We start from the raw sequence: 138,958 nt of genomic DNA, 5'->3' as shown, positions 1-138,958 counted from the left end.
AGCTGCCTATAAATAAACTGACCAATGTATCTTGAAAACATAAAGGTCTTGGACTGTCATAATAAACATTACAAAATAAATACAAAATAACATCAGGACCCAAAGCTTTGGATGGGGTGGAATGAGACAGAGTGCTAATTTTTCTTAGTTCTGATAATGAAGTATAGATTTCATTTTTCTTTAAATGAAGTGCTTTCCATTATTAACCAAACACAAACCAAGGACGTACTGATTTTAATTTGAAATCCCAAAGAATTTAATACCGTCTGTCCATAACATCTTTTCACAAGTTGGGCTAATCTTAGCGATGTTTTAATTCTTTTGTTTTCTATTTGAGACAAGATAGTAAGTGCTCAGTTACTGAGCCAGTACATTTAAATATGAAAATGATTCATTTTTAGCTCTAATTATTATTGCTACTGGTAAATAAGAAACTATCACTTTTTGCCTTGGGAACCCAAAACCTCCAATGTAATATAGTAGGAAAATGAAACACTTCTATTGTAAGAGAATATGTAGTAATTGTTACGTTTAATTGTTATTCATTGCAATGACAAGCAAAAAGACCATGTTTCATGTGCTTCTCATATAAATCCAACTTGGTGTGGTGATTCCATTCAATTGTTTATAGAGACCCTACAGCAACCAGTCAGGCTCTCTTCCTATGCAAGATAATTACATAGAATGCTTGAATTTCTCCTAATAAATTTAAGGATTGTTAGGTATTTGCCTAGGAGTCACTTGGCTTATTTTCTGTAATGTTCTGATAAAATTTTTGTAGGTGACATAATAAACGTTGTATGTCCAATACCAAAGAAACAAAAGCATTAAAGGGGCGCCTGGGTGGCTCAGTTGATTAAGCGTCTGCCTTCATCTCAGGTCATGATCCCGGGGTCCTGGGACTGAGCTCCCTGGGACCAAGCTCCGTGTCAGGCTCCCTGCTCAGCAGGGAGCCTGTTTCTCCCTCTCCCTCTGCCTCTTCCCTCTGCTTGTGCTCTCTCTCTCTCAAATAAATAAATAAATCTTAAGAAAAAACACAAAAGCATTAAAAACTTATCTAATTTGTGAGTAAATTGTAATGCCTCCTAAAAAATCTTTATGCCTAATTTATAGTAAATAATAATAATAATAATAAGCTAAATTATTCCAAACTTATATACTCTGTTATTTCTTGTTACCAGTTTATAAATCATGATTTTTAACAATGAAACAAACCTGTTAATAACTAGTGGGATAATAAATATTTTTCATTTAGTCAAGTAAGTGTGTAAGAATATTTAATCTCTTATAAGTAGTTTTAAAAAGCGTATTTATTTTCTTTCCATAAGCAGTAGTGTTTGCAGAGGAAAATGAGACATGGTCTGAGATACAGTATCATCTGCTAACAGTCTGCTCTCTATGACACATATTTATTGCATTTCTTACATATGACCTACAATATACCAGCAAAATGGAGAACTCTGTTTTCCTTTTAAAAAATTGTATTTTGAAAATAACAGGCATTTCATTACATATTTTTTCTTTCTTTTTCTGATTAACCCAGACACCAGTTGTTAAAGGATGTTCTAAATTCTAATCTGTCTTTTATCAGATACAGTTTTGCAAAGGTTGGAGGTAGGTCAGATTTAGCCAGGCTACAAGTTGTAACAAGTTGAATAAATGGAGTCACTGAGAACACTAGGAAATAGGTCTGGGGTTGCCTTATTGAATGAAAGGTAGTGAAAAGAGCCCAGGCTTTGGAGATAGGAAGACTTACATTTTTTTTTTTTTAAGATTTTATTTATTTATTTGAGAGAGGGAGAGAGAACAAGCAGGGGGGAGGGGCAGAGGGAGAGGGAGAAGCAGGCTCCCCACTGAGCCCAACATGGGGTTCCATCGCAGGGATCCGGGATCATGACCTGAGCCAAAGGCAGACGCTCAAACGACTGAGCCACCCAGGTGCCCCAGAAGACTTACATTTAAGTCCTCCCACCACAGATGGGTCACAAGGCAGGTCAGCATTGGCTCTTTGCTGGGTCCCCAATGGATTGGTCTGGAGGGTCCCATAGCCAGCTGGCCGCTCCCGCCTCTTGGCGGAGGAAGGGGCCCTGGGTGGCGTCTGGGGCCACAGAAGGAGCTCATTTGCTAGCCCCTGAGAGCAAGACCACCGAAGGACGGGGGCCACAAAGAGCTGCTGGAGGGTGAGTAGGATCCCTGAGGCTTGGCGCCTGAAGCCCCTTCCTCGCTGTCCCCCAGTGGGCCGCTCTGCTGGGGGACACCTCCCTGGTTCCTCAGAGTGACCACACAAGAAAAGATGTCATTCTGTAAAATGGAGTAACAAGGTAGCCCCCTTGCCGGTGTTTCCCACCCCCCGGTGTTCCCAATGATGATGTGACGACAGGAAGCATGTGGCTCATTTGGTGTGCTATACACAATGAGTTCTGTATTCTCCCCTCCCTGCAACCTACGAGGGGCTCCCATTTTCCAGAGGAGACAGCTGAGGCCCAAAATTGTGGCTGGAGAGGCTAGCCCAAGGCTACACTCAGCTGCATGTGCAGAGCCAGGATTTGAACCCTGAACTGACCCATGTGTTTGGCTTTCTGTGCTTGGGCGCCTGATGGGATCTAGTAGGTGTCCTTCCCATCTTCCAAACCTGGGAATCACAGCCCAGTCCTAGCGCCCTCCAGAGGGAGGCGGGGACATTTGTTGTTCCTTCCTGCCCCACCGTCCTCTCCCTCCCAGATGATGTTCAGTGATTCCGGCTTAGGCTCCTGCCCCATAGTGGCAGTATGCGTCCAGCAGCCATGAGTAGGATGGGGGAGCCTTTAAAAAGAAAACCTTTATTTCAGAAAATTCCAAACATATGGAAGACACAAGACCACCAGACCCCTCAAAAATAAAAATAAAAATAAAAATAAATCCTTCCTCCATAGACTAACTGTGCAACCTTAGAAAACTAATTTAAGTTCTTTGAATCCTGGTATCCTCTTATATAAAATGAATATATTATTACAGACTATATAACCTAATTGCTCAAATATGAGTAGTTCTTTGCCAGTGAAACAAGGTAGGAGAGGATTCATGGCATCACAGGCCATGAGAAGAATCTGGTGTGGAAAGAGCATACGCTGTTTGGGGAACTCTAAGTAGCTTTTGTGTTCTCTGGCAAGAGATTTGGGAGGCATGCGGGCTGGGCACAGATGACAAATGGCTTTCTATGCCATGTACAAGACTTGGGACTTAATTTGAAACAGTAACAAGTCTGGTAAGGGTGTTAAGAAGGGCAATGAAATGATTCTTTTTGCCTTACACAGATGCCTTTGGTGGCAATGAAAGGATCGAATTTTTTAAATAATAAAGAAAAGAGGATTCAGATGAGCAGCCCTTTTAAGTATATGGGTATAAAATTATATTATTCAACTTCAAAATAAATAGAGCATGAATTAAGTCAGAGAAAGAGGTGAAGGAGAGGAGGGGACAGACGTCATTTGGAGGCGGTAGCCACAAAACATGGTGGCCAGTAGGAGGAAGCAGGTGAGTGAAGTGAATCCCATGTTTGTTTCTTTTGGCGGGTCTGAGGAGGACAGGGTCACTACCCAGAGAATCCACCACTGGCGAGAGGAGGATAGCTTGTTTGCTTTGTTCTTTTTGAGACGTGTGAGACCTTCAGTGGAGATGAACTCAAGGGAGTCTGAAATATAGGTCTGTTCTTGATTACAATGTATGAATCGTGGAGATATCGATTGAAGAATAATCATCTAGCAAATAAATCTGAGGGCACGGGTGAAAGAAGAGATTGAACACAACTGACACCATTTAACCAGAGAGCAGAGGAAAAGGAAGTGATGAAGGAAACCGAGACAGACTGGGAGGTAAATGAAGAACACAGAAAGTGAGAACACGCAAATGCTGGAGTTGGGAATTAAAACGTGTGATTATACCAAATGCCACAACAAAATCAATCGATCCTAAAAACGCTGTGTGCCCGGGATTTACCATTTGGTCATCTTTCAGAACTTGTTTCAAAAAAGTACAGCATTCAGACCTCCGCGCCCCGAGAACAGAGTGGGAGGCTGGGAGCTGCCGATGTGAAACGTGCAGCCTGCAAGGGAGGAGCCATTCTAGTGGTGCAGGAGGAGGGGTGCCCAGAGTGGGGTGGAGTCAAGGCATGATTGACGTGGGTCTGCTTTACGAAGCAAGAAATCAGACTACCCACTACAGCAAAGGAGAAAAAGGAATTTCCTAGCTTGTCAGGCATAGGATCATGTAAACCTGTAATAAACTAAAAGTGCAACTAAAAATATTGTATTAAGCAGGTGGACAAATATCGATTAAAACAGAATTGCCATTCTAACCTGTTTCTCCCAATACATCTTCCAGTTCTCTCTCAAATGCCTGTATCACTTCATAATTCTCAACAAGATAATTTTTTTAACCCTTTCCTTTATTTCACTGTCTCTTTTTCTTTTAAAAAGCATTCAGTAATGCGGATTCACCATAACTGGCCTTTCTATCTGAAACTAATCTATATCACTGCCCTGCTTAACACCTAGGTTAACTTTCTCAACTTTTCGGCAATATTGCCTACTCAACTTTTTGCCTAGAACTTACATATACTTTATGAATTTCCACTTTTGTATATGTTACTTTAGAAATAAATTACAGATAAAATAAAAATGGGTGTAGTAGTCCTTTTAAAATGTAAAATACAAAGTACAATAAAATACACCAAATACATATTTAATATAAAAATATAAAGTATAATAATATTACTAATATCAATTTAAGGATGCCTTACCTCCTCCTCAATCAAGTTGTAAGCCAGTGTTTGAATTATGCATACAAATCATTGACAAGAAGGAAAACTTCTTATGGCAATTTATGACAACCTAGTAGAAAACATTTACTAAGAAAAATTAAATATTATTTCATATTAAGCATAATTTTTTCTTTTTTTATATTTTTTTTATATTTGCTTTTCTTTTTTCAGATACATGCAGTGGCAGCCCCCTTATGTACAACCTTATTTAATGAAATCAGTTATGTTTTGTTGCAGTTTATAACACCGTCTTTGACCTATTGGCACACTTTCACCTCTGCTATTAAAAATTAGATGTTTTATTAATGTGTTTAGTTGCTGACAGGAAGCATCTTGTGCTTAAAATATTCAGCAAAAATAGGGCTAAAATGTCTCCATTAACTTATTTAATGTCTACAAACAGAAACTTAATGTAATGCTTATAGTATAGATCCAATGATAAATATAGAATTTTAGTTTTCTGCCCAATAGAAGCTCAGATAACCAGTAAAAATCTCCTATCTTCACAGTTCCTCCTAAATAAAAAAGAGAGAAAGCCTTGCTTTCAAGTCCTAAATCATAAGATCAGGTATACAAGGATCAGAAATCAAGCAATTTTCTCATATTTATTGTACATTTTTTAAAACAATGAATTACCTTTTATCACCATCTCAAAACTGATCATTTTTTTTAATTCCCTTATTTTCAAAACTTTTTTTTTTTTTTGCCTAAATAACAGGGCCTACCCTGGGAAACAAAGGTAGATTCTGAAGACTACGCTAAAGTTGTGCATTTATATATGACAAAATTCTGAAGCTAGTATTAAGCTTTGATCTAGTCACAAGACCAGACTTTACAGTCAAAGGAAACTATACAGGCCACCGGGAATCTCCACAGGTCTCAGACATCAGGCTCTGCCTTAAAAATTGCACCTTCCTGTCATGTTTATTCATTTGGTTGGTTGGTTGGTTGGTTTGGGAGGGTTGTTTTGTTGTTGTTGTTTTTTTTCAGAGTTTTTAAAGTAATAAATTAGGGAAATTTCATAGACCACATCTTGAATTTAACAAGGGATTTGACAGTGTTTCTCTGAATATTTTTATGAATAAGATTTACAAAAGCAGCTACAGTTAGATGGCTCCATATCTGGCTGAGCAACTCTGTGTAAGGAACAGTGATCAAATTACCTATGTCAACCTGCAGGTTTTATAATGGCACACCAAAGTCTTTGTCCTTTATTCTCTACTGTTACTCCATCTCAGTAGCTTAGATGAAATTAAAGAAAGCATGCTTACCTAAATTTGAAAAAAAATAACGGTCATGGGGTGCCTGGGTGGCTCAGATGGATAAGCATTTGTCTTGGGCTCAGGTCATTATCTCCAGGTCCTGCAATCCAGCCCCATGGGGCTTTACACTCAGCAGGGAGTCTGTTTGTCCTTCTGCCCCTCCCCCCTGCTTATGCCCTCTCTCCCCCTGTCTCTGTCTGTCTCTCTCTGCATCAAATGAATAAATAAAATCTTAAAAAAAAATAAGGCAGTACTGAGAGAAATAACTGATACTTTGGATGAGAAAATTAAAAACGGAAAAGAGCCAAATAGTCTAGAATGATAGACTGGGACCAAAATGACAGAATCAATAAGAAAAGAAAGCATCGGTCCACATTAAAGTTCCAGGAACTACACAGGAACAAAGGAATTAATGGCTATTGGCATGGGGAAAAAAAAATCAAGCCCTAAAAGTTTCACTTGATCACAAGCTGAATAGAAGCTGAGCATCTGATGAGGTGCCTAAAGGAGGTAGTGAGGCTGAGGTGCTGTGGACAGCTTGCTGTCCCTCAGGGATGCTATTTTCACCTTAGACTCAGGTCCTGGGAAGGAGCTAATCTGAGTGTCTGGGCATTTTCTCAGAGGCCGATAATAAAATCCCTTTTAACAGTTAGTTTGGAATCTTGAAAAGTGACAGTTTACTTGTATCCTCAAGCCACTGCCTGCTCAAGTTCAACCCTGAGCTTTCTTGGGAAATGTGAGGCCAGGAAATCCCAGCACATGAGGTGGGATTTTTCACAGGAGGGGAGAGAATTCAGGTTTGCCTAATTAATCACCAGCTCCCCTCTCCTGTCCACCCCTGTCTTGAAAGAATCATTCAAACTTCAGCTAGAGCAAGGAAATGGAGGGCTCAATTTACAAAGAGTTTGGCAATGTGTTGGATTCTAGGTATGGGGTTGGGAGAGATGAAAGGGAGGAGTGGAGGAAATTCAACTCAGACTTGAAGCAACACTGATTAAAGAGGGAAAGGAAGAAATTTTGGTGGGTGATGGGAGATCAAGGTGGGGGGAGGTGTGCATGGAGGAAGAAGAGTCAGAAGATTGAAATTTCCTGTTGTTGTTTTTAAAGTTTAACTTCTCATTGAAACTCAGGACATCCAGCAGAATCCTGCTTTATACTTACATGCAGTTGTCATTTTCTGATTCCTTACTCACTGGCTACGCATTTATCAAAGCCTTGAGCAGACCAGTCATCAGCTCAAATTTTCACCCCTCTTTCTACTGCATCTTGGATGACTGTCTTTTCTGTGCAGGTAAATATCTCCAGCACTCCAACCTCATTGTCTATGTCCCTCTATATGGACACCCTGGACCATACCACATTCAAAATTCTCCCAGCTTTGGATTTATAATTTCTGGATTGCCACTCTCTGTCCACAATGCCCTAAATTTTCTGCTCCCTCAACATGTTGGTCCACAGGCAATATTCTTCAATCTCATTAAGGACTATCATCCTTGGTCCTTTAATTTATCTTAATTTCTCATCCTCCTCCTGATTTCATTCAATTATTCAGCTCAGCTTCATTTTTCTCCTTTATAAATGACAGTAGTCATACTCATGTCACATAACTGATGGGAGGATTAAGTAATAAGTTATATAAAACACACAGCATTTCTCCTTGCTAAGAGTAGGCATTAAATGATCACTATCAATGCTGGTCCACCTAAAGCTTGGGGTTTATTACTTAAGAAACTCTCTTGCCATTACTCTCAGTGTCGTTGCCCTTTACTATTCTTCTGCGTCTAATTAGTACAACTCTGGCCCTGGATCAACCAGTTACTCCTTTTCCAGTTTCTTATCTGACTGCCAACCACTACTGAGAACAAATGCCACAACCACAAGGCCTGAGGCCACTGCCAACTGAAGGTCTGCCCCACCAGTCAAGCTATTTAACACTACACTGTAAAACTTTTGAACCACTTCTCTCATTCCCCACAATAATATTTTCAAACATTCAGTCTAATTTTCTCCATCACACTCGGCAAATAAACTGTACTTTAGTAAGAAAATAGAGACCATCACACAAGAACATTCTCCACTTACTGTCTCTTTGTACAACACGAACAAATATAAGTATAGTTAGAGCTAGACTTATCCCTTCTCTTTCTGTGTCAGCCAAATGGTTGTCCTGCATTTTGAATGTCAATCCTTTCATCTGTTCTTTGAATCACATCTGTCCATTTCTTTGGGAACCTCAGTTATATCAAGTATATTTCCTCTCTTCTGTATCTTTAATGTCTCTCTCTCTCTTTTTTTTTTTGGCATCTCCCATCTTATCTCTTTATCTCCTAGCGATCACCTTATTTTTCCTTTTCTTCTTAGAGCCATGTTGCTCCAAAGACCAGTATGTACTTACCTCCACTTCCCCATTTCTTAAGACTGTCTTAACCACTATGTCTGTGCTTCTTTATCTCCATTAAATCCGATCCTACAAACATCTTTCTAGTTGCTAAAAATAGTAGAATGTTTCAGCTCTCACATTACAGGACCTCTCTACTAGTCATGTTACCATCTTTCTTCTTGAAATTCCTCCTCATATGATTGCTATGACATCAACTACTCTTGATTTTCCTCCTTTATCTCCCATAAAGAATATCTCATTCATTTATAGGATTTTAACTACCATTAAATGCTGATACTCCAACATCTAAATCTCCAACCCTGGTCCACTCCAGATCCATGTAGCTAATGGACAGTTCAAGAAAAACAAACAAACCTTCTTGATTTGGATGTCCTATAACATGTCAGACTATTCTGTCCCAAATTGAACTCACCATCTTCCTCCTACTTTGAAATTTGCTTATATCTTCTTTTTTTCCTATCTTGGCAAAACTACCACATCCCATCCATTTTGTCAAGTCATAGATTGCATCCAATCTTCACATTTATCCAGTGATTAAATCGTCCATTTTCTCCATAATTGTCCTTAAATCCATAATTTTGTTATTACTATCCTATGATCACTGTTGCACACTTGGCCTTCCATGTGGTTTTCTACAAGACGTTCCTCATTGTGTCTGCCAGATGTCACTGGAGCTGTACTCATCATCCACGCTGCTGGCCAGGTAACCTCCCAATTGAAATATCCCCCCAAAGCTCTCCATTGCCATTAAAAAATTAGTAACAGCTACCATTTATTAAACATTTACTATATAGGTAAGTACTTATGGGCTTCTTTGCTCAGAAGCCTCTGGACAGTCTCATTCTGTGAGAGATTTTCCCTCTCATGCAGCTCTGCCCAAGCACTGCCCAATAAAGCTTGTTATGTGTTACTGCTTCTCATGGGCAGATTTTTTTTTTCTTGATGAGCCTCAAGGATAAAATCCAAACTTTTTAGCAGAGCATAGTAAAGAATTCATCGTCTGGTCTCTGTGTCTCCAGCCTCATCTCTTGCAAACACATATACTCAAATAATACCCAAATATCAGTAGAAAAGTTTAAATCAACCAAGGTTAATAAAAGGTCTGATAACTGGGTATGCTGTCTTCCTCAGAGGAGGCTCGAGTCAAAAATCATTTATTCCTTGAACAAATATTCAGCACATACTGACTACTCTGTACTTGATATTCTTCTCGGTCCTTGAAGTACATCAGTGAATAAAATAAACACATGCCAAAAAAAAAAAAAAAAAAAGCCATGTGCTGTGAAGTTTCACGCTGGAGGGGAATGGGGTGGCAGTTGGCAAATTTAAATAGAATGGACTGAGAAGATTTTAGGGAAGTGACACTTGAGTTTGGGGATTTTGCTCTGAGATAAATGGGGAGCCGAGAAGTACCCTGATCTGACTAATATTTCAACAGAATCAACCTGGCTTCTAGGCTGGGAATGGATGTTAGAGGAAAAGGAAGAAAGGAAGCAGCTAAGAAAAGATGGTGTCTTAGAATAGAGAGGTAGCAGCAGAGCTAGTGTAGAAGGTCAGATCCTGGAATTATTTTGAAAACGGAGCTACTGGATTTGCTCCTAGGTTATAGGCTGTAAGTGGGGTGTGGAGGAAACAAAGGAGTTAAGAATGACTCCAGTATTTTTTGATGCGAGCAACTGAAGGAATTGCATGGCAATTGACTGAGGTGGGGAGCACTATGGGTAAGGTTTTAGCATTTATCCTCTCTCCAAGCGAAACCTTTCTCCTCAATGAACTATAAGTGTTATTGTATATCAAAGCTTTGAAAAAAAAAATCTTGATCCCTGGAGAAAATATATGAACCAAGCAATCCCATCTCCAAATGTACAATAAAATAATGACAAGTTGGATGGATCAGTGTGTTCTAGATACTCTGATAGCCCATAGGTCTAAAGCATAGTACAAATCAAACTGCAACCATAATAAATGAGTCACAGGCAGGAACTGTTTAGGACTTACAAAAATACGGTATAAATACAAATGGATTTTAAGATTCACTGTGAAAAAAAAACCCTATTTTTCTTTACTTTGTTTTATAACCTTCCACCTGTCTTCTATTACCTTCTAATTTGTTGTTCTCTTCTCCTTTCTAAAATTGTATTTTTTTCTTGGCATTGGTTTTATCCTGAAGTTAAAATGTGATTTCCGGAGCATATGTGGATTAAAACTCATCCAAATCCATCGTGTTTTATCTTAATCAGCCTCCTATTAGCAAAGCAAAAGAGCCAAACCTACTACAAAGCCTAATTGGTAACAGAGGGGTGCTGGTGACTCTTTCATTGAGAGTAGGTGGAATAGGTACTTGACTCAAGATTTGTCCAAGGAAAGTATACACACTGCTTTAAAAATAGAAAAGTCCTAGGATGAGGAGAATCAAATATTTATGTCAGCCTGAAAAAAACAATGCATACATTTTAAAGCCAGGAGACTTGGGAACTTGGCGTTCTATCTTGGAAACTGACTTTAGGCAAGTCATTTAACCTCTCTGAGTCAGAGTTTCCCCAGTCACAAGGCATAATTCTGTACTTTCTCTTTTCCTTCCTGCTTCTCTTACTCTTTCTTCCTCTCATCTATACTTTCTTTCATTCTGTCTTCCCACCTCATCTTCACTCTCTTTTTCTTCCTTCCTCCTTTCCTTTCCTTCCTTCCTTTTTTTTAAAAGATTTTATTTATTCATTATTTGAGAGAAAGAGAGTAGGGGAAGGAGCAGAGGGAGAGGGAGAGGGACAAGCCGACTTCACGCTGAGCAGGGAGCCCAATGCAGGGCTGGTCTGACCACCAGAGACGCTCAACTGACTGAGCCACCCAGGTGCCCCTCCTTCCTTCCTTTCTTCCTTTCTCCTTCCTTGTCTGCTTCCTTTCTGCCTGTTAAATCTCATGCTGTACAGGATTGGGAGAGACTGCAAAAGAAAACAAAACAAAACAAAAAAACACTTCCTATAAAATAATGGGAAAATAAGAATAGGAGTAGAAAGACAAAAGTACAAACAAATACAAATCTGTCAGCCTAAAAGCACCAACAGAGCTGTGATAGTTGATCTCTAAGCAATTAAAAGTTAAAAAGATTTAGCTTAGGTTACTATACTTTGATTGGAACAAAGAGATTCAATCAACGCCGTCAGTCGGCTAGGAGCAAACACTCCTCCCCCTTGTGGCGGGGTTTGCACTTACCCTGTCCTGGTCAGCTCTATCACTTGCATAAACGAAACAGGTACTTCCATTCCATTTCCATTATGGCCTCTTCAAACTCCCTATTCTATGCATAGAAGCGTGTTTAAACTCTCTGAAATCAGTTTCACTATTTGCAGACACTGAGAGAAACATAAACCTGTGTATTGCTCTAAGAATAAAATAATATATGTGCAAGTGTTTGTACTGATTTTCCATTGCTGTATGTCAATATTGCCACAACCTTAGAGGCAACAGATTTATTAACTCAAATTCTCCATGGCCAGGAGTCTGGGCGTGGCTTAGCTGGATCCTCTGCTCAGAGTCTCATGAACTTGCACTCAAGGTGCTGGCCATGATGCCGTTATCATTTGGAGCTCAGCATTCTCTTCCAAGCTTATCCAGATTGTTGGAAGAAGTCTGCTCTGAAGAAGTCTCCTTCCTCAGTGTCTGAAGTATCCACTGTTTTTCCGCCTGTTCGTGGATGACCAGGGGCGACCTGCAGTTCTTTGCCACGTAGCTCCCATAGTCAGTCCACAACATAGATGTTTGCTTTCTTCGGGCCAGTTCGAGTGAATATGCTGATGTTTTTTATCTTTCAAGAGTTCATTCCATTAGGTCAAGCTCACTGAGGATAATTTCCATTTTGAGATTTATCAGTCAACTAGTCAGTCACCTAATCATAAGAGTGAAATTCCATTATAGTCACAGTTTCACCCACTCATAGGGTGCAGGTTATACAAGGTTATGGGTCATTGGGGTCTCTTAAAATTCTGTCTGTTGAAGGTAACCTATCATGACACCCACTTCCTACAAAAAGGACACTTAAAAGATTTTCTCAAAAGTGCTGTCTGATTTAATATTTTTGACACACCTGAATCTTGACTATGTTGAATCATCAGTTCAGTCCACGTGCCATTATAGGAAAATGTTACCTCAAGGACTTCTCAATTTCATAAACTTTTGCTTCCTTCATCCATCTCCGTTAATCTTCATTAACCATCTTACTGCATGCTGCACAGGGCTGGGCTCAGCTGACAATAAAATAGGCGTGGTTTCAGCCTTCACAGAGCTTGTAGTTAGTACTGGAAGAATAAAACAAACAAAAACCCCAAACAAGTAAGGAAACAAATGGTTACAATCTTTGCTAAATATGATTAGAGCTGTCAGTCATTGAAGGACATTTAGCTGGGTGGTGATAGTATTCAGATGGCAATTTTAGAAGATGACCCTGAACATTATTAAGAAATTAATGTTTGTTGAGAATGACTAGACCCATTTATGAAATTGAGTAGTTGGTACTCTTTACCACACATAAACATAAATATGTTGGCTTTAGGGAAAACTCAAACATCTTTCATCAGCCTACCTTAAATCCTACTTACAGTGAAGAAGAACCCTAGTCTAATTTTGTTCAGGGCTCAGAGCACTATATTGGGCCACAGTCCTAGTGGGTGCAATTAAGATGGATCTGCAACAGTCTGATCACTGAGGTCCCTTCTCTTTAGGGGACCTTCTTGCTAGTAGATGTGATCTCACTGGCATTTTCTCCAACTAGAATGGCTCATCACTTAGAATTAGTTTGGCTGCATATAAAAAAATAATAGTGACTTAAAACAAGAAAGCTTATTTCTGTGTCATGTAAAAAGAAAAAAAAAGCCTGAAGATACCTGTTCCAGGGCTGGTAGGGGCTGCGTAATGCCAAAAACCTAGGTACCATGAACCTTTGCTCATGCCTTCGACTGCATGGGCCAGGGGAACTGGTCAAGTTCCAGCTGAACTATATAACAACGAGCTGAAAGGAAGGAGACCTGAAAAAGAAAGGAGGCCAAGAGCATATGCCAGCAGCCCCTTAAGAAGAGTTTTCAGAATCTGTAAAAACAAAAACGAACAAACTAAAAAAACCTTCTGCTGACTTCTCATTCACCTCGACTGCTTGCCATACCTAGCTGCAAGGAAAATTAGAAAATGAAGACTTTTTTTTTCCAAGCAGCTTTTTTCCACCTAAAATTCAGAGTTTCCATTATAAGGAAGAAAAGGAAAATGGAAACTGGAGCAGGCGACCAGCAGTCTCTGTCATGTGGTATAAGACAGGAAACAAATTTGAGTGAAGTAGGCAAAGTCTGCAACTTTGGGTCAGTTTTGTTCTAGGCCACTCAGGCTAACCCAGTATAGACAAAAGGGGTCTTTTATGGGTGCTAGCCTCATCAACTAGAGTTCCTAGTATAGAATCTGAAATTGGAGCCCCGGTTAGAACTGGTATAGCAGTTTTTATGCAAAAAAAAAAAAAATAGAACAAATGAAAGTCTTGATGTATCAGATATATGTGACAGAAACCCACATTGACCTAGGCTAAGCAAAAGGGGAAGTTTTATTGGAAAAATATTCATTTCATGCTCAGAACTTAAAAAAATACCAAACAACCAAGACTTTGGAAGAACAGGTGTTGAACTAGCCTCTGAAAGGGATAAACCAGACACTGAAAGATCTTCTATTTATAGTGATATTCTCAAGACATTCTCCATATTTCGCACCTCTATTTCAGGGGGTGGGGAAGCAGTTTTATTTTCTTGGATTTCTCATTATGGTGAATCTGTGGAATGCGTCCCAGCTATTCAATCATGCCTAACAGTTCCTGACCAGAGAAGAAATAGAAAGAGATTCAATTCCTGGAAAGGGATCTGATTTGCCCAGTTTGGGGAATATTTCCATACATGGGCCAATCATCATCAGTCCCCAGGTGAGCCAGGTGGATGAAAACAGGAATGCATAGGTGCTGTACATGAGGAAGGAGGAAAGCTACTGAGCAGATAAACTCAACAGTGGTCTGCTAGACCTGGAGCTGACATACTAAAGCCTTGTAAGTCCTGAACATCGGTTCCAATAGCAGAATGAGAAGCAAAAAGAGAATAGAGGTTTCTGTGTATATTTTAGAATTTTAATATTTCTTTAGGAATAATTTGAGAGTAAGATCTATCTAAGGAATTTTTCATTTCTCTGTAGGAACAAAGGATGTTCTTGACTAAGAGAAGAGATTTAATTTTTTGGTTTTATGGAAAGAAAACTGTTTGCAGACACATTGTATTTCTGGCCTCATATAACTGAGCTGGCCTTTTATCTGATGGATATTGCATAACCCTGGCTAGTTCTTCCATCCAGCTGTGTAAGAAGAGCCAACGGAACTCCCTTGAGTTCCTCTCCCAGCCAACCCAAAAAACACAGAGGAAGGGAATCCAACCAGTTCTGCCGTATGCCTGGGCCAAACACTTTCTTGGTTTTCTCTGCTTTCTTCCACTGTTTGTTGCTAGACCTTGTACTTCCCTTGACTCAAAGAGTGCTGACATTCCGAATTCAGATTTAAACTTTGAAGCAGAGGCAAAGAAAGCAAGTAAGTCTTCCACATGAGTTTGATCCTAGGCTACTTAGGCCCAATTAGTCAAATCGAAAGAATCAATGTATGGTCAAGACTAGCCCGCCCACCAGAGCTCTCTAAAGGAGTTTGGAGCCAACACCACATAGTAATAAGGTGTTCTTTGGTTTTGACTTCAGTGCATGGTTTTCGTTTTTGTTTTATTTGTGGGTGTGGGTATCTGTTAAGAATAAAATTAAGGTCCTTGTGATGCTGTGTCCTAGCCATGGCTAGCCATATCTCTTTCCATAAAAATCTTTTGCGGTTCATATATATATACATATATATATATACACACACATTCACACACTCATATACTTTATTACAACTAAATACGTATGTATGTGGGGTTCTGATAGCCTAGTATAGCGGAGTTCTAAAATTGGCTTTTAATTCCTTTCTTACTAAGGAGTTTATGAGACCCCCTTAGTCGGTGTAAGTGAGGATATATAGTATCTGTACTGCTTCAATCTGGAATCCTCTTATATTCTCTTTTATGACTGTGATAGTTTTTAGCAGGTCACCTACGTTGGGATTTATGTCTTATTTAAAAGCCCTCATTACTATTTTCAGAGTAATCTTTTTTTTTATATCTACATGCTCAAATTTCATGATCAGTTCATTTCTATAGAGAATTGACTCCTCTAATTTGTTCTATAAAATACTTTCAGCCTGTTTTACTTCTTAACCTTGACATGATCTCTCTTCTCTCTCTCTCTCCCTGTCTTTCTTGGATAGATGATGAATGGATAGGAAGGAAGGGAGGGAGGGAGAGAAAGAGGAGAAAAAAGAAAGAAGAGAAAAGGAAAGGAAAGAAAAGAAAAAAGAAAAAAAGAAAGGAAAAGAGATAGTTCTCAGAGAGCATTAGTATTATATTCCACAAACATGGGCAAGAGGAGTTATCTCTAGCTGGGCTGATAACTTTCATATTGACTAAAACATAAATATCATGCATGACATGGCCTAGGTCAACACTGACCACAACAGTTGAGAAAAGTATCTATTTAACAATTTCACCCACAATACCATAGAGGTTAAACATAGTTAAAATTCAGTTTCCTTCTTTTTTGGTAGGAGCACAACCACAAAGGCAATAGATTTACAGGTGTCCCAGAGGGGCCAAAAAGAGGATCAGAAGACAGAGACTCAGGCCGCCAAATAAAAACTTCACTACCTCACTGCTCAGCTTTTTCTGTGCCTTAGAATGAGTCAGGGAGAGGCTTTGAAAAGCCTGGAGGTGGGTTTAATGGCCCATGTGGCACCTCTGAAGTCAGGGAACTGGAAAGAGAGGGCCCCTCTCTTGACTCCTATTGTTTCTTGGTGGCCTGGGTCATGTCAGATAGCTCAACACAGTCGGAAGTTAGCTCTTGCCATCTCATTTAGAAGTCCTCTTGACCTGAAAATGTTAATGAACCTGTGATATAGGTTAACCTTGGAATGACTCCTCTTCTCTTTCTTGTATCATTATTACTTGTGCCAGCTTTTATGTGCAATTACAATGTAAGGAAAATAAGTTTGAATTAAGGCACAGATAGATTGTAGTTACTATTCTTAAAAAAGAATGGAATTAGTGTCTAATCTAGTTAGATATATAAGCTGTGTTGTCGTGACTCAACGGTATGGCAACCAGATGTGGAGGATGCCACCTGCTAAGTGTTAAAGCACCAATACCTATGAGTAACTGAAATTTAAGAGTAAATCTGAACTGATTCAAATTTTATTCCTAATAAAATGTGGCACTCTCGTTTTTGCATTTTGATATGTGTAGGGCTGGAGACATTTAGTGTTCCATATAGACCTCCTTGGATGCCCTTGACCATCCCTGAGTGGCCCTCTGCCAGTTTCCCGTGCCTGGGACGCTTTTGCAAACCTGCCTGAGGGCCGCTGAATCTGTTTTGCCCACAGACTTCGAGCCAAGGAACTGAAGGTGCCTGCGAGCCTCTGCACCTCCCATCCCCCCAGCCCTTGGCCAATTACTTACTGACACAAAAATATGAATGCCCGGCTCTTTCCCCTCCAATTGGGACAAATGGCTGAGGTGAACTTTACCTTTCAGAGGACTTGACATTCTCTGGGAAGCAGGCTAAGGCTCCTCCCTGGCTTCCTTTCCTTCCCTGTCCTGCTAGCCCTATTCCCTTCCTGGTGTCTCCATGAGCACTTCCTTTACAACTCATGTGTCTGGGGGTTGGTATGCTTCTGAGAAACCTGGCTTAAGACAATATGCTGTCCTGAATAGAAGAGAAAATGATAAACTTGGACATGGTTTATCAGAAAGGGCACAGGGCTCCAAGTCCACCCACAGAACTGTCCCTCAAAAGAATGTCATCTGTCAGACGTCACCACAAAAATACAACGTTGAAATCCTCCCAAAACTAAGCCTGGATGAAGAACCTTTTTATATAGTCAATCTTTGTACCAAAGGAGAGAGAGAGAAAAAAAATGAGCGAGTGTTCATACAAGTTTAAAGATTCTTATAACTAATTGTGGAATTTTTATTTATTATTGAAATACAGTTGACCAGAGGTGAAATTTTTTAAGAGAGAGAAATGAATCAGAATCTATTCATTTTTTAAATTATTAATGGGAATGTAGAATTCTATTGATTTACTCCAAAAAATTATAAAATTTCCATTTCAGTTACTTTCTAGAGAAAGGTGAAGAACAGGAGGAAAAGAGCAGGGGACACGGAATGGAGACAAGGAGACACAGTAAAAATCAAATTTGCAATCATGTCTAATGCTTAGTGCTGATTTTGGGCCAAGTATCATCTGAATACACACACATATATGCACATGTACATACACACATGTACATTTAGATACACATGTGTCTGGAGGTGTATATTTATCCACCCACCACTCTATGGGTTGGGGACTATTATTATTTTCATATTTCAGATGAGTTTAAACTATGTGGGTCCATTTATAAGCAATTTTTTTACAATACAGTACTATAAATATATTTTCCTTATGATTTTCTTAATAACATTTTCTTTTCTCTAGCTTACCTTACTGTATAGTGTATAGTATATAGTACATATAACATATAGAATATGTGTTAGTCAACCATTTATGTTATTAGTAAGGCTTCCAGTCAACAGTAAGCTATTAGGAGTTAGGTTTTGGGGGAGTCAAAACTTCAGTGGATTATCAACTCCATGGGGGGGTGCCCCTAACTCCTGTGTTAGTCAAGGGTCAACTGTACTCACATCCACCTAGAGATATACGTGTGTAGGTGTGTGCGTATTTATGTATCCACCTACAGTTCTATGAGTTGGGGCTATTATAATCTTCATATTTCAGATGGGAAGGCTGCAACACTGAGATGCTAAGTTTGTCCCAAGGTCATCACACAGTATGTGGAAGAGTTGAGGTCTAGGTCCCAGCAATCTGACTCCAGTGTCAATACTCTAATCCACTTCACCCTGCTACCTGTCCTGGGAGAGAGTGAGAGAAATAAGTAGAAAGAGAGAGACTGAGAAGGAAAAATGGAAAGTTAATTAAACATGTAAAAACTGACCCATACATAAAGATTAAGGCTCGGGCAGAAAGGTATCAACAGAGAGAAACACACACACATCCCACAGAGGCAATGTGATATTGATATAAAAACTCATATTGTAACACAATCACAGAGAGAGATCCATACATAAAAATAAGGCATGCACACTTTATAAAGACAGACTGATAGACAAACCAAGGCAGGAGAGGATGTACATATAAATAAGACTCGAGAAGAATGGGATTTGCCAACTAAAGGATGCTGGGAACCAGAATTCAGGCAGATACGTCTTTAACTATTGCAGGAATGGCTTTGTTGGTGTGATTTGAAGGGAACTATCTATCTTCAGAGATAGAAGAGAGAAACTGACGTGAACTATCCCATAAGGGAAGTTAAGTCCAAGATTCAGAATATCCAATTGTTTTCATGATCTACGGCTGTGTAAAAATGACACCCAAACTTAATGGCTTAAAACAATAACCATTTTATTATATGTCATTATTTTGTGAGTCAGGAATTTGGGCATACTTACCTGGGCAAGGGTTTTGTTTATAGGGCTGACTCACCAATTTTCAGCTGGTGGCTGCGCTGGGTGGAAAGATCTAAGGTAAGCTTCCCTCTTATACATGGTACCTTGCCACAGTCAACTAGAAGGATGGGCTCAACGAGATCGATCTCTCTCTCTCTCTCTCTTCATGTATTCTCAGGCTTTCCATGTGGTCTCTCCAGCAGGGTAGTCTGACTTCTTATTTTGTGTCTTGGGGCTTTAAGAGCCCAAAGCAGAAGCTGCTACCCTCATAAAAACAAGATATAGAATTTCCATAGTCTATTTCACATAGTCTCTCTCTATTAGTCAAAACAGCCTCATGCCAGTCCCGATTCAAGAAGAGGACAAATAGACCCTGTCTCCTGATAAAAGGAGTATCAAGGAATCTGAGGCTCTCCTTCATCCGCCATACCATTCAAGCAGAAAGAGGTCAGTAACGCACAAATGTCTGAGAAGCCAGTAAGGATCCAAACCTTGGACACTTTCCAGAAGGAAGTGCCATGGGAAGCTAACTTTAAGAGCAGAAAATGTCTCTGAGGTAACTAGTGAATCTGAGGGTTGGATAATTATGGAAAAGGAAAGAAATAAGAGGACAGACTGTGTGGTTAGAGCCACACACTTTGTTTGGAACTAGCTAAACGTGCTACAATTACTTGGCCCAAAAAATTGTCTGCATGTTCTTACACGTTCCATTGTACATATTGTCTTAACTGCCTAGTGACTTTCTTGTTCAGACCCTACAGCCGTGTTTTTAAGATCCTAAGTTCTTTCTTTTTTGAAAGATTTTATTTATTTATCTATTAGAGAGCAAGTGAGAGAGAAACAGCATGAGAGGGGAGAGGGTCAGAGGGAGAAGCAGGCTCCCCGCTGAGCCAGGAGCCCGACGTGGGACTCGATCCCAGGACTCCGGAATCATGACATGAGCTGAAGGCAGTCGCTTAACCAACTGAGCCACCCAGGCACCCAAGATCCTAAGTTCTAATAATTTTCATTGTCCTTTATGTTTCTCAAGTATCTTCCATCTGTAAATATATTGGGGTATATATGATTCATTAATAGTACACAGCCCCAGTCAGGATGACTCTCCTGTTCTATTTGCTAATCAAGAGACATACACAGAGGTAGGAGTGGAGACATGAATAGTAACAGCACTGACAATTACATAAGTATATTAGCAGGATTTTCTTTTTGTCCTCAGATCAAAATAGAATAGTTCAAGGCAAAATAGGTGGTGTTCACACAAGCTCTGGAGTCAAGTAGAAATCTACCATACCATTTGCAAGATAGATGACTTGTTTAAGCCACATTTAATGTGAACTTAGCACTACTTATTTTCTAGGATTGTTGGGATTATCCAAGAAAATGTATATTGTGTGGATAGCACAGAATAGTCATTCAATAAATAGAAGCAATCATTATGACTATTATGTCAACTCTAATATCATAATGCAGTAGGAAACTAGAATGAAAGAATAAAATCCAGAGGTGCAGGCCATGGACCAGGTTAAACCTTTGTGCCTCTAGCACTTTAATTTCTAAATATTTTAATTATTTTATATCTGCCACTTATATAATTACACCTATATTACGCATATATAGTTTATCAGTGTAACTCATATTTATGTATTGTCATCCAATCAGAAAATACATGTTACATTATGGGTTTCACCAAAATTTCTTTTCAGAATTCATTCTATTTCAAATTTGATTTGACCAGCGTCTGATTTCTGATATGTTTGCTCATCCATTCTCCACGAGCATAAAAATTTAGAAGATACTGTTGTTAATGGAAAGCAGTAGATTAAAAGTGACATTCTTTCTCTTAGCCTATTCTTTAGAGAACAATGATTTCTTGATTATTCTAAGTGTACTGAAAAGTAATTCACTTGAAAAATGTATATAGTACCTCAAAAGAAAGTTCCCAGTAGGCTAGTTGTCTTTGAATATAGAGGAGTATTTAAAATAGACTCTTGCATCCCCTTAGTGTGGCATTTCCTGTTCATTACCAGAGTCTAATCTCCAGGTCATCACATGTTATCTCTTCCATCTTTTGTAACCTCCAATGAGAATTAATCTCTCCCACATACACCTTTGTTTTTAAGGGGTGTATCATGTATTTTTTTTAAGTAATTTTAACATGTTTACTTGATGCTTTATTTAAGAATTGTTTGTGTTTATGCCTGTCTCTTCCACTTGATTACAAGCTCCTGAAGGCAGAAGACCCTAAACCCATGTTCAAAATGCAAATCAAAACACTGTGTATGTAAAAGATACTCAATAAGAGGGATTAAATCTGCTAATGCCCACACATAAACCAATCATGTGCTTCATTAACCAACCAAAAACAGACGGTACCATAAAACAATCAATACTAGCTTTTGACAGCAACATAAGTATTTTTTTAATGACGGGCTATTTCAATAACATACAGCCTCACTGGAGTATTTATGGCTAATTTATTCCAAGAATACATCATCTCGAATCTTGAGACAGAACTACAACTAGTGTAATCTCTGGATTGTTGACCCGGGCTACTCTGAGTGTAGCCTGAGGGACCGCGGCAGCAGCTCGACCTTGGAACTTGTCAGAAATGCGAATTATCTGGCTGCGCCCCATCTGCTGAGTCAGAATCTCTGGATGCGGGAATCAGAAATCTGTGTCTTAACAAACTTCCTGTGGGACTTTGATGCACGCTAAAGTTTGAGAGATACTATTCTAAACATTTATTAAATTGCAAGCTAGAAGAGAATTAGGGGGACTTTCGGTCCAGCTCGTTACCTATTGGATGAGAAACGGAGGCCAAGAAGGGATATGGTACTTGCTTAAACGGCAGAACCAGGATCATAACCAGAATCTTTGATTCCAGACCAATGTTCTTGTCAATGTTGTCTAATCCACCTAAAAATGTCATTTTCTCTTAAAATAAAACAAAATGGTTTTGAATTAATATTGATGGAGTATGAATGAATGCTGGGTGGAATTTGGGATCCAAACTATAGTCACTTGTTACAAATTGTTCAATTGGCCAAAAGTTATTACATAAAAAGAAGCATGGAAAAGTTGCATTCTCTTGGCTGCTGGGAAGGCATCATGCAGTCTATGACCTTTCTATTCATCCTGTCGCTGAGCAATAACCACACAGGCTCTTGCACGTGTACACACAGTTATACACAGGAAATTTCACTCCAGATATGCAACACCATCACAATGAAGCCATTCCTCCTCCAATGATGCATTTAGGAAGATCAGACATCTATGTCTTGTTCCTGACATAGTTAGAGGGCAAACATTTGTTCTTTTACCATTAAGTATTATGTTAACGGTGGGTTTTTATAGATTTCCTTTTTCAAGGTGAGGGAGTATTCTTGTGTTCTTTCCTTGCTGAGTATTTTATGAGGAATAGATGTAGAATTTTGTTAAGTTTTTTTTTTTCTGTGTTTGTTGAGATAAGTTTTCAATATGACTTTTCCTTTTTAGCTTCTAATATAGGGAACACATTGATATATTTTCTGTTAAACCAGCCTTATGTTCCCGGGATAAAGCAATTATCCATTTAATATATTTTGGGGCTCAATTTGCTAAAATTTTGTTTGGAACTTTTATAAAGATACTTATTAGGAATATTGATCAGTCATTTTTCTTATTTGTTTGTTTTGTTATGTTTCTTGGAATGCCTTTGCCTGGTTTTGGAATCAATTTAACAGTAGCTTCATAGAACAAGTTGGGAAGTATTCCTTACTCATTAACTTTTGGAACAGTGTGCATGGAATTAATATTGTTTTTCCCTTAGATTTTTGTTAGAGTTCACTAGGTAAGCAATCTGAGCCTGGAGTTTTCTTTGTGGGAAGTTTTATAACTACAATTTCAATCTCTTTAACAGATATAGGGGTAGTTAGGTTATTTATTTGTTCATGAATGAGCTTCAGTAATTAATGTCTTTCAAGGAATTTGACAATTTCCTCCCTCCTCTTGACCTGGAAACTCTCAAAGCACTGTGGTAAGGATATCATAGTACTCACCTCATTTGTTTCCCATCTGTCAGAAATCACTCTCCTTCTAACTGTATGTGCAGTATTTTGAAATTATTGTTTCATATTACTTATACACTTCCTTATGTGTAGGTAAACTCCATCCCTGTTTCTTCACCATGGCCGGAAGTGAAAGTCCTCCACCATTCTTTTGATTAGCCTTTGCATGGTATTTATTTTTCCATGCATGGTCTATCTTTTGCCATGCTTTTACTTTTAAATTATTTGCTCTTTTCTTTTTTTTTAAAGATTTTATTTATTTATTTGAGAGAGAGATGGAGAGAGCATAAGCAGGTGGAGAGGCAGAAGGAGAAGGAGAAGCAGACTCCCCACTGAGCTGGGAGCTGGATGCGGGGGCTAGATTCTAGGACCTGGAGATCATGACCTGAGCTGAAGGCAGACGCTTAACCATCTGAGCCACCCAGGCGCCCCCTATCTGCTCTTTTTTATTTAAATTCCATGTCTTGTAGACAGCATATAGTTGGGTCTTTCTTTAAAAAAAAAAAATCCAGTCTATCTCTGCATTTTAACTGGTGTATTAGGCCATTCACATTAAATACAATTATCGATACTAATGGATTTAAATCTATTACCTTGCTATTTGTTTTCTTATTTTCCCATCTGCAATTTCATCCATTTTTCCTGCCTTGTTTTGGATTGTATATTATTTTTTATTCTATTTTATTCCTACTACTAACTTAATACCTCCTTCTTTTTATTTGTTTAGTGATGACTTTAAGCTTTACAATATACATCAACATTATAGTCCACCTTCAAGTAATTTTTTTTAACTCATGTATAGTCTAAGAACCATAAAGTTGTCTACTTCCATTTCCCCCTTATCCTTTGTGCTATTCTGTCATACATTTTATTCTATGAATGCTTTAAACTGCTTAGCACATTGTTATTATTTCTGCTTTAAACAGTCATTATATATTAAGAAGATTAAGAAATGAGTTAAGAATAAAATATTCATCTTCGATTTATTTATTATTTCAGGTGCTTTTCATCCTTTAACTTAAATCCAAATTGAATTCTGATATCATCTTCCATCTGCCCAAAGAGGTTTGTTTTGTTTTGTTTAACATTTCTTGTGGTACATATCTGGTGGCATGAATTCTTTCAACTTTTATTAGTCTAAAATAAAGTTTTATTTTGCTTTTGGTTCTTTTTAAGATTTTTATTTATTTATTTGGGGGGCACAATTGGTGGGGGAGGGGCAGAGGAAGAGGGGAAGCAGACTCCATGCTGAGCAGGGAGCTTGGTGTGAGGCTCCATCCCAGGACCTCAAGGTCATGACCTGAACTAAAGGCAGACACATAACCGACTGAGCCACTCAGGTGTCCCAATTTTGCTTTTGTATTTTAAACATATTTTCACTAGCGAAAAAATTCTAGTTTGACCATATTGTCTTGCAGTGCTTTGAAGATGGTACTCCCTCCATTGTTTTCTGGCTTCCATTGTTTCTGCTGTTATTCTTAGATATGTTCCATTGTAATGTCACTTCTCTGGCTGCTGTTAAGATTTTCTCATTTTTTCTGATTTTCTATAATTTGATTATAATGTGATTTGACATGGTTTTCTGAGTAATTTTTATTGATCAATGGGTTTATAGTTTTCATCAAATTTGGAAAATGTTTACCCATTATGTCTTCAAATGTTTTTCTGACACCCTCACCCACCTATCCCTTTCCTCTGGGATTTCAATTACACATATATTAGAATGCTAAATATTGTCCTACTGGACATTGGTTCTTTGTTTTTTCAATCTATTTTTCCCCCTGTACTTCATTATGGATAGTTTCTATTGTCATGTCTTCAAGTTCACTGATTTTTTCTTCTACTGTATCTAGACTGTTCTTAATTCCACACAGTGCATTATTCTTTTCTAATACTGTATTTTTCCTCTCTAGAAGTTCCATGTCAGCCATTTTTATAGCTTCTATTTAAAAGAAGATTCTGTCTTCATCATTTCATGTTTTGCTCTACCTTCTTGAACATGTAGGTCATATTTATAGGAGATATTTATATGTCATTGCTAATTTCAACATCTCTGTTATTTCTGGATCAATTTCTATTGATTGATTTTTCTAATAGCTATGGGTCACAATTTTTTATTCATTTGCAGAAAATTTTTAATTCTGATTTTGATTGTGGATTTTATAGTATCACTTGCTCTATTTTGTTATATTCCTTTAAACTGTGTTAACTTTTGTTCTGGCATGTTGTAACATGTAACCTATAGGTAAGTTACACAACAGGAAAGTTACTTATAATTGGTTAGATCATTCTGAGTTTTTTTTTTTTAACTCTTATAGTGTGGCTGTAGTGTAAAAACTAAAATTTCAAATACTGCCTCGTTACCTTTGAGCCTCATAGGTCCCCATAGGCCTAGCTATGTGTTCCCCTGCTCTCATCAGATATACACTTTACCCATAGGGAAAGGCTGTCCATCTGGCTAGTTCCCCTATCAGCTGGACCAGCTGCACTGTACTTGGTCCTCGAATTAACATGTTTCATCTCATTGCCAGTCCACAAAATTATTCAAACAAGCCAATCACAAAATCCCATAAGAACCATGGGACACCTCTTATACCTACAAAGCCTGCCTCCCATAGCTGCATTGGGGTTATTTGCTCCCAAGGGCAACCCCATGTAGCCCTGCATAGAATTTGGTGTCCACTCTTAAGTTGTGAGTGTATGTGGCCCATAAACTGCTGCCAGTCTCTTCTGTCCATTGTCAGGTGCCATGTGTCTGACAATCTTATACTATTTAGGGTGGGGGACCCCTCCTTCACCAACAGGGTGAATAGGAGCTCATCAGAACAGTGTCCAGAGCAGCCCTCAGTCTAGGGTTAATGTAGTCCCATGAAGGTAATACTCTTTTGAGAATTCTATCAGATGAGCTTTGTATTATGTGATCTTCACACATTTTCAGGTAGGAGCATGAACCATTCCCAAACCTGCGTGATTTCTAGGAATTATTCTTCTACTCCTTCACAGTGGTGCTTTATGTGATCCTCAGGTAGTTTTCAAAACCTTTTACTTAGTATATGTAGATAACTTTTCAGCTAAAGACTCATGAGATCCCTCTAAAAATCTCAGGAACTTTCTCTGTGCAGTTGTTTCCTCTCCACTAATCTCACCAGCAAATTTTAGCCAACTCAGCCTCCCTAATCTTTGATTTTTTATTCTCCAACTTAGCAACTCTTGGGTTCTGTTTGGGTTCCTATAACTTGACTGCAGCAATGAAAACTCTAAGCTACTAGTAAATCATAGGGCTCATACTATTTACTTCTCCCAGGGGTCACAATTCTGTGCTGTTTGCTATCCAGTATCCGAAAACTTTCATTTCTTATGTGTCTCTTTTTAAAGTTAAGGCAATGAATGTGGGTAAAATCTGACCTCTATTAGTTCATCTTGACCAGAAGAGAAAGTTCCCATCTAAAATTTTAAAGTGTATTTTTTAACAAATGATGATGTGCTCAAAAATGGAAAAAATATTTATTTTTCAAACAGAAGTAGAAACTAATTTCCCCTTTAAAAATTCTGAAAATTTATAGATGTGCGAAGGACTTTGTTTTTAAAGACTTACTTTGAAACCCTGGAAACTGTTGATTTTCACCAAGATGTATGTTATTCTCTAGAAAGTTTCCTAATTTTTTTCAATTCCATCTCTCAGGTCTCTTGCCATCATATATCTTTATATTAAAATAAACTTCTATCTGATCTTTCTTGGCTCCACTCTCGACCCCATGTCAGATCTCTTCCCCATCAGTGCAGAATATATTGTTCTTTACAGCTATCTTCACCATAATATTATCCTGCTCAAAATTGAAAGATATATTTTAATGCTTACATAATTAAATCAAAACTTTCAAAATTTACTTTATAAACTGAACCACAAAACAAATGTTATTTATAAATAGAATTATACTCTGCCTAAATTTAAAAAGCCCTAACTTATTTCCACTAACAATGTGAGTCAGACTCAATGGTATTAAACTGGGATAGGTTTAGCTTCCTGTTTTTTGTTTTTAAGTTTATTTGTCAGTATTTGAATGCCACTTTAGGGATAATTCTCTTCATTTTTTTGATCTAACATGTATTGAATGTTCACTATTTTCCAAGTGCTATATTACATATATAGATACATAGATGATAGATATTATAGGATTATATATATCATAGTTATGCACTTTACATATAATAATCATATAATGATATAATATTTAATTTTAATACAATCTTATAAAATAAACTCCACACCCATTTTCATTTTACCATTGAGGAAATATTCAGTTAGAGAGATAAACAGTGATTGTATCACAGATAAGAGATGTATATACGATCTTTCTGTTTCCAGAACTGATCATCTTAACCATTATGTATAAATGAGCAACATAGAATATAAATGTTGCAATTATTTATTTGTTCATGGAATCCTGAAGTAACAAATTATAAATCAAGCAAAATATTACGGGAAATGAGTGATATATAGTAATAAAGTATAAAAGCCACAGTGATTATTTAACAGTCATGTAACTTTAGGGGCACCTGCGTGGCTCAGTCAGTTAAGTGTCTGCCTTCACCTCAGGTCATGATCTTGGGCTCCTGTGATTGAGCCCCATGTGGGGCTCCCTGCCTCCCTCAGCAGGGAGCCTGCTTCTCCCTCTCCTCTGCCACTTCCCCTGCTTGTGCTCTCTCTCTGTGTCAAATAAATAAATAAAATCTTTTAAAAAATTCATATAACTTTATATACCATTGCATCTCTAATATATCACACCACTTTTTAAACCAATTTATTTAACTACCATTTGAATAAATACCATTTGAATAAATACCATTAAGAATATAGCACAAAATATTTGAAGAAAAAATTTTCAGAAGCACAAAAGGAGTAAAAAATGTACCATGTCATTCTCAGTATATTATGGTCAGTTAGAAGAAAAACTGTAGAGGGTATAACCAAATATTCTCATTAATAAGATTTATATAATAATTACGTGTTGACTAAATTCTACAAGAGTTACATGGTCTTTTCAAGCATAATTTTATATAGGAAAATTTTTTGAGTGCCTAATTTTGCACAAGTAAAACCTCAGTAAATTTTTTAAAAGATACAGAAGAAAAAAATAACAATGCTACAAATTAAACTAAGAAAATTATATTCAAGACACATACCTCTCCTAAAAATAAATTCTTCACAGAGAAATCAAGTCTTAAGCACTTTTATAAAATTAAGTACAAAATAATGACAAGAAAATGAGGAGTGAATCCAAGAGATTAGAACAAAAAATAAGAAAGATGTAGAAGAAAAGAATCAATGAAGCTAGAAGTTGGAATTTTCATCTCAGTAAAAAGAAATTATTGTTAGAAGGGAAAAGTAAAAGAGGGTGAACAAATAGCAAGCTGAGATGGCTTCCCTCTGACCATAATGAAAATTCTGGATGAAATATTTTCTAAATGGTCTAATACAACTCTTAGCTTGAAAGAAAAACAAGAGGAGCCATAAACATAGAAATAAAGCAATTAATAGAGAGGGAAGGTGAAGCTGATGTCCCGGCCTATAGAGTATTCAGTCAGATATATATATAGGTGCTTGGGCTCTAAGGAGCTCGAAGACCGAAGTGTGACAAAGTATTTACATAATGGAAAATTTTAACACACTTCTCTCAGAAACTGGTAGTTAAGCCATAGTAACTGATAGTTAATATTAAAAAAACATTTTTTAAAGATATGAACAACAAAATTAACAATTTAGAGAACAGTTAGGGAATGCACATTCTTTTCAAGCTCAAATGAGATATTTTCAAAGGCTGATCAGGTTCTGGACCATAAAGTATTCTCAGTAAATGCAAGTCAATTAACATATACCACTTTCCATAACTGCTCTGCTACCAGAATGAAATAAAAAACCAATCATTTACAGCCTAAAAGAGTAAATAAATCAAAGTTATTGTAACAAATATCTGGTAAATCACAAGTGAAAGAAGAAAGCACAATAGACAGTGCTTATTATTTTTTTTATTTCATTGTTATGTTAATCACCATACAGCATTAGTTTCTGATGTAGTGTTCCAGATTGTTTGCATATAACACCCAGTGCTCCATTCAATATGTGCCCTCTTTAATACCTATCACCAGGCTAACCCCTCCCCGCACCCCCCTCCCCTCTAGAAACCTCAGTTTGTTTCTCAGAGTCCATAGTCTCTCATGGTTCATCTCCCCCTCCAATTCCCCCCCACTTCGTTTTCCCTTCCTACTATCTTCTTATTTTTTTTTAACATATAATGTATTATTTGTTTCAGAGGTACAGGTCTGTGATTCAAGTCTTACACAATTCACAGCACTCACCATAGCACATACCCTCCCCAATGTCTATCACCCAACCACCCCATCCCTCCCACCCCCCACCACTCCAGCAACCCTCAGTTTGTTTCCTGAGATTAAGAATTCCTCATATCAGTGAGATCATATGACACATCTTTCTCTGATTGACTTATTTCACTTAGCATAATACCCTCTAGTTCCATCCACATCATTGCAAATGGCAAGATTTCATTTTTTTGATGGCTGCATAATATCCCATTGTGTGTGTGTGTGTGTGTGTGTGTGTGTGTGTGTGTGTGTGTGTGTGTGTCTATACCACATCTTCTTTATCCATTCATCTGTTGATGGACATCTTGGCTCTTTCCATAGTTTGTCTATTGTGGACATTGTTGCTATAAACATTGGGGTGCACGTACCCCTTCAGATCACTACATTTTATCTTTGGGGTAAATACCCAGTAGTACAATTGCTGGGTTGTACGGTACCTCTATTTTCAACTTTTTGAGGAACCTCCATACTGTTTTCCAGAGTTTATTAAACATTAAATTGCAAATTACAACTAAAGCCCAATATAGTAAAGCTGTGCAATGTATAGTCTTAAAATGCATTTATTACAAAACAAGAAAAACTAAGAATTAATGAGCTATTCAACCAAGAACTTAGAAAAATAACAACAGGAAGCCACCTGGGTGGCTCAGTGGGTTAAGAATCTGCCTTCAGCTCAGGTCACGATCTCAGGGCCCTGCAGTGGGTTGGTGTTGGGTTCCCTGCTCAGCAGGGAGTCTGCTTCTCCTTCTGCCCCTCCCTGCTACTGGTAAATCAAAAAGACCTTTTTGAAAAATATGTAACAAGACAGATGGGAGAGACAGGAAGATAGAGAAAGAGGCAGAGGAGGATGTGGAGAGAAAGAGTGTTGTGTTAAATCAGCTCTCTCTGGTGTGGGGGTATGCCTCAATTTGTGAGATTTCTGACTTCCATAGTGTAAATAATGCCATTATTGCTGATTTTAATCTACCAACATGATGTCACCGTATGCAGATTGGGAAGAGATGCACAGATTTGGCTCCGGGCAGCCAGTCTAAGCCAGCTCTAGCACACCACTGGAGAGAAGTCACAAACAAATAATATCAGGACTGAAAAAGAGTACATAATGCAGTAAAAATTTAAAACATTGTAAGAGAATATCTTGAATAATTCTGTGAACATAAGGGAAAATGGGAAAAGCAGATAATTTCTTAGAGAACTATACCTTACTAAATAGACCCAAAAGCGAGCTATACTAGAACTAGTTTTCATACTTACTAAATTAGAATTTCTGGGTGTGAGGTCACAAACTCTGTATGGTGATGCATGCTGCAGTTTGAGAATGATTGCTTCAAGGAAAAGATCAATCTAAAGTTACACAAACTATTTTAGAGGCTAGAAAAAGAAGAAATTCCCCTATGAGGCTGATAAACCTTCCATCCAGAACCAGACATAAAGGGGTGCTTGGGTGGCTCAGTTGGTTAAGTGTCTGCCTTCCGCTCAGGTCATGATCCCAGGTCCTGGGATTGAGTCCCGCAGTGGGCTCCCTGCTTGGCAGGAAGCCTGCTTCTTCCTCTTCCTCTGCCTCTTCCCTCTGCTCATTCTCTCTCTCTCTCTCTCTCTCTCTCTCGATCTCGCAAAAATAAATAAATAAATAATTTTTTAAAAAGAACCAGACATAAATACTATAAGAAAAATTATAGGCTGATGTCTCATGGGATATAAACCTTCTAGCTAAAGTGTTAACTAACGGTGGAATCCACCAATGCTTGTGTGTGTTTCTCTCTGTTGGCTTGGGCCATGACTAAGTTGGGAATATCCCAGGAACCAAAAAATGTTTTTATATCTGGAAATCAGTTACAATATTTGTCACAGTAATAAATTAAAGGAGAAAAGCCATATGATGATCTCTATAGGTACAGAAAATATTTTTGGTAAATGTAAATATCCACTCATGATAATATTTTATTATTATTAACTCTTAGCCAACTAGAAATAGAAAACTTTTAACCTGATCAAAACTATCTTTAAAACCTTTAAAAACATAATATTTTGATAAGATTATAGATATATTCCTTTTAAATTAGGAACAAGACAGATACCTGCTATTACCACCCCTATTCAGCATTGTATTGGGGGGGTCCCATTCTGTGCAGTAAAAAATAAAAGAAATAAAAGGATATCAACCAGAAAGACAGAAATTTCATTCTTTCTCAGTGATATTATTGTGAATACAAAAATTCAAGACACTTTGTAGACAAATGAATAAAGTTCAAGAAGATTATTCAATATGAGATCACTGTACAAACATCAACAGGACTCCTGAAATAACATTACATCTCATTCACAATAACTTTAAAATTTTTAAGTCACTTAGGAATAAATCTAACAAAATAAGCAAAATATACAACCTTAATTATTTAGTGATCTAAACATTAGATAGATGGAGAGTTTAGAGTGTTTGTGAAAAGGATGACTCAACCTTTTAAAGATGTTATTTCTTCCCAAATTAGGGTTGCCAGATTTAGCAAACACAAAATAGAGAATACTCAGTTAAACTTCAATTTCAAATAAATAATGAATAACTCTTTTATATAACTATCTCCCAAATATTGTATGGGACATACTTAACATTAAAAAAATTATTGCATGGATACATCTATCTATCTATCTATCTATCTATCTATCATCTATCTAGATATATACACACATAGACATAGGTATTTATTTATTTCTATTTATATAATTTGTTATTTATCTGAACTTCAAATTTAACTGGGAATCTTGTATTTTACTGGGCAACCCTATACTAAATTAATTTGGTGACCCAGTATTATCCAATAAAATCCCAACAGGATTTTTCATGGAATTTAGAAATAATCCTAAAATACATATAAAAGATCAAAGCATGTAATATATAAATATGAAAATGGCTTTTCCAAGAATAATGGGTAGTATAAAGAAAATCTACACTACTCCTGGGTCTCTCCTTTACACTCACATGACTACCATATTAACAACTCTCTAACACCAGCTATGGGTGGGGGGGCACACCAAGGAATTCTGTGACAGCAACTGGATGACCTACAATTTAACTTAATTCTGACACTATCTCCCTGGAGAAAGCATCAGATCCCTCGGGTTAAGGCTGTCTCATAAGAGGGCCCCCCAACCTCAGCTGTCAATAGCAGGCCCAGGTTGTTGCCTGTACTTCTGGCCAATCAGCTATGACTTAGAGGTTCCCATTTGTTAGAAGGTGGAAGAGAGACAGTAAAGTATCACCCACACTGAAAAGGCACTTTGAGACCAGAAATGAAGCTGGCCACTCCATACAGTTTACACAGAGTTTTATTCAGGATAACTTACTGACAGGGAGCATTGGGCAGAGAATGATGCATGGCAGCTGCATAGTTATTCCTTGCAAAACCCAGACCTTAGTCCACAGATTTTGTAGAGTGAGGGAACATGCAGAAGGGCACTGTGGTGAGATCAGAGGGTCTGCATGCACCTCAGAGGGTTGCATGCACCTGACAGCTACTCTTCAGTTAGATCTTGCGTCTAACTGTGCGTCAGGAAGGGGAAAGACTATGTTATCTCTAACAGATTCACAGGAGGCCAAAACAACTCTCCCCCATCCTGGCCTTGGTGGGCATTTCTAAGGTATCTATATTGATCTCCCAGGGGCCTGGAATGTGTAGCCCCAAGAGACATCACGGAGCAAACATGAACAAGATGGAGGGCCAAAGATGGGAATCAGTATTGTCAGCACTCCTATACCATTACACCCTCCTCAGGTTCAATTAATTTGCTAGAGCAGCTCACAAAACTCAGGAAAAGAGTTTACTTTCTGTTTACCAGTTTACTATAAATGATATAATAAAGAATGCAAATGAGCTTCCAGATGGAAGAGATGCATAGGGAAAATTATGTGGGAGGGGGCACAGAGATTCCATGCCCTCTCCAGGAGCACCACCTTCCCAACACTTCCACTTGTTCAATGGCTTGGAAGCTCCCTCTACCTGATACTTTTGGGATTCTTATGAAGGCTTCATCATGTAGGCATGATCATAATTTACTCAATTCCAGCCCCCTCACCCCTTCCTGAAGGATAGGGGATAGGGCTGAAAGTTCCAAGCTTCTAATCATGTCTTGGTCTTTCTGGTGACCAGTCCCCATCCCAAAGCCCATGGAGAGTCATCTCATTAGAATAAAAGACACCACTATCACCCAGGAAATTCCAAGGGATTTAGGAACTCTGTGTCAGAAACGGGGGTTAAACATCAAATATCAGAACAAAAGACGTTCCTACTGTTCTTGTCACCTAGGAAATTATATGGATTTTAGGAGCTTTGTACAGGAACCAGGGCCAGAGACTATATATATATATTTTTTTCTATTAATTCACGGGTAGGTTTTTGCCTTAGACCTGGACGATTAAAGAGACATTTTTAAGAAGTCTAATACAAAGCAAGGGAATGTCTTCCTCAAAGATAAATTCAGTCTTTTTACTCCAGACTCAGAAACCTCAGCCCTGATTACACCTGCATTGGCCTATTCACTGCTGCCAGGTGGCAACAAGAGGGGGAAGGAGCACCTTCACATCACAGTCATTGCTTTCATCTGCTTTCTTCTCTTCCCACCAGGGAATCAAAGAGTGTGTTTGATTTGTGGCAATAAAAAGCAAAAATGAAAGTATTAGAATTTGAAAATGAGTCATGACAGTCATTTGACCTCAATAACCATATTCCAGGCATGATCTGATCTTAGCTCCATCCTCCCCATCCTGCGAATAGATCCACCATCTAGGAGAAAAGTAGACCAGATGGGAGGGTGGTGTCAGTAAAATCAATTTGGAATTCTCCTCATAGATAGATGTAACCGAGTAACAGGAAATTTGGAGAAAAGTCATTCTTACACAAAAATGCAATCATGAGTAGAACTTTTATCAGTTGGGATTCTTTAAGAGCAAGAAACAAAAATCATCTCATCCTAACAAGCACAGAGGAATATGTTGGAGGATTAAAGAATATGGGACATCTTTACACAATCTCAGAGTCAGTCTTGGAAAAGTAAGGAGCCAAAGGTATGTATGGGGAAAATGGAAAGGAACAGGCAGTCACCGCCCAATGGGATTGATCAGCTCCAACTGCTTTTTCCACCTTTCTCCACATTCCATGTGAGCTTTAAATTCCAAGGAGAGGAAAGCATCTGATTGGTATAGCTTGGGTCACATGTCCATCCCTTGGCCAAGGGAAATGGGGACATCTTGATTGATAGTTCCTTGTTGTATCCAATAGTGAAGAAGTAGTTTTCCCAATGAAAGTTCAGGGCACCATTTCAAAAGAAGAGGAAATGGATTTTTGGCAGCCATAAACAACAGATGTCCACTGCATGACCAAATAACACAGGTTTTGGGAAATGTACCAGTGTAAAACATTGATATTGTGATTATCAATTGCACCTTGATGCAAGACTATGATTTATATACATATAGAAAGATTTTCTCAAGATTAATCATTCTAGGAAGTGGTTAATACTAGAGTAGAAAATGAGTAGGGCTGGAGGCATTCTGCTGTCATCTAGGTGTTATTCTAGAACTACTCCTGCTTGCAGTGGCTGCTGGGCAGCTCAGCTGTGTGAGGTGCAACAGCAACAAGGAAGAAAGATAAGCTACTTTCTCAAGCTTCCATCTCCATGATGGTAGTTGAGAATCCTCCCAGGTCAAGGAAGGTACCTCTTGGGTGAGTGGCAGATAACTGGTGCAAGGCAAAAACAAAACAAAACCAAAAAATGCCCTCCCCATAACAAAACAAAACACTCCAGTTATTTGGACTGCATGAGAGTTTTCTTTGCCTAAGATTAGGATGGGGTTTCCCCAGTGGGGATCAGTAGATGGTCTGTGGCCAGCAGAGAAACGCTGGAGAGAATCGGCAGCAGCCTCATAACATAGAAGCAAGATGAGCATGCCAGAGTAAAGAATCCACTTACTGCAGAGTAAGCATATGTACTGCACATCTAGGAAAATCCATGTAACCATCCTCCCATAACAAGGTAACATATAAAAAGACAAAGAAGAAAACAGAAACATAGGTACATATATAATGAAAAAATGTGTACACATATGTATATGTGTATATATAATAAACATAATGTATATTTTACTTAGGAAATAATTGCTACAAATATTCCCAACAGTTTTTCATTCCCCATTTAATTTGTCTTTTTGTTGTACAGAAGCTTGCCATTTTGAGGGCATCAAATATTGGCTTTTTCCTCTGTAATTTCTTCTATTTCTTTCATGCTTGGAACGTACTCTCCTGCAAAAGACAATATTATGTCCATAATTCACTATAAAGGTGTTGGCATGGACAGTGTGCTATCAGGTAGGTGTTACTTGGCTTAGGCTACACATGATGTGCAGTCATTTGCTGTAATCACGATTTCCCATCTAAAGGGTGATTAGCTAGCTTTCAGTCAGAAAGGCCACACTCCAAAGACTACATATGAGTGCTTCAGCTAGTTTCTCTCTGATCACCACCAGATATTTTGCTAATGAATATAGGAATGGTAGAAAAGGGTTTCTGTTGGTGAGATGGATTCTTATTGATGGAATTAATGACATCAGATAAAAATTTCAGAGACACCTTCTGTTCTTGTTTGAACAGTATACAAAAATCGAAGGAATCCTATATCCTGTTTGCTCAGGGATGGCACCAAGACTTGATCCCTAATGAGGTGTTTTGCCTACTACTAATAATTTAATAAATGGATGCATGTGCAGAAGAATTTGGTCTGAGAATTACTTTCTTTATAACCTGATAGAGGTTGTGGGGAAGTAGTTAATTCTCACCCACCTCTAACCCTTGGAGACTACTATTAATTAACAAAAATAACTGAAGAATTGTACAAAATCAAATTGGCTTAGGCCAATTCATAAGAACCAGTTCAATATCCACGTGTGTTTTCTTCTAATTTATTTTATGATTTTATCTTTTAAATCTAACTCTTGGTCCATCTGGAGTTTTTAATTTCAAATGCCTACAGGAGTGGAGCCATTGATATAAATGCATGAGACAAGCTGACATTGAACAGGAGGTAGGAAGAATTGTGCCAACTTGCAGAACCCAGGGGGCCACCACTCCTCTGTTCATGCCAATTCTGGCCATCTGGGGATGACAGTCCAGTATTGCTATATTTTCTGATTTACTTTTTCTTCACAGTTTTTCTTAAACATTTATATTTTGTTGAAAATTTTTCTGATTTTTAGAATACCGTGCAACAGTTTGTATTTGTGGCCCAGTTATGGTACAAGGGTGACCAGTTTATAATATTTGCTTTATCACATAAGAGGTGAATGTAATATATTTTCTCCCTCCAAGTCGGCAATTTTCGCCAAAACTGTTGAAAACATAGCCTTTCTTTTTAAATTCTTATTCTTCCTTTACCAAACACTGTATACTTGTATACTAGCAGCTATTATTTCCCACGTGTTTGGGTAAATTTGAGAATAACTTGTCCATCTCCAACAACATTCAGATTTCGACTTGGAATTTTAATTGCAAATTAAGTCCTTATTACTTCAAATAATTTTTGGAACAAAAAACAATTTTTAAAACAACATTAATATTTAATACAATAAATATTTATTTTAATATGTTAATAAAAGTAATATTTCATTTTTTGTATTTGTTTTGCTTCTAAATATTTGACTTAAGTTTTTTCTAGTTCTAAGAATTTTAAAATTTATTCTTTTAGGTGTTCTAAATATATCATTGAATAGTTGGTCATCACTTTCTGGGCTAGTAAACATTTTATGTAACATGGAAAGTTTCTATTTGTTGAAAGCTTACAAGGGCTCAACAGTAAAACTGTCATGCCTTGGAACTATTTATTTTTTTAAGATTCTATTTATTTTTCTGAGAGAGAGAGAAAGCATGGGGGGGGTGGTAAGGGCAGAGGGAAAGAGAAAAGCAGACTCCCTGCTGAGCAGGGAGCCCAACTCAGGGCTCAATCCCAGGACCCTGGGATCATGACCTGAACTGAAGGCAGATGCTAAAACAACTGAGCCACCCAGGCATCCCTGAAAGTGTTTTTTTAAGTAATTCCATAATTATTGGATATATGTCTTATGATGCTAGTCATTTTTATTTTCCTAAAACATTATTTATTCACTTATCAGAAGTTTTCAGTGGAGCTATTTTTGCTCTTTTAGTAATTCACTTTTGATTTTTATTCAGATAACTCATAATACTAAGTTTTCTGTAGAGAATAAATAACATTTATTGATACCAACTATGTGCCTCTGTTTAATGAGCTTTGGGCAGTAAAGACATTCAAGGCCCCTCTTTTCAAGCAACTTACATTCTCAGAAGCAGAGACAGATAATAAACCATGAAACAATTCTTTACAATATCAAGTAATGAAAAATACTCTGGTGAGATTAAGGGTGTGATATGAGGGGTGCCCGGGTAGCTCAGTCAGTTAAGTGGCCACTCTTGGTTTCGGCTCAGGTCCGAATCTCAGCTTCATGAGATGGAGCCCCGCCTTGGGCTCTGTGCTCCATGCATGGGGAGTAGGCTTGGGGTTCTCTCTATCCTTCTACTTCTGCCTCTTCCTATACACACTCTCTAAATAAATAAATAAATAAATAATCTTCTCTCTTTTTTTTTAAAGATTTTATTTATTTGACAGAGAGAGGGAGAGAGCCAGAGAGAACAAGGCGGGGGGGGGGGGGCGGGAAGGCGGAGAGGGAGGAGCAGGCTCCCCGCTGAGTTGGGAGTCCGACAGGGGACTGGATCCCAGGACCCTGATGATGACCTGAGCCGAAGGCAGACACTTAACCGGCTGAGTCACCCAGGCGCCCCTAAACAAATTTTTTTTTTTTAAAGTATGATGTGATAGGAAGTGACAGGCTGAGGGATGTGGAGGAATTATGGGTAGTCAGAAAACAAAAACAAAAACAAAAATAAACCACCTCTCTGAGGAGTTGATATTTAAGCTGAGACATCATTGACAAGAAGGAACCATCACAGATCCAGAGAGATTTATCTTAGTCCATTGGGGCTACTATAACAACATACCACAGACTAGTAGCTTATTAACAACAGAAATTTAATACTCACAGTTCTGAGGGCTCTAAAGTGAAATCAGAATGCCAGCATGGTTGGGTGAGCTCTCTTCCAAGTTGCAGATCTCTCCTTGCATCCTCACAAACAGAAGGGCTGGGGAGTTCTGCGGGGCATCTTTTACCAGAGCACTAATCCCATTAAGGAGGGCTTTACCCTCATGACTCCATCTTCTCCCAAAGTCTCCATCTACTAGTACCTTCACCTTTGGGAATTTAGGATTTCAACTTGAATCTTGCAGGGACACAAACATTTAGACCATAGTAGGATTCCACGTAGAAGGCACAGTTAGTCCAAAGTGTACAAAAAATTTCTCTGAGTACAAAGAAGATTGATATGTTCCAGGTTACTCATGTGACTTGGAATTTTCAAATTTATTAGTATAGTGTTATTTAGTAATGCTATCTTCCTCCACATCTATGGCTGTTTTTCTTCCTCATTCTTAATAATATGTATTCACAGTTTATATCTTTTTACTTTTACTTTTAAATCAAACAAAACTTTTGGATTATCAACTCTACTTTGATTTTTATATTTAGGATTTGATTCCTCTGTTCTTGTGTCGTTTTTAAAAAATTCTTGTTTTTAATCTTTATTTTTAGTAATAGAAAATTGTAAGACTGAAATTTTTTCTGGTAAGTTTTGCCCATGTGCTGACATATTGTGTTCTTGTTTTTCTTATTTTAAGATTGTCTCAAATTATATTGATTTTATTGCTGGCCCAAGATTTAGAGACTTTAAACTTTGAAATGATAGGTAATTTTTCCCCATTTTTTTATTAATATCCAGTTTAACTACATTGTTAATCAGAAAATATGACCTGAGAAGTTTATTGAAATATTCTTTGTAGTCTAAGTACATGAGTTACTTTTCTTCCTTTTTGTTTCATAATTATTACACAGGTACTGAATACAAGGTATGTTCTTCTCTTGTGTATATAAAGTTTATTGTATATCTATTGATCAACCTTAAAATATCATGCAATTTCTCCTTGTCATTATCTTTTCAAAAAAGCTACGTACTCTATCAAAAGTTAAAAGTTATCAGTTGTACAAAACAGATGTTTGTTTTTTTTTTTTCAGTTTGCCTATTTCTAATGGCTTAGTAGGAATGAGAGAGTATGGGAGCCAGAGGTACAAGTTTGTAGCTAGAGTATGGGACTCTTTATTGCCAGATCTAGGAACTGTATCACGTATCAGGATGTTTTGTGTTGCAAATACTACCCAAAAAGTGAACTCAAGCTGACTAAAACAATATAGGGACCATATGAGCTTACATAATTGAGAACTTCGGAGAAAAGGCAGCCTCGAAGTGTGCTTCCATAAGGCTTCTGGCATTCTCTCAGTCCAGTTGTTCTGTCCCTGTCAGTTTCATCTTCAGGCTGTTTTTCCTCATGGTAACAATACAAAGGAGGCAGCCCAAGGTGTAACCTCTGCACTTGATGCCATCCAGAGGAGGAGAGGTTCTGCATCCCATAGCTCTCTGCAAAAGTCCCAGAATTTCATGATAGCACTGTCTTAGGTCAAATGCCCACATCTTATAGTCATTAGCCTGGGGTTGGTATATACTCACTGACTTAGTCCAGTTTCATGCTCCATTTATCAGAATGGTGTAGTGTTTCTCAGCATCTCGTGGACCCCTTATGGAAGGTCCATAGGACAAGGAAGAATAAAAGGGGAAACTCAATACTAGTTATAGTAGCAGCAAATACCTTCTCTGTTGATGCCCAGTCTCACACTGGCACTTCTATATTCTGCTTGGTATCTAAGGGAGCTGGAGAGTCATTTTCCAGAACCCACTGTTGGTTTCCTGTGTAGTCCTACCAATTGAAGACACTCATATGCAAATAGGAGGTGGAAGGGGGAAGCTGATTCTTGTCTTGGTCCTGGCTCTGGTAGTGGCAGGGGTAGGTTAATGGCCTAAGTTCCTGGATCCTGCAGCCTCAGTGAGCTTATGAGCTCCTGGCTTACTATTGCAGCAGTTCAACCAGCAGCTTAAGGAACACGTGAGTGGTCCTGAGAACACCAGAAAGCCCTCTGCTCCTTTGACCTCAGGAGAGCTTAGTGACTTTCTAGTTACTGATTTCACAGAATCCTCATCTTCCTTCCTTGGCTCTTCCATTTTTTCAAAACTTGCAACCAATTCATTGCATGAAGTTCCCTCTGTTTGAAATATCTAAGGTGGTTTCTATGTTCCAAATAGGACCCTGACTGATACAGTGCTATGCAAAATATTTCAAGTTTTTAGGTTATAATTTTATTAAGCTGATAACTGATATGCATATAATTCCATAAATAAACAAAAGCACAAATACGCATGATTATAAGTCCATTTAACATTGGATTCCCTAAACCCTAGCCATTTTGAGGAAAATGGGATATTGTAAAGCGTATTTGCTGCCTGTATGAATGTAAACTACTTCCTTTTATGTAACAGGGTGCACTGTTTAAGTTTCAGTTTTATTAAAATAATAATCAAGCTTTAAAACAACAATTGATTCTGTCAAAAAATGAAACAGAGCACTTATCTTTCAACACCATACTCAATGAGTGGTCATGTCATCCAACAAAACAAGCAGGGGTTTGGGAGATAACAGCTAATATTTTCAATATAAGACATCTAAAAATCAATACATACATCATGTGTTCATACAAGAGTTAGGAAAGGCATGCTTGACTTTATAGTCAAACTGTAAAATTTTGACCCAGTGACTGTTTTTGTGTTGCATTATTTCCCAGGAATACAATTGTCAGAATTTGGTTGTTACTTCTGGGGCTGCAGTAGGAACATTGAGAACTAGTCAAAGAGAGAGCATTGATTATCACATTAGGTAAAGGAAAAACACAAGTAAAACTGTCTACTATACTATTACTTACAAGGGAATTCTACTGGGAAAGTATATTTTATTTGATTACTATAAGTAGAATGACATCAAATGGTAGGACAGAGACCAAGCTATGTATCAGCTCTTGGAACAAAATCTTCAATTGAGATGGAAAAGTTTGCATTTCAAAACTTCCCCTTGGCTTTATTTGTATTCATCTGCTAGCTATAACGACAGGTGCATTTCTGAATCTGGTTTCTCCTGTTTCCAGATATATGAGAAAGTTGTGTCCACACAACTGATAACTCTTATCAGATGACTGCTGGCATGCAGGAAGAAACCTAGGTTAGAGTGGGTACATGAAATTGGCTGAGGCCAGTGTTCTCAAACTTTTTAGTCTTAGGATCCCTTTATACTCTTGAAAATTATAGAAGACTCAAAATTAACTGCTGTTTATATGTGTTCATTAGAAAGTAAAACTGAGAACTATTTAAAATATTTATTCACTTAAAAATAACCCCAGGGGAGCCTGGGTAGCTCAGTCATTAAGCGTCTGCCTTTGGCTCAGGTCGTGATCCCAGGGTCCTGGGATCGAGTGCCACATCAAGCTCCCTGCTCAGCGGGAAGCCTGTTTCTCCTTTCCCACTCCCCCTGCTTGTGTTCCCTCTCTCGCTGTGTCTCTCTCTGTCAAATAATAAAATCTTTAAAAAAATAAAAAAATAAAAATAAAAATAACCCCATTGGGGTGCCTGGGTGGCTCAGTCGATTAAGCATCCGACTCTTGATTTCAGCTCAGGGCATGCTCTTAAGGTCCTGAGATTGAGCCCTGCATTGGGCTCTGCACTCAGGGGAGAGTCTGCTTCTCTCCCTCACCCTCCGCCCCTCCCCCACTCACGCTCCCTCTCTCTAAAATAAAAAATCTAAAAAAAAAATAATAACCCCATTAAGTGTAAACATAGTACCTGTTTAAAGACTTTTGTTTTACTTTGTTTTAGGAGGCCATGAGAGACTCTGAACAGAGAGAGGAGTGGTGTGATCTGACTTTCTTTTAGTAAGTTTATTTTGGCCTCTGTGTTAAGAATAGACTCAAAGGAAAGCAAGAACAGAAGCAAGAAAACCAGTCCCTGGGCTACTGCAATAATCCAAACAAGAGATGATGCAGGTTGTAGTAGAAGTGGTAAGTAGCCTTTTTCTGAATGTGTTTTGAAGGACAAATCAACAGATTATTTGCAAAGTGGATAAGGGACATAAGAGAAAGAGGAATTAAAGATGGGTTTGGATACGGAAAGATGGAGTTTTTCACTGATATGATTTAAGATTATAGGTGTGGCTGAGAGACGATTCGAAGCCTTAAAGGGCATTGTAGTGAGATTCCTGTTAATTCTTTTCTTGTGTGTAGATGGATAGAGTATCAATTATAATATTTACTTACAGAAACTGTTCTAAATATACACCTAGAGCAATGGAAGACTCGTGAATAACTTTTTCTACATTAAAAGTATTTACAGATCAGTAAACATTGCTCGTGTTCTGACCCCATTCTATCTTGAACAACAAAGACTTTAAGTAAGTCATTTAAACTTGTTATATCTATTTCTTACTTGATAAAATAAGCATTGGATTAAGTGAACTCTTACACGGTCCCTGCCTGGATTCAAATCGCAGCTGTGTCTGTTTTTGTAAAATGGAAATAACAATAGTACCTACCTCATAGTTTATTGTGAGCTAATATGTGTAAAGCACTTAGAATGACGGCGTTCAGTTAGTTAATATTATATCTTAAAGCTAGAATCTTCAAGTATATATAAGATTTTTGGTATCATTTGTTCATGGGGTGTGTAGGATAGGGGGTAAGACTGGATGGCTGAGGAGAACATAAAGACAGGATTAAGCTTAAAGCTGGAGAACATACTCTTCAACAACATTACACTTACAGAAGTTATAAAAAAATCTTGTTTTGCTTACATGAAGCATCATTGAGCTAGATGACACTCTTCAAGAACTAGTTATATATTAATATATATGAATAAGAACCTTGAAATATATTGATTTCAGAAGAATAAAAGAAAATGTAAACATGTCTATATATATGGACACTAAAAATTTCCAGCCTTAAGTAAACAGCTTATGACATCTCAAAATGCAACAGTACTGCAAGTAAGATACTGCCATGGAATGTTGGAATATATACTCTTTTAAAGACAAAACGCATGCTATTCCTTCATTTTACTATAAATTGAGAAAATATAGTCAGTTCCAAGAAAGACAATGTATGTGCTAAAATGTAATGGAGGATACTGCCAAGGTTTTGACGTTTAAACCACACGAATGCAACAAGATAAGCCATGCCTTTAGTTTTAGATTCTTCTGATTAATCTCTTCTTCCAGCTTCCTATGCTCTAGTCTAAGAAAAATGGGTCCAAAAGGAAATTAAGATCTATTTTTTTTCCGATTAAATTGCTCAATCCTTCAGACGGTGAATAAACTAGACAGAACTCTCAAAGGACCCCTTTGTTGTGGTTGTTAAGAGAACAAGCAGTACTCTGCCAAGGACCCTGTACCCCAAAATCTAGCTAGGCGCCCATAGGCTTCTCTTGAGTCGCCAAGCCGGGCTTCGGAGCAGCACCACCTGCTGGTTCTACACGCGTCTTACTTCCTTTGCCCCAAATCTCTAGTGGACCTGCATTCTTTCAATCTTCGGCACCTAATTACAAGTAAAGCATAATACAAAGCAGTTAGAACGATCCAGGCAGAAACTGCAGGTCTCCAAAGGCAGGAAAAAAGTAGGTACCTAACCGCTCGCTTCAGGATTGGGTCGCGAAGAAACACCACGCGGAGCAGCTGGCGCGAGCGCCCCAGGACAAGTCTCTACTTCCGCCCCGCGCGGCCCCGCCCCCCCGCGACGCGACGGGCGGTCATGTGACCGCCGCGCGCGTTCCCGGCCGCTGCGGGCTCCGGAGGCCGAAGAGGAAAGGCTACGAGACGGCCGCGGCTGCGGCTAGAGAGGTGGGAGTCGGGGTGAAGTTCTCGCGGGGAAGGGTCAGAGTCAGCCACTGCAACATCCTAACTCAGGGAAAGGCGTGATGGCTCGCGGTGTCACCTCTAGCCGCGACGCACTTCGGGCCGGCCCTGCGCTCCGGGCCTGAGAGGGGCGGCGGCGGGGTCAGGGGCCGGTATGTAGTTGGACGCCCTTGGGCCGGGGCGGCCGCGGCTCTCTGCGTCCAGGCGGCATGGGGCAGTTCAGCCCTTCCCGCCGCCCCCACCTTGGCTGTTGTCGCAGGCAAGAAGACTGTGACGGGCGCTGCGTTGTCCGCGGCCGCCGCAGCCCCTGCCCTGGGCGACGGCCCGGAGCTGGTCACGGTCGGGGTGCGAGAGGCGGAGCAGCGGCCATTACTGCGCAGCCTCTTCCGCCGGGGTCCTCGTCTCTGCCTTTGGTGGCAACCAGGTCCCTCTCCTCTCCCCTTGGCGGTGGTGTCAGGCCTCTAGTCGGGGACCTTCCGGCCTCGAGATTTAGGGGCGGCTGTGGTTTGAAGTGTATCGTGCTCCCTGTCTTCCCGTGTGGAGGCCTCTGCCCGGGCCTTGGGTCAGATCGCAGCTAGGGCGTTCAGTCTCTGCATTTTGTCTTTTTCCGGGAGTGTCTTTGGCTGCTGCCTTCTCTTCCCTCTACCTCCTCCTCTGCTCAGTGTCTGGGTCTTGCCTAACAGGAAGAGCAGTCCCTCCACCTTGCCCTGGTTAAACCCAGCGCTGCGTGTTCTCGTTGTTTGGATGATTAGTAAATCATCGGCACAATTAGATCTCCTGATACCCGTTGAGGCAAACAAAAAAACCACACCTCAGTGCCGCTTAAAAGCGGAGGCTGTTGCTTTGTTCTGGTAGCTGTGTAGAGTTCTCTCCCTACCTCGCCCCCCCCCCCACCAACCCCATCTTAAAAGAGTACGGGTCTTCCATTGTTGTCACTCTTTTATTTTCCGTAGGAGTCTAGAGAAGGCTGCAAAATTGTTTTGAGTTTACACACACATTTTGACAACAAGAGCCTTCTCTTGTTAACCATTTCGTATATGTTTTTATTTTCTTCCCTAAGTGCCAGTTTAGTGACACTTTTCAAGTTTCGAAAGTACTTACATTTTGTTTAAGTGATATTTTTAGTAATATTTTTGTAATACTGAAACTGTGGAATTGAGGGAAGAAGAACGCCAAGAAATGACAGAAATAGCGTTGTCTTTATAGTTTGACATTTCAGGTGCCTGGGCACACTCCCTCCCCTCCAGTGTGTGTACTTTTAAATAGGATGTGAAAGTGTAACACTGGCATTGAAAGCAGTGTATAATTACAGAAATTAGAGGACTTAAGACTTTTTGTCTTTTTAACAAATGAATCTATGTTTAGACTCTTAAAAAGATGTGGAATATAGGACACATGAAGAACATGACCCACAGAAATAAAAGGATTTATGATGGTCACTCTGCTTTTTTTCCTCACCAGCAAATACTGTTTGTCTTGAGTGTCTGAGTGCTCTAAAAACACATGAAAATAGGTCAAGTGACTCTCTTTCTAAAGAGAAAACCAGAAAAGTGAAAGCTACACTAGAAATAGATTTTTGGATGTGTTTGCTTTAGCCTTGTGTATCTTAAATTGGAATATTTTATTAAGCCCACTCTTTGATTTAGAATTTATGTTTTAAATGGGCCAATGTAAGTTCTGGGAAGAATAAAAGTAATGGTAAATATTTGAAGGTTTTTGTTATTTAATGGTTGTGAAAAACTTGGTCATCAGGGAAACTGTTTTTCCAAATAGTCATCAGACAGGAGGTCGAAAAAGGAAATGGCTTTTTTCTTTTAGGAGACAGGTGTCAACTGGTAAAGTATTTTGTTACAGTTTCCACCAATTTGAATTGTTAGAAGAATAGGACAGATTTTTTTAAAGGATCCAGAAATGATTTTTTTGACTTAGTATAGAAGAAAAAGTTAGTATTCAGTCTTTTCTTTTCACAATATTAGTCTGCTTAAAGAATATTATTTTATGTATTAGCCATTTATTGGCATGAAATGCCTGACATAGTCAGCTGGGTATTTCAGTGTTTTTTTTTTTTTTCCAGCGTCAGTAACAGAGGGTGCTGACCATTTATTCCATTCCCATACCTGGTTCTTGATTGTGCCTAAGGAACATGAATTTGTGAAACAACAGGTTGGATTAGGAATAATCTTTGTGGATATGGGAACCATTTTGTTAACGTTCTTCTACAACCACCTGTGCCTGTTTATGGAATATTTAGTGTTTATGGCTTATTAACTTTTGGATTAATTAAAATAAAACCTGTTGTTAAATTCCTGTTAAAGTATTTAGAATTAGAGAAATACTGAATAGGGTGAAGTAACATGGGAGTTATGACTTGACCAGGGTCACACATATTAGTAACAGAGCCTTTCTCATTTACAAAATGGCTGCTGGCTGTGAAACTTCTGTGTGATAAGATTTTTAAAAGTATTTGTTCACGTTCACATTTCATGTTTTGTTTAAAATAAAATGCAAAGGCCACAGTTGGTGGGGGGAATGTAAAGGTTTAATGCTTGAATGTGAAGATTGTGAAGGTCATAGATTGCCATACAGTTTTTTTAAGGTTTTTTAAGGTTTAAGGGAAGTACTAAACATTAAGGGAAGTAATTCTTTAAGATAGTGTAGTGTTGGGGCTCCTGGGCAGCTCAGTTGGTTAAGTGTCCGACTCCTGATCTCAACTCAGGTCTTGATCTTAGGGTCCTGAGTTCAAGCTCCATTTTGGGCCCCATGCTGGGCGTGTAGCCTACTTAAAAAAATAAAATAAAATAGTGTAGTGTCAAGTATTGGCCCCCATTTAGTTGAAATGAGTTTTGACTGAAGACTTGTTTCCCAGTATGACCTGTGCTTTCTGTAAGCTGAGTTTTAGCAGGGGATGAGAGGGAAAGCTAAAAATGGAAACATTAGGGCATTTATTTACCTCTCTCAATTTGAGACTCTTTCTCAAGAAATATTAAGATGGATCTGCTGAATTACACCCCGTCTCTCTATTCTTTCAGTGGTCTTTGCTTTTTCCTTTTTTTTTTTTTTTTGAGTTTGTATACCACAAGTTAGAAAGTTTTAAGTATTTTTCTTTTCTGTCACTGCTAGCTTTTATATAGAACATTTCCTGTTTTGTGTATTTTGAATTAAAAAAAGTAAAAACTATTAAACAGCTGTCAGTAATTGGAAAAATACAGGAAGTCTTCACATCTTTATAATTTGAAATTTTAACTTATGTACTTATCTTTTTCTTTGATTAGTTCTTTTAAAAAGATAATCATTTGAATGTATTATGTGGAAAAAAATGATGGTTTTTTGACTTTGTGACTGACTTGAAAAGTGGAATTGTAATTAATCCTAGATATTTTCAGAGAAGATAACAGCATATGCAAATAATAGAAGTGTGAATTTGTTGAGTGGTCACAAATTATAAATAGTACGGTATTACTTCATTTTCAGTTATACTTGCTTACTAATTGGTTGAGTGGGTAAATGACTTAAATTCACTGACAATCTCTGAAGTCTTTTATATATTTTGAAATTTAGTCTGTCACCTTTTTTCCCCAGAATTCTTAAGAGGCAGAAATATGTAATGTAGTTTCAAATCTTTTCTCTTTTTATGTTACCTTCCTAATAGTTCTTTTCTGTATAAATTTTCACCTAAAGAAAGAACCTTAACCCATTCACTAATTGGTATTTGCGTATCAAAATACTGTGGTAAATTTTAGTTTGGTATATAATTTATAAATCATTCATTGAAGTGAGAATTATATATGTTTGAATTATTTATGGTTTGCCAAATTCTGGCTAATAGTTAGAAATTTTGTCTTACATCTTTGGATGAAAGCAAAAGCCTCTCTTTCCCCTCATTTAAAAAAAATCTTTGGTTTCAAATGTAGAAATTTTCTAAGGACTACTACATATGACCATTTTGAATATTACATACTGTTCCCTGTGTTGTGCCCACTTGGCTTTATAATTGTCAGAGGTTATAGTGGATGGATCAGTTTGGCAGAATTGGTATCACTGAAACCAGTCAATTTTGATTACAACACAACATGCAGTTTTCTTTTTAATCTGTGCCAGCACAGGTGTGGATAAAGTAACATGGAGTTCATTTTCTTTATTCAACAATTCTGGTGGTAAATTGCCAGTTTTGTATTTTTAAAAATTGTTAATATGCAAGACATTCTAAACCAGCATTGTCCAGTATGGTAGCCACTAGCCACATAGAGCTGTTGAGCACTTGATACGTGGCTAGTCTGACCTGAGTTGTGCTATATGTGTAAAATACACACCAAATTTCAAAGACTATACACACACACGAGAATATAAAATATCACATTAATAATTTCTTTATATTAAATACATTTGGAAATGGTAATGTTTTAAATATTTAGGGTTAAATAAAATATTCAAATTAGTTTTACCTGTTTCCTTTTATTCATGTGGCTAATAGAAAATTGGAAATTATAAATGTGGCCTGCATCATATTTCTGTTTGATGATGCTATTCTAGACCTTTTCTCTGAGATACAGTACACTGAAGAAAAGATTTTTTTAAAGAAACGCTTGGGTTTGAATCCCATCTCCCAATATTGATAGCTTTGTGATTTGGGATTAAATCCTTTGGGTTTGGGTTTCCTCATTTATAAAATGGGTGTAGTCATATTTTACAGGGTTGTTTGAGGTTATCAGGAGCTTCATGAACTTTTTAGTATACATATGAACCACCTGGAGATCTGATTCTGTCGGTGGAATGGGGCTCCAGATTTTTCATTTGTGAGGGACTCCCAAGTAAATGCTGATTTAGTTGGTTGGGGACACAGTTTGCATAGCTAGGATCTAGAATACTACATAGATTTTAGTTTATTTTCTTCCCCCCAACCATAATTATCCATTTAGAGTCCACTTTGAAAATTAACCATGGTATGTAGGAATTGGAAAAAGTCACTGTAGCTTGCAAGATTTACTAAAACTGGTTTTATTCTTGGTTTTTTATCTGCATTCTGGAGAATTCATTGCCAGTGAACAAAACCTTAGGTAAATGATGAGCTTGTCAAAAGATATAAAGTTGGCTTGAATCTTATATTTGTAAATGTATTAACTTCCCCCTGTTGTATTTTAAGCTCTTTAAAGAAATGATTAGAACTTGGTATCTTTATATCTTTTGTGGCTGGGTGCCTTGTTCACAGAACTCAAATGTGTTATGTGAATAAATTTATTTCAGTATTTTTCTCAACAGTTACTTTAGGAAATTTTTCCTTCATCTAAGAAATAACACTTGAAGTCAACAAAAACTGATTGGCAGTTTACTAGCCACTTAGAGATAAAAGACAGTCTTTATCTTCAGGAGGTTGATGGTTTAATAGAACGGTCAAAAGCAAGTAAGTAATTTCAGTGTATGGGATAACTTCAGTAATAGAAGAATGTACAAAATATAGTGGAGGGAACGATTTTTGGGAAGTAGAGAAAGTGGTAGAATGGTAGCATTCATAAGCTGTAAAAGAGATGGATTATACCAGGAGGAGGAAGTACAGAACTATAAAGAGAGGTTTAGAGAAGTATGAATAATTTGGTAGAACTAGATTATGAATCTGTGAGAGTGGTGGTAGGAGATAAGTAAGACTAGAGAGAGATTTAGGTTTCAGGTCATTAAAGCCTTTGAATGCTGTCCTTAGGAGCTTTGCCTTTATTGTATGGGCTAGAGAACCAGTATGGGGCTTTGCATATGGGAGGCACATTTTGCCTTTTTAGTATATCACTCAGAGGCTTAGTGAATAAATTTGAGGGGTGTTACTGAAGCAGGATAGACTGGACAGTAGTTCAGGTGAGAGGTGATGTATGTCTAAACTAGGACACTAGCAATGGCAGGAGAGTAGAGGATAGATTCCAAAGGTGTTAAGGATAAAAGTTGACAGGATTTGGTTGGAGAGGAGATGAGAAAAAGGATTTTCTGTTTTTCTCCATCTGCATTCCTTGATTAAAGCATGGAAGCTGAGATGTCACTTTGTAAGATTCATGCAGACATGGGGGTTTGTGGAGAATGTGTAGAGAGACAGATGTGAAAGCCAAGTATTCTGTTAAGAAAGAAGTTAAAATGGTTGGGCTCCAGATTGGGCAGGAAAAGAAATGAGACTGGGAACTGACTAAAGAAAAGGAGGCTGTCAAGAACCTAGAGATCCTTGTGAAATTAAAGAGTAGATGTGGGAATGAGTAAATTAGCTGGAAGGACCAGAGTTTGTAATCTAAGAGTGAGATTAAGATTTTAGAGAGGCAGCACTTTAGGTGGCTTCTAGTTCCAAATGTATACATCATATTTTGTTCCTGGATGGACAGGGAGGTGAAATTTCACTGAATTTAGGATTTTAGGAATTGAAAACGTACAGTTTTTCTCAAATTGGATTTGATGGATTACCTGCATCACTTTCACTTAAAGTGAGATTCCTGGGCTTAAACGCCATCCACGTCTACTGGCCTAGAATCTCCAGGGGTAGGGCCTGAGAATGTGTATCTCTAATAAGCAGCCTCAGTGGGGCAAGTTTTAAGAACCTCAGAGTTAGGAGTTGAGATGGGTCATATTTAAATTGGCTCATAGTGATGTGTCAGGAGTTAGGATGGAGAGGATGAGGAACAGTGAAAATTAAGTCACTGCCTTAAAGGTTAATCTAGAAGAGATGTAGGGGATTATGTAGTTAGTAATGAGCCTCCAAAGAAAGACTTCCCTCTTGCTGTTACTGTGAGGCTTACGATCTCTTTAGTCATCATGTTTGCTTGATTCTGAGTTCTATGTAGTATGATGTGCGTCCTGCACTGACTGGGCATCCTGAAGTGGCAGGAGAGAATCCTAAAAGAGAAGAAAGGATTAACGGCTGAAATGATGTTTTGGTTGGTGCTTCTGGATTCCCTGAATAAGAGGCATCTTGAGAGAAGTTTGGCTTAATGATTGTAAACTTGGATATACATATAAATAGCAGGAGGTTCTAGTTAATGTGATGGCTTTGTCTTTGCACACACTACTTCCTTGTAGAAAGGCAGTGGCTATGGAATACATTGCATGTGGGCTAATGTGTCCATATAGAACCTGTTTCACTTTAAAAACATTTTTATTGTGGTAAAATATAAATAACATACAATTCACCATTTTAACCATTTTAAATGTACAATTCAATGTCATTAATTACATTTACAATGTCATGCAACCATCACCACTATTTATTTCCACAACTTCATCATTTTAAACAGAAATTCTGTATCCTTTAAGCAATAACTCTTTTGCTCCTCTCATTAGCCCCTGGTAACTTATCTACTTTCTGTCTCTCAATATGCCTATTTTCAATATTTCATTTAAGTGGAATCATAAAATTTTCCTTTTGTGTCTGTCTTATCTCGCTTAGCGTAATACTTTTTCAAGGCTCATCCATGTTATAGTATGTATCAGAATTTCCTTTCTTTCTATGGCTGTATAATATTCCATTGTATTTGTATACCACATTCTGTTTATCCATTCTTCTGCTGATGGGTGCTTGGATTGTGTCCCACCTTTTGACTTTTGTGAATAATTCCGCAAAGAACATTGGTGTACAGGTATCTGTTTCTGTCCCTGTTTTAATTCTTTTGGGTATATACCTGGGAGTGGAATTGATGGATTATATGGTAATTCTGTTTAATTTTTTTGGTGAACCACCAAACTTCATAGTGGCTGGACTATCTTTCATTCCCATGTGTACACACTGTTCAAGGGTTCCAGTTTTTCCACATTCTCGCCAATGCTTATTATTTTCCCTTTTTTTTAAATTATAGCCATCCTAATAGATGTGAAGTGACCTTCTGGTTTTGATTTACATTTCCCTGATAACTAATAATGTTAAGCATCTTTTCATGTATTTAATGTCAATTTCTACATCTTTGAAGAAGTATCTACTCAAGTCTTTTGTCCATTCAAAAAAGATCTTTTGTCCTTTTGTTGTTGTAGGCATTCTTTTATGTATTGTGGATATTAAACCCTTATCTGTATATGATTTGTAAAGATTCTCTCCCATTTTGACATTTAACCTGCTTGACAATGTCCTTTGATGCCCAGAAGTTTTAATTTTGATGAAGTCCACAATTTGTTTTTTCTTTTGGTGTCATTCATATCTAGGAATCTATTGCCAAACCCAACATCATAGAGATAAACCCCTCTGTTTTCTTCTAAGGGTTGTATGGTTTTACCTCTTTTTAGGTTTGTTGGTCTGTCTTGAGTTAGTTTTTGTATATGGTGTGAAGTAGGGGTCCAACTTCATTCTTTTGCATGTGGCAGTTCACTTGTCCTAGCATTTGTTGAAGAGACTATTCTTTCTCCCACTGAATGGACTTGGCACCCCTTTTTAAAAATCAGTTGGCTCTACAAGTAAGGGTTTATTTCTGGACTGTCTCCTTTTGGTGTATTTGCCTATTCTTGTACCAATACCACACTGACTTGGTTACTGTAGCTTTGTAGTAAATTTTGAAATCGCGATGTATGAGTTCTTCAACTTTGTTCTTTTTCAAGATTGTTTTGGATTATTTTAGGCCCTTCACAATTTCATATGAATTTGAGGATTGGCTTTTCCATTTCTGCAAAAAAAGCTGTTGGAATTTTCATAAGGATTATGTCGAATCTATAGATCAGTTTGTTTAGTATTGTCATCTTCAGTCTTCCAGTCCATGAACAGTTGTCTTTCCATTTAATTAGCTCTCCTTTAATTTCTTTCTGCAATGTTTGATAGTTTTCAGTGTACAAGTCTTTCCCCTCCTTGGTTAAGTTGATTCCTAGGCATTTTATTGTTTTAGATGCTATTATAAATGAAATTTTTGAGCATTCTCTAAAATGCTTTCTTGATTGCCTTTTTGGATTGTTGACTGTTAGATGTAGAAACACAGCTGACTTGTACATTGAGCTTGTAACATGCAACTTTGCTGAATTTATTACCCCTAGTAGTTTTCTTGGGGATTCTTGGGATTTTCTATATAGCAAACAGAGATAGTTTTACTTCTTCCTTACCTTATTGTATGGCTTTCATATCTTTTTCTAGTCTAATTGCTCCAGCTAGCACTTCCAGTACTGTGTTGAATAGCAGTGTCTGGAAATTTTGTCATTTCTAAGCTAAAATTTGCCACTGAATTTTGTTAAAGGGTCATACATAATTGACTAATTTTATTGATCTTAATTAGTCTGTATAGAAGTTGATGAAATAACTTCTCTTGCAGCACAGAATGAACCAGCAGTGGAAGACAAAATACCACACACTGTTTGACTGCCGGTGAAGATGAGCTTTTGTTTTTGTGCCAGACAGCTGTGGGATTTGTAATAGAAATGTAAGTATGGCATCATGGTTTGTCCCAAAGATGGAGTAAATTAAATGAACTGATAAAATGCAGTAAGCCAAGTACATGTTATATTTAGATCTAATTATACACAATGAGCGTTTTGTATTGTTTTAGATGTTTTACTGAGTTAGTAATTTTATTCACATTAAATTACTGTTAATGTAGGTATCCAGAAATCTTATCAGGAAAAATTTCTATAAAAGTCAGTGAAACTGAAGACAAAAGAATTTTCTCGTAGGGTAAAAAACTGGAAAGATTTTTAGATCTTCTAGGTTCTACTTTCTCTTAACATAGTAACTTACTTAAAACCAAACTAGGCAGACAATATCACCTTTTATTAATAAGAGAGACTTAATAGGACTTAAAAACATTTACTTTTAAAAGCTTGTTTCACTAAATTAAAGTGTTTTTTGAATTAATTGATTTTTTAAAATAAAGATTTATTTAGAGAGTGTGCAGGGGAGGGAAGGGCAGAGAGAGAGAGAGAGAGCCCTAAGCAGAATCTGCGCTGAGTTCAGAGCCTGACATGGGGCTTGATCTCACGACCCTGAGATCATGGCCTGAGCTGAAACCAAGAGTCAGATACTTAACCAGCTGCACCACCCAGTCGCCCCTAGATTAATTGATTTTTTAAAAATTTAGTATATTGCATTTTAATTAATACTGAATTCATTCTAGGCCCCAGTTTTACCAGCTGTGTTTTCCTATCGTTTAGTTTTTGTGAAATATGCTTTAAAATACTACATTACCATGATTGTGCCCATTTTGAACATCATTCTATTCTTGATATTTTTACGTGATGAACATCGTATTTCTATCTTCCAAGTTAATATGAACATTATCCAACCTGTAGATACTATTTCACATGTTCTCTCAGTTTGACATGTAACTATTGCTATCTTCTTTTCAATATGATGCTTTAATTATATACTAAAAGTATGGCAATATCATTCTTAGTGTTGAGAATTTGATAAAAGAAAAATGAAACCTGTATTTTTCTTTAAAATTGGGACAAATATCTTTTATTTAATCTTGTTCATATGTTATCTGCTGTTATATATATAAGGTCTCTATATATATAGACTTAAAAACCATATTTAAAAAACCACATATATATGTGTGTGTATATATATATATGTAGGTTAAATATTATAGGTGCTGGCCGTCAAGGGACTAGACTATGGTCTAGGAAGTGAAACATAATTATTAATTAAACAGTGGAAGAAATGCCATATTGAGGTAACAATAAGATGGTTTTGGAACTGAGAGGATTTAGTCCATCTGAAGGTTCAGAGTGAGAAGAACTTTTAGCTTGATCTTAAAGAATAAATAGAATTTTACCAAGCTGAGAAAATTAGGAGGTATTTTTTAAGCCAAGGTAATGAGGGAGGGGCACAGTTGTCTAAATATCAGGGCATCTTAGGGGAGTCAGGAGCAGTCCCATGTAGCAAAATGGGATAAGGAGAAAGAGACTTCAGAGTTGGTAAAGGGAGTGAATATTTAGTACCTGCTGTATTGCTGGGTACTTACTGTTGATTTTATTTGGATTATTGAAATTAATCACTGAAAAATCGTAATTAGCTCATTTACTGGTGAAGAAACAGAATTAGAGAGATGAAGTCATTTGCCCTAGGTCAGTGTTTTCCAAATTTCTCTGAGAATAATCCCGGGGGCACTTGTTAAAAACACATTTTTTAGACTGTAACGCAGACATGTGCAAATTTCCAGGGTAGAGCACATCAGCTAATTCTTACTTTTGGAGAAATTTTGGAAATGCTCTTCTAGGTCAGTGTAGTGAGAATAAATGATGGAGCCAGGATTTTAGCTAAGTCTGTTTTACTCTAAAGGCTTTGTCAATGTACTTGGAAGCCAGTGCTTAGGAATTTGTATTAGATAATGTAGGCAGTAGAAAACTGTTGAGGCTTGGAGAGAAGACTAATTAGACATGACCTGAGAAAAAGGGATGAGGAGGAGAAAGGACTGAAGTCAGGGAGGCCACTTAGGAGGTTAGTACAAAAGTGTGTCCAAGAAGCCAGAATTGGGATCACAGGCTTTGGGAATGAAGGGGACACATTCTAAAGTTTCTGTCACAGAGAAGAGAAATGGCCAAGGAATAAGGGAGTATGGAGGATGGCTCTAAGTTTTATGCAAGATCGAAAAAAAAGGAAAGAGGAATGAAGGTTTAGGAGCAGATAATTTTGGTTTTATTTTTATTTATTTTTTTTTTTAAAGATTTTATTTATTTATTTGAGAGAGAGAGAATGTGAGACAGAGCACAAGAGGGAAGAGGGTCAGAGGGAGAAGCAGACTCCCCACTGAGCAGGGAGCCCGATATGGGACTCGATCCTGGGACTCCAGGATCATGACCTGAGCCGAAGGCAATCGCTTAACCAACTGAGCCACCCAGGTGCCCCTGATAATTTTGGTTTTAGTCCTGTTTGATTTCAGGTTCTTGGAGAATATTGAGGTAAATTTGAATACAGATTGGAAACACAGTTGGCATGGTTCTGGACTTTAGATTTTGGGAGTCACAGTGGTATATGTATTTGAAATACTCAGTAGATTGTCTAGACATAGAATGTACTGTGAAAATAGGGCCACACACAGGGCCTTTGTGAAGAATACTGTTACTTAAGGGCAAATAGAGAAAAGAGAAAACAAAATAGGAGAATTGGGAGAGAGTACCATCATGGAAATGCATAGTATAAAGTTTTAGAAAAAGAGTTGGTGGTCATATCATTCAGTGCAATAGGATCAAATATGTTGAGACTGAAAGAGATCATTAGACTAAGCATGGTAGTTGGTTTTGTAATTTAAGGATAGAGAATATTAACCAAAATCTTGAGGGAATTGGGATGGTACTAACACCAGAAATTGAGGGGTTAGCTTTTCAAAACAACTAGCGGTGTCCCATCCTGAGCCAAGAGGAATGATGATAAGGTAGAGTGAAGATAAAGATAAATTTCCAGGATTCACTCTTACCTAATTTTTTAATGATAAAGGAGTCCAGGATATCTCTAAACTAAGAAGTTGGAGAAGTTGTGTAATAGTCTTTGGGGGAATAGGGAAAGAAAGTTGTCTTGACTGAGTAAAAAGTTACTGACAGGAGGCTTGATAGTCTCTGGGAAATCAAAATAGCTAATTATGTGTGGTGCTCCCAACTTTTGCACCATACATTTCACTCTAAAAGTGGAAATTTTCATGAGTTAATAGTTAACTTTTGTTAAGTCCTCTCCTTGCTTGACTTTTCTTTTTTTCAAATGTCTCCCTTGTAGCTTTTTTGGTGGTGGTGTCTCTTTAGTCCCCATCTGTCTCTGACCACTTAAAATCTTTTGTAAGCTGTTTTGCCTCATTAGTAAATATTGAAATAATCGAAGGTTCTGTGTTTGGGCCTTTTGTCTGCTCTCTCTACAAGTTTAATTTGGGCATTCATTCATTTTCATGTCTCTTAAGAACCACGTATAGGTGACTCATCAGACTTTTTTCAGCTTAGATTTTACTTTTCCCCAAGTACGGATGAGCATTAGCCCTTCTCCATTTTTGTCTTATGAATAGTATCAAAATGGATGGATGGCTTTCTTATTTTCTTCTTCTTAATTGGAGCTTTAAATAAATATGTAGATATAAAAGATTTTCAAGAATTTCATTGACAGCTAACTTTTTTAACCTAAATGGAAAGGGATGTAAGAATATACATATTGTTCTCCCATTCTGTAGCCAGTTTAGTTCTTTTTGTTCCCAAAATGTTTAAAGTTACACTGAGGTTTAAATGTAGCAATAGAGAGCGTCTAGGTGGCTCAGTCGTTAAGCGTCTGCCTTTGGCTCAGGTCATAATCCCAGGGTCCTGGGATCGAGCCCTGCATTGGGCTCCCTGCTCAGTGGGAAGCCTGCTTCTTCCTCTCCCACTCCCCCTGCTTGTGTTCCCTCTCTTGCTGTGTCTCTCTCTGTTAATAAAATCTTTTTAAAAAATAAATAGATAAATAAAAATATAAATGTAGCAATAGGACCTGATGAATTAAAAGAGGCTTTCATATGCAGGTTTATGCTTTCATTTAATTTATTCATTTTACAATAATTTTTATTCGAACGTGAATTATCCCCATTTTACTGATGAGAAAGCTGAAGACCCAGAAGCACCGTGTGTGTGATTTTTTAGAAACCTCTTATAGGTATATGACATGCTGCTTATATTTGGCAGAATTGAAAGTAATGTACATAGACTTAATGTACATGTACTTTACACTGTTACCACAATGTAAAGTTACCTGGAACAGACAAAAGTATTCTGAATGTTTTGCCAAATATAAATTGAAATATGTGGTATTCTGTCTCTTGTCACTTTGGGAAGTATTAAGATTTTGTATTTAAGAAATACATATGAGTTGTGGGGAGCCTAACAAGATGTATTGTGCATGGCCAGTTCTTTTTAGGGGAAATAGGTAGACAGCATTAATTAACCAGTTAAGAAGCAAGCACTTTCACTTATAACTTAGATTGTTAAGTTACAAGATCTTTGAAGGCAAGGGTTTATCTCAAAATACTTTGAAGCTCCTCTAAATGCCTAACACATATGAAGAGTTCATATCAGGTAGAACTTACCATAGGTTGGGAAAAAGTTGTACTTTACTAGTTTATGTGACTTAGAGTTTCTGGTAAAGGAATTGATTGGAAATGGAATTAAAGGTTGAAAAAGAGTTTGGAAATCAAGTACTGCATAGTGATCAGTTCTTTCCCTGAGACTGTGTGCCACTTCCTTTTCTAGATAAGTACAATCTTTTCCAAAACTTGCTATCATTTTGAACCTTGTCTATTGAGGAACCAGGGCCACAGAAAAAAGCAGTAAGAGAATGGATTGTTGGACTGGATGTGCTGTGATGAAAACCTAAGAGGATTGTTTTTCAAGTTTTGATGAGCATAGTAAACATTTTTTACTGACTACACCTTTTGTAACCGCTGTACCCATTTTTGAATGCTTGATCTTGGAAAATGGCAGAAATCCTTATGGTGATTAAATGCTAAATATTCCTTGTTTAAAACAGCAGAATCAACTGGTACAGAGAGATTGTCATTCATTTTAAGCAGCAGTTAATTAGTGGTTGCCAATCTCTGTGAGACCTTTACCTCTATTTACGTATCACTGGTGCACTTCCTCTATCATTTTCTGTGCTTTTAAAATATCTGTGGTTTCCTAGTACTATGGGATAAAATCAAATCAGATGCTTCTTTAGCAGGGCACACAAAGACTTCATGATTTGGCTTCTGATTACCTTTATACCTTCATCTCTTGCTGTTCCATTGCTTGTTTGACTCAGGGCCATGTATGTGGCTCTGACCTCAATCTCTCCCACTCCCCAGCCACCTCTGCACCCCATACTTTTAGCCTATGTCCATCTTCTCACCTATCTCTCATTATTACTTTTAATAAGCATCCTAACACATTACTGTAGGAATTAGGCCATATTGTGATTATGTTTTGCTTGCATGTATGTTTCCTTATTTAACAAAGTAGGTGTGTATCTTTGGATCCATCAATACTCAGTGTTGTATATGGATATGGTAATTTTTTAATAAATGTTCATCTGACTCAATAAGGCAGAAATGAACAAATTTATGTGAGTGTTTAAGCCCGATACCATCCAGTTGGACAAATCTCGTCCCTTTCTTTCCCTTTCTTCTTCTGCTTTAGGGCAGCCTCAATATTCATGTCATTTTCTCCCTTGTTTTTACGTGATTGTAACATTTGTGGAGCTTCAGTGATTACAAAGTGTTTTCGTTTGATGTTTTTGTTTTTTTTTGTGTATTTTGGCTATTCTCACCTAAGTTTTATAAACTCTGATTTGTAGGTAAGGAAATTTAGACTTTGGATTTAACTGGGTGCAGAAGAGTAAGGGAGAGGGAGACTCAGGTTTTTAGATTTCTTATCTGGCAGTGATTTCCTTGTATAATAGCTGCCTTATTTCACGTTATCCTTTCTCCCTTGGCCATCTGCAATTTATCATTATAGTCTTTGTGTGCTGCTTCAGGGCTGATCTTTAAGTGCACTGACAGAATTTTTATACATTCCCAAGGTATGTGTTAGTAAATTCTTTAAAAAAAAGTTTGTCAACCAGATGGTTAATGTTATTTAAAGTAAAATAAAAGGGACGCCTGGGTGGCTCAGTCGGTTAAGCATCTGCCTTCAGCTCAGGTGGGATTGAGCCCCGCATCGGGCTCCTGCTCAGTGAGGAGCCTGCTTCTCCCTCTGCCGGCCGCTCCCTCTGCTTATGTGTGCTCTCTCCCCCTTTATTTATTAATAAATGAAATCTTTAAAAAAAAAATTAAAATAAAATTCAGAACGTGTATTTTTTTTTATATTCTTCATTGAAAAACATACTCATTTTCTTAGCTGAATATTTGTTCTCTATCTGCCAGGTCTTGTATGAGAATACAGAGACGAGCCAAAATGATCTGTTTCTTGCCTTTACAAAGCCCACCTGTTTATGGGGAAGACTGACATTAATAAAATAAACAAACACATAAATCTAACAGTGCAATTCTGATAAGTGCTAGGAATGAGAGAAGTACATGGTAGTAAGAAATTTAAAAAAAAAAAAGGGTGATTTGACCTAGTCATGGAGACTTTCTCAGGAGGGATATGATAGGTAGTAATTTGTCCATGGGGGATATGGAAGGCAGGAAGTGAAGAAATGTTCATTCAGAGAAAACCTGTTGAAGGGAGTAGCTAGTGTGGTTGGAAGCCTGATCAAGGGGAAGGGAAGTCTGATAGAGATGAGGCTGGTGTGGGAGGTGGGAGGCAGGACCATTGCAGGGCTTACAGATCCTAGTCTTTATCCTAAAATCCAACTTTTGAAGCAAGAGGTAAGGCTAGACCAATTAAGAGGCATATTCAGTAATTTAATAAACAGTATTTACTTGGTGACTAGGGAAGGGTAGAAATGTAGGTGGATTCAGGAGATACTTAGGATAAACTTGGTAAGACCTGCTGATGTTTTGGATACAAGCAGTAGGAGAAGGGCAATTTCAGTGGTGGATTTCTGGCTTGAAAAAGCAGATGGATAATGGTGTCATTGGGGGTGGGGAGCTTTTAGGGAGTAAAGAAGAAACAGATTATGACTTCAGGGTTTTTTTTGCCCTCAAGACATCCAGGAAGAAATCTAAAATAGACCATTAGAAATCTAGATCTAGGGCTTACCGCCATGTACTTCTCATTCCTAGCACTTACCAGAATTGCATGGTTACATTGATGTGTGTGTTTATTTTGTTAATGTCAGTCTTCCCCATAAGCAGGTGGGCTTTCATTTTTGCTTTCCCATAAACCACTCTGTAGCACACATATATAATAGGTGCTTAATAATAATCTGAGTTGTTGAATTAAGATATTGGAAGAGTTGAAATACAGTTTTAATATTATATGTATTTTCTCTTATTTTCTTAGGATGGCTGGCTGTGGTGAAATTGATCATTCGATAAACATGCTTCCTACGAACAGGAAAGCGAATGAGTCCTGTGCGAATACTGCACCTTCTCTAACTGTCCCTGAATGTGCCATTTGTCTGCAAACATGTGTTCACCCAGTCAGTCTGCCTTGTAAGCATGTTTTCTGCTATCTGTGTGTAAAGGGAGCTTCATGGCTTGGAAAGCGATGTGCCCTCTGTCGACAAGAAATTCCTGAAGATTTCCTTGACAAGCCAACCTTATTGTCACCAGAAGAACTCAAGGCTGCGAGTAGAGGAAATGGTGAATATGCATGGTATTATGAAGGAAGAAATGGGTGGTGGCAGTACGATGAGCGCACTAGTAGAGAGCTGGAAGATGCTTTTTCCAAAGGTAAAAAGAGCACTGAAATGTTAATTGCTGGGTTTCTGTATGTTGCTGATCTTGAAAATATGGTTCAATACAGGAGAAATGAACATGGACGTCGCAGGAAGATTAAGCGGGATATAATAGATATACCAAAGAAGGGAGTAGCTGGACTTAGGCTGGACTGTGATGCTAATACTGTAAACCTCGCGCGAGAGAGCTCTGCTGATGGAGCAGACAGTGTCTCCGCACAGAGTGGCGCTTCTTCCGTTCAGCCTCTAGTGTCTTCCGTAAGGCCCCTGACATCAGTAGATGGTCAGTTAACAAGCCCTGCAACACCATCCCCTGATGCAAGCACTTCTCTGGAAGACTCTTTTGCTCATTTGCAACTCGGTGGAGACAGCATAGCTGAAAGGAGTCATAGGGGGGAAGGAGAAGAAGATCATGAGTCGCCATCTTCAGGCAGGCTACCGGCACCAGACGCGTCCACTGAAGAAACCGAATCAGACGCCAGTAGTGATGGTGAGGATGTATCTGCACTTGTTGCACAACACTCCCTGACCCAACAGAGACTTTTGGTCCCTAATGCAAACCAGACAGTATCTGATCTATCAGATCCTGATCGATCAGTAGCAGGGGGTGGGACAGTGAATGCTGGTGTCAGATCTAGAAGGCCTGATGGACAGTGCACAGTAACTGAAGTTTAAATAAAAGTCTTCAGCTCCATGCTCAAAGTTAAAATGGTTATCTGTAAATTTCTGCCCACATAACATTATACTCATCCCTGGTAGTGCATTTTTGGGAGTTCGGGTGGGAAAGGGTATGGGGAGGACAGACCTGTAAATTAAAATGTCTAACATGTCTCTGTTGAGGAATTTATTTAATATAAGGAACTTGGCGTTAATAGTTGAGAGCTGTTTAGTAATAACCCCGTTTTCTTGATGTCTATTTTATAGTTTTTTTAAATTTCTTCAGTTCTTTTGGCCAGCGTGTGTGTATTATCTGTGCATTAACAGTCTTCATCTGACTCTTGCATTGTGTCTTATTTTTCTGCATGGATTGATGTAAAACCATTACTAAAATTTGGCACCTATGAGATGTCTTGTATTGGTTTGAACAGGAAGCTTAATGTGAGAATAGATGGGAATCTGGGATTTTAAAATAGATGAATAACAACTATTAAATAGTAAAGTTACTGAAATGGAAATGTGAAGAAAACAGCCAATAACTCACGTTTCAGAATCTTGTCTGTAACATACTTCATGGCGTTTCCCATAGGCTTTGCTGTCTAGTCCTTGTAGTTTGAGGTTTCTCTTGATCTGCATTTTTCTTTTTGATTACAGAATTTATAATTTAATAAATACTAGAGTTTATCAAAAATAATTTGTCTGTTGTTTGAGTCTGGAAAGAGGATGGAAACATTTTGACATTTGTGGCCAAAGGTCAATAAACAGGTAGTGATTTGAATTGGTTGTATTCAGCTTAGTCACCTGCTCAGGAAAGTTTGATTTTTTTTTTTCAGAGACTATTTAAACAAGCAATTGCATGGAATAAGTATGTATGGAAATAAACCTAAAGCTCGTGAGACTTAAATTTCTTACATAACTGATAGTAGAGACATGTATTTTAGATGTTCATTGCCAGTCTTCATTAGTGGTCTGATACTAATGAATTAAATGGGTAGGCTTATTTTAAACAGCATTAGTAGACACAAATTTACTTTACACAAAATGTAGAATCTGTGGCAAAATAGGAAGTCTTGGGTTAACCTGGTAATCCAGAATTTGGATCTGAAAAATGGTAATGTGAGTTTGTCTTTATATATTTTAATTCAAAACAGTAGGATCATGTTGAAGCATAAGCAAGTTATTTTTAATATGTTTTTCAAATGTGACTTGAATGTTACCATAGCAAATAAAAACTGTCACTACTTTGAAATTATCTTTTAATCTCTTGTTGTGATAGGTTAGAATTGGGAGTTAATTCTTTGACTTACATATTTTTTTTAAAGCCTGGATTATAGAGATGATCATGAAAGTTTGAGTTGTGCATTTGTATTAAGTCTACTTTCAAAATATAGCTAGTTACGGAAAAGAAAGGTTAGCTACTTTAACATATGCAAATGTTACAGGATGCTTCATGAGTCCCTCTGACATCTTAGGAAGTTTTGATGTAAAGTTAAATTTTATTACTACGTAAACAGTAGTACTTACTAGTTCGGAAATCCCACGGCACACACATAATGGCCAATTTTGTAGAGTCAGTAGACTTTCCACATGATGGCTATTGTTTAGTAGAGAGTAAAGAAAACTATTAAAATATCAAATAAGACTCCAGATTTGTAGGAGGGTAAGGTGGGAAGCATTTTTATTCAAAAGAACCATAAAAAAATAAGGACTAAAAGAGCCATTGACCAATTCTTTTTTAAAGATTTATTTTTGATTTATTTTTAAGTAATCTACACCCAGTGTGAGGCTTGAACTCACAACCCCAAGATCAAGAGTCACCTGCTCCATACCAACTGACCCAGCCAGGCGCCTCCTCCCCAAATCTTTACCCCCCAGCTGCTTAAAGCAGAAGAAAATGATTGATCATAGCTTTTCTTATCTTGTCCCTGACCCCTCTCCATTTTTCTTCTTCAGTGCAAGGTTAATTATTTTTGTAAATTATTTCCAGGTAAGACAACACCCCAAGAATAGGTTTTGTGGAAAGGTTTTTCCTTTTAAAAATTGGGGTTGGTTATAGGGTAAGAACTGCTGTGGGAATTGATAACTTTTAAGCCAAAAGTGTGTATTTTAGCTAAATGTTTCAGATTACTTGATAGTATGAGTTCAGCTATTCAAAAAATGATTAAAGTAGCCTTCAAATAATTCAGGCATTTTAACTTTATAAAGGTTAATCATTGGAGTTTTACTTGTAGTACATTGTATTTTTTTAAAACTATTTATTAAACTTTCCCTTTCTAGCAATAGCCTCTTTATTTGCAGGTCCACCCCAAACTGTTCCTACAAGATCTTTTTCAGTCTGTAATGCTTCCTCTAAACAAAGCTCTTTGCCTGAAGAAACAGATCTTTTCAAAGCTCTAATTACTTCCGGTGGCCCTCTGATAAACTGCTTTAGCCACTCTTGTGCCTCTCCCAGACATTCAGTTTCATCTGAAGACTGCAAGACCTCTTCAACCATTCCTATGTTTAAAGCTTTTTTTGAATCCAGTTTGAGGGCCCCACTTAACACTTTGAGAGCCTGCCTACTGCCAATGATTTCAACTAGTCGAGTAGCACCACCCCAGCTTGGTATTATACCCATCTCTTTGTGGACGAATCTGATCTCACTGTCTGCAGTCATTAATCTGCAAAAGAGAAAAGAAAAAACTTCATCTTAACTAAGTGTGATTTAGTTATAAAGTCCTACTCATATCTAATCTGAAATCTCCATAGATCTTTATAGGTAGATTTGTTACATTAAAACCTGAAAGTTCAAAGAATCTGGCTAAGTATACAATTCAATTTACTACACAGTCCTTAATATTTGCCTTTGAAAACTATCAGCATTTTTATTGTGTTTGTTTATCCTTTGCTTTGGCAAATAAGAATTTAGTTTTTATTTTACGCTTATTTCTAGAAGCCCAAATTATCTTTCTAAAGTGAGTGGTGGCCTAATTAGAAAATCTGGATTGAGTGAAAATTCGGGAGTAGGAAATGTTAGGGTCATACTATGGGCAAAAAAAAAAACAAAAACGCATAGTAAAGGTCAATAGTTGTCAGGAAAAAATTGGTTCTTAACCCAGCATCTATACAGTCTTCAAGCAAATATTTACTAAGCACTACCTATGCCAGGTTGTCTAGGTGTGGGACTACAGTAATGACCAAAATAAAACCCTGGGCTCAGGTGACATTCCTGATAGAAGAAAAAGACACTGAACAATATAGGACCAGTGGTGATAAGTGCTATAGAAAAAATGGGGGGGGGCGCCTGGGTGGCTCAGTCGTTAAGCGTCTGCCTTTGGCTCAGGTCATCATCCCAGGGTCCCGGGATCAAGCCTCGCATCAGGCTCCCTGCTCAGTGGGAAGCCTGCTTCTCCCTCTCCCACTCCCCCTGCTGGTATTCTCTCTCTCTCGCTGTCTCTTTCTCTGTCAAAGAAATAAATAAAATCTTTAAAAAAAAAGAAAAAAAATGGGGCAAGGGACTAGAGAATGAGGAGATGTGTGTTGGGGGTGTTAACTAGTCCTCAGAACAAGCATATGAGGAAGTATAGTAATTCCCCATTTTACAGAGGGAAACTGAAGCCACAGAGACTAAATAAATAGCTCACTCAAAGCCATGCCACCATGGCAGAGCCAGAACTTAAACCCAGGAAGGTTAGCTTATTATGCGTGCTCCCCTCACAGTACACCTAACAGCGAGACTAGGACGGAAACAGGGATGCCATTAAAGCGGACAGTGGCATGGGTTGGACTAACAATAATGATTTCCTATAGCAGGGATGCATTTTTCCAAAGCAAGGTTTTTATGAATAGGGTGATTAAGAAGCAAAGTGGAACAAGGAAGGGGAGTGTTAACATAAATCAGTGGACATAGTAAAAGGCTTCATATTTGCCAGTTAAATATCCATTACACCATTAACAGAATGCACAAAGCTATCCTGTGTAGGAAATACTACCTATGAATTTTATTTTGACTGCATACTTGAATGAGCTTTCACTGTTAAAACCTCTAATTTGGAACAAAGGTCATGTCTGAATTTTAATTTTTTTAAGAAAAAATACAGCTGTCAAACTACTCGCTATGCAAAAGAAGGCCTTATGTTAGTTCTGCTTTCCAAAGTGTAAATGCTCAGCTGCAGGTGTTTTGGTTCTATTAGCACCAAGAACAACAGACTCTTAGTCTTTGACTCTTTAATCAGGAAAAATATTCCAGTAAGTTCTCACAAAAGCCTATTTATTAACCCACTGGGAAAGAACTTTCTCTTCACAGCTGTGAACTCCTACAAGGGAATATCTGCCTCAATTATGAACAATTGCTTTTAGAGGCAAACAGCCATGAAAATAGTAGTTTTCAGTAAATTTAAGTGGGAAGGAAGAAAGAACAAATTTCCTAAGAATCGAATCTAGCCCAAAATTGTGAGAGGAGTACTGCCTTGTTACAATAAACAGAAAACAATGTCAAAAATTAAGAATAGAAATTACAAAAATGTCCAATAGTCTTGGAGATAGGAATACCGTTAATACTGAAAACAGTTCTATAAAACTTTTCACAGCGTAAATTGAGTGTGTCAGTTCTAAATTATATCCTAGAATTGACAGCTGATGTTGGCTCAGAGCTATGCCTACAATACAGAAAAGGATTATATCAAATACATTCACTTAGAATCTGCTTAACATTTAAAAGCTGGTTAAAGCCCAAGATGTGGGGATAGTGTAGATGAGCTTATGACAACAAAAGTTATCTATGTAAGCACACTGATATTTGGAATTCTCTGCTTCTAAAGAATATTTCTATACCATGTATTATTTTTCCTCTGCTGTATTTTACAAGGTCAAGTATGCTTTTTGGAATCATATTTTACAACTCTAACAAATCTTGAGGAAATCTTTGTAAAAACTACCTGTTGTGATCAAACTCTGACATCCATTTTTTACATATCATCCCTAGGGTGTGTTTGTGTACTGATACACATTTAATATACATTAGCAAATACTACCAAAAAATTTATTAATGACAAAAGAACACAAGGTAGTTTAACAATGAGAGAAATATGGAACATTCAGATGGTAACCTTTCACGAAACTATTAATCTAAAAATTAAAATTTAAATATAAAATTTTAAATGTTGATAACCATAATCTACAAAGAAAATGTCCAATATCCAAAAATAGAAACAGCTTCCTGATAGACCTTCCAGGATTATACACTAACTACTTCTAGAATTTAGATGCAGGTATACCACCTGTAATGTAATTTATTGCAAGTGATTATACAGAAAACTGGAAGACCTAAATCTTAAAATTCTGAAGATTTAACAGCAAACTCAATTTATAGAATGATGTTAAACTCCCTTATTTTGACAAGTAAAAGATTTATAAGTATCTTCTCCTTATCAATATAATTATTATTGGCAATGTTTGAAATCTAACAGATTTCAGAATTCCAAATATCAGTGTGCTTACATAGATAATAACTTGTTGTCATAAGCTCATCTATACTATCCCCACATCTTAGGCTTTAACCAGCTTTTAAATGTTAAGCAGATTCTAAGTGAATGTATTTCTGACAATCCTTTTAGAGAGGGGATGAGGAAATTAATCAAATATCGATACACTCCTCATCACTGCGTGGATGCAAAAGTAAACCACCCGTAGTAAAAAGTATCACCTTTGACAGGTGTTGCAAAGTCAGTGATGATACCTCAAAGGACTGTTCGGTGTGCTAGTACTTTCTAATAAGTTAGCTATAAGTTGCAGGTCTTTGAACAAATGTATTCAAGAAGAACTATTTTTAAAGATTTTAAATATTAGAGAGAGCAAGCTCATGCAAGCGTGGGGAGGGGCAGAGGCAGAGGGACAGAGAGAGAGAGAATCTCAAGCGGACTCCCTGATGGGCATGGAGCCTGAGGCCAGAACAACCCGGGGATCATGACCTGAGCCGAAACCAAGAGTCGGACCCTCAACTGACTGAGCCACTGAGGCGCCCCCAAGAAAAACAATTTTATAACAATTATCAAGTTTTGCTTAAAAAGGAAGTTTTTTAAGTAAAAGTTAGAAAGGGTTTTTTGGGATGGCTCAGTCGTTAGGCATCTGCCTTCGGCTCGGGTCATGATCCCAGGGCCCTGGGATCGAGCCCCGCATCAGGATCCCTGCTCTGCGGGAAGCCTGCTTCTCTCTGCCTCTGCCTCTGCCTCTGCTTATGTTCCCTCTCTCGCTGTGTCTCTCTCTGTCAAACAAATAAAATCTTAAAAAAAAAGGGGGGTTAAATTTTTTATTTTTAAGTAAAAGTACTTTTAGTGAACTCAGTTAATAAAGAATTGGGAAACCAATAATTATGTTGGGAGACAGTAAGGCTTGAATGCGAAGCGCACAGACTTGAACCGGACTGCCTGGCTCTGCCGCTGGACTGGCTGCGCACCACACCCGGGAAAATACAGCAAAGAAAGAGACACACGGTACAAAGGGGATGAGAAAGATTAAACTACTTAACATCCCTGGGCTTCAGTATGCTTGTTTATAAAATAGATGTAATAGCACTGATGCCACAGAATTATGAATATTAAATGAGTTAAAATATGAAAGGTGCTTAGAATATATTTGCCACAATTCGTTTAAGTAGAAGAAATCTTAGAGGGATTGCATCTGTGTATGTTTAAAAAAAAAAGTCTGTGAAATCTGCCTCAGCCACATCCACAGGAGAGCAAAGTATTCTACTTTTATTTGGAATACAAAAGTTGTATACATTTTGTAGCCTCACAGCGCCTGACCCCTATTAAACTATGTATACTAGCTTGTATGAAGTTGGTTGCGTTGATAGGTGGGTCACTACAAGTAACAGTAGTGTTTCTGCTAGAAAAGTAGTATAAAGTTGTTTCCTGGACTGGGGCGCGTGGGTGGCTCAGTCGTTGGGCATCTGCCTAAAAAGTTGTTTCCTGGACTAAAATGACTTGATCCTTAAAGTACTGAAAGTAAAAGAACTATACTTACACTGGGAAGCCCAATAAACGATGGTATACTATATCATTCCTCAATATCTGTTAACAGAGACTACAGAATATATACAATTCTTATTTACAAGTAAAGGTAGAAATAATACCGTGTTCTATAGATAAGGCTGAAACAGAAGATCCCAAGTTGATTTAAAAAAAAAAATAGACATATATCTAAGATTAACTTAAGGAATATTGTGTGATATAAGTACAAGCATAAATATTTTTAAATTTTAAAGAAAGCATTCATGTTACAAATTAAGTAATACACTGTCATAAATCTAAAGTTTGGAATCATTGATTTAAATAAATTTTAGTCTACGGCCAGAAACTGCTAGTCCTTTTACAGTACATGTTAAGAGCCAAAGACAACAAAACAAATTGTGATGACATGAGGAAATACATTATATAAAAAGTATATAATTAGCAAGAGCATCTCTGATCACAAACAATGCTTTTAAATCATGCTTGAACATCAGCACTGATTTGTTTGCACATGTACTTTCCTGGCACCTTCTCCCTCCTGCTTTCTACCTGACATCGCACCCCACGACAAATTATGAAAAAGAGAAGGCAAGAACTGACAGATTCTCTCCATAATATCCCCCATAATCTACTCTGAGAGTAGATTTCCTACTCTTAAGTGAATGGCCTCATGAGGCTCCATTTATTCTATACAGAGACTGCCTGAATAAGGAAGTAGATGGTTGAATGAGTGAACTTTTGTATTCGTGTATGGAAGGGGGTGATGGTAGAATGAGGGAAGAGCAGATGGGAAAATGGGGATATCAACTCTGATTTTAATATTCAGTTAGTAAGCCTGCTCAGAGGTGAATTTTCTTGATATTACAGGATCTAAAGTAAGAATTTCCACATAATATGGTGGTAACTGCAAAACAAGCCAACATAGGCAATGTGATTGCTTTCCTGAGGTGGACATCTCATATTCAGAGAACAGGCACTACCATATCAGAAATGAAATTTGCTTTTTAATTACTCTGAGATCTGGGAATATGTGTGTGTCTGTGTCTATGTGTGCGCACACACAAGCATGCACATTTGTCTCTGTGCAAGTGTATGTTTTATATATAGATATTTTCCATTTTATTTATAAACAAAGTTCATATTTTAAGAAAAGGGCTACCTATAGTAGCTCCCTTGGGATAAGCATGCTTACAGCTCCCTTTCTTTGCAATATACCTTGGACTAATGGGTAGCAGCTGGAAATGCTAATACCTGGGGCTAAAGGTTATTATTTAGATTCATGAAAACAGTGTTAAAGAATGGAAACAAATTAGACAGGCAGACTCTAAATTGCACAGTTGAGAATTTTATTTCATAAGGCTGATGGGAGGAATAAAAATGTGTTTTTCATCCTGTGCATAAAGAGCTAAATCCTTGATCTTCCAAAGAAAAACAGGAAAAGAAAATGCAAACAATTCACACACACACACACACACACACACACACTGAACATGAAAATTTATACGTTACCAACAACCTTAAAAAGGCAAATTAAAAGTTAATTTTTGGTTATCAAAATTAGAAAAGCAGCTTTAAAAGATTATACTCATTAAAAGACAGGATGCTCTCAAATAGATACCATCTACTGCTGGTATTAGTATAAAGTGGCAGAATCTTTCCTGAAGGATAACTTGGCATTATGTATGAAAAACTTTGAACATTTTCATATCCTTTGATTAAGTACTTGAACTATTTACAGGATTTATTCTAAAGAAATAATCTGAAATGTACTAAAGTCTTATATAAGACAGTTATCACAGCATTAATCATAATAGAGAAAAACTGGAAACAACCAAAGGAGGATACTTTAGTACATCCATACTGATGGAATATTTTATGCTTATTAAATTCATGTTTTCAAGTATATTTAAATATACTGCAAGACTGCTTTCCTTTCTTGGATCTCTAGAGATCGATCCACTTCCAAACTTTTTCAGATTGTTGGCAGAATTAAGTTCCATGCGATTTTAGAACTGAGGTCCCTGTTTCTGTGCTGGCTTTCAATTGGGGAGTTGTTATCTTCTAAAGGCCACCTGCATTCCTTAGTTTGAAGTCCCTTTCTCCACTCTGGAAGCCTCACGCCTCTAATCTCTCTCACTTCCCATTCTGCCTCATGTCTTTATTTCTTAAAGGCTCATGTGATTAGACTGGGTCCACCCAGATAATCCAGGATGATCTCCCCGTTTTCAACTTCAGAACCTTAATTACATTGGCAAGGTCCCTTTTGCCAAAAGTTATTACAGTTGACCCTTGAACAACACGGGCGTTAGGGGCACTGACCCCATGCATAGGAGGTTCCCCCTGCCAACATAGTCGATTAACACATATTTTGTATATGTATTATATACTATATTTTTACAAAAAAGTAAGCTAGAGACAAGAAAATATTTAGAAAACCGTAAGGAAGAGTAAATACATTTACAGTCCTGTAAAAAATCCGGGTATAAGTAGACCCATGCAGTACAAACCTGTGCTGTTCCAGGGTCAACTTATAACAAGTTCTGAGGAAGAACAGAATGTGAGCAGACATCTTTGGGGGGCCATTGTTCTGTCTACCACATCACCTAAAAGCATAATGGAAGTACCTAAGCTTGATTTTCCTTTCATTCCACTGTGCTATTAATTTTCCTGCACTACAGCAGCTAGCTCCCACTACCACCATCACCCCCTTTTCACCTTTCACCTTCTAGATAACTGCTGGCTAGCTATTCAAGGATTCTTTTTGTTCTATTGTTTTAGTTGTTAGTAAGTAAAGACTTCATGGGGAAAACAATCTCCATTAGGAAGAAAAAATGAGTTTTTGCTGGAACTATAGCATTATTACTCTTAGGTGAATGTTAAAAGCATTCCTCAAAACCTGTTGAGGAATCCAGATTTCATTAAGTGTAGACCCTAGACCTGCATAGTTCCAGAACCCCAAACAAGACAGAATATAAGGGCATGATTGGTCCCCTGCTGTGCTGTCACTTTAAAGAATAACATGGGTATAGAAATCTAATTAAGGCCTGACTGAATGTGAATAAAAGGTATGTATCATAGTTGGTGGAATTAATGTATTCTGTTAAGAACTTTCCTAATTACAAAATATTTCAAGTACACAGAAAATAACATACTCACGTGCCCACTACCCAGATTTTACAGATGTTAACATTTTGCCACATTTATTTCTGAACTCTATTCTCATCCCTTTTCCTTCTCTTTCTGACTTCTTTCTGTCTCCAGTGGCAGCTAATATCCTGAAGTTAGAATCATTTCCATGCATGATTTAACTTTTAATAAATATTCTATACTCAAATAGTAAACTTCTGCATGAAGTAATAATATTTCAGTTTTATGTCTAGTATCACAAAAGACAGTGTACCCTGACTGCCAACACTGGTCTTAAATTGTTCAATATTTGGCAGGTAATTTCTATATTGAAAATGAATTCATCAGACTATCACAGTATGATGACATGAACCATTAAGATAATTCAATTAACCCTGTCTACTCTGATTTATCACTTCCACTGTTGAAGGACCTTTAGGGTTATTTCCTGTTTTGGGCTATTATGAATGGTGCCACTATGAACATTCTAGGACCTGTCTGTAGATTAACATCTGTATGCATTTCTATTGGATTTATACTATATTAAGGGTTTTTTTAATTAATTAAATTCAATTTAGTTAACATATAATGTGTTATTAGTTTCAGGGGTAGAATTTAGTGATTCATCTGTTGCATATAACACCCAGTGTGCATTACATCAAGTGCTCTCCTTAATGCCCATCACCCAATTACCCCATCCGCATACACCCCTCCCCTTTAGCAACCCTCAGTTTGTTTCCTAGAGCTAAGAGTCTCTTATAATTTGCCTCCCTCTTTGTTTTTATCTTATTTTATTTTTCCTTCCCTTCCCCTATGTTCATCTGTTTTGTTTCTTAAATTCCACATATGAGTGAAATCATATGGTATTTGTCTTTCTTGGACTGACTTATTTCGCTTAGCATAATATCCTCTAGTTCTATCCACGTTGTTGCAAATGGCCAGATTTCATTCTTTTTGATGGTTCGGTAATATTCTATTATATATATCATACACACACACACACACACACACACACACATATACACACCACCTCCCACATCTTCTTTATCTATTCATCTGTTGATGGACATCCAGGCTCTTTCCATATTTTGGCTATTGTGGACATTACTCCTCTAAACACCGGGGTGCATGTGCCCCTTCGAATCACTTTGTGTATCCTTTGGAGAAATACCAAGTAATACAATTGCTGGGTCACAGGATAGTTCTACTTTTAACATTTTGAGGAACTGCCATAATGTTTTCTAAAGTGGCTGCACAGCTTGCATTCCCACCAACAGTGCAAGAGAAGGTTTCCCTTTCTCTGCAACCTCACTAACACCTGTTGTTTCCTGACTTGTTAATTTTAGCCATTATGACTGGTGTGAGGTGATATCTTATTGCGGTTTTGATTTGTATTTCCCTGATGCCAAGTGATGTGGAGCATTTTTTCATGTCTGTTGGCCATTTGGATGTCTTCTTTGCAGAAATGTCTGTTCATGTCTTCTGTCCATTTTTTTTAATTTTTTTATTGTTATGTTAATCACCATACATTAGTTTTTGATGTAGTGTTCCATGATTCATTGTTTGTGCATAACACCCAGTGCTCCAGGCAGAATGTGCCCTCTTTAATACCCATCACCAGGCTGACCCATTCCCCCACCCTCCTCCCCTCTAGAACCCTCAGTTTGTTTTTCAGAGTCCATCGTCTCTCATGGTTCGTCTCCCCCTCCGACTTACTCCCCTTCATTCTCCTCCTGCTATCTTCTTCTTTTTCTTTTTTCTTAACATATGTTGCATTATTTGTTTCAGAAGTACAGATCAGTGATTCAACAGTCTTGCACAATTCACAGCGATCACCATAGCACATACCCTCCCCAATGTCTATCACCCAGCCACCCCATTCCTCCCACCCCCCCCACTCCAGCAACACTCACTTTGTTTCCTGAGATTAAGAATTCCTCATATCAGTGAGGTCATATGATACATGTCTTTCTCTGATGGACTTATTTCACTCAGCATAACACCCTCCAGTTCCATCCACGTCGTTGCAAATGGCAAGATCTCATTCCTTTTGATGGCTGCATAATATTCCATTGTGTATATATACCACAGCTTCTTTATCCATTCATCTGTCGATGGACATCTTGGCTCTTTCCACAGTTTGGCTATTGTGGACATTGCTGCTATAAACATTGGGGGGCACGTACCCCTTCGGATCTCTACATTTGTATCTTTGGGGTAAATACCCAGTAGTGTAATTGCTAGATCGTATGGTAGCTCTATTTTCAACTGTTTGAGGAACCTCCATACTGTTTTCCAGAGTGGCTGCACCAGCTTGCATTCCCACCAACAGTGTAGGAGGGTTCCCCTTTCTCCGCATCCCCGCCAACATCTGTCGTTTCCTCACTTGTTAATTTTAGCCATTCTGACTGGTGTGAGGTGGTATCTCATTGAGGTTTTGATTTGGATTTCCCTGATGCCGAGCGATGTTGAGCACTTTTTCATGTGTCTGTTGGCCATTTGGATGTCTTCTTTGGAAAAATGTTCATATCTTCTGCCCATTTCTTGATTGGATTATTTGTTCTTTGGGTGTTGAGTTTGATAAGTTCTTTATAGATTTTGGATACTAGCCCTTTATCGGATATGTCATTTGCAAATATTTTCTCCCATTCTGTCGGTTGTCTTTTGGTTTTGTGGACTGTTTCTTTTGCTGTGCAAAAGCTTTTTATCTTGATGAAATCCCAATAGTTCATTTTTGACCTTGCTTCCCTTGCCTTTGGCGATGTTTCTAGGAAGAAGTTGCCGCGGCTGAGGTCGAAGAGGTTGCTACCTGTGTTCTCCTTTGGGATTTTGATGGATTCCTGTCTCATGTTTAGGTCTTTCATCCATTTTGAATTTATTTTTGTGCATGGTCTAAGAAAGTGGTCCAGTTTCATTCTTCTGCATGTGGCTGTTCTTTGAGAGAACAAAATGCTAACAGGTTAACAATGTCCCCACCAAATATACTGTATACAAATCAGAAAAGACCTGAAACCAGGGGAAAAGAAAGGGAAAGAAAGAAAAAAAGAAAGAGAAAAGAAAGAAAAAAAAAAACAAAAAGAAAAAGATAAAAACAAAAACAGAACAATACAAAAAAACCAGAATATGATCAAATATGATCAGGCTAGTGCATAGATCAGTGCCACACACTAGATTTTGGGCGTATTTTGGTCTGTTAGAAAAAAGTGCCTCCTAAAATTTTAAAGGAAGAAAGACTTATATGTGTACAAAATAAGGGTTGATACAATGAAGGGATGGAAGATGACTGTACAGATGAAAATTATAAAAGATTTTATAAAAGGAATTGATAAGAAGTTGTTTGCAAAAAGAAAGAAGATTTAAAAAAAAAGGGAAAAAAAAGGGGGAGAGAATGTGATCAGGCAGGAGACGAGAACAAAGCCATACACTAGTGATTTAGGGTATATTTTGATCTGTTGGAAGAAACTGTATCTCAAAATTTTAAAAAGAGAACAACTTATATATATATGCCAAAAATAAGGGTAACTACTATGAAGGGATAAAATATGACTCTACAAATGAAAAATAAAAAAATGTTTTTTTAAAAAAGGGATTGATAAGATGTTGGTTGAAAAAGGGAAAAAGAAAAATTAAAAAAAAAGTTAAAAAAATTAACTTTGAAAAACTAATGAATCATGGTAAAAAAAAGCCATGAATTCTATGTGCAGTATTCCCCTAGCGCTGGAGTTCTCCCGTTCTCCTTGATCGGTAAACTTGGTCTTGGCTTGCTGGCTGTTCGTGCTGATCTTCTGGGGGAGTGGCCTGTTGCTGTGGTGCCCAAATGTCTTTGCCGGAGGCGGAATTACCCCGCCCTTGTCGGTCCGGGCTAAGCAAGCTGCTCGGTTTTGCTCTCAGGAGCTTTTGTTCCCTGCAAGCTCTTGGTACAGCTTTGGAGGACCAGGGTGAAAATGGTGGCCTCCCAATCTCCGCCCGGAGGAGCCGAGATCTCGGGGCCTCCCTCCTCAGTGCGCCCCCAAAGAAAAGGAGTCACTCCCGTCTCCCCGGTCTCCGGCCACACTCCGTGCTCAGCTGGCCTGTGACCGAGTGTTTCTATCTCTGGCACCCGACCCCATGTGGAGTCTCCAAACCCAGCAGATCCCTGCGGTGCGCTCCCGCGCCGCTCCTCCCGGGGGAGGAAGGGAGGGGAGTGTCTCCGGCTCTGCCACTTGTTGGGTCCCTGCTGGAAGAGCAGTGGCCCGACTGTGTCGCGGATCACAGTTTATGGCAACCCCGAGCGGAAAGCCCGCGCCTCGGCTCCGTCTCTGCAGCCGGCTTCCCCGCTCTGATCCCTGGGAGCTCTGCTGCACTCAGGCAGCCCCGGTCTTTCTGTGACCCCGCAGGTCCTGAGACCACACTGTCCCGCGAGGGTTCCACTCCTCGCTTAGCCACTGGAGCGACGTCCCTCAGCGGAGCCGACTTCTAAAAGTTCCGATTTTGTGCTCCGCGGCTCTATCACTTGCCAGAAGCGGCCGATGGAGGCCCCCTCCCCCGCCGTCTATCCTCCCGAATATCGCCTCGGATTCACTTCTCCGCACGTCCTACCTTCCAGTAAGTGGTCGCTTCTCTGTTCAGAGAGTTGTTGCTACTCTCTTCGGTCTCCTGTTGAGTTTGTAGGTGTTCAGAATGGTTTGATCCCTATTCAGCTGAATTCCTGAGACCAGACGAAATCAGGTCTCCTACTCCTCCGCCATCTTGCTCCGCCCCCTCTTCTGTCCATTTCTTGACTGGATTTTTTGTTTTTTGGGTGTTGAGTTTGAGAAGTTCTTTACAGATCTTGGATACCAGCCCTTTATCTAATGTGTCATTTGCGAATATCTTCTCCCATTCCTTATAGTTTTATTGTTTCCTTTGCTGTGCAAAAGCTTTTTATCCCGATGAAGTCCCAATAGTTCATTTCTGCTTTTGTTTCCCTTGCCTTTGGAGACGTGTCTAGCAAGAAGTTGCTGTGACCGAGGTCATAGAGGTTGCTGCCTGTGTTCTCCTCGAGGATTTTGATGGATTCCTGTCTCATGTTTAGGTCTTTCATCCATTTTGAATTTATTTTTGTGTATGGTCTAAGAAAGTGGTCCAGTTTCATTCTTCTGCATATGGCTGTCCAACTTTCCCAATACCATTTGTTGAAGAGACTGTCTTTTCCCATTGGATATTCTTTCCTGCTTTGTCAAAGATTAGTTGACCATAGAGTTGAGGGTCCATTTCTGGGTTCTCTATTCTGTTCCATTGATCTATGTGTCTGTTTTTGTGCCAGTACCATACTGTCTTGATGAATATGGTCTGAAGTCCAGAACTGTGATGCCTCCCGCTTTCTATTACAGTTTTTTGTAGGTTACGAGGCCCAACAAAAGACTCACTAGCTTAAAATCAAGATTTCAGTAGGGCTGCATTCCTTTCTGGAGGCTCCAGGGGAGAGTCCATTTCCCTACCTTTTCCAGTTTCTAAAGCCTGACCACAATTCTTGGCCTATGGCCACACTCCTCCATCTTCAAAGCCTGCACTGATGGGTTACATTCTTCTCATACTCATCAATTCTGATCTTGCTTCTACCACTAACCCTCCTTTTCTGACTCTGAACTTTTCAGTGTCCCTTTATAGCATCTTAGGACCCTTGTGCTTACACTGGGTCTACCCACCAGGATAATCCCCCTGTTCTAAAGTCAGCTGAGTAGCAACCTTACATCCATATGCAACCTAATTCCCCCTTGCCATATAATGTAACATGTTCACGGGTTCTAGGGCTTGGAAGGCCATTTTCTGTCAACCACAGACACATAGGAATAGAATTTCTGTGTTTTAGGGTATGTGACATTCTACGTTAGTAGATACTGGGCATTTTCCACTGTACCAACTTACACGCCCAACAGTACTTTCTGAAAGCTGCAGTTGCTTCACACCCTTGCTAAAACTTGATATATTCTATCTTTTTCATCTTAGCTTTTCTTGTGGGAGTATAATAAAAAGGTGTGATTTTAATTCCCATTTCCTTAATGGCTAATGAAATTCAGTGCTTTTTAACTTTTTTTTTTTTTGGCCATTCAGATATCCTCTGACAAGTTAAGAGTTTTCTGCCCCTTTATTTTAACTGGGTTGTCTGTCTTATTGCTTTGAAGGAGTTCTTTATATATTCTAACTATGTCTTTTGTCAGATATAAATATTGAGATAATCTCTCCCTCTGCAAGTTGAATTTTCATTCTTTTAGTTATGTTTTTGATAGAAGTTATTAATGTTAATATAGTCTAATTTATCAATCTTTCTCTTTATGGTTAGTGATTATTGTGTCCTGTTTTAGAAATCTTTGACTACTTTAAGACCACAAAGATATTCTCCTGTTTTCTTTCAGACAGCTTCACTGTTTTACCTTTCACTTTTATATTTGCAATTCATCTTGAATGGATTTCACAAATTTACATACACTTACTAAAGAGCCCATTCTTTCCTAATGCACTAACAGTGTCACATTTGTCTTAGATTAAATTACCATATATTTTGGATCTGTTTCCGAACTCTGTTGGTCAGTTTTTCTACCCTTGTATGTATAAAAAGCATCTGTTTAAATTACTTTAGTTTTGGGGTGCCTGGGTGGCTCAGTCGTTAAGCATCTGCCTTCGGCTCAGGTCATGATCCCAGGGTCCTGGGATCGAGCCCTGCATCGGGCTCCCTGCTCGGCGGGAGCCCTGCTTCTCCCTCTTCCACCCCCTCTGCTTGTATTCCCTCTCTCGCTGTGTCTCTCTCTGTCAAATAAGTAAATAAATCTTTAAAAAAATAAAAAATAAAAAATAAATAAATAAATAAATAAATTGCTTTAGTTTTATGACAGGTTTGCTATCTAGTGGTATAAGCCTTCTAACTTTGTTCTTTGTGACTTCCTTAGTTCTTGGTACTCTGCATTTCCATATGAATTTTGAGACTGTTCATTCACATACACACACACACACACACATACCAACTTGCTGTGATTTTCATTGGAACTACCTTGACTCTGTGGATTATTCTGGGGGAGAGGTCAATCTTTACAATATTGAGTCCTTTATTCCATGGACATGGTATATTTCTATTTCACCATTTATTTAGGCATTCTTTAATTTCTCTCAGTATTGTTTTCCAGCTTTCAAAGTAAAATTCTGACATGCCTTTTGAGTTGTTCCTAGGTGTTAGGTTTTTTTTTTCCTAATGCTACTCTGAATGGTATTGTTTTTTAAATTTTGTTATTTATTTGTTTGCTGCTGGCATATAGAAATGCTATTGACTTTTATTAACCTCACAACCAGCAAACTTACAAAATTCACTTATTAATTCTAAAGATTAGCTATCTATATTCTTTTGGATCACAATGATGTCATATGTGAATAATAAGATTTCTTATAATCCAATCCTTATAACTTCTTTAATCTTGCCTTACTGAACTGTCTAGGATATCTAGTATAATTATGACCAGAAGTCGTGATAGTACTATCCTTGTTCCTTTTTTTTTTTAAAGATTTTATTTATTTATTTGAGAGAGAGAGAATGAGAGATAGAGAGCATGAGAGGGAAGAGGGTCAGAGGGAGAAGCAGACTCCCTGCTGAGCAGGGAGCCCGATGCGGGACTCGATCCCGGGACTCCAGGATCATGACCTGAGCTGAAGGCAGTCGCTTAACCAACTGAGCCACCCAGGCACCCACTATCCTTGTTCCTGATGTCAGAGGGAAAGCTTTCACTATTTTTATCATTATGAGATGTTTGCTGTAGGATTTTTGTAAATGTTCTTTATTAGACTAAGAAAGTTCCTTCCTAGTGTGTTGAGTTTCTATCATGAATGGATGTTGAATTTTGTCAAACACTTTTTCTGCATCTATCAGCTTGTAATACTCTGTCTTCCTTTTTTGTTAATATGGTATATTACACTAATTGGTTTTCTAATGTTAAACCAACCTTGAATTTCTGGAATAAGCCCCTCGTAAGTCACGACACCTTATCATTAGATTAAATTTGTTAATATTTTGTTAAGGATTTTTACATTTATGTTTATGGGATTGGTATTTGCTTTCTTAAAATGTCATTTCTAGATTTTGGAATAAACATTATACTCATTAAAAGAGCTGGGAAGTATAACTTCCTTTTCTATTCAATAAAAGTGTATGTAAGATTGATGTTATTTCTTTCTTAAATGCTTGGAAAACTTCACAGATAAATCTGCTAAGTTTTAAAAACTAAAATTTCAGGGGTTGGTCTAGAAGACTGCTGCCGATTGATCCCTAATCTTTACACACATCCTCTCCCAAATTACAAAATTAACAAGGGGTGAAAGAAAGCCACACCAACAGGATTACTCAGAGACAGAGAATACTGCATCCTTGAAATTATCTTTAAGTACAGAAATAAACACCAAATTAAAAAATGATTTCCTGCTGCTGTTGCAAGCCAATGGGCACAACATGATAACGAGGAGGTTTAACACATCCATGTAAAACTGGATAGGGAAATGGAAGACTTTGAGGAAGTACAGTTAAAATCCATGTAAAACAGGACAGGGAAATGGAAGACTTTGAGGAGGTACAGTTAAAATCCATGTAAAACAGGACAGGGAAATGGAAGACTTTGAGGAGGTACAGTTAAAATCCATGTAAAACAGGACAGGGAAATGGAAGACTTTGAGGAGGTACAGTTAAAGTCACCCCCAGAATGAGAAAATCTAACACTAACTGTGTTCTAAAAAATTGAGTACAATTTGGGGATTTGGTAGTTCACAGCACGGGCTATAGAAAAGGAGCTTGAAAATGAATGAGGCTAAAATTGATAGTTTGAATAAGCACAGCTTCTGAAAAAAGACCCAGATAAGTAGAGAAGGGGTGATTCCCTCTGAGAAATAAAAGAAAAAATTAGAGGGAAAAATAAGGATTCTGTAGAAACAGAAGAGATACAAGCCATGCTAGCTCCTCCTCCATTTCCTAATGCATCCATTCAAAAACTAAACTGTGAGAAGTTGGCACTCTCAAATTAGGAATTCCAGCCACAAAATATTCACAAATAGAAAATATCAAGCTAATTCTATAAAAAGCTACTGTAATTTAAATAAAGCAGAACATGTAAATTCAAACATTTCTGCTGATGAAAAGCACCTCCCTCCCCATGTAAAACCATGAAATAGAAGAAAAACTGGTAATGACCACTCTAAAATGCATTTAATATCTTCAGATAGCATAACTTATATGAAAAAAAATACTGAATCAGAAATTTAAATGCTTTTTTTTTGAGACAGAGAACACACTGGTGTGAGAGTGGTGGGGGGGTGGAGGGGGAGGGAATCTTAAGTAGGCCCCATGCCCAGCACAGAGCCCCACGCGGGGCTCAATCTCACAACCCTGAGATCATGACCTGAGCAGAAATCAAGAGTCAGACACTTAAACGACTGAGCCACCCAGGTGCCCCATGAATCAGAAATTTAAAAACCAGAAGTAGAAATCAATCCCCCCACATACCAAAAAAAAAAAAAAAAAAAGCACAGGGGCTGGGAGATAAAAGTGAATGAGAGTTGACTGAACTCAAGAGAGAAATAGAAGAAAAAGACGAGAATAGGTTTAAATAAAAATTAAATACAGGGCACTGAAGAAAAGCAGGAAAACAACCAAGAGAATGAGAATTGGTTAAAAAAAAAGAAAAAGGAGTTAGAGAAATAAGCAAATAAGTAATATATGAATAACTGGAACTGAAACTACAAATATTGAGAGTTCATTGGGAACCTGGGAAAAGTGACTAAAGAATCAACTCTGACACATATCCTAGTAAAATACTAGACTTTACAGATAGAGAAAACTCAGGGCCTCCAAGCAAAAAACAAAAACAATAAAGAACTTATAAGGGCAAAATAATTATAATGCCAGTGGACTTATCAAAAGCAAAAAGGTACCAGACCCAGATGGTTTCACAGGGTTTACCAAGTCTTTACACATGTAGTTCTGATGTCATATAGATTGTTTCTGAGATAGAAAATGAAGGAAACACTCCAATTTTTTTAGTGAAGTATAACACTGATACCTAAATCTGCCATATGTAACACAAAACATAAAATTAGACCAATTTATTTATGTATACTGTAGTGGACAGTCTTCAAGATGACCCCTAGTGATCATTGCCCCCTGGTGTTTACATCCTTGTACATGGGATCTTTTCCCCTTGAGTGTGGACTGGACCTAGTAACTCTCATCTAATAAACAATACAGCAAAAGAAATGGGATGTCCCTTCCAAGATTAGGTTCTAAGATTGTGGGTTTCTATCTTGTCTATTCTCCTTCTCTCAGAACCTCTAATTTGGGGGAAGCAAGCTTCCAGGTTATAAGTAGCCCTGTGGCAAGCCCAGACAAGCCCAAGAAACTGATATTCCCAGCAAATAGTCAGTGAGGACCTGAGGCATGCCAACAGCCACTGAGTGAGCTTTGAATCAATCTTCCCTCAGTTGAGTCCTGGCTGACATCTTGATTATAGCCTCATGAGAGACCCTGAGCCAGAGGCACCCAGCCAAGGCATATGTAGATTCCTGACCCCTAGAAATAATAATTGTTTATGTTTTAAACTCTAAGTTTTGAGGTGGTTTATTACTCAGCAATAGGTAACTAATACAAATATCAAAGTAAAAACCCTAAATATTATCAAACAGATTTCAACACCATATTAAGGAAATCATACACCCTGAGTAAAAGGGGTTTATACTTTAATTAATGTTAGAAATCAATTATTATAATTAATCATATCAATAGGTCTAAGAAGAACAACCATTTATCTTCATAGATGGTGAAAAGTCCTTAAATGAAATTTAGTACCTCAAAACTCTTGAAAAAATAGGAATGGAAGGATAATTCTTCAGCATAAATCTATATACAAATGTAAACCTAAATCCTAAAGCTAGCCTCTTACTTAAAGGGAAACACTAGGGGCGCCTGGGTAGCTCAGTTAAGCATCTGACTCTTGATTCCAGCTCAGGTCATGATCTCAGGGTCAGGAGATCAAGCCCCCTGTCAGGCTCCGCACTCAGAGAGGAGTCTGCTTGAGACTGTCTCTCTCCTTTTCCCTCTGCCCCATGCCCCCCTCCCATTAGCACACTTTCTCTAAAATAAATAAATCTTTAAAAAAAAAAAAGGGTGCAACATGTGTACTTCACATAAGAAAAGAGACTTTGCAGATGTAATTAAGATTACATACATTAAAATAGGGAAGTTATATGAGTGAGCCCAATTTAACCACATGAGCTCTTAAAAGCAGAGAACTTTCTCTAGCTAGAGTTACAGAGATGCAGCAGAAAGGTAAATGAGAAAAACTCAACCCACCATTGCTGTAGGGGGCCACATGGAAAACATGACAAGGAATGCAGATATCCTCTAGGAGCAAAGACTGGTTCCCAGCTGAAAGTCAGCAAGGAAAGCAGGGACCTCAGTCCTACAAGTGCATAGAACTGAAATCTGCCAGTTGTAATCAGGATGAGCCTGGAAGTGGTTTCTCCCAGAGTCTCCAGGGCCCAGTCCAGCCAACATACTGATTTTGGCCTTTTGTGACCAGGTTTAGAGAAACCAGTGAGCCCAGCCAGACCTCAGACCTATACATTTGTGAGATAAACTGATATTGTTTTAAGCTACTAAATTTGTGGCAATTTGTTATGGCTGCAATAGAAAACTAATACTCAAATAAGTGTTTTCTTAATTTATATTTCATTCTAAATATTTTAATTAGTCAAGATAGATTAAAGTTAGAAGCAAATTATTTTATCACAGTTCTAGCTGTGATTTCCTCACATCAATTTTATCACTACAAGGAAAACATAACGTTTGAATGACTAGATTCTGAGCACTGAGGAATGCCAATTTTGAATTCGTAAGTCAGCGTTTTGCTTTTGAAAATGTTTTTAAAATGTCATTTTCTCTAAGAATGTTTTATATGAAAATTAGGACTCCACTGAATGCAATTTAATATAAGGGTCTATATATGCCAGGTAGACCTGAGCGTTTCTAAACTATTCTGAAATATTAATTCATTATGTGTACGATCAGCTGGTGCTTACAGGGTTTGGGGACAGCTAGAATGCTGCATGAGCTCGTTTTCTGGAATATTCGTATTCAGTGTATCTCTCATCTTCTGAAATATTTCCCATGGGTAACGGAAGAACAGCAGGAAGGAAAATCCTAGTTGAGTGAATTCCAGGCAATTCTCAAGGTAAGAAAGTTAAACAGGCTAAAAGGGCCAACATATATCCCTAAGGAAGAAACTTGTCTTTTTAGTGGAATGCTATAAAAGCTTTTGGTGTTCTTTTGGAACAAGTGGATAAAAAAAAAATAGAATAATAAGTAAAGCAATTTGTCATAGAAGATAACCGACAAGGTACTGAGAAAGTTGGGGGAAAGATCAGCTGGAGTAACTTGTATTGACTTATCACTTCCTCATAACTGTGGCTAGCAAGGTAGTTCAGTATGCAGTCCTCTCTACCAGCCTCTAAGTTCTAAGAACTTTTGTTTTTGATATGTAGGTTAAAAAGGGCTTAACAGCTGAAGACAGTGCTTTTCAAACTTCTACTGGGAGGGATCAGTTTCTACCATTTGTTTTTCAACTTGTTGACTGTGAATCAATAATTTTGTAAAATACAGTAAAACTATATTACTGGAAAAATGAAAACAAAATCCCAAGACATATAAGTTTCTTGAACGGCAGTGTCTAGTACATATGGGTGCTAAACATATGCTTAATGAGTAACTCAACTGAATGTAATTTAATATGAGGGCCTATATATACCAAGTAGTTGTTCCACAAATGAACATGTCTTCATTGGCAAGGTGAATGTATCTGGTATATTACTAGATCTATCTGATGAGAGCAAGCACCGTCGGACATCTCATAAACAATAAAGTACATATTTTATGAGACCCTAAGATACATGCCACTCCCTTCACTTACAGAACAACACAGCAAGCAAGGCAAGTTAGCTTGCCTTAAAAGTACTAAAAGTACTAAGTAGTCTCTGATTATTTTTCCTGTGATTTTGCCTTTTGTCCTAAAAGACTAAGTAGTCTCTGATTATTTTTCCTGTGATTTTGCCTTTTGTCCTAAACCCTAACTACCCAAACACAGATCAGGAATGACTATGAAGAATAATGCAAAAGTCTAATAAATGCTTACAGATGAACACCAGGCTCTACATTAAAGATATCCAGAGGAGATCTATAAAGTTGAATTTGTACTTACTTTTATGTAGAGTTTAAAGTGTAATAAGGCACATTCACATATAGCTTAGAATATTAAAAGTACTAAAGACTAAAGTACTAAAAGACTAAGTAGTCTCTGATTATTTTTCCTGTGATTTTGCCTTTTGTCCTAAACCCTAACTACCCAAACACAGATCAGGAATGACTATGAAGAATAATGCAAAAGTCTAATAAATGCTTACAGATGAACACCAGGCTCTACATTAAAGATATCCAGAGGAGATCTATAAAGTTGAATTTGTACTTACTTTTATGTAGAGTTTAAAGTGTAATAAGGCACATTCACATATAGCTTAGAATATTCTTTTAATATATATTTATATACGTAATATATTAAAAAGCATATATTTAAATTATATATAAATACCTGTATTTCAGGATAAAGTGAGAAAAGTATTTAATCCTTTCACACATAGAACATTTTAAATCTAGTCTCACGTGGTCCATAAAGCCAATGACCACTTCCTTTTCACAGAATCAAATGTAGTATCCCAATGCAATCTGCACTGAGGACAGCAGAGGGCACTGTCATAGGAAATGACCATTTTTCGCTGTATACAAGATTCTTCCCCAATTAAGAAGTACTAGTTTTCAAAGAGGCTAGGATCTTTATAAATTGTCTCATACACCAAAACTATTTTAATATATATATTTATGTGAATACAAAGATATATTTCAATTGATAAATTGGAACCCAAGTCAAATTATAAAAGAAGAAAAATAATTTAATACTTTGCACGAATAAACTTAGTGAATCTTTCCTCATACTATTTCTATTACTATATGATGCCATTTATATAGAGTTCAAAAAGAGGAAAAATAGAACATATCAGTTATAGGATAATTTCCTTTCTTAGGAAATTAGGAAATAAGAAAAGTAAGAAGTACTTTCATAAGGAAAAATATTAATTCTCATAAAATTTAGGGTAATAGTTTCCCTTAGATGGAAATAAGGGGGTTGTGACTTAGAAGGGGCTTATAGGAGACTTCAGGGTGCTGACAATGTTCCCACTCTTGACCTATATCATGGCAACATAGGTTCCCATTTTGTAACAAGTCATTAAACTCAACATTTATGTTTTATATATACAAACCCAAAATAGTTTAAGGCCTGACCTCAGTAGTCAGGAGAAATATACAAAAAAGGTAATGATAAAATAAATAGTATACATGTAGAAATACCTACTTTGAAAACAGGGGTTCTAAACCAAGGGTCCATGGATGAGATTTCATGCAACGTTTCCTAGGATAGGGTTCTTAGCTTTCATTACATTCTCAAAAAACTAGAACAATGTGCAATGTGAAAATATCATCTGGATATTAATATAGGTCCAGCTATCTTACAAGTAATTAAGTAAGTTCCAAATGACACAGAATAATGCATATTTAATACAGAAGAGTTTCTGGTTAAGGAAATCATTATCTTCATTCATGAAGTTAAAAATTCAGATGTGCTTAAATGCATAACAATTTGTGAAGTTATAATATGTGGAAGCAAAATATATGACAACAATAGCATGAGGACAGGAGAAGGAAATAGGAGTATACTGTAGTGTTCTTGTATTTTATGTAAAGTAGCATAATATTATTTGAAAGTGGGTTGTGATAAGTTTAAAATGCATATTAACTCTAAACCAACCAGTAAAAAAAAAAAATCTGCATATGTTTGTGTACGTATATAAATGAGAAAATATTTTTCAGTATTTTAGAAATACGTATTTTTCTATATATGCTAGACACTACAATTCCAGAAATTTGTTATGTCTTGGTTTTCTGTTTCATTTTTCTAGGAATATATTTTTACTTTATATATATATGTTTATAGACACACATATGTATTTATATATAGGCATATCTCATTTTATTGTGCTTTGCTTTATTGCACTTTGCAGATATTGTGATCTTTACAAATTGAAGCTGTATAGCAAACCTGCCATCCAGCAAGCCTATCAGCTCTGTTTTTCCAACAGCTCTACTGACTTCATCTCTCTGTGTCGCATTTTGTTAATTCTTGCAATATTTCAAATTTTTCATCATTATTATATTTGTTATGGTAATCTGTGATCAGTGCTTTCTGATGTTACTATTGTAACTGTTTTGAGGTGTCATGAACCATGCCCATGTAAGAGCACAAACTTAACTGATAAATGTTGTGTGATCTGACTGATCTACCCACTGACCATTCTCCATCTCTCTCCCTCTCCTTGGGCCTCCTTATTCTCTGAGAGACAAACTGAAATTAGGCTAATTAATAATCCTGCAATGGTCACTAAGTGTTCAAGTAAAAGGAAGAGTCTCCTATCTCTCACTTTAAATGGTTAAGCTTAGTAAGAAAGGCATGTCAAAAGCTGAGGTACGATGAAGGCTAGGCTTCTTATACCAGTTAGAAAGTAAAACAGCCTTATTGTTGGTATAAAGTTTTAGTGGTCAGGACAGAGATCAAACCAACTCAACATTCTCTTAAACCAAAGCCTAATCCAGAGCAAAGGCCTAACTTTCTTCAATTCTAGGATGGCTGAGAGGGGAGGAAATTGCAGAGGAAAGAAGTCTAAAGATAGCAGCAATTGGTTCATGAGATTTAAGGAAAGAAATCATCTTTATAGCATAAAAGTGCAAAGTGAAGCATCAAGTACTGATGTAGAAGCTACAGCAAGTTAGAAGATCTAGCTAAGATAATTAATGAAGGTGGCTACACTAAACAGATTTTCAATATAGATGAAATAGGCTTCTACTGGAAGATGCCATGTAGGACTTTCATAGCTAGAGAGCTTCAAAGCTTCAAAGGACAGGCTGACTCACTCATTAGGGGCTAATGCAGCTGGACTCTAAGTTGAAGCCAATGTTCATTTACCATTTCAAAAATCTTAGAGCCCTTAAGAATTATGCTAAATCTACTAAATGTACTCTGCCTGTGCTCTATAACAAAGCCTTACGGGTGGCACATCTGTTTACGAGACAGTTTAATGAATATTTTAAACCCACTGTTGAAACCTACTACTCAGGAAAGAAGATTCCTCTCAAAATATTACTGCTCATTGGTAAATGCACCTGGTCACCCAAGAGCACTGACAGAGACGTATGGGATTAATGTTGTTTTCACACCTACTAACACAATATCTATCTGCAGCCTATGGATCAAGGTAGAATTTTGACTTTCAAGTCTTATTATTTAAGAAATACATAAGTCTAGAGCTGCCATAAATAGTGATTCCTCTGATAGGTCATAACAAAGTAAATTGAAAACCTGGAATGAATTCACCACTCTAATGCCATAAAGAACATTCATGATTCATGGGAAGAGGTCAAAATGTCAACATTAACAGGGGTTTGGAAGAAGTTGATTTCAATCCTCATGGATGACTTTGGAAGAGGTTCAAGATTCCAGTGCAGAAAGTAACTGCAAATGTGGTGGGATTAGCAAGAGACCTAGAATTAGAAGCGGAGTCTACAGATGTGACTGAATTGCTACAATCTCATGATCAAACCTGAATAGATGCGGAGTTGCTTCTTACAGATGAGCAAAAAAAATGGTTTTTGAGGGGCACCTGGGTGGCTCAGTCAGTTAAGCATCTGCCTTTGGCTCAGGTCATGATCTCAGGGTCCTGGGATTGAGCCCCGCGTTGGGCTTCCTGCTCAGAGGGGAGTCAGTCTGCTTCTCCCTCTGCCTCTCCCCTTCAGCCTGTGTTCTCTCTCTCACTCTCTCACTCTCTCTCTCTCAAATACATAAATAAAATCTTAAAAAAAAAAAAGAAAGAAAGAAAAGAAAAGAAAATGGTTTCTGAGGTGGAATCTACTCCTGGTGAAGAGGCTGTAGAGATAGTTGAAATGACAACAAAGGATTTAGAGTACCACACAAACTTAGTTGATACAGCAGCGGCAGGGTTGGAGAGGATGGACTCCAATTTTGAAAGCAGTTCTAGTGTAAGTAATATCCTCTATCAAACAGCCTTGCATGTTAAAGAGAAATCATTTATGAAAAGAAGAGTCAGGTGATGTGGCAAACTTGACTGGAGTCTTATTTTAAGAAACTGCCACGGCCACCCCAACTTGTAGCAACCACCACTCCGATCATCAAGCAGCTGCTGAGACAAAACCTCCACCAGCAAAAGATGATGATTCGCTGAAAGTGCAGGTGCTGGTTAGCATTTTTTAGCAATACAGTATTTTTAAATTAAGGTATGTACATGTTTAAGTCGTAATGCTATTGCACACTTAATGGACTATAAAATAATGTAAACATAATTTTTATATGCCCCGGGAAACCAAAAAATTCATTTGGCTCACTTTATTGTGATATTCGATTTATTGTGGTGGTCTGGAACCAAACACACAGTATCTGTGAGGTATGCCTATATGTTAAAAGCAGGAAAAGGTAAATCTGTTGGTGTATAGAATAAATTTTATTTTTGAGGAAAGCCTGGAAAAAGACAGGTTGTCCTGTAAGCAGCTGCAGTGGTCCATGTGTGAAGGAATGTGCGCCCAAATAGCTTTATAGTCATCTCAAACATCTTAAGAATAAAATGTCACGGGCGCCTGGGTGGCTCAGTTGGTTAAGCAACTGTCTTTGGCTCAGGTCATGATCCTGGAGTCCCGGAATCGAGTCCCACATTAGGCTCCCTGCTCAGCAGGGAGTCTGCTTCTCCCTCTGACCCTCCTCCCTCTCATGCTCTCTGTCTCTCATTCTCTCTCTCGCAAATAAATAAAAAATAAAATCTTAAAAAAAAAGAATAAAATGTCACATAAAGACATTTGCCTAACATCTAAAATGTGGAATTTCGAGAAACTACAAAGAGCTCCTATCTTCTTTATGCTCTCAAAGGTCGCCTATTCAGATCATCATAGTTATGAAAACAGGCTTTTTATGCTAACAAAGAAATATGCAACTTTGAGGAAGGCCTTTTTGAATAATTAGGGTTCCTTTTGATCTTTAAGTTAATGCAGTCAATAAATCTCTCTCCTTTCCTCTATTCTCTCCCTTTTTCTAACACTAATCCTAATATACAAACATATCTAACCCTTCACTAACAGTTCCTGATCAGCACTATGGACTCTGGAATCAACAGCTGGGGGCTCTGGGTAAACTACGGGGGTACAGAAGAGTTGATGAGAGGAGACTCCAAATTCAACTGATGTCACATACCATGTTTGGTTTGCATTTCGTACTTTAGGACACAGTAGTTTTGCTTCTGTTTCTCCAGCAACAATTTTTTTTTTACCCAAACAGACTGGCATTGAGTAATTAAAAATAAAATTGAGAGAACAGAAGCAGGCTGCCAGATGCCAGATGCTGGGAACAGTCATGGGTTCCTCAGACACGATCATCTCATCATTTCCTTCTCTGCAGTGGAGGAAGACATTTCCTCACTTCCTGTTTCAAAGGCTACTGTACCCTTGGCTTCCATGCAGATGCCCATGTTGCTTCCTAGCTCTTTAACACTGGTATTATGTAGAATTCGTCGTATACCTGGCAATCTAGAAGTAAACGAGTAAGGTTTATGATGGCTAAATGTATCATTCACACCACTTTGAAGAAAAAACCCTAGCCATAAGGTTTCATTTAGAGTCAACAAACACAATGAGGAGACCATATTATAATCCTATAGGAGTGAGACAGAATTTGATAAAGGGGGCCTTTGAAATTGGTAAATTAAGAAATGCATAAGCATTGCTTTTTTTCCCCTTAATTTAAAATATATTTGAAATAAATAACTCCAAGTACACTTAACAGTAGTCAAATATCTCACAATAAATGTCAAGAACTTGCCAAAGACATCTCTCCTTTACTAGTCCCATATTCAGCCTGAATTACTGCTATAGTGTCCTTTGGTACTATGGTAAGTGCAACAAAACTGATTTGGATATTGACTACTGAGTCATATGCATGTGATTTTTCTATAATTTGTGGGAAAAGTGATTTTTTTCAAGGAGTAAAGTGATTATTTGAGCTACTGAATACACTCCCAGAATTACTATGGCTAGGATTTAGGATGTCCATTTTACAGGCAAACATTTTCAGGGGACTAGACCAGATCCAAATGAAGTACGTTGATAAATGCAGTTGGCTTTTTGGGTTTAATTTCTTCCTTGGCTTTTGCAATTTAATGTACTTTTAAATTCATACAAAAACGCAGTTTTCACTTTAATGAAATAGTCTCATGTTGGTAGAAGTGATCTATATCCCTTAAATATGAAGATTAGTTATCATGGCATTTTGCTTTGACTAGGCAGCAGATGACTCTATTCAGAAGCAGGTATCAAAAAAGAACTATTTCTAAGCCTTTAAGCCTGTCTCGTGCCTTCTCTTGTCTTCTAGGAAGATTTGTACTTTTACACTCAATGTATTTTGATAACCTATTAAATGAATCTTGGTTTCTTGATTGGTCAGAAAACATTAAGCTCATGAAGGCTTGATGCTTGATAAAATTAAAGTACAAAAAGGAAGACCTAGATTATTTTATTTTGTGTTATATTTTAATTAAATCACATTTAAAATTGTACCACATGTCAAACTTTGAAAATGTGTAACTAACATTTTATCCTATAGTTCTAGTAATTCAAATTTCTTTATAGCTCAAGGGAACAATCTTGACAAAGAAAATTAAAATTTCAGTAGAAATTATTGACTAATATCATATCTCCAAAGATAAAATAATATCCTTCTACACATATTGAGGAAGAGATATATATTAAAAACATGAGACAGATGCTTATTTATATCTTTGGAGATTACCATAAAAGTTACAAAATACATATTGAATAATAAGCTTTTCTGAAAGAAAGGAATGTAAAAGGATGACTTTAGAATACTTTTAGTCATGAAATATAACCTTAAAAAGAAAAATAAAAGCATAAACAAAACAAAACAAATCTCAACTAAGATCCCTGAGTACTCAAATAGCTAAAGCAGTATCAGAGATACAGGTCTGAGGGCAAATTTGAGGTACAGCCTTTGACTACCTTTTAAAAAGCTTTCCTATGTGCTCAAGCAAGAGTTTTGAGTGGCTAGAGATATATTAATTCCATTTTAGCTGCAAAAGCATTTTATATTTATTTGTTTTGATTACAAAATTGTTGCATATCATCTTGGCCCTGGCTCTCTGATATGATGCCCTTTTTTTTAATGTACTGGGATGAGTTTTAATAATCTGTTTAGTTCTCACTTTCACACAGATACCAGAAGAAAAACATTTAAATGATTTTCCAATTTTGCCTTCAATTTTATAACACATATAGTACAATATATTGCACCATCTAAATTAAGATATATTTTTTCAAGCATCAAATTCTAATAATCAATAATCAGCCCTTCTTCCTTATTCCTTAAATAACCTCAAGAGTACATTAACATATATATGTGCATATAGTTATATATTATCAATGTATTTATACATATAAGTATATGTATATATAAATGTATACCTGCATATGCATATAAAGACTATTGAAATGACAATAAGGATTTAAAATACTATATAAACTTAGTTGATAAGGCAGTGGCAGAGTTTGAGAGAACTGACTCCAATTTTGAAAAAAGTTCTGTGGGTAAAATGCTATCAAACTACAGATGTAGTGAAAAGAAAGACCATATGCACCCCAATGTTCATAGCAGCAATGTCCACAATAGCCAAACTGTGGAAGGAGCCGAGATGCCCTTCAACAGATGAATGGATAAAGAAGTTGTGGTCCATATATACAATGGAATATTACTCAGCCATCAGAAAGGATGAATACCCACCATTTGCATCGACATGGATGGAACTGGAGGTGATTATGCTAAGTGAAATAAGTAAAGCAGAGAAAGACAATTATCATATGGTTTCACTCATACGTGGAACATAAGGAACAGCACAGAAGACCATAGGGGAAGGGAAGGAAAACTGAAGAGGAGGAAGTCAAAGAGGAAGACAAATCATGAGAGACTATGGACTCTGGGAAACAAACTGAGGGTTTAAATGGAGGAGGGGATGAGGTAGCCCAGTGATGGGCACATGTTGTGATGAGCACTGGGTGTTATACACAACTAATGAATCACTGAACACTACATCAAAAACTAATGATGTACTATATGGTGGCTAACTGAACATAATAAATAAATAAATAAATAGATAGATAAATAAATAAAATAAAATGGCATCATTTCGTCAAAAAAAACAATGCTATCAAACAGCGCCACATACTACAGAGAAATTGTTCATGAAAGAAAAATCCATCAATGAAGTAAGCTTCACTGTTGTCTTATATATAAAAATATATGTTAATATGCATAGAAAATTTACACTACTATTAAAACATTTGTTTATATATATAGTATAAATGTATTACCAGAAAAATACATATTTTATATATAACACAAAGAGGTATAGTCAATATTAGAGGTAAAATGGGATCATAAAAAATAATCTAGAATGAGGCAGGAAGAGAAAACAAGAAAGAATAAACAATAGATGGGACAAATAGAAAACAAAGACCAAGATGATAGATTTAAACCCTATTATATCAATAATGATGAATATAAATGGTGTGAACACTCCAATTAAAAGGCAGAGATTGTGAGACTTGATTAAAAAAGCACACCCAAACATATATTGTCTACTAACTAGAATTACCTTTTAAAAAATTCAGCATAGGTTAAAATGAAAGGACAGAAAAAGATATGCCACAGAAATGTTAATCATAAGGAAGCTGGATGACTATATAAACAAAATAGATTCCTGATTAGATCCTGGACTAGAAAAAAAGACATTAGTATAACAACTGAAAAAATTTGAATGAGGTCTTTAGATTAGTTAAAAGTTTTGTAACAATATTAATTTCTTGATTTGATAACTCTACTGTGGTTATGTATGATATTAACATTTGAGGAAACTGAGTGAAAGGTATATAGGAATTATCTGTGTAAAAGTTTTTCATAACTCTGTAATTAATACAAATGGAGAAGTTAAAAATGTTTTTTAAAAAAATCTCTGCTCTTCAGGGGCGTCTGGGTGGCTCAATGGTTAAGTGTCTGCCTTCGGCTCAGGTCATGATCCCAGGGTCCTGGGATCGAGCCCCACATGCCCCACACTGGGCTCCTGGCTCAGCAGGGAGCCTGCTTCTCCCTCTCCCTCTACCTCTCTCCCTGCTCATGCTCTCTCTCTCTCTGTATCTGTGTCTCAAATGAATAAATAAAATCTTTTAAGAAAAAATCTCTGCTCTTCAAAAGACACAAAATAAAGAGGCTGAGAGAATATTCACAATACTTATATTTGACCAAAAAAATGCTATATAATTGACTTACATAAAAGGACTTTCATCCATAATATATAATAATATATAATATGCATAGAAAGGCATACTACTAAGCAACAAAATGAACAAACCACTGATATATGGAATAACACATATGAATCTTGAAAACAAACTGTAGTATATCCACGCAATAAAAAAACTTCTCAACATTAAAAAGGAATGACGTAGTGATACATGGTACATCACTGATGAATCTCAAAATAATTACACTGAATGAAAGAAGCCAGACACACACACACAAATATATACTGAATGAATCTATTTATATAAAATGCTAAAAATAAACCAAAAAAACAAATCTAACTTAGAGTGAAAAAGTGATTGGTGTTTGCCTTGGACTAAGGTGGGAATTGATTGGGCAATAGTACGTGCAAACATGTGGAGTTGATAAAAATGTTCTATATCTTGATTGTGGAGGTGGTTACACAGTGAGAATGTAAATTATACTACAATAAAAGCGATTTAAGACTTGTTAAAATGAAGGCTAGAAGAGAGAAGCCTTTGATTAAATAATACACACCTTTAAGCATTCTTAATTATAGGTTTCTCTTTTTCTTTTTGATGGGTATCTTTTATATCACCATGACTATTTTCATAGCATTTTAGTACAGTGGGGAGATTACAAGATTTAGCCTATATACTTTGATAATCTGAACTTTGAAAAACATGAAAGTTTGTGATTCAAAGAAACATAGCTGAAAGGGAATGAAAAAGCTGAATTAATTATCAATTATTTCTCCTCTAGTCTACTGCCCTACATGCCAGAGAAGAATGGCTTTCTCTTTAGTGTCTGAAAAGGAGAGTCAAAATTTTAAACACTGAAAGTCTCCTCTTAGTGTATGCTCCAACATTCTCCTTCCAGGATCAAGTGTATAATGAATAGGAAAAAAGGAGTGAGTCCAGGATTAGCCTTAAGGTTGAAAATCATCCCCAATGAAAGGAAAATTAATAAGTTTAAAACTATGCCAGGTCGCCTGGGTGGCTCAGTTGGTTAAACATCTAGCTCTTGATTTTGGCTCAAGTCATGATCTCAGAGTCCTGAGACTGAGTCCCAAGTCAGGCTCCGCCCTAGGTGTGGAGCCTGCTTGAGATTCTCTCTCTCCTTCTCCATCTGCCCCTCGCCCCCACTTGTGTGCTCTCTCTCTCTCTAAAAAATAAAAATAAGTTTAAAACTATGCCAAAATATTACCATACTAGCATTTCTGTAAAAGTATAAGAGCAGTAAGGTAATCTTAAGACTCTAATCAGTATCATGTGTACATCAATGTGTACCTTGGTTGTTATGCTAAGCTTCTACATGTTCATTAAATCATTTAAATCTATAAACATTCAGAAGAGATTATTTATATTTTATAACGAAATTGAGACTTAGATAAAATAGTTATTAAAAGTCAAATACAGCTGACCATTTAACAGTGTCAGGTTTAGGGGCACTTACCATCCCCCATGCACTCAAAAATCTGTGTAGAACTTTTGACTCTCCCAAAACGTAACTACTAATGGCCTACTGTCAACTGAAAGCCTTATTGATAACAGTCAATTAACACATATTTTGTACGTTATATGTATCATGTACTGTATTCTTACAATAAAGTAAGCCAGAGGAAAAAAAATGTTATTAAGAAAACCATAAGGAAGAGGGGCGCCTGGGTGGCTCAGTCGATTAAGCATCCGACTCTTGATTTTGGCTCAGGTCATGATCTCTAGGGTCCTAGGATCCTAGGATCGAGCCCTGCTTCAGGCTCTGCACTTAGTGCAGAGTCTGCTTGGGATTCTCTCTCTCCCTCTCCCTCTGCCCCTACCCCTGCTTGTGCTCTCTCTCTCTCTCTCTCTAAAATAAATAAATAAAATCTTAAAAAAAAAAAAAGAAACCATAAGGAAGAGAAAATACATTTACAATACTGTTCTGTATTTATAGAGAAAAACCCATGTATAAGTGGACCAGCACAGTCAAACTCAGGTTACTTGAGGATCAACTGTAGATAAAAGTGGCAAATTGGGATTGAATCTAAGTGTATCTAATTCCAGTCTTTGGGCTCTTTACTGTTCTGCCATTTTATCTCCAATTATGCTATGTATACTACCTTCCGTATTATAAAGAGGCTCAAGTGTGTAAGTCTGTACAGATCAAAGAACACTATACTGGTTCTCCTTATATCTGAGCTAAGAAGTCTTAGGAATGGTAACTGAGAATATAGTTTCAAGCACATGTAAAGCATTATATTCTACCAAATATCATTCCTATAAAGTACAGCTATCCAATATTAAAAAGAATTCGGGGGACTGAGGGCTATAGGTCCCAAATAATTTTCTCTAATTTTATTCCCTAACCAGCCCAAAAGCTCCACAGAGTTAACACCAATCACAGTAAAGATAAGAAATGGACCGCAGAGAACCTACTTTTACTGGTAAGAGGACAATTATAGCAGTGCCTCTTTCTCCATTCTCTCTCTCTCTCTTTTTTTTTTAAGTTTTTTATTTTTCTCTGTATAATTCTTTTGAATATTAAAGTTTCATATATTTATTTGACTTCCTTCTCCAGGAATTTTGCTAACATGGATTTAATTTGCTCAAAATCATTTTACTTTGTTAACTTTTTGAAATGCATAGTAATAAAGTAATGGTAGAGTTATTATACTAGATTGACTAAAATTTATCTACTTTAATAATTGACAAGAAGAAATCTCAGAGACATAGAGAAAATCCTGAAAGCAGCTCGGAACAAGAGGTCTGTAACCTACAAGGGTAGAAATACTAGATTAGCAGCAGAACTATCCATCAAGACCTGGCAGGCCAGAAAAGACTGGCATGATATATTCAGGATGCTAAACAAGAAAAATATGCAGCCAAGAATACTTTATCCAGCTAGGATGTAATTCAAAATAGAAGGAGATAAAAAGCTTCCAGGACAAACAGAAACTAAAAGAATTTGTGATCACCAAACCAGAAATACTGAAATGGATTCTCTAATCAAAGAGAGAGCCTAAAAGTAACATAGACCAGAAAGGAACATAGACAATATACAGTAACAGTCACCTTATAGGCAATACAATGGCACTAAATTCCTATCTTTCAATAGTTACCCTGAATGTAAATGGGCTAAATGCCCCAATCAAAAGACACAGGGTATTAGACAGAATAAAAAAGCAAGACCCATCAATATGCCGTCTGCAAGAGACTCATTTTAGACCCAAAGACACCTCCATATTTAAAGTGAGGGGATGGAAAACCATTTATCATGCTAATGGACATCAAAAGAAAGCTGGGGTGGCAATCCTTACATCAGATAAATTAGATTTTAAACCAAGGACTGGAATAAGAGATGAGGAAGGACACTATCATAATTAAAGGGTCTATTTAACAAGAAGATCTAACAATTGTAAATGTTTATGCCCCTAACATGGGGCAGCCAATTATATAAGCCAATTAAGGAAACACATCGATAATACAATAATAGTAGGGGACTTTAACAACCCCCTCACTGCAATGGACAGATCATCTAAGCAGAAGATCAACAAGGAAATATGGGCTTTAAATAACACACTGGACCAGATGGACTTCACAGATATATTCAGAACATTCCATCCCAAAACAACAGAATACACATTCTTCTCGAGTGCGCATGCAACATTCTCCAGAATAGATCACATCCTGGGTTACAAATCAGGTCTCAACTGGTACCAAAAGATTGGGATCATTCCCTGCATATTTTTGGACCACAATGCTTTGAAACTGGAACTCAATGGCTTTTATGATATTAAGGTATGTTTCCTCTAACCCTACACTGTGAAGAGTTTTAATAAAAAAAAAAAGAGGGGATCATACGGGAAGGGAGGGAAAAATAAAACAAGACAAATCAGAGAGGGAGACAAACCATAAGAGACTCTTAATCTTAGAAAACAAACTGAGGGTTGCTGGAGGGGAGGGGTTGGGGGATGGAGTACCTGGGTGATGGACACTGGGGAGGGTACGTGTTGTAATGAGTACTGGATATTATATAAGACTGATGAATCACAGACCTGTACCCCTCAAACAAATAATACATTATATGTTAGTTAATTGAATTTAAATTTAAAAAAATAAAATAATTGACAAGAAGAAAATATTCACTAGTTGATCATCCTGTTTAAGAATATAAATAACATTTACATTCGAGCAAAAAATAAGTTTGAGCATATTGATTATATTTTGGAGGGAGTAAAGCAATTTTCATCTTACCTGAAATCACATGCTGTAGTAAATTCTGCTCCTCCACCCAATGCCCAACCTTGAATCAGCGCAACACTTATTAAAGGGAGTCTGTTTATTAAAGGAAAAAAGGAAAATATGGATGTTAATGTTTTTCATTTCAATAATAATTTACAAATATTACTTTAAAAAAACTTGAGATGGAGCAGAAACAAAATTATTGAACTATGTTCATAATAACAAACATACCCCAAAGGATAGTGGAACCCTCATTGCGTGTATCATGAGGAATAAAACAGTATAATTCTTAAGATATAGTAATTCATACTAAATGCTGTGTAAGCTTATCAAACAACCTCCCTGAAATCATCTATTTTTAAACTATTAACTATATTTTTATATATGAATAATATACATAAAATATATAAAGTATATATTATAAATACTATATGATATATATACCTTATGTATATTTTTATATATTACAAACTATATTTTTTAACTATATATTGTAACTTTCTTCTAAATAAATGAATGTTTTTTATATAATATACAGCTCCTACAACTCCTCAGCCACTGGCAATCAAGAATAATTAAATGTGGTCATATTTCACTCCATTTTTATTGATGTCACGTTAGGAGGCAAAATTAAGGCTATATCCAAAGGAAGACTGAGCTCCAAAACTGTGTTATTATAAAGATTCCTATCAAAAGTCTTATTGCCTATTGAAATGACTGATAAAGTGAAACTATATAAAGGAATGGGTCTGTGGTAAAAATAAATCTCTTCACCTTTCCTGACTGCAAAGACCCACTTTGAAAGAAGTATGTAAGTATTAACAAGGTAAATACATATGCTTTGAAAGTATGGAATATTTTGTAGGTTCTAACCAAATGCAAAGCTGCACACCTAAAGTAATGGAAAAATGTATTAACACCTTCTGCTTCCAAATAAAAAGGATTAAAAAAGCTTTTAAGATTTATCTAAGAAAAAGTCAAGTAAATAGGGAAAGGAAGGTGAAGAGGAACTAAAACAATGAAAAAAAGTATTTTAGAATAATGTTTTGATTCCATTATTCTTTCTAGGCTCTTACATATGAAGAGCACCAAAAATAGAGTGATGTCCAAATAGTAAGTATGCTAAATAATATGAATCCTTAGTTTTTATAATTTTATAGGCTCTTTAGGAAAAGTGCCATGTCTTAAAATTTTTTTATCTCTCTCTTATCTTTGAAATACCTATGCGTACTTCACCAACATTTAATTAAATGACTGTCTTTGATAGCACAAATAAATAGGTCATCATTAAAATAAATATAATTCGAAAATCAGGAATTTTTTAACTGGTGCAAAACAGAACAATGAAGAGCTCTTTTTGTTTTTTTTAGATTTCATATTTTAAAATGAAAGATACATTACCTCATAAATCTTGTTAAGGTGTTTTGCATGAACATACATAAGGCCATTCCATCCTTAAAGAAGAATAAGCATAAACACAAAGGTATAATGTAAATGTATTATGTAAGAAATTTTTCAATTTTTTTCAGGATTTATAAAGTAATGAAGCCAAAAATATACCCAACTTTTTTCTTTTAAATGAGGTTTTCACTTAAAACTCTTTGATGCTGTCAGAAATGCAAATGATGCAGTATTAAATTCTATTGACCTTATAGGGTTCCTTGAGCTCAGATCTACATGAGGTATTAGCAAAGACTTAGGCATGAGAGTCAGATCACATATCCCAGAAGAGTGTGAAGTTCTACTCAGGGTAATCTGGGAGAAAGAGATGTAAGATGTACCCACCTATTATCTCAAATTCTGATCCCCTAAGAATATAAACATATAAAAACAAAATTCTTAAAAGTACAGTTGACCCTTGAACAACACAGGTTTGAATGGTATGGATCCACTTACATGTGGATTTTTTATAGTACAGGACTGTGAATGTGTAAATGTGTATTCTCTTCCTTATGATTTTCTTAACATTTTTCTTCTGTAGCTTACTTTATTCTAAGAATACAGTATATAATACATAAAACATACAAAGTATGTGTTAATCAACTTTTTATGTTATCAGTTAGGCTTCTACTCAGTGGTAAACTATTAGAAGTTAAGTTATTGGGGAGTCAAAAGTTATATGCAGATTTTCAGCTGTACAGGGGTCAGGAGCCCTAACCCCTGCATTGTCCTAGGGTCAACTGTAGTCTAAACTCACTGCTTCTTTTTTAACTCACATACTTCCTTCAACCTAGGGTAATCTAGTCTTCAGCCTTCTCTCAAAAGACTCCCCTCAAAGGTTCCTAATAATCTTCTATTTGTTAAATGACTTTTCCTTATCCTTATCTCCCTGTCTCTATAACATAGGTATCTTGCTTTGACCAGTTTCTATATTTTAAAAGCCTCTAATAGTTTCTACCAATACTTTCCACTCTTGATTCCCTTCCTATTTCTTTGATTGTTCCCTTCCAGTTTTCTTCTTTGACTCTTCTTATTCAGCTAAATAAGTAATTTAATACCTGTAAATGCATGTATTCCCCAAAAATCCAACCCATGATTCTCTTTCTCTTCTTTATCTACAATTTCTTCCTTAGAAATATCATCCACCCCCATTGCTTCAACTCTTGTTCTCATGTAGATTCCCAAAACCTCCCAGAAATTTCATTCTCCCAAGACTTCAAATTCAGCATGGCAAAACCAACTGGGAGTGGGAAGAGCTGAGTTTGGATCCTAGTGCTACTGCTTAATAATAACATGAACTGGAGCAAGTCTTAAATGAGTTTCCTCATCTGAAAGGAAGGAATGATGAATAAAAAAAAATACTTGTTCTATTTGACTTAAAGGATGGTTGGAAAGATGAAAATGTACCTAGATACCCTGTAAAAGATCACATAAATATAAGTGAGTTCTGAGTTAATTAAAAAAAAAAAAAAAAGGTCTTCTGGTCAATAAGGCTCAGAATTTTGTCATTTTCTTTGATTCTTCCATTTCACAGTTCAGTTCACCCACAATTAGTTACCAAGTATGTCCTTTGAAATATTTCCAGTATAAATCCCTTCTTTTTCTAGTTGCACTGCTGCTACACTGGCTCAGACTTGTGTTACTCATACTTAGATCATGACAACAGCCTTGTTTCCTAACTAGGAATGCATTTCCTAACTATATTGCATCAAAGTACATTATATTATACAAAGTATTTTAAGAAATGCTTGAATAAACTGAGATGAGTGCCAAAGAAGAAGCAATTTATTTCAATTGGGTCAGGGTAGTTGGGAAAGCTTTATAGAGAAGGGAAGATGGCATTTGCTAGGCCTACACAATAAGCCTTTTGAGGTTGACAAAATGCCTTCTTTATCCTCAGAAGCTAATACAATGTTTTGCATATAATATTTGCTTTTGAAGGTAACTGAATTAGATGAATTTTAGATGGAAAACTGTTATTCTAGAAAACAAATGCAGTCAATGAAAGGTAAAAACCAACATAAATTAAATATAAATTTCCTAACTGAAAGCCTTTATCACAAAGGTCATTCTATATTATAAATTGATAAGAAAATTAACACTAGCACAAAGAGCTAGAAGGTTTAAAACTAGACTGATTTACATTACGTTAAAATCTATGCAATAGGGGCGCCTGGGTGGCTCAGTCAGTTGAGCAGCCAACTCGTGATTTGGCTCAGGTCATGATCTCCTGGGTCTTGAGATGAAGTCCTGCATCAGGCTCTGTGCTAAGCAGGGAATCTGCTTAAGATTCTCTCTCCTCTCCCTCTACCCCTCCCCCTGCTCATGCTCACTCTCTCTAAAATAAATAAATAAAATCTTAAAAAAAAATCTGTGCAATAAAGCCTGTTAAATTATCTCAATAAATTAATCTTAGTAGGCCTATTTTCTATTATACTAGATTTAGAGTACTTAAAATTCTGGCAGAAGCATCTAGAATTGATAGAAATGAAAGTGAAGCATGTATTAGACTGTATGCTGTTATAATTCTCATTCAAAAGATAAGTCACATTAAAAATGTTTAAAAGCAGTAGAGAACAATGGTTAACAACATAGATGCTAGAGCTAAAATGCCTAGGTTGAATCTAGGCTCTACTATTTACCAGCTAGTCTGGCTTTGGGCATGATACCTAACCTCTGTGCTTCAGTCTCCTCACCTATAATAATAGTATCTATCTCATTAGGGTAGTTAGTAATGATTAAATAAATCTGACATGTAAAGAACTTAGACAGTGCCTGATATATAGTAATAGAATAAGGAATGATATCTAGCACTGCTATTATTAATATCAGTAATAGCACTGGCCATCAGATAATGAATAAGCTTTGGCTTTAAATGTATCATAAAGTAAAGATTACACTGTAATAGAATACACTGACAAGAATAAAGAATACACTGACAAGATCTAGGGAGAAAAAAAGATTAGATTTGTCCCCCAAAGCCACTGGGCCAAAAATGGTTAAATGCTCAAGCCCTTTCTCGGGCTGTAAGAAGAAAATAAGTCAGTGAGAGATAAAACCAAGCTTGTGATAGAATAAGCTGAAAAAAAGAAACTAATGAAAAGCTATACCTGCTCTGATGAATGAAGCCTAGAAGCTGGAAAGTAACAAAAAAAAGGTTTTAAGAGCTGCTGCAGACAGTGCTATTTTCATCCAGCTAAATGATACCCTGAGGCCCAAACCTACTCCTTCAGTTCTTACTTGTATAACAAAGATGAGAAGCACAATGCTCAGCTGAAGTGCCAAAAAGAACTATTAACGTCTTATTTACTCTGAGCCACATTTATCCTGAGTGGAAAAGTGCTCAGCCTATAAAAGTATCTTATCCTAGAACCAACCGTAAAGGAGACTTTCTCTTTTTTTCCCTAAGTGCTTGTTGTATGGATTTATTAATTTCCTCAAAATACAGGGAGGGTTTAGAGAAAATTAGAAAAATTTGTCTATAAATTAATGAGGCTAAAACTGAACAACAGCAAAAGCAAAAACTTAGCAAAAGCAAAGAAGACAGATGAGCACTCTGTTTGAGGTCACTGTAGAAATTTAAGCAACAGAGAAATATAAGGACGATGGATTGGCAGAAAAGTAACTGAAAGGTCAGGGAACAAAGGAAAATACTACCTTTAAACTAGAGTAAGAGTATAAAGGTTTCTAAAATGCCAGACTTTTCCTTGAGGAATTATACCCATTCACTGCAGAATAAGTAGGTTTGTTTTCCCATATCTTGAAGATTATAATTGGATTTGATGATTTCTGCCTTTTGAAAAAAGACTTCTGATAGTCTACAGAACATCTGTGGCATCAAATCCAACTCTTATAATTGGGTTAATACATTAGATTTTTTTCTTATTTTATTCTTTTCTCTGCCCCATAACCTTTAAGGGCCAATGTGTGTGTTATGCTAATCCATCTCCCTCCCTCAACTTTTTTCAACCAAGGATTAACTGCCTAAAAGTGGATTAGTCTACTTCTACTTACATTAGGTAATTTTCACTAATAAAATAGTTTTTAAACTTTGAAAAAATACACTGGCAAAAATATCAACATAATTATCTTTTTTCTTTAAGAAAAAGCCATTTAATAATCAGAAGAGACTATAATCCAATTACTAAAATCATCATCTATTCTAGTTATCTCATCATCCTCAGAAAAGCAAATTCACCACATAAGTAAATGCTAGTGATACATCTGCAACAACAAAGAGTAAGTGTATTAGATAAAGAAAAGCTTCACTGAGAGAAAGGCTGTTCATAACTAAATGTTAAGAGTCTCAGAGTATCTCAGCTGTGAGGGGCAGATGCATTTATACATGCAGCTGCAACTCATACAAAGGTGTGAGGCTCAAAAGTCCTGAGGCCATTTTAAATCTCAGTTTTACACATATTCATAGTTCTTTCTCAGGCATATAGAAATCAGCATGATTCTACTTTTTGCTTTTACATGTATACAAAATAAAAAATCCTGGCCATATGATCTAAAGAGACAGAAACCTTTTAACTAGAAGAAAGCAAAATAACCTTTCACTTTTTTAGGGATGTTTTCCTACCTGACTTACATCAGACCCAAAATAATCTATTATCTCATTCTATCTATCCAGTGTCTTTTATGAGCAAAGTAAGGTGCCTAGGAATTCAATCATTTCAGAGATGAAAAATTATAATCAAATAACTTGCAGGTCATATAGCTAATCATGAGATGACCTTGGAAAAATCCATACAGCCAAATCTCCAGCTTAGTGCTCTAATCATTTGAACACAGAGCAAATTTAAGTCTAGTGGTGCTACAAATTATGGATCATTTCATGGATAATAATGTTTATTAATACTTAGATCTTTGAAATAAAAATAATAGCTACCTTTTTCAGACACTATCCTAGTAATGCATTTTATATATATTATCTTCAATCCTCACAATAGCTATGTGAAATACAGAATTCTCATTTCTAGATTAGGAAAATAAGATTAGAAAGATTAAGTGATCTGCTCAATCACTTACCCAGAAGGTGTTGAAACCAGCATTCAAATCCAAATCTTTCAAAATTACCAAAAGAGAGCTCTTTCCTCACAATTTTATGCAAATACAGATCATATACTACATAGAGCAGTATGACTTATGGAATACCATTTAAATGTTATTACCTACATACAGCCTACACCTATAATTTAATGGCTATGAACCATTTTTTTTTTTCCTTTTCCTTCCTTTTTTTTGGCCTAGGGTATATGGGTGGAAGTTCCTAGGTTCCTTGGAGGATAATGGAAGATGACTAATAACGGAAAATGATTAGGATTCCTTTTCTATCAGGGTAATTCAGAAGCAAATGTTTTAATTGTTACCATTTGTTGAAGCTTACTATGTGCCAAAGCTTTGCTGGGTACTTTATATATGTACCTCATATAAAATTCCTCATCATGAGATGCTAAGGGTCTTCCACTCAAAAGAATTCAAACTCTTGCTAGTTTTAATGGGCTTTAGTGATGGCTAATCTTCTGGTCCTTCCTCTCCCCCCTTCCCTTCCCCCACTATTTCATACTATTTGCAAACCCATCTTTAAGAAGAAAGCCAAAACCTCTGATCCTTGGAAAGCTCTTAAAGAGTAGCTATCATAATAGCCATATGTAAAATATAAATATCTCAGCCACAGATCTCTGATAAATATGTGGAATCTAGTGCATAATTCATATAATACTTGCCTCTGGAGTCCCTAGTGATTTCACAGCATTCAGATCGGATCCTGAGGAGAAAGTATTTTTTGCCCCACGGACAATGAGACCTTTCCCCTCTGTCCAATTTTCCAATTCAATCACTTTTTCCAGAAGTTGTAGCATCATAACACCTGCCAAAGAGATTAGGAAAAATCAAAGCACATAAGATACTGGAAAAAGAGAAATAATTTAGAAATTATCAGGAGTCAAATAGGACTCTTAGATCCTACATTTTACAAATATTACCTGAATGTTTATTAAATGTCTATTATGTTGGTACCATGGGGTATAAATAAAAGAGGTATACTTGTAGTCCCTGCTTTAGAAGTTTACAATATGTTAGTAATCTCTCTCTCTTTCTCATTGTCTTAATTAAGAAATCATACAAATACATGGCTAAGTAGAAAATGAGAATATATCATACATGTCCTAGGAATTAGAAAATTGGAATGAATAAGGGGTATAGTGGTAAGAAAAAATTATTTCTTATGGTAAAAGTCAAATATAGACCTGACTTCACAGTAGTACACATTGTCTTAGTCAACAAGCTCAACAAGGATTATAAAATCAACAAGCTCATAATAAGAGTTATGCCTGTATTCCTAACTCAAATATAGTACTGCCCCATGAGACTGAGATCTTAACAATCTATTGGGTATATGGTACACAAAACAAAGGTGAGATTCCTACTTTACTCTCACGAGAACGACTATAGTAGGATGCTCGTTCAGGAAAGTGACACTACATATCCTTTTGTTCCACAGTTGACAAACTATGCTCTAACCCAAGGCATACTATGAAAGTACTTCATAGCCTGCTAATAAGATACCTACCAACTATCAATTCTATGATTTATAGATTAAATTTTTACCTTAGTATCATTCCAAAGTTCTATTGGAGCTTCTTTTTTTTTTAAAGATTTTATTTATTTATTTGAAAGTTTATTTATTTATTTATTTGAGAGAGAGAATGAGAGAGAGAGAGCACACATGAGAGGAGAGAGGGTTAGAGGGAGAAGCAGACTCCCTGCTGAGCAGGGAGCCCGATGCGGGACTCGATCCTGGAACTCCAGGATCATGACCTGAGCCGAAGGCAGTCGCTTAACCAACTGAGCCACCCAGGCACCCAAGATTTTATTTATTTATTTGAGAGAGCGAGAATGAGAGAGCGAGCGAGCATGAGGGGGGGAGGGTCAGAGGGAGAAGCCGACTCAGGGAGCCTGATGCGGGACTCGATCCTGGGACTCCAGGATCATGACCTGAGCCGAAGGCAGTCGCTCAACCAACTGAGCCACCCAGGCGCCCGTACTGGAGCTTCTTTATAATGGACAAATTTAAAATAGAAACAGCAGAGACTATTAATTCTTACCAGTGGTGATCTTCCAAGTTCATAAAGTTCATAATGCTATCAATGGTTAAGTTTACTCTTTCCTCTGCTTAAGAAAATGTTTTAGAAGCCAATATAAAGATCATGACAGAGGATTAAAACCAGCAAAGAATCTGTACCACATAGAATCTGTAGTAAGGTTCCAAAACTTACTATATAAGCCCCGTTAAACTATGTACACTACTTTGGAACATAAACTCCATGATGTCAAGAACTATTATTCTTCTTGTCATTTTCTGAAGTAACCAATAATGAAGTGGTTCCACAATAAATGTTAGTGTTATTGATTCACAAGTAACTAATGCAGCTATCCTTTCTAATTGCTAATTATGACCTAATTAAAATAGTAGCCTTACCCAAGGATGTCCTAGGTGTTTTAGAAATACAGTTCTTGGTCTCCAAAGATTTATACAGTCTAGTAGCTTTTTACAAAGAACAAACAAACAAAAACATTCACTCAGGCTAAGAATAAATCTATATAAGTAAATATGGACCTTCAGTCATCCCTAATATTTAAGCTTCTAAAAAAGTAATGCTGGTTTTGAGTATGAGACAACTATACCAGTAGTTAATCTTGAACTCATCTTTTGCACTTTGTAAACTAAGTGTAAGAGTTGGAAGGAACCTTAAAGGAGTAACTGGTTGGGTAATTTTCAAACCGGGGCCTTGGGGTTGTCTGGTGTGTGGGGCTCACTCATATTCTCCCAGACTAACTCAATCAAACACCATTACCCAAATCAAAGCATCTCTGCTCATATTCGTTTTAAATATTAGCCATGAAATTAATATTTGTTTCCATTTGAATAATAATCTTTACTAATATAAATTATTTATAGCTATTCAGTAATAAAACTATTACTCTAGTCTAATTTTTGAGAGCAGTATTACTTTTCCAATTTTACTTATCCTAGGCTAATATCAAAATTGGCTTTTATTCTCTGAACCAAATGAAGGTACGGAGATGCATTGTCCAGTAAAGTAGCCACCATCTACATCTAGCTTTTGAACACTTGAAATGTGGCTAGTCCAACTGAGATGTGCAGTTAAGTGTAAAATACACACCAGATTTCAAAGATTTCGTATGAAAAAAAAGGAAAATACCTTATAAATAATTTTTCATATAAGTCACATGTTGAAATATTTTTGAATATACTGGGTTAAATAAAGTATATTAAAATTAATTTCAACTGTTTCCTTTTACTTTTTTTTATTTTACTTTTAAAAATATGGTTACTAGAAAATTTTAATTTACATATGTGGGTCACATTTGTGTTTGCATTATACTTCTATTGGATAACACTAATAGAGAGAGAGAGAGAGACATCTCTGAATTATGCTGAGAGGAAAGAAAAGTTATCTTGTGTTTTAACGACCCACCGCTGATAATTTACAAAGTTTACAGTCTATTGAATTTTGTCTATGGGTATGAAAATTTACTGAGACATTTTTGAGCCCAGTATTTCAAATATTACAAAACATAATTTACCCCCCATGAAGTACATAACTGACAAATGGAGATTGTCAGAGTCATCCTGACTGGGTAGTCAGCAAGGTTACTCCTTAGCTCTTGCATAATATTATCAACCACCCATGAGGTACATCACTGACAAACAGAAATTGCCAAAATCACCCTGAAATATGTAGGGGTGCTAGACAGTCAGTAGTGTTACTCATTAGCTCTTCCATAACATCACAGTAGTGTAATTCAAATCTGAACTTTGGCGCAAAATTACAAAGTACCACATGTCCTGGACTTTTGGGTTCCTTAAATATGAAATTCATACAAGCCCAAGAATGCTACCTAGCAAATAGAAGGTATTTACCAGTATCTAAGCGTCAGGAAAGAGGCAACACATAGGCAAGCACAGTGTTTTCACTGATTATTGGAATTACATGGTTAAAATGACAGTCTTATTTCAAGTCACAGAAAAAAAAAATTTAACTAAGTAATTTCTTTTTTCATTTATAGGTTTTTCTCTTTAGTTTTCAAAAATCTTTGAAAGCTCCTTCCCCTTGTCTCCCAGTGACATTAGCTAAACTTAAACAAATGAAGTCATTAAGCAGTTAGTAAATGTCAATGGAAAAAATAATCAAGGTTAATTTGAAAATTTCCTTTCTAGCAACATCCATATTTATGGATTTTAAAAAAAGATTAAGGGGCGCCTGGGTGGCTCAGTTGGTTAAGCAACTGCCTTCGGCTCAGGTCGTGATCCCAGGGTCCTGGGATCGAGCCCCGCATCGAGCTCCCTGCTCAGCGGGAAGCCCACTTCTCCCTCCCCCACTCCCCCTGCTTGTGTTCCCTCTCTCACTGTCTCTCTCTCTCTGTCAATTAAATAAATAAATAAAATCTTAAAAAAATAAAAAGATTAAAATACAATGTAAAAAATGTTCCTGGTTCAAGTGATGGTTTTGGGTATTCTGTGTGAGTATGTGTGTTCCAAGAGTACCACAACTTTCAAGAATTCTGTCACCAGAGTAGAGATAAAAATCATGTGATAGCAGCTTAGATTTAGTGTCATTATTTAGCAAAAGAAAGATCTCTATACCTGAGAAGGCATTCATTTTACTTGGATTGTTCAGAGTAAGAATGCCAATGCCACTGTCTTCCTTCTGAAGGTCAATGGATCCACCAGGAAACTGCTGAAGTTTTTTTTTTACTTCTTCCTCATGGAAGCCATGAGATGTATTATAAAGTGACACTCCCGTTTGATGTAGTAATTTTGTCCTTACAGACAAAGATGATGTCGTCAAAAGATTTTTTGCCATTTCTGGAAAACAGAAATATGCAGTAGTCCAGATGAGCACTTTTCTAATATTATACGTTTATAGACTTTTCTGTTTAATTGGGACCACTTCCCCACTTCTAAAAGCACTCTGAGGAGATGGTCGGTATGCAAATCCTTCCCTTTTCCCTCCTTCTCAAACCAAATAATTCACAAAGTATACCATTTCAGTATATCACTGAGAGATGATGATGTAGTTACAGTGCATTTACTGGGATCCAATACATGGGAAAGGTTTAGAAAAATGTTGCTGTTCTGTGTTTAGCACCATCTCCTGCCTCCTGGCAAGTCTTTCTCATGATAGTAGCTCTTCTTCCTCCAACTCTTTAACTGTTGCAAAATCTAAGAATAAATTCAGGCCAATGTCCCCTTGGAAACCGTCTCTATGCAGGAATGCTACAGGAGCAATCCTACTCTCTAACAGAAATTTCATTCTCAGCATCATTCTTACCTTATGCAATGCTCTGATAGGAAACCCTGAGGAATATGAGGAAAGAAGTAGGAATGTGTGCATGGTTTCTTGTGTTCCCCAGGATTTTGTCACCTCTTCTCACTTTATATATACATCCCAGATAATCTCATCTCTGCCCATAAGGGTTTTTGCCCTCTGTAAGAATTTGTGTTGACATAAAACATACATTCAAAACAGTAATACAAATCATAAGTTATAGCTCAATGAATTTCACAAGGTAAATATATTCAAGTCAGTAACACCCAGATCAAGAAACAGAACGTGAAAACAAAACAAAAAAACCATGAAGCTCAAGGGTCTGTTGTGTCCTCTCTCAGTCACAACTCCAAATAAGGATAATAACTACTCTGACTTCTAATATCCTAGATTAGTTTGGTTTTGAATTTTATGCAAATTGAATAGTATATATTCTGTGCCTGGTTTCAACTGTGTTTGTAATATCCATTATGGTTATTACGTATAATTACAGTCTAAATAGTCTATTCCTCCCATTGTTGTATTTTATTATATGAATATGCCAAATTTATTCTAATAGATATATTTCTATTGGCTAGATCTAAGAATGGAATTATTTGGTTGAGCTGCAGCTGACACACTGATTGTTAAACACTGAAGAATTCTGCAAGTTGGTTTTTTAAACCCTTGGTGGCTTGAAATTAAGCATGGTGGGAGTATCAGCAAACTCTATATATCAATAGTCACTTGTCTCTCTCTCCCCCACCCCCTCCTTTCCTCTCTCCCTCTCTCTCTCTCTCTCTCTCTCACACACACACACACACCCCACAGCCAGATTCCCATTACTGCATCTATTCATTTGTTCAACTTAGAAAGATACCAAAGAGTTTTCCAAAATGGCTGTACCAATATAAACTGGTATTTCCACAGCCAGTGAATGTTCTAGTTGTTTCACAATCTTGCCATCACCTGCTAACATCTTTTTCTACTTTCTTTTCATTTTAGGCATTCTAAAGAGTGGTATGTCATCATGGTTCCACTTTGCATTTCTATGACCTCTAATGAAGTCAAGCTCCATTTTCATATGCTTATTGGTTATTTGCATATATTTTCTAAAGCGCCTGTTAAAGCTTTTTGCCCATTTTTTCTATTATTTGCCTTTTGGGGTTCTTTTGTTTGCCTGTAGCTTTTACTAAAACCCATAAAACAACAAATCCCACATTTCCATCTCCAGCACAAACCTTATACCTGTGTACTCCTAACTCAAACAGAAATCTAATTCCTTATTCCCTACCTGTCGATGTACCACAGGCTTCTCAAAATCATTGCCTAAACCTGAAGTCATACTTCTCCTAAAACCCGTTGCTCCTTCTTTATTCCTTCCCTTAACTATCTATAATATCATGAACCCTGTAGGCCACAGAAAACCAAATCCCCTTCCCCTCCTTCATCTCTCATATGCAACCTACCTGTAAAATGCCTTGCTTCTTTCTTATCTTTCCCATCCTTTATTCTTTCTACTACCAACCGTAGTTCAAACCTCATTACATAACATACATGTCACCAATTAGTTTCACACTACTCCTTAAAATCAGAGCTATCTCTGTAATCCAATCAAGTTATTCCAATTGTAAGGTTTTTTTTTCAGTAGCTTTCTACTAAGAAAAGGATCAAGTCCAAAGCTCACTTTGATTGGGCCCTTATTGATATCCTGAGTCTCTCATAACATCTCTACACACAGTCTATATGGACACCAAACAACTAGAATTCCACAAATTTACCTTGCTATTTTCTATTATTACATCCCCATATAGTGTCTTTCCTTCCTCACTGACCTGGTAAGTACCTAATCATCTTTAAAATCTAAATTCCTAAATTTCCTCCCATAAGTAATTTCCTAAGCAAATTATTCCTTTTATTTATCCCATTGCAATATATTATATGATTACATTTTAACACATTTTACACATCATTTTAATTGTATTTTTCATTTGTCTTTCTCACCAGACGGGAAGCTTCCTGAGAACAGTTCTCTGAGGTACATTCGCTCTGTCACTACTGCCTAGTATAGTGCTCAACACAAACAAGGTACTCAGATGCTTAATGAAGAAAATAAATCATCAGGTTGCCAAATGGAATGCCATCTCTAATACGTGAGTTATAAAACGGTATCAGAAGCAGATGGAGAACAGGCCATCTAAAGAAGATTACAGTATGATCTCCCTTCCACTTTAAATTGTTTCACCTTCAAAAGGACATTTTTGTTAAAGTGTCTCAGCAGAATACTTGTAACTGTGTATCTAAAAATATTACACATTGGAATGCAATCTCCTAAACAGATATACTTCAAAAACTTGGGAACAGTATTTCAAAATTTCTTCATTAAGGTGACTTTGAATACAATATGGAGGAGACCAAGACGTTCCTTAAATCTCATCTTAAAAAAACTAAATAAAATGTAATTCATATTAGATACAGTATGACCTAATGTGCTGTGATACATGGTAGAGGGTTGAGCAAAAAAGAATGCTGGTGAGTGAGGTGCTTGCTGTCTTTGAAAACAATATCCAAGAATAAGACCCTAATGCTATTTTCCCAAGAAAAAAGGGGTCCTAACTTGCTATCATAAGTGCTGTGGCTTTCAACTGCCATAACTTTATTCTTACTATCAAACTCCTTATGGTCTTAACAGTTAACCCTCTTTCTTTCCTACTGGAAGGGCACTATTATATATCAAGGCCAACAAACTGACATTTCTTCCAAATTTTATGAGCTTAGTTTATTAGAAAACAGTCTCTTGTATTTTAATACTCATGGATGGAGAGGCAATTTTTTTTAAGTTTAATTCTGAAGTGTTCCAAGATTATTCTTTTAAAAAATAGAAAAAATAATATAACAAATACCCATTCCTCATTTTTAGTAAATGTTAACATTTTTCTCATATTTCCTTCAGCTCATTCTTTTTTTATTTTTTAAAGATTTTATTCATTTATTTATTTGAAAGACAGAGAGAGCCTGAGTGGTGGGGGAGGGGCAAAAGGAGAGGGAGAGGGAGACTCTCAAGCAGACTCTGCACTGAGCATGGAGCCCAATACAGGGCTGGAGCCCAAGAGCCTAAGATCATGACTTGATCTGAAATCAAGAGTCAGACGCTTAATCGACTGAGCCACCCAGACACCCCCAGCTCACTTTTTATTTTCCAACATTCACAGAAGTAGAGAAAATAGTATAGAGAATTTTCATCTAAGAGCTTGAAAATTATCAACATTTTTGAAAACTTGTTTCATCTAATCACCATCTCACAACACATACAACCCACTTCTGCTTCCCCTGAGTATTTTAAAGAAAATTTACAGGATAACTTTCAAGTGTCTGAACACAAAAGCTGAGATCTTGGGCCACTGGCAACCTAAGTTAAGAAGCCCTCTGACGCACTCCTTAAAAGACATTAAGAGCAGCTTAACTATAACAAGTTCTTTGAACCCATAAGTTACTTAACCTAGAGGTGGAGCTTAGCACTCTGGAACTTAGTAAAATTTGTTCTTAGAATCTCTCATCAATATTCAACTTGGACATTCATCCGCCCATGTAACAGCTTTCAGAATTATTTCTAACAACTACTGGGGTTATTCCTAGCAGGGTTAAGATTTCAAGGATTCTATCCAGAAGTAAATTCTTTTAGGTTCTTATCAATTCATTCCTAAAACTTATGGGAAAAGAGGACCAGGGAAAGAGGCTCTACTTAACTGTAGTTTAGGCTACGGATCTAGGCACTGTCTCCCCATTCTGGAATAAAAATGACCAGAAATCAAAAAGAAAATATGCAGGCTAAGTAGAAAGGATGTAAAGTGCTCACATGCATGGAAGTAAGCAGACAAGTGTTTATTTAGAACAGAACATGTCCGGGGCACCTGGGTGGCTCAGTCAGTTAAGCTTCAGATTCTTGGTTTCGGCTCAGGTCATGATCTCATGATCTCATGATCTCATGGACTGTGGTATTGAGTCCCAGGTTGGGAGCAGGGAGTCTGCTTGAAAGATTCTATCCCTCTGCCCCTCCCCTCACCCCCTCGCTCATTCTCTCTCTCTCTCTCTCCTCCTTTCTCTCAAAAAAACCCAGACATGTCCATGCTCCTTTCCTCCCCCTCCAAAAAAAGTCACTATTTGCCTGTGGCTATAGTTATTGATATTAATCTGTAAGTAAAGAGTAATAAGGGGCGCCTGGGTGGCTCAGTCATTAAGCATCTGCCTTGGGCTCAGGTCATGATCCCAGTATCCTGGGATCGAGCCCCGCGCGCGGGCTCCCTGCTCAGTGGGAAGCCTGCTTCACCCTCTCCCACTCCCCCTGCTTGTGTTCCCTCTCTCGCTGTGTCTCTCTCTGTCAAATAAATAAATAAAATCTTAAAAAAAAGTAATAAAAGCACAAGGGACCCACTTATGGACTCTGAGTAATACGCATAGTATACTCATGGGTCAAGGTGATAAACAGACCTAATAAGCAACCAAGCAAAGTAGTCAAATGTTACCAGTTGCAAAATAAAATATCTAAGTACTTAAAATTACCTTTAATATCTTTACCTGGTGCCAATTTTATACTCCTTTTCCAAAACTCATGTAATATGCTTACTTGTATATCATTCTCCCATCCCACCGCCAGTCCTATCAGATTAGGAAATGATGTAATTAAGATGATAGATTCTAGGGTATTAACTGGTTTTAAGGTATCTAAAGCCTCTTGAAGATCTTGAAAGCTAGAAGGAATGCTTATCAAACATAATTCTGTAACATTACAGGACATTTTCAGGTAACTAAAGAGACATTGCAAGATTTTTAAAATAAATCTCAAAATGAATAAAAGAATCCAATTATAACACAGAAATGTATAATGACACACAATAAATGCAGAAGAAATTTATATTATAGATGTTCCCACTCCCTGTATTAGTGCAATAAAAGGTCCTTTATTGGTACTACATAAAATTATTGGGCAGAGAGGAAAATTACAGGATACTGTAAAACTGAAGAAAATGAGGCAATCTCTAAATGTTGACAATTATTACCACATGCTATTGGCATTGCTGTAAACAATGGTTCATTTGAAATAAATAATTTTCCTGCAAATATTACTGCATGTTATTCCCCATATCTACCTTATTTCTTTCCCTTGTATAGCTCCAGTTCTCAAAACTTAAGCCTGATTCAAAGGCATAGTTCCCTGCTTCTCCAACGGAGAGTAAAAGTTCTGTCTATGGAAAGAAAGTGCCTCTATAATTATGGTCATTAGTTATCTAGCATCACTAGAAAATGAGCTATTCTGGTCAAATAAACTAATAACCCTTTAACTGAAAGCAAAACTGTTCTGGACAAGGACAAATCCTTTCGTTGAAAGCATTCTTGATCATCTCAAGTACATAGAACTATAATGTTAAATATTTCTTTTTTTTAAGATTTTATTTATTTATTTGAGAGAGAGAGAGAGAACGAGAGAGAGAACACAAGAGGGGGGAGGGTCAGAGGGAGAAGCAGACTCCCAGCTGAGCAGGGAGCCCAATGTGGGGCTCGATCCTGGGACTCCAGGATCATGACCTGAGCCGAAGGCAGTCGCTTAACCAACTGAGCCACCCAGGCGCCCCTCATGTTAAATATTCCAATTAATTTCAAAATATTTCAATCTATTTTTAGGTATTTCACATTCCTAATCATATACCTCAAATGTACACCCATAGAAGTACAAATCTGTGTACATATTTTCAAAAGGGTTGAAAAAAATTAAAATAAGGTGGCTTCTCATGACTTGAGCTTCATGAAATTGAAGGGGATATAAAGTAAAAAAGGTAGAAAATTTAGGTCTATGGGAAGTGGGAGTGGGGAGAAAAACTTAAAAAATAAAATGTTATTACTAAGTATGAAGCGGTTATGAAAAAACACAAAGATTTTGGAGGTTTCCTAGATTATCACCCATATGTAAACATCAAGTTGCCTCACGATCTCTTGAGCTGGCAAAAGAAGCCTACACTAAAAATCTCAGGAGTTATTGAGAATGACAAGCAATGGGGCTTGAAACAAATTTAACAAAACCAGTATCTTCAGGGCAAGATGTATTTATGTTCATAAGCTTCAGCCATGTGAATAATTTTCTCATCCCCAACTGATGAGGGACAGAAGCAGAAAAATGCTCATCTTTAGCCCAGAAAGTTGACCTATATAGCCTTCATAGTTGTGATAAGGATCAAATCTGCACTGGTTGCTACATTCTTACAGGGTCTCAGGACTGCCTGTATCTCTCACTGATAGTTAATATTGAACTGAATGACAAACACCAGAGAAATCTTGCAATAGTAGTTTCATGACTATGAGTGGAAATTCAAAGAAAACATTTATGATCTAATATGCCCACTCCATGTTTCCTCCCTCTTGAGCACTAAGCATAAATAAAATCTTAAAAAAAAAAAAAAAAAGGGCGCCTGGGTGGCTCAGATGGTTAAGCATCTGCCTTCGGCTCAGGTAGTGGTCCCAGAGTCCTGGGATCGAGTCCCGCATCGGGCTCCCTGCTCCTTGGGACCCTGCTTTTCCCTCTGCCTCTCTCTCTCTCATGAATAAATAAATAAAATCTTAAAAAAAAAATAACCACCAACTTCATACAGCAAAAGTGTAGCTCTTTCCGCCCAAGGGTCCTGAGACTGTGCTACTAAATAAACTAAGTTGCACCATACAAGGCTCAAGAATTCTTTCTTGACCATTATGTTCCACCACCATGCAAATCAACCACTGTTCTTTTTCACTCCCCTTTCACCACCCCTAGACCCAAGTTCAGGAGTCAAAGTCCATGGGAAAAATACTGAAATATACCAAAATGTACCATTCAAAATGGGTTGTGATGGGAACAGCCATCTTCCAGTAATTCACCAAAATGATCAACACAAAGGGAAAAAGGAAAGACACCCACTGTATGTTCTCTAGCTTTTTAGAAAACATGGGGCTGTTCCTTTGGCCACATACATGCAAATCTACAAGAAAGGTGATATTGTAAACATCAAGGGGATGGGCACTATTCAAAAAAGAAAGCCCCCACAGATGTTACCATGGCAAAACTGGAAGAGTGACAATATTACCCAGAATGCTGTTGGCATTGCTGTAAACAAATAAGGGCAAGATTCTTGCCAAGAGAATTCATGTATTGAGCATTTTAAGCATTTGAAGAGCCAAAATAGCTTCTTGAAGCATGTGAAGGAAAATGATCAGAAAAAGAAGGAAGCCAAAGAGAAAGGTTTTTGGGTTCAACTGAAGCAACAGCTTGATCCGCCCAGAAAAGCACATTTTATAAGAACCAATGGACAGGAACCTAAGCTGTTGGAACCTATTCCCTATGAATTCATGGCATGATAAGTGTAAAAAAATTCTAAGCAGAAACACACAAAAAAATCAGGCAATACTCCAGGTCTCCGGGAGAGTAACCAAAAGAAAACATAAACTCAGGTTTGCTTTTCTTTGTAGTGCCTTATGGCCAAAATACTGGCAGAGGGAGCCGCCCTTAAAATACTCTCATATATTTTCAGAGTATCATTTCTCTAAAAGATTATGTTACTGCTCATCTATTAGCATGAAAATTGTATAGTTCCAATCCCCTCCATGAAACAAATCTAGGAAAAAAAATAAGGTCCACATTTCCTTTTTACAATTAAAGGTTACCTTTTGTCAAATTTTAAAACAATAGAAATGCTCTCAAAGTTTTCACTCTTTTTCTCCAAATAAATACATATTTATTTTTAAATAAATTATCAATTTATAAAAACCTTTAAAACTTTAGACATTATTTCATGTAACTCCATAGCTAGAATCATGAGCTTTCTGAACGGACAAGAACATTTTTGTACATAGGCTATCTGATTAAATCAAAATATTTATGAGATGGTTATAATTATACACTATTGTTCATATGCTACTTCCATAAAGTATAATAATACTTTTTTATTTCCTGATTTGAAATTCAGGTTGTATTACAGTTGGCCAGAATGAAAATAAATTAAGATACTAAAAATGAAGAAAGCTATTGCCTGAGTCACCTAACACATACTAAAAAAGTTAGGTTTCAGAATGTGGGTGTGTTTTTTCTTAACCTAGGTAAGGGATACACAGGTATTTTCTGTTGTTGTTCTTTAAATTCTTCTTATGCATTTTTCACTATATGTACGTATGGTATATTTCTCAATGAACTTTTTTTTTAACTGAAGTATAGTTCCAAACTTTGGGGGCTGTCTCTGCCTTTACCAGTAATCTCTCTCAGTCTTCTAAATGACCAATTTCAAAACTAATTTCTTAAATACTCTATTTCTTTACATAGAAGATATTAAATAAAAAACACACAGCCATAAAGATACTAAACAAAGAACACAGTGGCCACATAGTCTGGCAGGTCTGACAACTGTTAAAGAGTCCTTATTAAAGGTAGTGATATTTCTTAAAAATCAATGTAGAACCAGAAACTAGATAATAGAGAATTAGACATGAAGCTCCTGCCTCCAGTATATTAAAAAATTCTTAAGGGCAGGACTGCATCTTATTCACAGCCTTTAGCACACAGTTTCACATTTAATATTTGTGGAACTAAATGACCCCTAATGTGGCTATTACTGTGTAGGGACTACAGTACCTACCCATCATTTTCTCAACTAAATGTAAGATCTCTATTTGCAAAATAGGAAAAATTATTTCACTCTTGGGTTTCAATGAAATGCAAGTCCAGGATATGTAGCTACAAATGTGCAAGGGTATGATTTTCTTTTCATGTTTACAAAATGGGTTTGCATACAACACAATCTCTACTGTTTCATTAATAAAAATATTAATACTTTTTAAGAAATGAAGTAATAAATAGTAAGACATCACTCTACCTATCTATAATATGTGTAGCTGGCAATACATATTTTACAAGGATATGCTTAGTAATATTCTTTGTTCTTTAATATAAGATTTCTCTCACAAGAGGAATCTTAGGGCAGGTCTAGCCTGTTATATTCTCTTTCTCTGGATGAGAGGCAATTTACCCAGTGATAGATACTGAGGTTAATACCTAGTAACTGTTAGTGGCAAACTTAAAGAGGAAACCTGAGATTTGACCTTCTTTGCCTCACCTTCTCTTCTTCACCTTCCAAAGGAGGATACTGGTTTTGAGCCAAAAACAAGTAATTCAGTGTGTAGCTTTGTGTACTAGACAACAAAGTGAAACTATCTGCCCTGGAACTGCTGCTATTTGGATTTTCTTAGTTCTGTTCTCCCTTCTTTCTGTGTGTCTGTCTCTCTAAGAGGCTTATGTGGTAAAAGCAACCTGGGGGTGCCTTTATCCTGTCCCATTTGAAGACCAAATAGAGCAGGGCTCAGGGTTCCTTAGGCCTGCTGCTAGTCTAGGGAAAATGCGCACTCAAGATCACTTACCAGGTCAGTTCACAAAACTGAAAGGTGTATATACAGTCAGAGCCAAAGGCAATACAGCCAAGCTTTTGCCTGGATATTCTCTATGCATGTTGTGCCCCTGGAGATGTCAGATATAGAATAGAAACTCAATGGAAAATTCAACTGAGGTCCTGATCTTTTCCATATTTACCATGACTTCAACATTAAAAAAAAGTGCCAAAAAAAAAACTTGATAAGGACTTTGATGGCTATTTTTAAAAATTAAATTTGCCTGTTTTCCACAATATTCTGTTTAGGGAAAAGAAAAAGCTAAGCTAGAAAATAAGGAATAAGGCTTTCAAAATCATTAGCATTTTTAATCATTATTATTTCAATCATTATTATATCTTCTCTCTTATAAGGAGACTATTCTGTCCTCATGTATTACCTCTCTAATATCCAACAACACAAGGGCAATTAGTATAGATGCCATCAGATCTATTATCTGCGTATCTTTAAATCATTACAAAATGAAATATACATATAACTAATATTTTTGCCTCATTAGACATCTTTGATATGCTGATTTTTCTAAGTAAATCTTATAACAAATACTTCACGTATCCTTATATTAATTCCACTTTTTCTCTCCTTTCCCATTCCTATCCCCCTTCCACTACTAACTCTGCCTTCTTTTCTCTCCTCTCTTCACGTTCCCTTGTCTGTGCCACAGAAGAGTACCACAAAAACTCGAGGGCACTGCTTAAGCCTCCTAGGTTTGCTGACCTCAAGTTGAGAAATCCAATTCTAGAAATTTGGTAATCACCTATTATGTATACTTTCATCCCAATTCTAAATTCAAAGATCAAATTAGACAAGAGTTCAGTGCTAAGGAGATGACAAAGTATTAGCCACTAATAAACTACTATAGTATCTGAAAGTACATATGAACAAACGGGGCTGAGATTCAGGTTCTCTGTAAGCATGAGGTTAAACAATCAGCATTTTGGATTGTTCCAGAATGACAAGGCAATGAAAAAGTTCTGAGGAATTTACAATTTTATAAACTTTCTTCAGGACAAAACATATGTTTAAAATTTGTCACGCAGGATGCTTTGCTGTCCTGCCACACTCACATCAGCTGAAGGAGCTCTTAGCCAAGCCACTGGAAAAGGGAAAGAGAAGAGAGCCCTATGGACATCTGAGATCACATGTGTTACTCTCTCCCATTTTTGTTAAAATTCTGCAAAGGTTTTCAAACAGTTCCCCTCCTTGCACAGGGAATAAGCTAGCTTTTCTTTTAAAAGCCATACAGAACGCGTGTGCCAGAATTACGAAATCCAGAAAATTAACACAGATGCATACTTAATAAGAAAACAATTAGCCTGAGGCAGGTGGAAAACAACAAAAAAGTCAGAAATATTTTAGGCTGTCACTACATGATTTGTTTTTCAAGTTTTAATTTCGTTTTAGCCTGTCATTATATAACCTACCTTTCAAGCTTCATTTACATGCCACCATACACACCCCTCTTCCTCATATAGCCAAAATGAACTTTTTAGTTTCTCAAATCCTTCAGGTTTTTGCTCTTCATTAAACACTTCTACATATGTGCTCCCTCACCTATTACACTTATCTCTTCCTCAGAGTAACTCCACATCATCTCCTTTAATACCTTAGACTGCATAAAATACTGTCTGCTTGCACAGTATTTTTAAGCCTCACGTAATAATTTTTTAAACAGAACATCCCCACTGCATTTTGGAAAGTAAGAAAGCTTTTACAATGCCTAGAAGACTGCCTGACAAATAATATAAATCAGTAACAATCTGGCTAGAAGTATTAAGAATTCATAATGCCTTAGGAGGCTTAAGACTCTGTCCACAAACCAACTCTCCACCTACCCTATTTCCTACTCCTTTCACTCACCCGGTTTCAACTCCACGGCTCTCTGCAGCTGGTTTCTCTTCCCGGAATGGAACCGACTATCATCTACTTCTCTTTGAGGTCAGGCAATAAAATTGCCTCAATCAGGTCAGGAAAGGAGCATCTGATTTACTACTCCTCCCACTCCCAGGCGATTTCATAATTACATCTTTCCCTGTTGCTTCCTCCAATAGAGTGCTAGGTCTTCACAGAAGGGATCTTCTGTTATACTTGCCAATGTCCAGTTTATCTCTATACCTACAGCACCTAAAGCAACAGCTGATAAACAGGAGGTTCTCAAAAGTGGGGAAAGGAAAGGAGGGGGGAATGGGGTCGATATAGATTGTTTTCCTCAAGGAACTTATCAGCCCTTTCAACAAGTAATTTAAGTAATCTGTGATTTTAAACCCCTATATTTGTGACGTGTGAGTGTGTGTGTGTGTGTGTGTGTGTGGCATTAAGAGGATTATCGAGGCTCAAAAGAATTTCAGGAAGTAAAGAACCCATACCAAAAATGATTTGGACATTTTGTTGTTGTTGTAAAGTCGATTGCACGAAACAAATAACATAAGTTTTAATTAAGCAAAGTAATAGTGAGAAGGTTAAATTCAGAAGTCCTAGGAAACCCCACCTGCCCAGCACAGGGCCTGGAAAGTATTTAGAATTTAAATTAGTGCGTTGAAGTCATGCTTCCGTATTCTAAAAACCTAGTAATCCCGGCGGTTCGCCACATTCCTTATAAAAGTTTTACTCTTTTCCCGCCGCCTTCATTCACCTCGCAAAGTCCGCCCGCGGCGCTCGGCACTGCTTCGCGGCGCTCGGCACTGCGTCCCCCCACCCAGCAGAGGGCAGTGGGCCTCCGCGATGGCCTCACACGGAATGCGCAGCTGAGCCCGGGCAGGTCTCCGCTTGGAATTCGTGTGGAGAAACACTAAAGTCTATTATACAGCGACAAACTAGAGTCCTCTCTCATATGACACTTCAAGTACAGTCCCTACGGCCACTCGGTCCCGCAGACCTCAAGGCGGGCAGCATCCCCTTCCGCTCCCCCCCCCGACCTTCTTCCGCTTTTCGCTCCCTTCTTCCGCTCCCCCTGGACTCTCTTCCTCTTGCCGGGGTTTCCCTTTCGTTCCGCCGCGGGCGTTCACTCGTCTCGGGTCCTCGTCCCTTTTCCCGGCTGCTTTACCGTCGCCCGCGTCTCCTCCTCTCCTGGCGCCCCTTTAAGTTCTCCAGCGGGCACGCCTGATTCCGGAAGTCCTGCCCGGTCGCCCAGCGCCTCCCATGCTCCCGCGCTATGGCGGGCCTGTGCGGGCCCCGCCTTGGGTCGTCAGCGAACCCGGGATGAATGGACCTGCTTCGCGTTAAGGGCGTTAAGGACTGGCTGGTCCAGCGAAGCTTATAGACTCCCACTTATTTTTCAGGCTCCCTCTATACGTGGGAAGAGTGGAGGGAGAAGAAAGCCAGGTTAGGGAATTTTGAAAGAGAAGGGGAGAGGAAGGTACCAAAAGCTGTTACTTCTTGAACATCTTTTCTGCGTTATTGAACGCAGAAAGTATTTGTCTTTTTTTTTTTTAACGAATACTCAACATATGCCCTGCATGTGATACGATTTTTATAAAGCTTAGCAGGCTTAGAATTCTGTGCCAGTAGCTATCCTACGGAGCCAACAGGACTCTCTTCGGAAGACAGCTGGAAAGGAATGCCATTTTCCACTAGGATTGGGATCGTTTTGTCAAAAAGGAGGAACAGAAGGTAGATCTTAGTAAATAAGGGAATAGGCTGGTGGGAGGAACAAAGTGCTAAGAAGGGGAGATGAGAAGCAAGTTTTAGGGTATGGAGATGTGGATAGTAGGGAAGAATTGGGAACCAAGTTTGGACCGATGGGAAGAAGTCCAAATATTGAAAGTATTTAATTCCAATTTAATATGAAATGAGCAGCCATTACACTGTTGAGCAGGAAATTCACTTGATTAAATGGTGATTTGGGAGAATTAGTTTGTAAAGTGGGGGTAACTAGATGTATTGTTTATGCTATAAATTTGTATGTGGTTATATGGTACTGCACAAGTTCTGTGTATTGGTGTATGGGACTGTGGCTTTACAAGGTTGGCAGCTGTGGCTAAGAGGTTTGGCCTTTAACATTTTTTGTGTAGATTCCCTGCTGGTATGTATCTTTTTTTTTCCCCCCATCCCCCCACCCCCTTCCCCTCTAGAACCCTCAGTTTGTTTCTCAGAGTCCATTGTCTCTCATGGTTTTCTTAAGTTCAAACAAAGTGTGTCTTTACGGATGATACTATCTCATGCCTTATCTTTTTGCCAAGCATGTAGTTATTTGCTAGTTCTCAGAATTTACCAACAAGTTGAGGAGATACAATGTTTTTAAAAGTTTTAAGAATTCACACACTATCAAAAGAGGTCCAAAGCACCTTAGGGATTTGGAGGAGGGAAAAGAGGTTGGCAACTAGTGAAAATCAAGGAAGGTGGCCCCAAAAGAGGGCATTTATGCATTTTCAGTACTATGACTAATATGCTAACAGATAAAACAGCATTTCCTTTTTTCTAATTGTGCTGAAGTAGTGCCTTTTCACCCATAGCTATGTGAGTGTAATAGGAGAGAATGGGAATTTGCAGTGAGGTGTCCGGTGTCAGGTAGTGTATTAACGGAACCAACATGAGTTCTCTCTTTGGTGAATCAGAAACTGCACAGGTTGACAAAGAAAACTTATTTACAGCAAATGAGATCGTGGGGAATGGCTGCCAAAGCCATGACTCCCTGAGAGCGGCTGAATTCCTTTTGTTTAGGGTTAGAAGGAATATTTAGATAGGGAGGCCTTGTCATCCTATGTACAGGCAGGCATAAGGTCATGCATAGCTTAAGGAAACATGCCTATGTATACATTATGTGTTATGCAGAGGAGGCTGAGGCTCCTCCTTGGGTGGAGATTTTAGTATTATAATGAGGTAAAGATCATTGTAGGTCATTCTAGAGGTCACTCCATGGTCCATCTGTGTAGGCACAAGTCAGATTTAGCTTAAATGGTCTGAATGGTCTGGGAAGGTGGGATGGCAGGAGGTCTTGTCTGGGCAGTCCCCATCCCCTGGGGAGCAGTGTTGGGTTTCCTTTGCCTGAATCAAAAAGAAAGCTGGAAAGAAGAGCTTCGGGACGAATGTAAGACAAAGGTAAGTAAGTATGAGCAAGTGGGCAGTAAAGGCCAGGTTTTGGTGCCAAGCCCATAAATTGGAACCTATTTTGAGGTTAAACCACAAAAAAAGAAGTTAAAGTGTAGTGCGTACAAGCAGGTGGGAGCTGGGAAGGCTGAGACCAAAATAGCTGGTACTTGCTTCCCATATCCTGTAGAAAGAGGGAAAGTTCTTCTATTTCAAGACTAGTCTTTCTCATTTCTTTTCTAGTAGCATTCTGATTACTCATCTGTATGTATAGCATTCCACTGTACTTGCACATACAACCTAGTGTCAAAATACCTTTTACTATAATAATGGTTGTGCCAAACCACAAACTAAAAGGTAGTGCACTATAATATTAGCAGGTTGTATCCAGTTATTTTTTAACTGCTGGCTCAATAAACAAATATTGGATGATAATTTCTTTAAACATTTGCTTTTTCATAAAATACATATCCAGGTATTCTCTGCCTCCTTCACTTGACTGTTAAACTGCTTTCTTCCTTTTACTCCATATCATGTTATAGTGAAAACTTTTCAATACAGATATCACCCACTATCTAAAAGTTACCATTGGGGCACCTGGGTGGCTCAGTCCTTAAGAGTCTGCCTTCGGCTCAGGTCATGATCCCAGGGTCCTGGGATCGAGCCCCACATCGGGCTCCCTTCTCCGTGGGAAGCCTGCTCCTCTCTCTCCCTCTCCCCCTGCTTGTGTTCCTTCTCTCACTGTGTCTCTCTCTGTCAAATAAATAAATAAAATCTTTAAAAAAAAAAAAAGTTACCATTAAACCTTTCATAAGCCAAAATGGCATAAAGCAAAGAAGAAATTACTATTTATGGGAAAATTATTGAGCAACCCCAGACCCAAAAGTGGTAATGAGACCCAGAAAATGATGCCCTCTATTCCCATTCTTATACAAAACTATCTTGGGCACAGGAGAGCCACCTAAGTTACTGGGATGGCTGTCAATTTTAAGACTCCTGTGTGAGGTTTCCTCCTCATTGGTCTAATGTGATATCCTCCACATCCCCGGTCTAGCCACCTCTGGCCAAGAGACCTCCACCTAGAGCCAGCCAAACCGGTACCCGACTGAATTAAAACCCAACCGGGGACTGTTTCCTAGGGAAGCTGGCTGTAAAGACTACTTGTGTTGGAATGTCGCTTAGACCATGGTGGATTTCTATTTTCATCAGTGTCCCCTACTGACTACTTGAATTACAACATTGGGTAATTTCCTCTTATAAAACTTTTCTAGTGTTTTCCATGGGTTAAAAACAGGTTTTTCTCAACATGGCACAGTATTTCAACCCATTCATTGGCACCATTTGTAGTCGAGAGTGCAATGGGGAAGTGGAAGGATGCCAGCATCCCAACAAACCCTCGCACAGGGCAAGGTTTGTTCATAGCGATTTTCATCCAAGGGATGCCTCTGCTCCCTTTGACACTGGGAACCTCTGACACATCCTGTGTGGGATGCCACCTGGGAATTGGGGACGGGAGATTTTCTTGGTAATACACCTTCTCAGTCCCCAAGGACTCTCTCTTGGGATGCCTTTTAACCCACTGGAAACAATTCAGATTGCTAGATTTAAGGAAAAATAGGACTCCTCTTCTGTAGCACTGTATGACCTCAATACTCCTTAGGAGACAAGGAACAATGGCCCATTAAGCTTCAGTATGATCTCTCAGTTAGATTTCTTCTACAGGAAACAGGACAAATGGGCTGAGGTCCTCTGTATGCAGGCATTCATGACCCCAAGTCAGGATCCCGACCTATGGGCCTCTTGCAGAATGTTTGGCCGCTAACCAAGCTACTAAACCCCGCTTCCAACATTGGATGATGGTTATCTAAAAAGGCCTCCTCCTCCTCCTAATAGACCCAGGTTGCCAAAGGAATCACAGGCCCTCCCTCATAAAGGGGATGCTGACTCTCTCACTGTTCCTCCTCCTAATAGACCCAGGTAACTCTTGTTGTATGGTGGGGGCTTCTCCCGCATTCATTTCCCAGGTTAATGGGTATGATAATTGGAGTCAGTTGTCTGTGGTCAGGCTACCTCAGGACAGGGACCTTAAGGAATAGGCCCAAGCAGCTGTTGAAACGCCTTTGGTTTCAGGGAAGTTCCCTGTCTCTTCTGGTCGGACATGGAATGCCTGTTTTCACTTTTTGTTGGTGAGAAAAAAACAAACTCTCTGTTCCATCTGTCTGAGCTGATAAGCTTTGGGATGATGAGTCCTCTTTATCCGCCCTGTGGCCTTCCATCCACTTGCAGCCTTGCTGGCCGCGCCTCACCTTTTCTGCCTCGGGTTCCTCCTCCTGTTTCTGCACCAACACCGGTATGGCCTGTATAACCGCTCCTATACCATCTCAGTGCCTCCAGCACCATCAGCTCCTACTCTTCCTACCCTCACTATCAAGGAGTGAAAAGCACCCCTCCTTAGACTTAAACGGACCACTGCAGATTTCTCCGTCAATGCCCCAAGTAAAAATTGACAGTGGGCAATAAATTAATTGAATTTTGGCAGATACAGGTGCAACATATTCTATATTAAAGCTGATTTGAGTTTGTTGGTTTCATTAAGATTGATATATCTTTGGAGTTGTCAACATTAAGTATAAAACTTTTATCAAGGTTTAGTAAAGGTCAAATAGGCTTGTGTTATCTCTTGCAATTTGTCAACAAAATATGACATAAAATGATGGTTAATTTTGTCTGTCTCAAAGTTTTCACAGGTAATTGTTAAAATAGCTTTCAGAATCTTCAGTGGCCTGGAACTTGGCGATTTTACTTGGATGATGGGTTGGATTGAATTCACTGGCTGTCTCACTCTTCCAAATGAGATAAGATACTGAAACATTGATTATTGAGCATAAGGTTTATCTGTTTTTGGCTTCTTACTGAAGAGAAACTGAGAATACTTGGGTCTGTTGGTAAACATGCTTTATGCTTTATTAAAAGATTATACTATGGAAAAACATGTTTTTAGAAATTATTAAATGTATTTATAAATTGGCCAATCTAAAGAATTCTGGCGTAATTGACAGCTCACAATTGGTTACTACTTAATTTTCACTGGAGACTAAGGATTCTAAGAGTTAAAATTCTGGTAAATGTAATTAAGACTGATGGAAATAAGGAAGGCACTCTGTATGTAGGACAGTAGGAGATATATAAGAAAGATATAAGAAATTACAGTATATTTTGTTGAAGGAAAAAGAAAGTAATTTTGTCCTAGAATGAGACTGGTTGTTTGGAAAGAAAGGGCTTAGGACAAAATCTGAATGCAAAAGAAAGTTGTAGAAAGTTTGTGAAGGAAAGCTTTAGAAAAGAATTTTATGTGTGGTCAGGACTAAGGTTGAAATGAATGGATTTTAAAAGTACACTAGTATAAGATTGAGATTCTGCTTTTCTCTGTTAAAAAGACAAAAGTTTTTCTTGGATTATTGGTCTGCTCTTCATAAGAAAATGTAAACAAAGTTTGTTTTTTTTTTCTCTTTTCTTTCTGCCCAGAAAACCAAAGCTTCTGTATTTTGTTTTTATCAGGTCTTTGATTACTTAAGAAAGTTAAAACTTCTCAGTGTTAAAGGAGCTAAGTTTTACTAACAACTATATAACTTCCTGTAGAATTCCTTATTGCCATCTTGGTTAAATACTAATATTAAATTTATAATGATCTGTAATTCTATTGAGGCATGTGCTTTAAAACTTTCTGACTTTTTAAACAAATTTCCTGAAATTTAAATGGCAAGTGAAGTCTTTGTGACTAATTAGGCTTGTTCATTTGGTATGTAAATTACTTGGAAAGCCCTGTCAAACCAGTGATGACATCCCTTGGGTTATATTGTATGGGTAAATGCTATAACTATTCAAGAAAATATATGAAATTTTTGAAGTTTTAATATGTCCTAATATAAGGTCATCACTTAATATTCTGATTATTGAAGTGTTATGTATCGTAGAAATAACTGGATTTCCTTGTCAGCTAGATTAAAATGAACTCTCATATCAGATCTTTAACCATGTCCACTTCCGAGGTTTTTTGTCGTGTCATTTATACTTATTGTTCTGATGCTCTTACGAAATGAATTTTGTTTTCAAGGAGATTCATGCAAAGGACTTTTTATTGACAAATACAGGTATTTGATATCTTTAAGCTCATAAAACTGAACTGGATAAAAATTTCCAGAACTAATGGGAAAGCTGCATTCAAGCTGAACAAAAATTAATAACATGGGACTAAATGAATTGAGAAAGATGATTATAGTTTTTATGACTCTTGTTTGAAACATTGCTGGTTCTCTAATGTATGTTCTTTTAGGTTAAGGAAGTTTTCTTTTAAGATATCTGTGACTTACGCAAATATGATAAAATATTCCTTTGCAAACAAATCGAAGCATCTAACTTTTCTCCCTACCTGAACCCTCCAGAATTCAGAAACTCTCAGTAAGTATTCTTTCCATGGTAATTATAATTATTTGCATAATTTTGATGAGAACCTATTCTCCTTGTAACAGGACACCATTTGGAAACATTGGTTATATTACTTTGACTGGAAGGTCCTATTTGAGAGGCACATGCATAAACTCAGCTATCACCAGACAGCTTTAAGGAATTAAGGTTGACTTTATGGAGCCAACAGAGCCTGACATCTTGGAAATGTTAGCCTGATACCTTGCTTACAGAGTTCCTAGCAGCCTTACCAGGTGAGTAAAGAATGTCACTTCCTGGCAGGCGCGGGAACCTCAGGATATTTGGGGGACCTGGAAAAGAGGAATACACCAAAATCTACTGGTATTGCAGACAAGTCTAAGGACAAGTATTTGGCTTGGCTCTGGCCTTGAGAGGCTATTGAAAGTTCAATCAATACAAATTTTCCAGCAAAGCAGATTTTCTTTTTTTTTTTTTTTTTAAAGATTTTATTTATTCACTTGACAGAGAGACAGCGAGAGAGGGAACACAAGCAGGGGGAGCGGGAGAGGGAGAAGCAGGCTTCCCACTGAGCAGGGAGCCCGACGTGGGACTTGATCCCAGGACCCTGGGATCATGACCTGAGCCAAAGGCAGACGCTTAACGACTGAGCCACCCAGGCGCCTGAGCAAAGCAGATTTTAAAGGATCTCTATGATCAACCACTATTCTTGCTGACCTTATGTAAATAATTAGGCCAAGTTTGTTAAAACTGGACTTGTTTTACAGACAAATTAGTCTTGATTTGGCTATCTCTGGAAATAAAGGTAAATTTAGAAAGAAAAATTATTTTTCAAATAATGTATTCTTATGAATGTTAGATTCTAGTTTTGATTAATTGTCATAAATGTTTGTCTAAACTAGACAACTTGAGGTAAACTTCAGAGAGAGTGCCATAATAACTCATATATAGATAATCTTCCTGCTTGTTACTCTGTGGAGATAATAAAAGGAACCCCATGGACATGATTATTTAAACAGCTGGACAGGGGCACCTGGGTGGCTCAGTCGGTTAAGCGTCTGCCTTTGGCTCAGGTCATGATCCCAGGATCCTGGGATCGAGCCCCGCATCGGGCTTCCTGTTCCATGGGAAGCCTGCTTCTCCCTCCCCCAGTCCCCCTGCTTGTGTTACCTATCTCTCTGTCAAGTAAATAAAATCTTTAAAAAAAAAAAAGTTTTAAACAGCTGGACAATGAGATGGACTCCCCAACAATTGTGTAACTCAGCTGTCACCTTGATCAATTCTATGTGGCTGGAATAAAAAGTTGCTCCTTAAAATCCAGAACATACCCTACTCCATGGGGTTAACTATGGACTTATGGAAATAATAGTTGGCCCCACCCTCCTTATAATTGGATTGGATAATTGGGGATGCCCTTTTCTCCTGGGACAAATCATCTCCCACTTGCCAGTGATTCCTTGTAATTAAGATATTGTTAAGATTAGACATCACACAAAGAAGGCTTCTTAATGGTTTTATCCCTTAGCCATATTTGTCCTGGGAGTCACTGTCTATCGATGTAAAATTACAAGTAGAGGCTTTAGCCAAGCATACAGTGGCCACCTTTGACCAAACCCAAAATGAAGTCACCCACAAATTCGAAAAGTGGCCCTCCAAAACCTAATGACCCTTGATACCCTAACTGCAAGTCAAAGAAAAAGTTATTATGCTAATATTACGACTCTGTTGTGTATATATCCCAGATGACTGCTAATGTATCCAAAGTTTTAGCACACATGCACACCACATCTAAATGGTAACTCTTTTTACAGCAGAGATGTAATGTTTTATTTAGTCTTACAACTTTGGTCTTTCTGATTCACACAGAAGAAACTCAACCAAGAAGAAATTCTTCTTCAATTTTAACCGTTATTTTAAGATTTGCCTACTGGAATGATAACTTTTTAAATTTTGTAGTAAACTCCCATTCAATAGAATTAAACTGTCACCTGAGAAATTTAGTTGAGAGTTGACTGCTCACACAATGAACATTCTGTTTGCATAAAGCATTTGCTCCAGTATGGAAACAGTAGGGTCAATATTTCATCTATAAAGACATGTTGGGAATCAATCTTTAAATTTTAAACTGTAGCTGTTAACAAGTTAATTATTTCAGAATTACCTGTTAAGCAATCAAGTACTAAAGCGAAGCCTTATTTCAGTATGATTTTAGGGTCTTTCAGGTCCTAGGAGGCCCTGTCCTGGGCACTGAGAATCCAATGGTGAACAAAGATATGATTGCAGTTGTCTAGGAGGAGGGCATGACAAACTGAAGCAAATAGTCAAAATAGGATTACTGTGGAGAAAGAAAAAATAGAGAGGGATTTTTTCCCCCCCTACATTTTAGTTTATTTTAATTGTCAGTAAATAGATGAACATGAAGGTTAGGATGACAAAACAAATAATTTTCCTTTCAACATCTACCTGAATTCCCAATGAATAAATTACAGACAAAGTTTTACTTAATGATTTATAAACATAAGAAAAGTAACTGTTTACTGAGCACCTACTATATACCAAAGTGACATACATGAACTCTAATTGGGGACAGTACCAAAGTGGGCAATTGCTGTTTTTCATACAAACTGGAGTTTCAGCCTTCACTCCCCCACCCCCAATCACCTTGCCACCTTGGTGTCTCCACTGTATGGAAATCCTCGCAGCACATCTCAAGGGTGGTGTCGCTGATTTCATTTTATAGATGAGGAAACTGAGATTAGGTGGTTAAATAAATTGCCAAAGGCCTCACAGCTTCTAAATGCAAAAGTTATAACTCAAACCCAAATCCTGTGGGTTATTTTCTTTACAGTGCTTCAATAATTGTTATGTTTCTCTTTTGTATCTATACTCAATACTGGGCTATATTAAAAAAAAAAAACATTCCTCCATTTGGTTTCTTATACCATTTTTAGAGCTTCTTCTACCTCATTTTTTTTTCTTTACTCAGATTTATGTCTGAGTAAAAAAGAAGAAAGGGTATTTTAAGACAGCCAGCAAACATTTCTGATTGTGTGGCTACACAGCCAGGCTGATGTAGAGGTGAGGAGTGAGTGAGTAGAGTGTTCAAAACTGATATTCCCAGTGTTAGGTTCAATATTCTTAATTCCTGTTTTATATTCCCTGTGCAGGTCCCGGGCCAATTGGTCCTCAAATTGCTTTCTTAGTCTGGCTCTATTTTGCAAACGAATGAACTCCATTGCCAGTTGGTATATTGCCAGTGTAGGACAGCAGAGAGAAACTGAAGGCTGAGAGGAAGTGGGTAGACATGCTCTGCTCCATCTCCTTGATGGCGGCGCCTTGATTGGCAGCAGTTGCGTTTCTTAATGGCACTCCAGCTCCGGAAAGGTGACATGGCCCCTGTGCTCTGACCGTGCTGCCTCTGCCTTTTGTCCCTTCAGGCTGAGATGGGGGAACTAGTGGGTGGCCGTTGTTGCTAACCTCTGGATGGTGTGGCTGTCCTGTTGGGCTTCTCAGTTTTTCATCTCCTGTGTAACCGTTCCCCCTCAATAAAGTCCTGCTGTTTTAAAAATTCAGGTGGTTTTTCATATGCTATCATTTTTATGTGGAACATAAAAAAAATGAATAAACAAAGAAAAAGCAGAAACAGACTCATAAATACAGAGAACCAGCTGATGGTGGGCAAAGGGGAAGGGGGGAATGGGCGAAACAGGTGAAGGGGAGTGGGAGGTATAGGCTTCCAGTTATGGAATGAATAAGGCAAGGGGCTAAATGCACAGCATAGTCCATGGTACTATAATATAGTCCATGGTATTATAATAGTATTGTATGGTAACCGACGGTAGCTACTACACTTGGGGTGAGCCTAGCATGACAGAGAGAGTTGTTGAATCACAATACTGTACACCTGAAACTGATGAAACATTGTGTGTCAACTCTATTTCAATTAAAAAGAAAAAAAGAATTCAGGTAGTTTTTGTTTTCCTGATTGGATCTTGACATTTACCCAAAACACTTTATACTTCATTATAAAGATCTGTGTACTTTGTGATTATATATTTAATAAATATACATTTAATAAATATACTTCATGCACTTGTGAGTGTATATTTAATAAATGTCTTCTTAGCCAAACTCTATGTTTCATGAGGGCAGAGACCATGCCTGTCTCCTTCACCCCTGCATTACAGTAATTGCCAGGTGAGAGGTGTTTAATACTTATTTGTGGAATGAATGAATGGATGAATAAGATGAATCATAAAGTTTTTCTCTCCTCAAAGCATCTGTCACCTCCTCACGTCTTATTCTTGCCCTGAAATAACAAGGTAGAATAACAACAAAACAAGCTAGTTCTTCTGTAGTTACTGACACATCCTCATGTCATTCAGGAAAAGTCAACTCACCCACAAAAATCAAGTAACATCTGCCCAAATGATTAAAATAAAAGTGAAACACTTTTAAGTACCAAAGAACAAAAGGAAATACATATTTTTCAGTATTGTATTATGATTGATCCATCAATAAATATAGCAACCATTGTTGTCTGGCACGGGAAACTGTAAAGAATTGACCATCATTTGATTTGTTTTCTTACTCATTTTTCAAAAATTTAACATTAAATCATAAAACTTTAAAAATAATTGAAAGTTTTCAAAACATGATTATTGGCTCCACAATAACTTGTAATGTGGAAATGGCATGATTTATGTAATCATTCTCTTGTAGAGTTAATTTTTGCTCTCAAGAGTACTGTAAAAAACATCCATACCATCTTTTTAAAAGATCTCTGATAAATTCCTTAGATACATTGCTAAAAGTGTCCAAAGGTCATGAATAAGTTTTAAAGGGATTTGATGTTTGTTTTCCAACTTGTTTTCTAGAGAGGTTAGACCAATTTATACTCCACCAGCAGCACATGATCGTGTTTGTCTCATTTCTGTAATTTCTTTTCTGGGTGTATTTACTACAGTTTTAAAACCAGGATCTCACTTAAACTATAAGTGTTGTTCATAAATTATACACCAGATTTGTAATGATAAACAGGTGCCAAATTGATGGCTATTCAGGTATTATAGTTGTAATAACTTGTCATATCTTTGTTCCGCTGCTTCTATTGAACTGTCCCCTTGTTTCTTTTGCCTAAAGGAGTCTACTGATAGTTCCATATGGGATATGTTTGAAACCCTCATGGTTTTAGATGCCAACTCTTACTACCATTAATTGCTTTATTCAATTTCATAATATCTAATACAAATCTGGATATAATAGGCCCTTTGTTTTAGACGCCCACTGTAACTGCCTTTTGCAGCAATAGACACAGAATCTAAAAGTAAATCCATTTTAGATTCCTTCTCATATATTTTCTCTTCCTACAATAGCATGAAGTTCTTGATAGCAAAGAAATTTTTATTAAAGGTTGGAGACTATCATCTTTGGAATTTAAATGTTTTTATTTTTTAAACTTTGAAGGTATTGAGGTTGCAATGTAAATTTTACTTAATACAGAATTACATTGTTATGGATGGTGGGAAAACTGAAGCTACATTTGCTAATGTTTTTCAGTAAGTTATTTAAATAAGTAAATCAGTGACCCAGAATATTTATTGCTATTCCACACTGAGATATACTATGCAAACTTTCCTTGGGCAAAGAGAGTTGGGATTACGCGATCAAATTATCGCATTAGATCAAAAGTGAGTATTCTACTGGCACTGTTGAGGAACCTGGACTGGATTGCCCAATGGAAGAACCAAGCGGCACTCAGAGATCTTGGAGGACAGGAGGTTTATTTAACGCTGGTGGACTCAGAGGACAGTGATCTCCGAAGGCCTGAGCCCGGAGCACAAAGGGGGCAATTTATACACTTCTACTTCTGCATACTTGGCACTTTTGGTGCGTGCGTGAAGCAGGGCAGGGAGAAGAACCCAGAAGAGCCCCAGGGCAAGGACTGGGACTCTCTCGCTGGCTTAGTCAGCCATTTTAGGACACAGATTTTCCTTATTAGCATGACTGAAATCAACCTCATTCATTTAAACCTTGAAGTAAACTTAAACTCATGTTCATAAAACATCTTCATTTAGAATTTCTTTCTTTCTTTGTTTTCTTTCTTTCTTTCTTTCTTTCTTTCTTTCTTTCTTTCTTTCTTTCTTTCTTTCTCTCTCTCTCTCTCTCTCTCTCTTTCTTTCTTTCTTTTAGAATGAAAATCTTCTTCCCTTGTAAATATGTCAGGAATCAGACTATAGATAAGGAATTTGATTTGGGCGGCAGGCAGCCTTCCTGAACTCCTTGAAGAAACATTGCATAAGCAGCCACTGACTCCTTAGACAGGTTTCTCAAGGCTTCTTGACCCTGTGGCTTACCATATTTGGACACACAAACCATATGCAACTGGAACTCATCTCCTTTATAGTAGAGCTCAGAAATCAATATGGTGAAACATGGGTGCTTTTTTTTTCCCTCTACTACAGCCATCATTTATATTTTAGACGTGCTTCCTGTGAAATCTTTAAAAATTGAATTTCAGGAAAGAAAATATCATAACTGGGGAGGAAAAAAAAGCCATACTTGTAGGGAAAATGTGTTTGTGCCATCTGCCTTTAAATTAACACCAACTGTTTTTGTGAATGTAGCAACCAACATTTTAAAAGCCAGCAAGACATCTACTTTGAAAATTAAGTGAAATCTTATCCTTTATGATCTTTCAGAAGCCTGAAGTTTATGGTCTTTTGTCCATCAGCCTCCAAGACTTTAACTCAAGTTACATGGCTACAGAACTGGGGCTGTTCATCACTGTGTCATGCCACTGCCCACTCTCCCTCCCTGTTGCTTCATTTATAATGGCCTGTGTTCCCTTGTTCCGTGATATACTTCTCAGGGAGACCACTCTTGTTCTTTACTCTCCCCTGTACAACCTCTGTTCATCCTGTTCTCCTACACAGAGAAGTCTCTCATCTTTTCATTGTCAGTTGAAATGCTACACTATCTAATGCCAAGTTGCACATTGAAATTTTACCTAATATGTATACAGAAACTTACCTCTCTATTTTGCATATATCATGTAACTTTACCTTTAGAATTATATTCAGACTGTTAATTTTGTTTACTGTCTTCATTATTTTGAACTTTTTATTAATTGCTTTATTAAATTTCATAACATCTAATACAAATCTGGATATAATATGCCCTTAATAAATATGTGTTGCCTAGAAATAAATCATTGCAGTTCTTTCTAAAATAGTTTATTTTGCAATGATGAAAGAGTTGAACCATTATCAAGATAAAAACTTACAAATGGGATAATAATGACAACAAAAACATAATTTTGTCTCTTGGCTATTGGTAACCTTTTAGAATTATTTCAACAAAGACTAATAAAAGATAGTAATGTACACTCTTTATGTCTAATTTTCCCAGGGATGGATAAGTGTAGAAATACAAGTGGGAATGGTAGGCGGTGAAAGGAGTGCTCCTTGCTACCTGTAGGGTTTAAAGCATGTGTGCAAGGAAAACACAGCACACTGAGAAACCTCCATACTGTTTTGCATAGTGGCTGTACCAGTTTCATTCCCACAAATAGTGCAAGAGGGTTCCTTTTTCTCATCCTCTCCAGCACTTTTTGTTTCTTGTGTTTCTGATTTTAGCCATTCTGACAGGTACGAGGTAATATTTCACTGTAATTTTGATTTGCATTTCCCTGATGATAAGTGATGTTGCACATCTTTTCATGTGTCTGTTGGCCATTTGTGTGTCTTATTTGAAGAAATATCTGTTCGTGTCTTCTGCTCATTTTTAAATTGCATTATTTGTTTTTTTGGCGTTGAGTTGTATGTTCTTTATATATTTGGGGTATTAACACCTTATTAGATATGTCACTTGAAACTATCTTCCTCCATTCCGTAGGTTATCTGTTTGTTTTGTTGATTGTTTCCTTCTCTGTGCAGAAGCTTTTTATTTTGTTGTAGTCCGAATAGTTTATTTTGTATTTTCTTTCCCTTGCCTCAGAAGACCTATCCAGTAAAAAGTTCTTGATATGGCTGATGTCAAAGAAGTTGTTTCCTGTGTTCTCTTCTAGGATTTTTATGGTTTTGGGTTTCACATTTAGGACTCTAATACATTTTGAATTTATTTTTGTGTGTGGTGTAAGAAAGTAATCCATCTCGGCTCTTTCCATAGTTTCGCTATTGTGGATATTGCTGCTATAAACATTGGGGTGCATGTACCCCTTCAGATCACTATATTTGTATCTTTGGGGTAAATACCCAGTAGTGCAATTGCTGGGTCATAGGGTAGCTGTATTTTCAACTTTTTGAGGAGATGTCCATCAACAGATGATTGGATAAAGAAGATGTGATACACACACACACACACACACACACACACACACACACACACACACACACACTGGAATATTATGCAGCCATCAAAAAAACTGAAACCTTGCCATTTGCAATGACATGGTTGGAACTAGAGGGTATTATGCTAAGTGAAATAAGTCAATCAGAGAAAGACATGTATCATATGATCTCACTGATATGGGGAATTCTTAATCTCAGGAAATAAACTGAGGGTTGCTGGAGTGGTGGGGGGTGGGAGGGATGGGGTGGCTGGGTGATAGACATTGGGGAGGGTATGTGCTATGGTGAGCACTGTGAATTGTGTAAGACTGATGAATCACAGACCTGTACCTCTGAAACAAATAATACATTATATGTTAAAAAAAAAAAAAAGATAGTAGGAAGGGAAAAATGAAGAGGGGGAAATCAGAGGGGGAGATGAACCATGAGAGACTGTGGACTGAGAAACAAAATGAGGGTTCTAGAGAGGAGGGGAGTTGGGGAATGGGTTAGCCTGGTGATGGGTATTAAGGAGGGCACGTATTGAATGGAGCACTGGGTGTTATTTGCAAACAATGAATCATGGAACACTACATCAAAAACTAATGATGTAATGTATGGTGATTAACATAACATAATAAAATAAAATTTAAAAAAAAAGTCATCCAGTTTCATTCTTTTCCATGTCACTGTCCAGTTTTCCCAACACCATTTATTGAAGAGACTGTC

The 138,958-nt window shown here is 37.3% G+C and overlaps 2 protein-coding genes and 2 long non-coding RNA genes across 7 annotated transcripts; 2 read left to right on the top strand and 2 right to left on the bottom strand.

Annotated features, from left to right (window-relative positions):
• Positions 1–35,703: 35,703 nt before the first annotated feature.
• LOC114219516 (uncharacterized) lies at positions 35,704–44,326 on the bottom strand. Of its 2 annotated transcripts, none has more exons than XR_015768306.1 (4): positions 44,251–44,326; positions 39,912–40,117; positions 38,633–38,950; positions 35,704–35,827 (listed from the first exon to the last, which is right to left on the bottom strand). It is a non-coding gene; the product is annotated as an uncharacterized LOC114219516 (long non-coding RNA). The 2 variants fall into 2 exon arrangements; XR_015768307.1 differs by lacking the exon at positions 44,251–44,326 and adding an exon at positions 40,208–40,908.
• Positions 44,327–44,380: 54 nt separating this feature from the next.
• On the top strand, positions 44,381–116,355 carry RNF146 (ring finger protein 146). 2 transcript variants are annotated; one of them, XR_015768305.1, is made up of 5 exons: positions 44,381–44,465; positions 53,723–53,830; positions 97,327–97,400; positions 100,267–100,311; positions 112,983–116,355. XR_015768305.1 is itself a non-coding variant. In XM_028117058.2 (3 exons), coding segments are annotated over exons 2-3 (1,074 nt in total). In that variant the 5' UTR covers positions 44,381–44,465; positions 53,723–53,828; the 3' UTR covers positions 62,350–63,522. The 2 variants fall into 2 exon arrangements, 1 of the variants encoding a protein (XP_027972859.1); XM_028117058.2 differs by lacking the exons at positions 97,327–97,400; positions 100,267–100,311; positions 112,983–116,355 and adding an exon at positions 61,278–63,522.
• On the bottom strand, positions 64,060–123,326 carry ECHDC1 (ethylmalonyl-CoA decarboxylase 1). 2 transcript variants are annotated; one of them, XM_028117013.2, is made up of 6 exons: positions 123,064–123,326; positions 110,312–110,533; positions 106,368–106,510; positions 100,600–100,652; positions 99,211–99,291; positions 64,060–64,991 (listed from the first exon to the last, which is right to left on the bottom strand). In XM_028117013.2, exons 2-6 carry the CDS (start codon positions 110,529–110,531, stop codon positions 64,583–64,585), a joined length of 906 nt encoding a protein of 301 aa, XP_027972814.1. In that variant the 5' UTR covers positions 110,532–110,533; positions 123,064–123,326; the 3' UTR covers positions 64,060–64,582. The 2 variants fall into 2 exon arrangements, with proteins under 2 accessions (XP_027972814.1, XP_027972815.1); XM_028117014.2 differs by lacking the exon at positions 123,064–123,326 and adding an exon at positions 122,292–122,814.
• Positions 123,327–123,382: 56 nt separating this feature from the next.
• Positions 123,383–133,471, top strand: LOC114219465 (uncharacterized). Its single transcript, XR_003611383.2, has 3 exons — positions 123,383–124,040; positions 129,986–130,174; positions 133,067–133,471. It is a non-coding gene; the product is annotated as an uncharacterized LOC114219465 (long non-coding RNA).
• The last annotated feature ends 5,487 nt before the right edge of the window (positions 133,472–138,958 follow it).

This window comes from Eumetopias jubatus, unplaced genomic scaffold (genome assembly GCF_037043125.1).
Source record: "Eumetopias jubatus isolate StellerSeaLion01/CBP00866 unplaced genomic scaffold, mEumJub1_p1.0 scaffold_6, whole genome shotgun sequence".
Classification (NCBI taxonomy): domain Eukaryota; kingdom Metazoa; phylum Chordata; class Mammalia; order Carnivora; family Otariidae; genus Eumetopias; species Eumetopias jubatus.
Note: the sequence above shows the minus strand (reverse complement) of the source record. Positions and strands in the feature narration are given on the sequence as shown.

Coding starts and splice junctions, on each gene's coding strand:
- ECHDC1 (XM_028117013.2), bottom strand. CDS start 110,531: ATGGCAAAAAATCTTTTGACGACATCATCTTTGTCTGTAAGGACAAAA. Junction 99,292..100,599: donor ACCTTAACAAGATTTATGAG/GTAATGTATCTT, acceptor TTTAATAAACAG/ACTCCCTTTAATAAGTGTTG. Junction 64,992..99,210: donor ACTACAGCATGTGATTTCAG/GTAAGATGAAAA, acceptor TCTCTTTTGCAG/ATTAATGACTGCAGACAGTG.